General features: G+C 41.3%; 13 protein-coding genes across 32 annotated transcripts in view; 7 read left to right on the forward strand and 6 right to left on the reverse strand.

Annotated features, from left to right (window-relative positions):
- Positions 1-21907: 21907 nt before the first annotated feature.
- On the reverse strand, positions 21908-23126 carry LOC125774905 (uncharacterized). The gene is made up of 2 exons (XM_049445274.1): positions 21998-23126; positions 21908-21927 (listed from the first exon to the last, which is right to left on the reverse strand). Exons 1-2 carry the CDS (start codon positions 23124-23126, stop codon positions 21908-21910), a joined length of 1149 nt encoding a protein of 382 aa, XP_049301231.1.
- A 9422-nt stretch (positions 23127-32548) lies between these two features.
- LOC125760693 (ADP-ribosylation factor-related protein 1) lies at positions 32549-33745 on the reverse strand. The gene is made up of 3 exons (XM_049421067.1): positions 33449-33745; positions 32950-33374; positions 32549-32872 (listed from the first exon to the last, which is right to left on the reverse strand). The coding sequence occupies exons 1-3, from the start codon at positions 33539-33541 to the stop codon at positions 32785-32787; spliced, it is 606 nt and encodes a 201-aa protein (XP_049277024.1). The 5' UTR covers positions 33542-33745; the 3' UTR covers positions 32549-32784.
- Positions 33746-34235: 490 nt separating this feature from the next.
- On the reverse strand, positions 34236-36433 carry LOC125760692 (uncharacterized). The gene is made up of 3 exons (XM_049421066.1): positions 36100-36433; positions 35177-35477; positions 34236-35104 (listed from the first exon to the last, which is right to left on the reverse strand). The coding sequence occupies exons 2-3, from the start codon at positions 35391-35393 to the stop codon at positions 34641-34643; spliced, it is 681 nt and encodes a 226-aa protein (XP_049277023.1). The 5' UTR covers positions 35394-35477; positions 36100-36433; the 3' UTR covers positions 34236-34640.
- Positions 36434-36656: 223 nt separating this feature from the next.
- On the forward strand, positions 36657-39079 carry LOC125764135 (kanadaptin). The gene is made up of 3 exons (XM_049428035.1): positions 36657-37914; positions 37999-38135; positions 38236-39079. The coding sequence occupies exons 1-3, from the start codon at positions 36846-36848 to the stop codon at positions 38989-38991; spliced, it is 1962 nt and encodes a 653-aa protein (XP_049283992.1). The 5' UTR covers positions 36657-36845; the 3' UTR covers positions 38992-39079.
- Positions 39080-39537: 458 nt separating this feature from the next.
- On the forward strand, positions 39538-40837 carry LOC125764141 (N-alpha-acetyltransferase 80-like). The gene is made up of 3 exons (XM_049428049.1): positions 39538-39735; positions 39855-39972; positions 40035-40837. The coding sequence occupies exon 3, from the start codon at positions 40074-40076 to the stop codon at positions 40581-40583; it is 510 nt and encodes a 169-aa protein (XP_049284006.1). The 5' UTR covers positions 39538-39735; positions 39855-39972; positions 40035-40073; the 3' UTR covers positions 40584-40837.
- Positions 40838-40945: 108 nt separating this feature from the next.
- Positions 40946-44034, forward strand: LOC125764133 (uncharacterized). The gene is made up of 6 exons (XM_049428032.1): positions 40946-41739; positions 41801-42353; positions 42417-42523; positions 42601-42801; positions 42880-43137; positions 43219-44034. Exons 1-6 carry the CDS (start codon positions 41361-41363, stop codon positions 43809-43811), a joined length of 2091 nt encoding a protein of 696 aa, XP_049283989.1. The 5' UTR covers positions 40946-41360; the 3' UTR covers positions 43812-44034.
- Positions 44035-44335: 301 nt separating this feature from the next.
- LOC125764138 (lysosomal acid phosphatase) lies at positions 44336-46251 on the forward strand. Of its 2 annotated transcripts, none has more exons than XM_049428042.1 (4): positions 44336-44593; positions 44658-44935; positions 45010-45252; positions 45332-46251. In XM_049428042.1, the coding sequence occupies exons 2-4, from the start codon at positions 44687-44689 to the stop codon at positions 46016-46018; spliced, it is 1179 nt and encodes a 392-aa protein (XP_049283999.1). In that variant the 5' UTR covers positions 44336-44593; positions 44658-44686; the 3' UTR covers positions 46019-46251. The 2 variants fall into 2 exon arrangements, with proteins under 2 accessions (XP_049283999.1, XP_049283998.1); XM_049428041.1 differs by having other exon boundaries at positions 44337-44501.
- Positions 46252-46414: 163 nt separating this feature from the next.
- Positions 46415-54180, reverse strand: LOC125764139 (serine-arginine protein 55). Of its 7 annotated transcripts, none has more exons than XM_049428044.1 (8): positions 53999-54180; positions 53617-53757; positions 53467-53537; positions 53188-53286; positions 53003-53084; positions 48118-48191; positions 47739-48032; positions 46415-47662 (listed from the first exon to the last, which is right to left on the reverse strand). In XM_049428044.1, the coding sequence occupies exons 2-8, from the start codon at positions 53740-53742 to the stop codon at positions 47371-47373; spliced, it is 1038 nt and encodes a 345-aa protein (XP_049284001.1). In that variant the 5' UTR covers positions 53743-53757; positions 53999-54180; the 3' UTR covers positions 46415-47370. The 7 variants fall into 7 exon arrangements, 5 of the variants coding, with proteins under 5 accessions (XP_049284001.1, XP_049284000.1, XP_049284003.1 ...); XM_049428043.1 differs by having other exon boundaries at positions 53003-53102; positions 53999-54179; XR_007418437.1 differs by lacking the exons at positions 46415-47662; positions 47739-48032; positions 48118-48191 and adding exons at positions 49473-50816; positions 50937-51580 and having other exon boundaries at positions 53999-54175.
- A 534-nt stretch (positions 54181-54714) lies between these two features.
- Positions 54715-57167, forward strand: LOC125764134 (uncharacterized). 2 transcript variants are annotated; one of them, XM_049428033.1, is made up of 4 exons: positions 54715-55074; positions 55139-55538; positions 55604-55911; positions 55975-57167. In XM_049428033.1, exons 1-4 carry the CDS (start codon positions 54939-54941, stop codon positions 57165-57167), a joined length of 2037 nt encoding a protein of 678 aa, XP_049283990.1. In that variant the 5' UTR covers positions 54715-54938. The 2 variants fall into 2 exon arrangements, with proteins under 2 accessions (XP_049283990.1, XP_049283991.1); XM_049428034.1 differs by having other exon boundaries at positions 55604-57065.
- Positions 57168-58639: 1472 nt separating this feature from the next.
- Positions 58640-79847, forward strand: LOC125764136 (EH domain-containing protein 3). Of its 2 annotated transcripts, XM_049428037.1 has the most exons (5): positions 58644-58759; positions 58938-60372; positions 74919-74975; positions 75928-76098; positions 76433-79847. In XM_049428037.1, exons 2-5 carry the CDS (start codon positions 59148-59150, stop codon positions 76639-76641), a joined length of 1662 nt encoding a protein of 553 aa, XP_049283994.1. In that variant the 5' UTR covers positions 58644-58759; positions 58938-59147; the 3' UTR covers positions 76642-79847. The 2 variants fall into 2 exon arrangements, with proteins under 2 accessions (XP_049283995.1, XP_049283994.1); XM_049428038.1 differs by lacking the exon at positions 74919-74975 and having other exon boundaries at positions 58640-60372.
- A 5646-nt stretch (positions 79848-85493) lies between these two features.
- LOC125764137 (cyclin-dependent kinase 20) lies at positions 85494-91013 on the reverse strand. Of its 3 annotated transcripts, none has more exons than XR_007418435.1 (3): positions 89806-91013; positions 87636-89727; positions 85494-87256 (listed from the first exon to the last, which is right to left on the reverse strand). XR_007418435.1 is itself a non-coding variant. In XM_049428040.1 (3 exons), the coding sequence occupies exons 1-3, from the start codon at positions 90007-90009 to the stop codon at positions 88546-88548; spliced, it is 921 nt and encodes a 306-aa protein (XP_049283997.1). In that variant the 5' UTR covers positions 90010-91013; the 3' UTR covers positions 85494-88545. The 3 variants fall into 3 exon arrangements, 2 of the variants coding, with proteins under 2 accessions (XP_049283997.1, XP_049283996.1); XM_049428040.1 differs by having other exon boundaries at positions 85494-88593; positions 89059-89727; XM_049428039.1 differs by having other exon boundaries at positions 85494-89727.
- Positions 91014-97351: 6338 nt separating this feature from the next.
- On the forward strand, positions 97352-137575 carry LOC125774609 (gamma-aminobutyric acid type B receptor subunit 2). 6 transcript variants are annotated; one of them, XM_049444691.1, is made up of 12 exons: positions 97352-97891; positions 98326-102989; positions 126898-128395; positions 128554-128772; positions 129142-129437; positions 129564-129927; positions 130008-130343; positions 130453-130756; positions 131588-131660; positions 131850-132273; positions 132844-133009; positions 134813-137575. In XM_049444691.1, exons 3-12 carry the CDS (start codon positions 127466-127468, stop codon positions 135730-135732), a joined length of 4032 nt encoding a protein of 1343 aa, XP_049300648.1. In that variant the 5' UTR covers positions 97352-97891; positions 98326-102989; positions 126898-127465; the 3' UTR covers positions 135733-137575. The 6 variants fall into 6 exon arrangements, with proteins under 6 accessions (XP_049300648.1, XP_049300650.1, XP_049300652.1 ...); XM_049444693.1 differs by having other exon boundaries at positions 102014-102989; XM_049444695.1 differs by having other exon boundaries at positions 102044-102989.
- Positions 137576-140998: 3423 nt separating this feature from the next.
- Positions 140999-141743, reverse strand: part of LOC125774612 (pyruvate kinase-like) — a 6719-nt gene continuing 5974 nt past the window's right edge. For all 4 annotated transcript variants that reach the window (XM_049444701.1, XM_049444700.1, XM_049444699.1 and 1 more), the window contains 2 exons: positions 141719-141743; positions 140999-141637 (listed from right to left, as the gene is read on the reverse strand). The exon at positions 141719-141743 is cut by the window's right edge and continues 132 nt beyond it. In XM_049444701.1, coding sequence (XP_049300658.1) covers positions 141625-141637; positions 141719-141743 — 38 coding nt within the window. In that variant the 3' untranslated portion in view covers positions 140999-141624. The remainder of the gene's footprint in view (positions 141638-141718) is intronic.

A 141743-nucleotide genomic window follows, 5' to 3' on the forward strand; every position in this document is an offset into this window, starting at 1 on the left:
GTTCGCAAACGCGACAATTGCTAAGCATGTAGGCACGGGGTCACGCATGACATTTATCACGGTTGCTACAACACGGTGGACAAGTGGTGAATAGTGGTACATTTCCACATTAACTAGGTTTCTTTTCCTTTTTGGTACTACGGGAAGGAGCGGGTGAGTCGGACGGGATAGAGGTGGGGTGGAGTGATGAGGAAAAAGAGGGGAAAGATTGGTGGAGGAGATGGGGGTTTCCTCTTCCGAGGAAAGAGAGCCCTTGTTCCCGCGGGCTCGCTTGCGGGTAATGGAGGTGGTGGAGGTGGTGGAAGTGGTAGAAGTCAAGTTCAGTTTCGCTACGTTGTTTTTTGTTAGTTTTGCTCATTTGTTTCATAATGTTATTCATTTGTTTTTGTTGTGCGATTAGTTGGTTAGTAAGATTTTGTAGGTTAGTGTTCAAGGTTGCGATTAATGCTTGTTGTTGTTTATTTTCGGCTTGGAGGGCGTTAATAATCGAGTCTTTTTCGTTAGTTGTTGTGCGAATGTGAGTCGTTGTTGCACAGGGGAAGGAACTACTGGGGAGGATACGCATCTACGAGCTTCAGCGAACCAGCAATTGTTATCTACTTTATATTTAATGATCGCTTCTTCTTGCAAATACCGTGGACAGAAACGGGAGAAGGCGTTGTGGGGTTCTTTGCAGTTCAAACACACGGGATCGAAGATGCATTCTCCGTGGGCTGGTGTACCACTGTTGGAACAATTTTGCGCTATCTTGCAGCTCATTTTGATATGACCATATTGGGTACACTTGTAGCACATCATTGGTTTCTGGTAATACGGGCGGGTGGAAACTTGTAGAGCACCGAGGCGGATGGTTGCAGGGATGGTGATGGCGTTAATGCGGTGCAGGAAGATATTGGTGGGCACTATTTCGTTGTTTATTTTACGCGTGAATCGGTTTTCTGGAGGACTTTTTTGCCGTTTTCGATAATTTTGCCAGTCTCGGAAAGCTCATCCGCAAGAGAGGAAATAGATTTACCGACAAATAAAAGTGTTCTTAGGCAGAGGAGAGTCGTCGGAGGTTTGGAGTACAAGGAATTTCATATCACCGTTTTCGTTTGTTTTGTCCATCCAATCGGGAACGGGTCTTTCATTCCGAGAGGGACCACCGAGATGTGGAGAATCCCTCTCGAGGGAAAATGGGCCTGACATATTCATGCCGGGCCCAGAAAAAATAATTAAAAAGGTGGATAACCACTCTCAAATTTTCCGGTAATGCACGGGGCGATAAAATAAATTACCCACACTACAAAGGACTCTTAAAGAAACGGGATAATTATCCGAGATTAAATCGATTTCTTTAGCTCACCACACAAAAGTTATGAAATCGGCTTAGCCTAAACTACGCTTAAAACTGTTTTTATGGCACACAACGGCACAGAATCCACGTGCACTTTTACCCCCGGGTACAAGATCACCGGGTGAAAGTGTAGCAGGGGTACGCAGGGTAGCAAGACTGCCCAGCACACTAGATAGCAGCAAGAATAGATAGCACACACAAATCAAGCACTATCACTTTTTTCTATTGTTCACCTTACGCACTTTACGCTCTAACACGATCACGCGATGCATGTTTTTCGTCCGACGATTGCAGCTTATGGTCACGGTCGCCATGTAATGAGATCATGGCACAGATGGCACAAAAACTGCACTTGCTTCTTAATCCTAGCCTTTAAGCCCGTATATTTTCGAGACATATTTGAAGCATTGTCATATGACTGTTCGCTACAATGTTTTATATCCAGATTTAATTTATTTAAGAAATTAATAATTTCTTGCTCTAAATGTAATGAACTATGTTTGTGAGTTGAAATAAACCCTACATAGCGTTCTGTTATTATTCCTGAATCATCATCCTGATTATAATAGTTATCTATATGTGATACATCAGGTGTCGAATCAACAATAATACTGTCATACAAGGCGGATTTGATTTTCCAACAAATTCTGCTTTTACAAAATTTCCTAATATTTCTAAAAACTCGTCACAAATATTATGTGAAAGATAATTAACATTTCTACTTCCTTGTAGTTCAAATTTTTCCGCTTAAATATTGTAAACAAGTTATATAACATATAACACGCCTTTCCTGTTCGAATATTTCTGTGGTAAACCAAACCGTATATATATTTATGGTATCAAACAACAAACCGAACTAGTTGAAGTGTAGACTTTTTAACTCTGGAATTAGACTCTGGAATTTATTGTCTGTCGCTTATTTATAACCTAACTTAGTGTTGCGCAACATAGCGTCATGTTGCGCCCTGAGCGAGGTGCCTGGAGACAGCGGTGATTTCAATAATCGATACGCAAGCTAAACACCTAGCGTGCGAATTGTCGACTTGCAATTCCGTGTTCATCGGCAATTTAATCGGTTTGCGGCTATCGTGAGAACGAGCCGATCGATGCGTCCTTCGATCAGCCCACAGGTCAACGTTTAGAGCAACCGCGTTCAAGGTTGCTTACAATTTCCCTTCATCATGTCCTCTGAATCCAAGGCCTAAACGACTTAATAATTTAATTGTTGACACGATTCTTTTTAAAACTTCCTTCCAGTATGCTTCTTCAGTTCCTGCAGTATGTGTCCTTTCCAGCTTTGACGATCTTCTATACAAACTGCACATTGATGAAATATGTTCCTTTAAGCATTACTCAAACTTGGGATTTGTTGAACGCACTTAGCTGAATGAGTTATTACGATAGCAGCTTCTTCCATCGGTACAACTTGCTCTTTTGCCTTCTGTTGCGTCATCACTTCGGGTGTCATTCGGCTTATCGGGATTTGCACGACTCTAATCGGAACGATGAGCCTATGCGCGATTTTTGATGTGGATGCTGCAGCACGCTTTTTATCCACAATTGCTTTCGCATCGCACGCCACGAATATTTAGGTTTATTCTTCATCTTTTTATTACCGACCACAGTAAACGGCGGTTCACTAGCGGCTTGGGTTGGTGATGGTGTGGGTTCTGTGCGTAGGCATTATTGTATGATGCCTTTTGCGTCGGTGGCTTATTTTGGGACAGGATTTCCCTAAAGCGCCATTGCCGACTTTGCACACAATTTAAACCATGATGTAGTGGTTCTTGGCAGCTACGGCAAGTTTGGCGTTGTCCTGGGTAGGACACACTGGTCACTTCATCACCCAGCGTGATGAAGGATTTTATGGGGTTGGCTATTTTCATTCGAACGTTTCGAATTCCAGAGGCGACCTCTGCAAAGCGTGCTGACGGTGCTCACACTCCCTTGGTGATCGTATTCACCTCTCCATACACAGACAATGCTGCCTTCACATCACTGTCGGGTATTCCAGGGGGCAGATCATGCAGTTTCACGATTATTGTGTTGTCCTCTATGATGATTGTTACAGGGAATTTCTTCCCGTCGTGAGTCAGAAAGTGTTTCCAGCGTGTTCACTCACTAGAGCTTGCGCTTCCTCCAGCGTTTGCATCGTGACATACACTATGCCCTTTACAGCGTTCAGTTGCACCAAAGACACCTTTTCTACTCCAATCTTCCATGGCGTCCACCATGAAATCAATTGTTCCATTTTGGGAGGGCTTTAAAGAAGGGAAGACACAACCGTTCTGTTTTGCGTTCTAGCCAAGACTAACTAAGTTTATTACAGAGCACACAGTTTTATACATACACATATAGGAAATTGGAAACCCAACACTTAATAAACTGTAGTTTCACTTCAGTATGTTTCAGCTTCTTTGCCGGCGCGCCCGATTCGGCTGTAGCAATTGCTGATTGGTTATCTTCATATATGACCACTGCTTGATTTTTGCACAGCCTCAGTTCCTCATATAATTTGTTGATCGACAGTGCTTGGCAAATGCAATAAGCCAAAGCACTACATTCAGATTCTGTACACGAAAGTGAAACTGTCTTTTGCTTTTTAGAACTCCAAGACACTGTCGACCCACAAATCTGGAAAACATGTCCGGAAACGAAGGGACGGTCACCAGAATCTGACGCCCAGGTTGCGCAACAAAATCAACTATCTGTTGGGTCGATTCACACCGATTGTAAATTAAGCTTTTTAGTTGGTTATGCCTGATGTTGGGCATGTTATCAGTAGTAGGGTTTTGTGTTTTACTGCCATGGTAGTAAAGAGTTTTTTCCCAGGTTTTAAAAGGACTGAATGATTTTTAATAAGCGTGCTGAAGAGTGATTTCTTCTCTAATTTACTTAATTGCTCTGTACGATTTTTTTTGATTTAGTATTTCATCTGAAATATCTGATTTTGCATCTATTACTAAAGGTGCTATTGTTTCGAAATTGTTTACTTTAAGTTGTAAACTTGTTTCGTCTAATTTTTTAGTATTACTTTTTGTTGTTGATACAATGAAGGTGTTTTTATTATTTTAGCTGTTTTTAAGTTTTTTGTTCTAGTGTCTTTACTTGCCAAAAATTTACTTCATTTTTTTTTCTTCTGCGTCGTTGTCTTCGTCGTTTTCTGATTCTGATGATTGTTTTTCATTGTTATAAAATTGTTTCTTATTTTGAGAAAGTTTGCTTCTCATAGATGAATCGATATCCATCGCTTCAGGGTTATTTTGACTGGCGCTACAAGTCTTGCTTTTTATCTTTCTACTTTTCCGTACAATAACGATAACGGCAAGAAAGTGGTTCATTGCATCGACCTTGATAAGTAAGTAATGCTAATAGTAATAGTAATGGTAATCAAGTAATCACTTGATAAGTGAGTAATGGAATTGAAATCGTCTACCTCGAATTGCTTTTCGAAACAATTTCGTTGACGATGTGTATTTTGTTTAGTTGTTCATTAACACGGAACGGTTGGTTGTTGTTGTCGATCAGTTCATTGAGCGTTCCGTTTATAATTCTGAGTTCATCTGCGTCCGAACTATCACCAATCCATTTCCATACTTGGCCGATAGCTTGAATGCGATGAGTTTTCGGTAATATTTGCATCAGGTTTGAAAACATCATTCTGGCTTTGATACGGACAACAGTACTGGTTGTATATTTTGTTGTTGTAATTGTTCATAAGTCAATCAAAACACACGTTTTCTCGCAGAATCGTCGAAACCAATTGATTTTATTTTCTTGACATTAGCATGACATTTTCAGCATGACGTTTCCATCATGACATTTGTGTCCACGATAAATACAAACTACGGTTGATATACATCGAAATCAAAGTCTATACAAACTAACAATTTTAAGGTTACTACAACTCGGCTGTCCTGACCTAAAATTGACCTCAATTTAATTTCATACATTACAAACTGAAAGTGTTGCATTAGGTGTCTCTTGAACAGGGTCAGTGTCGCATGTGATCCATTTTTTTAATTTATCTGCCTCAAGAACCCCATCGTAAGGAATCTGGGTTTGCTGACATCCTTCAATATCGCGAATTATATACCGATCGTTTGGCAAACATCTATGGACGACGTATGGGCCTTTAAATTTAGCTATTAGTTTCTTATTTGTATTTGGACTATTGTCTACGTTACGAATGACGACGACATCGCCTTCTTGAAATTCAATGGCTGGATGATGACTTTTTGCAAACTGTTCTTCATTTTTCTTTTGTGACCTGATGATGTTCTCAGAAGCCTGGTTTCGTATGCTGTATAGATCTCTTTTACCAGAATCTATTTTTTCTTCCAAAATTCAGTTAACTCGTCCACAGCAACACCTCGCTGATCCACACCAAATAATAACATTGAAGGGGTAAACATAGTCGAAGAGTGTATGCTATTATTCAAAGCATACTCTACGGAGAGAAGTTTGGCACTCCAATCTGAGTGATCACGCGGATCGGTTGTCTTGCTTAACATCGGTCTCAACACTCGGTTCACTCTCTCTACTTGCCCATTAGCCTGAGGCGATGAAGTAGCTGTAAGAATATGAGTGATTCCGCGATCCGACAAAAATTCTTTAAATTCATTGGATGTGAAGCATGTACCTCTATCACTGATGATCCTTTTTGGGCGACTATAGTAAGCAAAGTATTGTTCTAGTGAATTACATACACTTCGGCTGCTAGTTGTAGCGGCTGGGTAAAGTTTCGTAAATTTAGTGAATGAATCTATTACTACTAAAATATACTTTTTCTGCGATTTTATCGAAGGTAAAGGACCTAAATGGTCGATATGTATAGTATGAAAGGGAAGAGGGACCTTTGGTATGCTATGCAAATTCTTTAAATTTTTTCTTGTAGGTGCAGAATATATAATGCATTTCAAACAATTACGTATGAAATTTTGTACGCGCGTCTTCATCAAAGGAAACCAATACTGTTTGCTTATAACAGAGCAGCACTTACTCACTCCTAAATGTCCCATCTTTTCGTGAGCATTTCGAATTATGTTGTTAATCATTTCACGAGGTACTAATAATTGTCTTTTGTGAGACGGGGAAATTCTATAGACAACCCCATTTTCTATCGTGAATCCTTCAATCGTCTCTGATTTTAATTTACTCTTAAGATCCTCGATTGTTGGTTCTCGCGATTGAGCGATTCGTAGTTGACGGTCAATATCAACATCGTCTGTAATAGCTACGATCTGCTTTCGGCTTAAAGCGTCCACGTGTCCCATGGAATTTCCAGGACGATGCAATATGGAATAATCATAATCTTCTAAAAATAATGACCATCTTGCTATTTTCGCAGAAGCGTTGCGATTCTTTAGTGTCTCCACTAAAGAATTGCAGTCAGTAACAATTTTAAACGGAATGCCATGTACGTATGTGTGAAACCGTTTCAAAGCATATATAATCGAGAGCGTTTCCAACTCGTAACTGTGAAGCTTTGCTTCATCTGGAAAAGCGGTCTTAGAAAAATATGCAACTGGATGCAGCTTTCCATCTTCCTGTTTCTGAAGAAGCACTGAACCAAAACCAATTGCACTGGCATCACAATGAAGCTCCGTCGCACAAGATGGGTTGTAAATGGCCAAAACGGGAGCATTGATCAGCTTATTTTTCAGAATATTGAATGCATCTAGACAAGTGTCGTCAAAGAGAAATGAGGTGTTTTGCCTCAACAGGTTACTTAGTGGTTTGGCTATTGTCGAAAAAGAAGAAACAAATCTACGAAAGTATGAGAAAAGGCCCAAGCATCGCTGCACTTCCTTTGCATTTTTGGGTACGGGATAATTCTGTATGGCCTGAATATGGTGATCACTGGGGCGAACTCCTTTTGAACTTGCACGATACCCGAGGTAATCTAATTCCTCATAAGCAAATTTACACTTATCCATTCGCAGTTCAAGTCCATTTTGACGTAGAGTACTTAATACATCGCTAAGTGTACGCAAGTGATCTTCAAAGTGAACAGATGCAATAATAATATCGTCTAAATATACTACTAGCTGTCCATTGTCTATATACTTTCGCAAAATATTATTTATAAATCGTTGAAATCGGGACGGGGCATTTTTCAATCCGAATGGCATCTTCACATATTCAAATTGACCATTCGGTGTGACGAATGAAGTGAATTTAATTGAGTCTTCGTGCATTTCTATTTGATGAAATCCACTCTTCAAATCCATCAATGTGAAAAATCGTTTGCTTCCTAAATGTTCAAGACATGTATCAATAAGTGGGAGGGGATAATTATCTCTAATCTTTAAAGTTATCTTATTAATTTGTCGATAATCCACACACTTGCGGACTTCCCCATTTTTCTTACGCACTAAGACAATCGGTGAGGCATACGGGGAACTGCTGGGACGAATTATACCTTTTTCAAGAAGATCATTTACTATTTTCCTTACTTGATTACGCTCAGCAATAGAGAGGCGTCTCGGTTTGCTAAAGATAGGAGTGTCATGCATCAGACTAATTCTCATCGCGTGATTTCTTTTGTCAATTACATTACCAACATCATCAGGAACATTACAGTAGTTATCTACTACGACTGAGTTAACGGCATCGCTTTCGTTTGGTTTTAGGTGTGTACCAATGTCTAGTTTAGGATTTGTGTCTTGTATGTCAATAACACACATTTTCTCGAACGTTTTTCGGCAATTTTCGTAACTATCATTAGAATGGCCATTATTAATTTTTTTGGGTTAGGTTCATTAATGCCATCTTCCGCCTGAATGAGGCTGTCTACTGTTTTTGAGGGAATGTCGACATTAGTTAATATGCTACGTTCGGCCTGTTCCGTTGAAACACCTTTGAAAATGCCAAATGAGCGCAGGCGCGAAATCATGAGTGGTTCCAGAAAATTTCTACTTTTATTATTCATTTTTAACAACGCTTTCGCGGAATATTTACGTGAAAATTCACACAAGTGAACGTTTAGTTTTTCCAATAAGTCTCTGCCCACAATTATGGGCCAAAATATTTCATCTTCCGGTAGGATGATAAAGCTATGCATTACCGTCGTCTTATGGAATCGTATGCGGCAGTTCACTACGCCGAAGGATGTTAATTGGCGATTTCCAAGACCTCGGAATCCAGAATTACACGCATGCCTAAGAAAAGTGGAGGGCACCAATGCCTTACTGAGGAAGCTCTTCGAGCTACCCGAATTGAAAAGAGAACACACTCGTGAGTAACGGCCCTGACGCTCATTTTCAAAATCAAATGCAACACTCACCTTCTGTTCAGCATCTAATACCTCTCTATCGTGTTCGCTAACAGCAGCAGATGTCTTCTTTAATTTATCAGGGCAGTTTTGGTAAGTGTGCCCCATTTGGTGGCAATGAAAGCATGATCCAGCCGGTCGACGGGGTGAAGGGCAGGATCCCTGGTAATGTCCGAGTTTTGAACAATTGTAGCATCGGATTTCTTCGACGTCGCTCTTCTTCGGCGCAGCCACAACCGGACGGACGGATGTCTTCGATGGGGTATTGTCTGTTGAACTGCATTGAGGTCGAATCTTCTCGTATTTCTTCAGCAATTGTTGGAGTTCATTTACAGATTTGGCAGCAAAACGGATAGCAGCTGTGTTAATTGGGTCCCCAATACCATCAATAATGATATTGATTAGATCCTCTTCCGCGATATGGTCACCAGCAATTTGCTGCATCTCTAGCACGTATCTGGTAATCGATTCATTGCGAACCAGTCGCCGAGCTCTCAACTGTCTAAAAATGTTTTCGATTGATGAAGTTTTCTTGAAGGTCTTCAATAATTGCTCCTTTAATTCGGCGTAAGTCACAACATCTATCGATTTGGCAAACAATGCCGCTGTACCTGTTAACAGGCGACGAGTATTGTAGAACTTAGTGGATTCGTCCATGTCGTGTGGATTGAAGGCTCGCTCCAACTCGCGGATCCATTGTTCGATTTTAACATGGTTATCGCCGCTGAACTTATCGATGAATTCCTCGAACTTTATTATGATCGCTGATGATGACGCGTGAAGGTTGCTGCGTGCTTCAAGCTGTTAAATCTTTTCTCGAAGCTCCAAAATTTCGAGTTGTTTTTGCAACGAAACTATTTCATCATCCGGTTTCATTGCATTTAATGTTTCCTTTACGGCGCTCACAACAGCTGAAGTTTCGGGAATGGTATTTGCTTTGAATGCTCCTGCCGGGTCTACCACCAAAGCACTGTCGGCACGTGTTTCTGGAAGCGCATTCTTAACCTCAATTTCCGAAGAGGTATGAGCGCTGTTAACAACGCTATCATAAAGGTGACGAATTTGTGCGATGGTCGCTGTTGAAGGTACTGGAATTTCCGCATTGATGAGGGCACAGATCATTTCGTCTTTTGTCGGCATTTTCACACTAGTTTCATTAGGATTGGATCCCACTTCTGAGTTGTAATTGTTCATTAATCAATCAAAACACACGTTTTCTCGCAGAATCGTCGAAACCAATTGATTTTATTTTCTTGACATTAGCATGACATTTTCAGCATGACGTTTCCATCATGACATTTGTGTCCGCGATAAATACAAACTACGGTTGATATACATCGAAATCAAAGTCTATACAAACTAACAATTTTAAGGTTACTACACTAGCTTTGATGAATTTGATAGCAGTAGCAATGTGCCGCTGCGGAGTTATATCTTGAAGTAGACTGACAGAATCTAAGAACGAATCTAATCCTTCCGGGGAACCGTCGTAACTCTGTATTCACGATGTATTAACGTTTTTCTATGTATTGCTCTTCTTGTAATTTACGAGAAATAATTTCTTTGATTTGGAAGTTTGTTTCACGTGAAAGTTTAATGAGAAAGTCTAAATGATTTCTAGGTATATCTTTTTCGTTAGTTATTAGTTGTCTTTCAATTTCTTCAAAAAGTTTTATAGAATAATTTAATTTTGCTTCTAGTGTTTCGGGTCTGAATCTCTTATATATCGATTTTTTAAGGTTGTTTAAAATTTTAACGAGTGTTTGAACGTCATCTTCGATTATTTCTAACATTTGTTAATGATTAGTTTAGGGCTCACGTGCAATATTCATAGAACGGGTCCTTGTTGTGGTTGTCCGATAGTTGAACAGCTGCTTGTCCGTTCATTCCGCCGCGTTGCTATCACCATTCACGTTGTCATATCGTTCATGATCGTAACTGTACTTTACTGGACGGCCGGAACTGAAACTGCACTTCAGGGTCTCCTTCACTTGTCACTTTCATACTTTGCTGGATGGCTGGAACCGAAACTGCACTTCAGGGTCTTCTTCACTCGTCACTTTCATCCTTTGCTGGATGGCTGGAACCGAAACTGCACTTCAGGATTTTAGAAAAAATGTACGGTTGTCTTCTTCACTTGTCACTATCATCTTTTGCTGGATGGCTGGAACCGAAACTGCACTTCAGGGTTTAAACAATTCTGCGATTCACTATCTCATTAAAAGTTCAGATTTCTCTGAGGTCTGCCACGGTTCATGCTGCTTTAATAGCTTGACGCTTGTTGTTTTCTTTATACATTCTGTACAATGTAATTGCCAGATGTATGGCCACAATTGCGAGAATGATTAACATTTTGTTCTCGTGATCATGGTGCAATTCTTCATGCACATCCAGTTGATTCAGGATTTGCACCTGCGGATCGCCCGAATTTTGTAACACTATCGACTGCTTTTTACCCATCGATAATATTGTGCCGATCTTGGGTCTGCAGTGCGTTTTGTGGGGACTCACTAAAGCTAAGTCTAAACACCTAGCGTGCGAATTGTCGACTTGCAATTCGGTGTTTATCGGCAACTTGATCGGTCTGCGGCTATCGTGAGAACGAGTCGATCGATGCGTCCATCGATCAGCTCGCAGGTCAACGTTTAGAGCAACCGCGTTCAAGGTTGCTTACACCACTCGCGATTTTTCACTATACAGTTATGTATTCTTTCTCGATAATGAATTATTAATTGCGAGACAGGCGAATTATAAACTAATTTTATTTTCCGCTGCTTGGCTAGAAGTTTCTCACGTTCGCTGTTAGACCCTCGGCACCTTGTTGTATGTTAACATTCCAAAAATATCAAGTTTTATGCTGATGCTCGGAAGCCACGTGCAACGCGGAACCATCGTGTCGGATGCATCTTGGGGTGGGAACATTCCTCTGTTAATTTGGTCAGCAAGGGTGTCAGGGTTTGCAGTGGCATCAGATTGGGGTTTTCTGTAGGTTAATAATTAAGAGATGTTTATTTAACGATGGTACAAAACACATTGTTATCTTAATTCTAACCGTCATGATCATGCTTAATATCATGTGGCTGATGTGGATTTTGTTTAACTGCAAGTGAATGTCGCACATTTTTTCTAGGTTTGTTATTCTTCGATCAACCTGGTCTTTTTCCGAGTCGTTTGATTTCATTAATGATTTCCCATATACAGGAATTAAATATTCCTGCTGAATATTGGTGACTTTGCCGGTGAAGGTGTAGCTTTAAAACTGCACTGTGCAGTTTTACACTTCTATAATCATTGGTACTGATATTGTTTTGCATTCACCAATATTGGTATCCCTGTTTGTGTGTCAACAAGTATAACACCTTTCAGTACTTCTTTCACTTCTATTGGAATGGTCGCATCGCAAATGCGCAATACGGTATTTTGATAATGTGTGCGATTTCCTAGCTTAGAGACGTATTTTATGTGCGTGTTGATTCTTGAGTTATTGACGATCATCGTATGTAGCTCCAAAAGATCAAATAGGTCCTTCTCCAAAATGGCTACTTTGACGAATATGACAGCTTATTCATTGTTGACTGCAAGGGTGCCCGAAAATATATTGAATAATTCGCTTTTCGGCTAAGCGTAGTAAGTCCCAATGCAAAACGTTCGAATTTGCCAATTTTATTTGTTCTTCTAAATACGTTAAAATTTGAAGGATTTCGTTAACGCTAAATATCATGTTGTCATCAGTTATAGTGGGTATTTGTTTGTTAAACTTCCTGCTACAATCGGTAACTGGCTAGAAATGCAGTGCATGTTTAGTTAAGTGGCGAGTATTTAGCTAAAGTTGGCAAGTTGTTAGAAGTGCGTGACAGTTGTTTAGATGGGCTCGAAAACGTTGTAATTATGGCTTGCTCGTAGACTGCGAACATGAGTGTTCGGTAGCGTAACACATCCAACATCTCCCCTCCTTTAAAAACGTCTATACAGGTCGAACCTACTAAGCGGCCTTCTATGCCTAGAAGACCGGCGTGGTTCCTGGTTTGGAGGGCGTACCGGAATTGCTGGATCTGTTGGGAGCGTGCGAGGTAACGATGTCCCGTTCAAGGCTGCGCTAGGGATGTTAACCGCTGTTGATGTCCTATGATGATGATCAATCGGTAGGACAGGAGCACACGCAGACGAAGTACGCTGTTGCGGTGCCGAGGGTGATGCCTGGGTCTGAGGTTGCGGGGCATGTTGCCAGGAATCTAAAAGGACATCTAAAGGTAAACCACAGTGAACAGGTTCTGTTAACTCACGATGACGGGAACGTTCACGACGATCGCGTAACTGGTTTACATGACTTTTTATTATCCTTCTATCGAACGTTCGGACGGTGTACAGGACTGTTGCTATTCATCTGGACGAAACTGTCGCAGGCAATCAGTTACAGCATCCGTCGCAGGATTTCTATCGGGCGTTGGACGCAGCAAATCCCATATGATTCGCATATTTCGTGCTAGCATCATCTCTGCTGGTGACTTGGATAACTCCAAGGTAGAGTTTGGCGTGCTTCTGTATGTGAACAGGAAAATATCTAATGCTTCTTGGATCGTGGTGCCATTCGCCGAAATTTTCCTAATTGCTCGCTTGACGGTATCGACGAACCTTTCTGCTTGCCCGTTAGACTGCGGATGGTAAAGCGCCGTCGTTGAATGTTCTATGCCATGTTGTTTACAAAACACCTTAAATTCCTCGATAGTGAACTGGGTTCCATTATCTGAAACCAGTGTGCTGGGGAATCCAAAACGGGCGAATATCGAACGCAGAATGCCGATTGTTGCTGGTGCAGAAATGCTGTTTATACAAATTACTTCAGGCCATCGGAAATAGTCTACTACTATCAGCAAATAGTTTCCGTCCAATGGACGATTATAATCCACATGAACTCTTTGCCAACGACCCGTACATTTCGGCCAAGGTACGTAATGTACGTGCGGGGGTGATTTGGCACCTCCTTGACATGCGTCTCATGTTTTTACCCAGTCTGTGATGTCTGCATCCAGCGATGGCCAATATATATAGCTGCGGGCTAACGCCTTCATTCGATGGATTCCGGGGTGGCCATAATGCACCTGTACCAGGCATCGCTCTTGCAGTGCTTTAGGTATTACCACCCTCTCGTTGAAAAGAATACACCCATCTACGATTGATAAACCATCTTTTCGCGTACGTAACGCTCGACTCGTTGCAGCAACGGATTAATTTTGGTTTCTTTTCTTAGTTCCACAAGATTTACTGGCATCGTTTCTACCGCGTTTACCAATATTGATTTAACATCTGCTTCCAAGCTTGCAATTACACAGTCTTCTTCTGGCTTGATGTGGGTATTTATCAGACGAGACAGCAGATCAGCGTTTCCGAAATTTTCGGTGCGTACATAATCGATGTTGAAATCATAAACGAGTAGAGTCAATGCAAAACGTTGTACGCGGTTGGCAGTAAATGTCGGTATGTCTTTTTTAGAGCCGAATATGTGAAGCAGAGGACGATGATCCGTTTGTAGAGTAAAATGCCTCCCGAATATCATTTTGTGGAACTTTTTAACGGCATATATGTAGGGAAATAGATGAATTTATTAAACAAATTATAAAGTAAAGGTATTAACAATGGTCGAAGGTCGTTCCGTTATGACTGTCGATACGCGAATGTCCAATCCTGCAGCGCGCCTCCTAGTATATTCTTTCCGCGCTCTCTCTCTCTCTCTATCTCTCTCTCTCTCTCTCTCCCTCTTTCACACTGCTCCCTATCCTCTTAGACAGTCCGCTCAGTTTTTTCATTCGCTCTCTTTCTTTCCCTTATCTCTTCCCACACGGCCTTACCTGATAATAATCAATCCGAATGTGACCAATTTTTCAACATATCTCCTGCCGTGGTCGTTAGAAGAGGCCCTACATCTTCTTCGTTTACTTTGCGAACCTCATATCTATAATTCGGCAGTGTTCTTTTTATTTCATATGGACCCAAGTATCGTTTTTTGACCTTTCCTCCTGTCCTGAATTGGGTAAATGGCAACGCTACCAAATCACCCACCTTGTACACTCGTGTTTTCTTATGACGAAGATTGTAGTATTTTCTATTTTCCTCTTGCATCTTAACAATGTTTTGCCGCGCATGCTGTCGTAATTCGTCTCGTCCATCATTAAAGATTTTCTGCATTTCTTCTTTCAATATTTGCGCCAACATAACATCATCGTTCGTTTTCATTTTCACGCCAACGAACAACTCGAATGGAGTCATTCCAATTGCCCTTTGCCAGCTGTTGTTTATGACCGTTTGTACCCTATCAACGTGCTTAAACCACTCGTCTGACTTTTCCACAGATAATTTCGTTAAGATCGGAATTATTACGCCGTGGATTCGTTCGACTTGCCCGTTTCCTCGCGGTACTCCTGTTACAATCTTATGCGATTCTATATTGTTTTCCGCACAATAGTTTTCGAACGCTTTCGAAGTGAACGCCGTACCTCTATCGGATATAATTCTTTTTGGATGTCCAAACGTATTTGCAACTAGCTTTAACTTTTTAATTGCTTCTTCTGCCGTTGTAGATTTTACCGGAAATAGCCAAACAAACTTGGTAAACGCATCTATTATCGTAAAGATATGATTGTAGGACTTCCTAGTCGAGGGCATAGGTTCCATATGGTCAATATGAAATGTGTCCAAAGGAACGCTTCCCTTTGGGATGGATTGAAGTTCTCCTTCCATCTTACCCCGCTTTCTATCTCCTACTATGCATCTCACGCACGACGCTATAACTTCTGCTATCTTATTATCAACATTGGGAATAAAATAATCTGTTGCGATTCGTTCTTTCGTCTTCTTTACACCGAAATGTCCTTGCTCATGTGCGCTTCGTATTATTTGACTTTGCATTTCGCTCGGTACGTACAACTTCTCTGCCCCCGCGCTGCTCTTATGAAGAACACCATCCGCTACCGTGAATTCATCATAGCTTCCTTCATGTTCGATTCTGCGTATTATCTCTGCTATAGTCGAATCAGCACGCTGCGCTGCGGCTATTCGCGCACACACCACTGACGTTACCATCATCACGTTCGCTCGTGATAAGGCATCCACGTGTCGCATCCTGTTTGCTGAACGATGTTCCACCGCGTATTCGAATTCAGCTAGCACATCTAGCCATCTGCTGGTTCTCGCGTTCGGATTTTTCTTCACCAAGGACTGCTTAAACGCGATGCAGTCCGTTATTATCTTAAATCGTTGTCCAAGCAAGTAACACCGGAACTTCTTCACAGACTCAACCACTGCCAAAGATTCCAAGTCAAAAGAATGATAATTCTTTTCTGTCTGATTTGTTAACCGGCTATGATAATAGCAAGGATGGAACTTTCCGTCGTCTTCCGCCCGCTGCATTAAAATACCTGCCAACGCTTCCTTGCTTGCGTCAGTATGGATTTCCGTTTCAAGCCCTGATTTGAAAATCCGAAGCACTGGATATTGACTTAATATTGTTTTTATATGATCAAACGCTTTCTTTACATCATCTGTTACTTCAAATCTTTCGTCTTTTCTTAACAATGTCGATAATGGACGCATCACTTCCGCAAAATTCACTACAAATTTCCGAAAATAACTCGCCAATCCGTAAAACCGCTGCAATTGTTTCGTCGTAGTTGGCATCGGGAATCTCTTCACCTTCTCTACTTTCAACTGCGATGGTTCTATGCGTCCTTCGTATATTGTGTATCCGAGATACTAAATACGTCTTTGCAAGAACCTGCACTTCTTCCAATTAAATTGCAGTCCTGCTTTCTCAGCATTGCTCAACAACTGTTTTACCGATTTTAAACCCGCTTCTTCATCCTTCGCTGGCACTATTATATCATCCACGAATGCTAATACGGTTCCATCGTTAATCAACTCACGCAGTACCGAATTTATGAACCTGCCAAACGCACTACCACTGAGACACAATCCGAATGGAGCTCTGCAGAACTCATATTGTCCTTCTTGGGTGACAAATTACGTGTACTTACGACTATCTTCAGCGATCGGCACATGGAAGTAAGAATTTTTTAGGTCTAACGTCGAATACACTCGAGCGCTTTCTAATTGATCGATTTGATCTTCTGCGATAGGCATGGGATACGAATCGCGTATGATTTTCCCGATAGTCCACACACACTCTACCCGTCGCGACCCGTCTTTCTTCGGTACGACCACGATTGCACTAGCGTATGGACTGTTTGATGGACGCACCACACCATCACGTAGCCACTCGTCTACCTGCGATTTTACTGCCTTCCTTTCCAGCGGCGCAAGACGTCTTGGGTGCGCACGCACCGTGATTTCATCACTCACTTGAATTTTCAATTCATTGTCTTCATGCGGACAATCTTTCGGCTTGTAATTTCGAATACACTCTGTAATTGCGCCTTTGTATTTTACGGGTGCTTCCACTTCTTCCTTTTCAACATTAATATTGAAAATAAAGTTCTCTGGGGACGTTTCTACGTCTGCGTAAATGTTAGCTTTCCTTTTCAACATAACACCGTTAGTGGTTAAAGTTATGCAGTTTAAACAGAAGCTCGTGTTGCCGCTTTACTTGTACTAATCGGAAAGAAAGACTTTATTTCAGTGTTGCCTAAAGTAAAGAAGTACAGTAGAGTGTTAGAGTGGGGAATACGCAGTATAAGCGTTGCTGGGATTACGGATTATGTACACTACACTGAAGAGAATCACATGTGCTCTGTATGCTTGTACGTCTATTGGCGGACTTAAATTGTAATTAGTTAGTTTACAAGGTTGGGCAATGGTTGCCTCCCTGCACCGCAAATGTCACACCTATCTCGTCGAACTATGGGCTATTGAGGGGTAATAATTGCCTATCTTCAACATAGAGTCCATGAACGAATACATTACAGGGTTTGCTATCCTAACACGCCCGCTCAAACACTGCACTCGGACAACCCAAGACTGACATACAGTTTTCTGAAAGCTGGAGCAGGAAGACCCTTCGTTAAAATATCTGCTTCTTGCTTTTCTGTTGGAACATAGTCTATCTCGATGTTACCCTTTTCTACCAGTTCTCGCACATAAAAATGTTTCACATCGATATGCTTCATACGCCCTGAATCCTTCTGATTCTTAATAATCTTAATAGTGGACTGGTTATCCTCATGAAAACAAACTGGATGATCTATATTCAATCCTAAATCTTCTAAAATTCGTATTAACCACTGACTATGGCGTACAGCACTGCATAGAGCTACCAATTCGGCCTCTGTTGATGACAAAGATACTGTCGCTTGTTTCTTTGTATTCCAACTTATGGTTGCCCCAAACATTTTGAAAAGTCCACCAGATATAGAACGACGATCTACAATATCATTTGCCCAATCAGCATCTGTATAAACTTCTAATATTGGCGCATCATTATTTCCGTGATAGATTAGTCCATAGTCCAATGTACCTTTTACGTAACGTAGAATACGACGCAGATGTACCCAATGTTCATCTGTGGGACATGCCTGAAACTGACTAAAATAGTTTGCAGCAACAGCTAAATCCGGTCTGAATGTTAACGCTACATACATTACGCAAACTACGAGTTCGCGATATGGATGAGTAGTCCTGTTACATTCGTTTCCTTTTTGTAATTTGAGTCTACACTCAATTGGTGTGGCAATAGGTCGGCAATCTTCCATTCCAAAACGACAAAGTAAGCTTTCCAAATATCTACGTTGAGAGATTCGCATAATCCTCTTGTCAGGATTTCTTTCTATTTTCATGCCGAGAAAATTTCTTACTTCACCTACATCTGTCATTTCAAATTCTTTTGCCAGACAGGCCTTTACTGTCTTCACCATCTTCTCAGATGAGCTAACTAACAAGATATCATCTACGTAGATGAGAATGATCACCAGTATTTTGCCAGAGCCACGTGTATACAAACAAAGATCATTTACGCTTCTAATGAAACCAAGTCTATGTACAAACTCATCAAATCGTTCGTTCCATTTTCGCGACGCTTGTTTTAATCCGTAAATAGAGCGATTCAGACGGCATACTAAACCTTCACCTTTTTCAAACCCTTTTGGCTGTTGCATGTATATCTCCTCTGTTAACTTGCCATTTAGAAATGCAGTTTTAACGTCCATTTGCCCTATATACATGTCGTTGCGATTTGCCAGAGCAAGAACCATACGAATACTATCCAGATGAGCCACCGGTGAATATGTTTCTGTATAATCAAAGCCTTGCTTTTGACTGAATCCTCTAGCTACTAACCTGGCTTTATATCTAGGTTGTTTCCCGTCGTCACCAGGTTTCATTTTAAAAACCCATTTACATGAAACAATGTTTCGTCCTTCTGGCAGCTTTGTCAGGGTTCAAGTATTATTCTTCTCCAAAGAATCAATCTCTTCCTGCAACGCTCGCTGCCACAACATTCCGTCATCTCGTTCGTTCAGCTCGGACAGCGATTTCGGTGTATCCTCCACGTAGGACAGAGCATTCAAAGCTAAATTTGCATCAACATCGTAATCTTTATGCCATAAAGGAGGAACACGCTTCCGAGTACTGCGCTCTGTTTCAGGGGCGGCTTGCTGATTAACTGCTGAGTTATCGTCTGCGACATCGTTTTCTGCACAGTCCAAATACTCTTCCACAGTCTCGTTCAGATCAACTTTTGGTAGAACTCCAGATTCTTCGTCGACCTCCGCTAGGCTTCCTTCATCCGATTCACTGTCAGATTCAGCAAAACGTCTTATTCGGAAAACGTCTTTCATTGGTTCTGTGGAGTATTGTTTGATCTTGTGCTCTCCGACCCTGTTTGCACAACTGGTTTCGTCAACGATGACATCGCGAGCTCCAATGACTTTGCCAGAATTCGGGTTCCAAATTCTGTAGCCGTTGCCGCAGTACCCAAGGAAAATTCCTTTCCAAGCTTTTGGATCTAGTTTCTTTCGTTGTTCTTTGGGAATATGAACATATGCAGGACTTCCCCAAACTTTCATAATCGAAACGTCCGGTTTTCTACCTTCCCAAAGCTCAAACGGCGTTCTATCTTCGGTGATCGCTCTTGCCGGGCTTCGGTTTGTAATGTAAGCTGCAGTTTCCACTGCCTCACACCAAAAACTTTTATCAATCCCTGAGGTGAACAGCATCGATTTGGCCTTTTCTATCAGGGTGCGGTTCATCCGCTCGGATATGCCATTTAGTTCGGGTGTGTATGGGATGGTACACTTGTGCCACGGGACCACAAACGTCGCTGTGTACAACTTCTAATACGCGCTTCGCACGTTTTTCTGTACGTTCGCCAAATGGCTTTCTTGTTTGCTTCGCTTCTACACAAGATTCACAAATGATTTCAGATTTATCATTATTGAAACCCTTTTCCAATCCTCTTACCATATTCTTTTCCAGGACTTTTTGCAGATTCTTTTCACTGAGATGACCGTAGCGCTGGTGCAATAATTCGTGACATCTAAGAATCTTACCGCATGAATACATAACACTCCTTTTGTTATTCATCAAATAGAAATCCATCTCATATTGCATTCCGCATCTCTGGCCACAAGCGACCACTTCATTGTTGTTGATGATTTTAACTGCGTTGTTCGCGAAAACTGTCTTCATCCCGGTCATGTCCACCCTTCTAATAGAAAACAAATTGAAGCGCAAATCAGGAGCGTACAACACATACTGCAACGTGCACTCGCTCATTTTGTTTCCAATCGCCGCCATCATTTTTACTGTGCCATAATGTTTCGCAATGGCGGATTGTCCATTTAGCGCAACAGCAATATGTATTGGTTGTTTCAAAGGTTTCAATTCAACGAAAAGACTCCTATCGTTTGTTATATGATCCGACGCTCCGGAATCTGCCAACCAAACAATCTTCTTCTCGTTGCAAACATTTCCTGCTATGAAACATATGCCACCAATGTTATTTTCCGTTGCATGAGCATTCGCCGTTTTCTTCTTTTTCTCGCGATCTGGACACTCGGACGCTTTATGACCAATTCGATTACAAGAAAAACATTTCAGTTTCTTCCTTTTGATCGGTTTTCCTACGAACGCAGCAGGCTCACGCGGCTCTCGTTTAGTGACACTCACACTAATGTCTTTTCCTGCCAACTTGATCTCTTCGTCGAGCAGCCTACATTTGGCAAACTCTAGAGTTAGGTTATCCTCCGACATTGTTTCTAAAGCCGTCACTAATGTTGAATATTTCGGCCCCATCGTCATCAATAAATGGCACACCACGTCGATATCGTCTATCTGCGCGCCTGTTGCTCTATATTCGCGCACATTCCGATCAAATAACAAAAAATGATCCTGTAACTTAGTACTGCTATCGTGCCGCAAATAAAACAGTTTTCTCTTCGCATGTAGACGATTCGCAACACTTTTTCGCTCGAAGACCTTGTGTAGAGCTGTCCAAATCGCCTTTGGAGTTGGATGATCCTGCACATATTCAAGCTGGGTGTCATTTATGCGGGAAATCAGTATCGATTTGCATCTGCGGTCCTTTTTCTTCCGCTTTTCAATTTCGATGTTCTTCTGCTTCTTGATGGCTTCGCTGTCATCCACCTTGATACACAGCTCCTCGACCTCTTCCATCTCCTGTTGGACACATTCCTGCAAATCGTGCTCCTCCAGCACGGTAAGCATCCGGAACTTCCACGATGAAAAATTCGTCCCATCAAACAAAGGAATACGAAACAGCTCCATTTCCCGATCCGTCATTTTTCTTATTTCAAACACAGGCTTATTCAACACAATCTTTCCGAGACGAGCTCTGGGCCCATAACCTAAAGTTATGCAGTTTAAACAGAAGCTCGTGTTGCCGCTTTACTTGTACTAATCGGAAAGAAAGACTTTATTTCAGTGTTGCCTAAAGTAAAGAAGTACAGTAGAGTCCATGAACGAATACATTACAGGGTTTGCTATCCTAACAGTGGTCACACTCACATCAAAGTGTTCTAGGGATGCCGTTCCTAGTACAGCCTCGAATGGCATGCTTTCGTTTGTCACCACATAGAATTGCACTTCCCGGTAATGTTCGTTCTCGATAGTCACATTTACTGTACAAACCCCTTGTGCCGCGATTTCTCTTCCACCGAAACCTGTAAATTTCACTGTGGTAGCGTCTAGACCCGGCTGTCCGATTTTCTTGTAAGTACGATATGCCATCAGGTTTAAGGAACTACCGGTATCGAAGAGTGTTTCTATGGCGATTACTACTATCTTCATGGTTATCATTGTTTTCTTTCCTGTTAGTTTCGTAGACTGCTTTGTCACAAATTCGTCTTCTCGGCTAACAGGAATTGGCGGGGAGCGCACACAATGACTTTGTTGTTCGCTGCACATCGATACATTTTGTTTACCACTTTTGCTACCGGTACTGCCCCTTTTGCAGTCGCGTGCCCGATGACCGAACATATTGCACGAGAAGCACTTCGGTCCCTCGTTCTTTTGTGGGCATTCAGACGAAATGTGCGACGTCTCGCCACAGTTGAAACAATTCTGCTTTTTGATCTGCTTATTGTTTGCCTTTTCGTTCGGTCGTAGCTTGTCTTCCTTTTTTGTGAACTCTTCACGCTTCGTCTTACTCTTTACAGTCTTCGTTACCTTTTCGAAATTCAACAACTTTTTCTTTAGTCGCTCGATGCTTTGAGCTTCTAATAATATCGACTGATGATGCTCATCGTCGGTTATTCCACTCACTATATACTCACATAGGCTTGGCTCATCCAGATCGATCGGGATCGCAAGCCGTTGCATCTCGTAAATATAATCTCGGAGAGATTCGGTTGTCTTTTTCTTCCGGTTGGTTAATGCACGATGCACATCACTCGCTCTTATGCGTGGAGCGAATTCTTTGATCAGTGCCTTCTCCAACTTCGCAAAACTACTGAAACTGGTCCGAAGGGAGAATACGAATCGTCTAGCCGTACCGGCTAGTTTCTTACGGCACATAATCAGCTGCTGTTCGTCGTCCCATCGCGCTGCTTTGCATACACTCTTTAGCTGCTTCAGCCACATCCTCACATCTTCTCCTTCCTCGGCGCCGAAGGATTCGATGCTATCTTCCATGTCTCTAAAAGAATACACTTTCAGTCGTTTCGGTGCGTGTCGTCGTGGATTTTTGGGTGTTGATGTAGCTTTAATTGCTGTCTGAAATATTGAATCGGAATCTCCTTCATCAATATTATCGTCCTCGTCGTCATCTTCGTCATCAGTGCTTGGGCCATCGTCTTCGTCATGTTCCTCGTTGCCAGAGTGTTGTGAGTCGTCTTTCTCACAGTTACCGTCGTCTTCCGAACAACGATCATCATCCTTTTCGCCTTCTAAAGCATCACCGTTTTCACTATTGGAGCTCATCTTACTCCGAGGTTTGATGATCTTTTCGGCAATTTCCATCTTTCCACCAGTGGTTGGCAAACCAAGCTTTTCGCACTCGCGTATCAAACCGATCTTCGTAAAATTCTCACACAGCTCTTCAACCGTCGTCATATTATCGTCTTTAGTTATCACACGTTTCAAATTAACACCAACTTATCCTTTTGTTTTAAACTCACTCACTATCCCGGTTGAGCCCCCATGTAGGGAAATAGATGAATTTATTAAACAAATTATAAAGTAAAGGTATTAACAATGGTCGAAGGTCGTTCCGTTATGACTGTCGATACGCGAATGTCCAATCCTGTAGCGCGCCTCCTAGTATATTCTTTCCGCGCTCTCTCTCTCTCTCTCTCTATCTCTCTCTCCCTCTTTCACACTGCTCCCTATCCTCTTAGACAGTCCGCTCAGTTTTTTCATTCGCTCTCTTTCTTTCCCTTATCTCTTCCCACATATATAATGGCCAGACCTTCTCGATCAATTTGGCTGTATCGACGTTCCGTTTCTGTGAGGGCTCTGGAAGCGTGTTGAATAACCCTCTGTGCGCCACCGGCATAAACGTGACTGATAGTCGCTCCAAGGCCGACTGAAGATGCATCCACCGAAACTACGATCTTCTGTCGCGGGTCGTAGTGAGCCAGTTGTAAGTCCGATGCTAATAGAGATTTGAACTCTTTGAAAACACGCTTGCATTCCGGCGTCCACTTAAACGGCGTATTGTTTTTCAGAAGCTGGTCTAGTGGGTATCTCAATTTGCGCATGTTCGGGATAAAACGACCGTAGAAATTAATAGCCCCTAGAAACGACCTTACACCTGTAACGTCCGTTGGTTCTGGCAGATTTCGAATGAGAGCCACTTTTGCTGGATCAGGGCGTAGTCCACGGCAATCTATCACATGCCCCAAATATATGATCTGAGGCATCCTGAATGCGCACTTGTCAGCACGAATAGAGGATCCATAGTCTTGGATACGAGGAAGTACATTTGCTAACACATTATCATGTTCTTCCATAGATGCACCACCCACGATAATGTCGTCGAGATAACCTGATACATTCTTGAGACCGGCTAACATTTTATCGATCACCATTTGAAAAGCTGCTGGTGCGATCTTAATACCTGGTGGAAGGCGGTTGTAATGGTATAGACCGCGATGGGTATTAATGATCAGTAATGGACGATACTGCGGATCGATTTCTATTTGTAGAAAGGCTTCTGAAAGATCGATTTTGCTAAAATGTTTACAGTTGGCTAGCTTTGAGAATATGTCCTCCGGTAATGGCAACGGGTAATCATTTGGTTCTAGAGCGTCGTTTAAACCAGTCGAATAATCCTGATTGAACCATTAGCCTTTTTTACGACTACTATCGGTGCAACCCATTCAGATGCTTTGACAGGAGAAATGACGCCAAGGGATTGTACGCGATCCAGCTCACGATCCACTGCTTCTCGTACTGCGTAAGCTACTGGTCGTTTAGGACGAAATACTGGACGGGAATTCTCCTTCACTGCAAAAGAAACATTTGCTTTCGTGCAAAGCCCTGCATCCCCGAAAACCAATGGGAATTTATTTTGCCATGTGCTCTGTGTGGCTTCCGACTTCTTCAGCTGGCAGCAGAATTTATCTATTGGGGTTGACCACAATGCGAACGAATCAATCAGGTCCAGTCCAAGAAGAAGAAGATGCGCTGGAGTGACAAAAATCTGGATCTGCTTGGTTTGGTTCCCCACACTGACGGCACATTTGAAATCTCCGTCCAATGTCAGATTGGCACCCGATGCAGCTCGTGCTACTATTGACAATGGTGCTAATTTAGGACTACCGATGCGCTGCCAGGTTTTTCGGTCGATTACAGTGATGTCCGATGCCGTATCAAGCTGTAATCGAACTGGTTTGTCGTTCATAATAACAGACACTAATTTGCGCCGATGTTGCACATGGTGCACGTTCACAGACAACATTCGCATGCTTCTCTGCCTTGAGAAACGCTTCGTAGGTTTGCTGATTAGTTTTCAGATCTTTTATTAAATGCGAACTGAACCGTTGATCAGACAAGACTAAACTTGCTTACACATTGCATGTCACAACACCCTCGCTCAATGTTCAGAACGTAATGACCCTAAATTACTTCGATGTTTCTAAAAACTATTTACAGCTAAACCTTTCGTCATTATATCAGCGATCTGTTCTCCTGTAGGTATATAAGTAACTTTAATGTGCCCCCGCTGAATTTCTTCATGTACGAAACGATGTCTAACATCCACGTGTTTTAAACGACCGTTATCTTTATCATCTTCGACTACTCGAATTGTGGACTGATTGTCTTCATGATAAACGACCGGCTGTTTCTGTTCTATATCCAAATCTTTCAACAATCGTACAAGCCATTTACCATGACACACAGCTACACTTAGCGCCACTAATTCTGCTTCCGTCGACGATAACGCTATAGTTGACTGCTTTTTAGTCAACCAACTAACTGTTGATCCATATACACGAAATATATATCCGGTTAACGAATGTCTATCTATTGTGTCATTTGCCCAGTCGGCGTCAGCATATGCCTCGATTATCGGCGATATTTCCTTTACCTCAAAAACTAGTCCAATGTCTAAAGTTCCTTTAATATATCGCAAGATTCTTTTAGCATGCTTCCAATGTATTTCATTAGCACAGCTCTGGAATTGGCTGAGATAGTTAACTGCAGCACAAAGGTCTGGTCTAGATGTTAATGTTATGTACATAAGACACCCTATCAATTGTCTATAAGGTTTGTCCGTACACTCATCTTCCTTTCCTTTCTTTAAACGTAAATTGCATTCCATAGGTGTTGCTACAACATTACAATATGCAAGATTGCGCATATTAAAGCGAATGAGTAAGTTTTCGAAATTGCGCTGTGAAATACGAATACATCTTTCATCCCTATTTCGTTCAATTTTCATTCCGAGAAATGTGTTCACTTCTCCTAAGACTGACATCTCGAATTCACTTGAAAAACATTTCTTTACTGAAATTACTGTATTCATATTATGACCAATAACGAGCAGATCATCAACATAAAGCACTAACAATACTTTGTGCATACCTTTTCCCATGGTGTACAAACACTTGTCGCTGTAGCTACGTTGAAATCCTAGCTTTTCCACAAAACTATGAAATCTATCATTCCAAGCTCTTGAAGCTTGCTTTAACCCATAAAGCGATCGATTTAGACGACATACATAATTCTCATTATTTTCGAATCCTTCTGGTGGGGTCATATAGATCTCTTCATTCAACTTTCCATTTAAGAAGGCCGTTTTTACATCCATTTGATGTACCAGCATCCTTTGTTCATTAGCCACAGCCAGAACAATACGTACCGTATTCAATCGCGCAACAGGAGAATACGTTTCAAAATAGCCAAAACCTAATCTTTGACTAAATCCACGAGCTACCAACTTTGCTTTGTACCGGTCTTCTCCACGTGATTCTCCATGTTTAACCTTGAATACCCATTTGCACGATATTGGTACTCGTCCTTCAGGCAGCTTCACAAGTGTCCACGTTTTATTACGTTGTAGTGCATCCATCTCGTCTCGAACCGAAGCTTGCCACTTTTTCCAATCTGGTGACCGTTTCGCTTCAGCAAGCGAAGTTGGCAACTGATCCACGTAGTTTAGTGCGTGAAATGCATATCCTGCGTAATGCATTTCATAGTCATTTTGCCAGGTAGGAGGCTTCCGGGTTTGGACGCTGATGATTCTTCGACTTCCCGAACTTCAGCATTATCATCACCGAAACAGCTACTAAAGCTGTCATCACCAGCAGTTCCAACCGATTGTTCAATCGATTGTTCACCGGAACTTGCAGTATCACCTTTTCGTTGTGCTGGAACGATTTCCTCTTCAACGTCACTTTCGTCGTCAAATATGTATCTTGACCCATGCATACGAAACACGTCAGAAACATCATTCGATTTTGAGAATGTTTTTGATTCATTTAAACTCTCACTCTCTACGAAATCTACATCTCTTGCGACAACCATTTTCTTATTCTTCGGATGCCATATACGATATCCACACGATATCGACGATATCATATCCGATGAAAACACCTTTCCATGATTTCGCATGGAGTTTTTTACGTTGTTCTTTTGGTATGTGCACATACACAACACTCCCAAATACACGCAAATTTCGTACGTTCGGTTTACAGTTCTCCCAAATTTCATACGGTGTCTTTTGATTTCCAAGTGCACAGGCTGGACTACGATTCGCCAAATACGCAGCCGTCTGAATCGCTGGAGGCCAAAACTCGTTTCCAATACCACAATTGTCAATCATAGAACGAACCTTCTCAACCAAAGTTCGATTCATTCGTTCACTCACACCATTTTGTTCAGGAGAATATGGGACAGTCCATTCGATTCGAATTCCCTTATTCTTGCAGAATGTTTTAAACTCACGTCCAACATAGCGTCACCTCCGTTATCGCAACGTAGTCGTGAAATATTCTGACCGAACTTAGCATGTACGAATGCTTCATAATCAACGAACTTGTCCAACACCTCATCCTTTGAGCTAATTGGAAACACCATGGTGAACCGACTCCAGTCGTCGATAAAGGTTACGAAATAACGCTCACCATTTATTCCGATTTTATTGAAGGGTCCGCACACATCCGAGTGTATTAACTCAATAACCCGCTTTGACTTTCGGCCTTCACATGGTTTGAACGATTTTCGTATCTGTTTTCCCGCATGGCACGATTCGCAAATGATTTCACTTTCTGGATGTTTTATGTCGATATTCATTCCATCAACCATCGATTTGCTCACTAACACCTTTAAATTTTTCGTGCTAAGATGCCCGTAGCGTCGATGCCAAAACATCAATTCTTTCGGCACACGACCACAATAATATAGTCCGTTACTCGGAACAATTTCACGATATAACTTTAGTTCGTATAGTTTACTGCGAAGTTTTCCTCTTGCGACAATTTCCGTCTCACTTCCAATTGTTACGGAACCCTTCGCAAACCAAACTTGCCATCCAGACATTTCTATTTTTCTAACAGATAAAAGATTTACCCGTGCTTCTTTTAGAAAAACGTCTTTCAAGACAATAGAAATCGGCTCCTGGTTTCCCGATACAATAAACAAAGATATATAATACCGTGTTCTTTCGCTGTAATTGTTTCTCCTTCCTTAGCTACAGAAATGAGCATAGGCCTTTTCATAGGAACAAGCCTTTTGAAGAGTGACAGGCATAATATAGATGATTATGAGAGCCTTTTGACAGGCATAATCTAGATGATCCTCGGTACGCTTCTTTGTAATCGGCAAACTTTTAAAACGCTTGCTGAGCAGCATCTCCTGGTCGTCGAAAAGCGCTGATAGTTTCTCGACCGTTTCCTCGAACGAGAAGTCGGATGGACGACGGGATGAATGATATGTACCTTTCATGCTCAGCACTTCGCAGCTTCCGCAACATCAGTCTAACCCTGGCTGCATCATCAAGTCTGGCAGCATCTTTCTGGAATAAATCAGCATACCTCGAGTACCATTTTTTAAATATGATTCCCGCCTCCTTCTCGCAACAAAACTCTGTAATATTACGAGAAAGGGAATCAAAAATTTGTTCGGGTTGGACGGGCATTAAAGCGTTCTTCGAGCAATCTCATTGAGTTAACTTGTGAATGGAAATCCTGTTCCATTTTGTTTTTAGTAACACTGTACTACGAGTGCTAAAATTTGGAAAGAGCGTTAAACTTTGGCATAAGCGAGTTGAAAAACAATTGTTCTTCTTCGTTTAGGTTTTCTTTACTTTCCTACGTTGTGTCTTATAAGGGTTTCCTTTGCCGTGTTACAATTAGTGTCAAAGACTCTCCCGCTTGAGCTCAAAACTGATACTGAAAACTCATAAGCTGATGGCCCCGAGAACCCGGATAAACCGTTCCGCGCGGAATATCGAGTTGGATCCACTTCGAGCGATCCTTCAAACTCGATCCAATTTGAAATACCCGTTACTAACAAAAATAAAATAAACATTTGATTTGAATCCAAACAACAATCAATTACCTTCTTCTTGCCATTAAGTGTGCGGAACCGAATTTCCTTTTAATAACTTACCTTATGTCCACAAATTAGGAATTGTTTTTCATCCGACTAGTTTTCGTTCTTGTTTCCAGTGATCCTCGAATAGTTTTGTTGTTTGCTCTCCTGTCCACGGGTTGGGACTCTGGAACATCCGTTATTTTTCCTCTTGTTGTCCACGGGATGCGTTGTTTAGAAAATTCGTTGTTTACCCAGTCGATTGTCTGGAGAGTCGCCACTACCTTTGCAGATCCGAGGTGGATGGTTATTCCAGTTCTGAATAGTGAAAACTTTGCTTTTTTTTTGCTTTTTTTGCTTTGTTGGGTAAAAAAAGACAGAGAAAACTCCTGTCCGTCACTAATCGACCACGGGTTGGATGATTAAATATATGGTCGAGTACAGAAATGTATCTACACAATTTGCTAGCTTCTTTGAAGAGACCTGAAGCTCCAAGATGCAAGATGCTCCAATTTATGACAAACATCCACCGCAGAGTTCCATGTTAGTTGCCAAGTATTCATTCGCAGTTGTATTGTAACTTCCTACGAGTCAAAATTGCAATCTCCCTTGAACATGAAACAAGGTGATGAAAATAGAGACGGCTAGCGTCCTTACGAAAAAAAATCTGATCCGCGAGCCAAAAATTAGTTTGTTGCCACTGTACTACAGGATTACACCAAGAATTATAAGCTGATTTTTCTTTTTCTGTACCGATCGTTGGTTTCATTGTATCTGTCTACAAACATAAAGATTTGAACGTTTTGAGAAAGCAGAAAATTACTTATTCTATTCTATTGTACTGAAAGCGGTAACCATCATAACACTCTTAAATTTAAAAAATCAAAATAAAAAAAAATATAGTGTCATACAAATCATTAGCACAATGGAAACAATTGATACCTGTTTTATGTTACTTCTTGCAATGGATATTTGTGTAACAACGAAGTTAACAGTAACTTAAAAAACAATAAATAGTAATAATAATAATAATCATATATGAACAGATTGCAAATTTGTTTTAGCATATGATATGGAAATTCTTTTTTTCAATACTACCATTAATCATTACAAAATCTTAAATAACTTCTTCGGTAACATCGTTGAAGTAAAATAGTATATGAAATATTTTTAAGTGTTTAAATTGATCCTCCATTTCCTCGATGTATAAAGTTCAACCACGTCAAACTTGAAAATATGCGCATACAGATAGATTATTGCAAAGGTAGGTTTAAGTTTTTATATTGAAAAGAGAAAAGATAATTGCCAAGGATAAAAAAATCATTTGTTTTTCAACACATACGAATAGCTTATATAGGCATTACTGTTAAAATCTTACGAAGGACTCAAAGTTAGTTCGCAATATTCTATTACAGAGCAGAAAAAAAATAAGACGAAAGAAAGAAAATTACAAGGAATAAAACGAATGAATAAAGACCTTTTTTTAATTGTTCTCGAAAAAGGGAAATTAAATGTAATTTATTTGATAAATAAAAATACGAACTTTCAAGGTTGCAAGATATTAATCAATTAATTAATGTGAAGATATTAATAAAAACTTTCCGATATGCGTATCATATTTTTCTGGTAAGTAAAACAAGAACGGTGAGTATTATGATATAAACTTTGTTATTGCTGTTGCAAAATTAGATCGACTTTATACTCTTTACCTTTAGTGAAGTGATATGAGTTTCAAAATCCATTATTTATCTTGCATTTCCGTATCCTATTTCACAATTAGTTTTATTTATTTAAATTAAAATATTTTTTTTTAAAGTATGCCATCCTTCAGCAAACAATAGCGCTCAGCTATTGAACAACGCAAGCATAAGCAATATCCAGTAATGAAGAATACACGTGATGCGTCAAGCTAATTAAGCACCTTCGCATATACCTACATTCCATTCAACGATACCGACTGCTAAAAACCTTCCGTTTTTGTCGTTATGATAATAAGAAATATATTTATGAAATGGCGGATTTAACGGTAAGCGTGAGCGCATTTGGTAGAGCTCAATCCAAGCATTTCGCAGGGGCCCGTTGGCTTATCGCTCAGGCCCCCGTAAGTGTAAATCCGTCACTGTATTTATTTAGTTCATCCAAACAAAACAAACTTGCGTTTAAAGTTTATCAAACAGATTCAATAGAAACATGAGGGGAAAAAAATTAGCACACAAAAAAGGAAACTATGAACTATTATTGTGTATAAAGTATAGAATTTTACTTTATAAAGTTTAAAGTAAAGTTCTATACTTTATACACATATAAAGTTTAGAACTTGTGTATAAAGAATAGAACACTTCGCATAGAAAATATAGGAAGGCCATCATTTAAAATTGGGCATAAACAAGGATAACTAAGCTCTGAGAAGACAAAATCGACTGGACCATCATGGGTTTGCGATGTTGAACAAACACAAATCGATCGTCGTTTTGTTTTATGTGTTCTAATACATGAAAACCCATTTTAATATTACAAACATAGCCCATTCGTCGAACAAATAGGAAACTATGAAAGAGAATTTCATTACAGACAACCAAACAAGTATTCCTTGCTAACCGAGACCGGCAGATCTTGGAGAAGATGGTTCAACAAAAGGCTATGAGCTGTTTTGCAACCTCGTCCAAACTTACCAAACTTGTACGAATCACAATGACCAACGTCACATGTTAGGCCATAACGAGACTGAAAACTCTCACAAACCAATCATGTCTATTTCATATGTGGCGAACGGTTATCAACGGATCCAGCAGGGCGCAGAATTCCTCGGGTTGGAGATTAAGAATGCAAAAAACCATATTGATAATAGCACCACCAACGGCCCTACTAACAAATTTTACTTAGGAGTTACGTTAAGATAGGTGACGGTAGGAGTTACGGTAAGATAGGAGATAGTTCCAGTACTGACATCCGCCACTGAGACTGAAATATGGACTTTGTTGAAAACTGACGAAATTTCGCATTCGGGAGGAAGATGCTCAGAATGATTTTTGATCACGTGTGAAAGGGCAATGGAGGTGCCCCTTTAATGACGATTGCCACGAGTTGTACGATATTCTCACTATCCTACAGTGAATTAAACTCACTAAGCTTAGGAGGACTTATCATGTCATTAGAATGGCACTGGGCAGATAGCATGTTTCTGCTGTTCATATAGATAGGCGTGGTAGGCCCAAATTGAGATAAAGTGATGGCATCCATACATCTGGGAGAATGCCCGAGATAATGAATTGGCAGATGACGGCGCTTGTCCTTAAAACTATTGATAATTAAATTATTAAATTAATTAGAAAGTACTTACTCTGAGCACTCACTCTTGTCATTTTATATGCTCAAATCAGCTACATCATGCATTCAAAAAATGATTTCAATTATATGAAGAATTAAAAGATCGTGATGTACGGTTTGGATGTATGGGATGTTAATAACAATGCTTAAGAAACATTTACTGGATTGGCTTTGTTTTGGATGTCTTCTTTATGTCAATTTTATATAAATAAAAGAAGTACGATAGTGTAGCAATAATCGAAATAAAGTATGGTCTTTATGTTACAAAATGCTAGAACGATTGAATAAAGATTACCAATAATATGTTTGCTGTATACAAACCCTCCTTTCATCACCGTACACATACATATATCACAACTACAATAACGCAAGAGAAATCAAAGCAAATCGGCAACACCAATTATGATCAAGTGTCTTCTGTCTTCGGCGGACGAACGATTGAGTTACGCTTGATGGATTCCACCAACCATTTTATACCTTCATCGACACCTTCCCTAAAAATCAATAAGCAAAAAAAAAACAAGCATCGTATAAGAATGTATTTCCAGCATCGGCATACTCAATCGTTTACCCCGTTAGCGCCGATACGGGCATCACCAAACAATCTCGGCGTCCAATGAGATGGCCAGCTTCCTGGAAGACAGGTTTTATTTCGCGCACACCCATACAATCAGGTAGGTCTTGTTTGTTTGCCAGCACTAGCAATGGAATTCCAGACAAATACTCATTGCTAATCATACTATCAAACACCTCCTTCGATTCATTCATACGAACGCGATCATTCGAATCGACCACGTAGATGACAGCGTGTGATTCCGAGTAGTATTTGTCCCACAGTGACTGTAGCTCTTGCTGACCACCCAGATCCCAGAAGCTCAATCGTATACCGGAGATATCGATCTGGCCGATGTTTAATCCGACCGTAGTCGTAATTTTGCTCGGGTTCATTCCTCTGTAATTTTTGCTAAACTTCGTCTTTGCCGCTTCCAAATAGGTCTGATCGAACGATATGTTTGCAAAGTTCGAATATGTTAATGCACTTTCACCGGAGGGGCTACACCACAACTTACCGTCTTGCCAGCGTTGTCTAGCCCGAGAATTAATATGCAGTATTCATCTTTCTGTGTAAGGTACTTGTAAAATCCGCTCAACAATGTGTACATGGTGGCAAATAAAAACTACAAACAACACACAAGTCACAGATTAATTTCTAGTCAAAAATCCCGATTCCTGCGCTGTGTAGATTGACGTCGTGTTGTTGTTTTCATTTATTTGACGGACACAATTGCTATCCTGCCAAACAGCACGCTGGGTAGGCAGGTGGTTAAAGTAGTTGACAGCAAAATTTCATTTAAAAAGGCGACCAGTGCAATTTTACAAAGTTTACCGTAATAATTCAGTGCAAATATAATTTAATTACCTTTTACTACAGATATAGCCTAGATTTAGTTAGAAACTAGGTTTGATTACTATTTTCCATGCGTTCTTCAAACACTCGTGTTTATACTAAAATTTGGTCCGACAGCATTTTACAATTGCTGTGTTGTATTGCAAGCAGACAATCCTATGATTTGGGCGGGAAAGGTTGAATAAAACGAATTAAAGTGTACTCTACTACTACGTTGAAAACGAATACGCGTCCATTACAAATATTTGGTGAATCGACAAAGGGAAAACACAATTAATTTGGAAATACCTTCGCTTGTGTATCATTGAAGTCTTTCGATTATGTCAAGCCAAGACAAAGAACCATGAATTTATCGTTATAGAATTGTTAGGATTGGTTAAGTAATTTTATTGTTTCGGATTACAAAGAACTAAGATGATTGTGCTAGAACAAAAAACAGATGTGATAGCTTTTGCTGATATTAAAAGTTACTAATATTTATTTCATTATTTTTAAGTAGCAATACTTCATCGTGTAATTAAGTTCTAACTGATGTGGTAAAATATTAATCCTATGCTACATGATACCTAGATTAAAACCAGGTCTTGCCCGGTATGGTAAATTAAAAACGGTACTAACCGGTATCTTTACGCGGCCGCGATAGCTAAAACTAGCACAATTTCACGAAGAATGAATTCATAATGTCTTTAGTTCAGCTTATGGCATGATGTAAGAACCGTAATTACATACTTGAGGGCAATGCGTGTTTAAATTCATAAAATTTTGTAAATTTCGCAGCAGGCGAACTAGAAATGTTTGTTTGAGTATTAGGGGAAGGAAAATGAAAGATGATGCTTATGCAAAAGCGTATGTCTTTAGTATAGCATAATCGCACCTTGTGTTTTATCATCCGTAGGGGGATTTAAAAACTTTTTCCTCTCGCGGTGCTCGAGGCGTGTCGCGGCAATAAGCAAAACCAAATTCAGTACAACCAGCACGATACCAGCAGCGATGAAGTAAAAGCTGGATCCTAGCATAGTCAGCCCCGTGCTGTACCAATTATTGTTACGATCCTCGGCAAGAAGCACGTTGTGCGTCAGATAGTTGTAAAATTGTAACATCCAGCATACGAATGCAATTGCCTGCGAAAAGCCGGTGAAAAGGTTACTAACTAACAACACCACCATGGTTCCGGTTTTCTTTGAAGCCGACGCCGACTTTAGTACAGAGGCAATAGCAGTGATCACGCCGCCTAGAATGCCGAATCCGGTGCCGAGGGCGGCGCCAAGCCACAGCCAATAGCTCATCACGTCCGGTTCATTACGAATCATTGCCGGCACTGGAAAACGGTAGAAACAGTTTATATTGTATCAGTGCTAGAGCAATGTTTACATATCATTATTGTGCTTACCATCGATTTTATAGTCTCTCAACCCGAATCCAACGTTTAAACGCCGATGACCGGAGAATAATCCGAAATTTATTTGACCGCTTGATTCCGTGAAATTTCGTCGTTTTGCATTGCCTTGTATCCAGTTGTTGGTCGTAAGACTGGCCACGAGTAATCCAACGATCAAGCAGCTGGTGAAAAACGTCACAAACACGATACTACGTGTTTTCAGGCTCATGGTACCAGGTTGATGTCGTATAGCACTTGTTAGATGTATTGTTTATGTTAACTAAAGGCCAGAAAGTTAGGATTCTTTCTTTACCTAGAATTATATATTAGAAGAAATTCACATTATAGAAATAGAACGAAAGTAGTGGAACATACACGCATAGCAACATATAACCCACAAGGTTAAAAGGGACAGCCCCAAAAGCCAACAGAAGCACGTCCGAACACCGGCCCAAAATGGCATGTAACCTTGCCCCCTAAAATTAAACGGCGTGTTGTTCGTATTTACACAAAGGAAATGAATTGTTTTCATAATTATGCTTGCATAGCCTTTTAAATAAGCATAACATCTCTAACAGTGCATCAAAAGCGCATTGATAACAGCTTGAATGTATTCACAGGAAGACAAAAGCGACCATAAAGCTGCGTTCGGTCTGCCAACAGAAAGCATGAGAAATAAAACAAAATTTCACACGACCATTTCATCCGCCAGTCAGTCCATCGTTTGCTTCACGAACTGAACGTCTATTGACATTTATCAGACCCATTTCCAAAGCACGACGAGAGCGAGGACGCTCCTTGTGAAAGAACGGCGATGCATATGTTTGCAAAGGCTGATGATGATGCTGCATGCATCGCAACAAAGACGACAACATTATTCAACACTAACGAACAAACACTTTGTTTTATCACAAATTACTAAATGTTCAGCTCACCTTTCACAACTTTCTTCGCGGATTTCTGTAAAGTTTTTCCTATGCACTTTCGAGATGATCAGTAAACAGCTGAAAACGTAGCACCATCTTCCTGTACATTAGATCATTTTGTTTAACTGTTTAACGGGTGTAATCAGGAAGAATGCAGATGTTTCTAGCAACAGCTTTGCTTGTCGCACGGTAGTTTCTTTTCGTCGATCAGTTTACTATCTTAACATTCTTTATAATGGTTATAATCACTCGATCGATAGTTTCACTTTTTACCCCGCTCGATGACACGCTCGTCTACTCGAGTGAAACCCTATTGTACGTTTGCATGATCGTTGTACGCACAGTGTACGAGGCAGCAGGCGTTAGCGGACAAAATTGCAACACATATCAAAACAAATATTAAGTGAAAATCGTGTTGGTAATCAAAATGAAAATACAAATAATTAAATATTGAATTATGTTATGTATTCTATACTTTTCATTTCTAAAATTTGTTAATTTTTCCTGGATTTTACCAGAGCCATCGTCCTTTCTCTTTCTTGAAACGTCATCGTGCTGTCAACGATTTGAACTGTCATTATTGAATGTTCAACTGGCAACAAACGGACGAAATGCTGTTTTCTTACCACTGTGTATTGTTTTCCGACGAAGCTTTCCGAGCAGAATAGTTGCATATTTACTATCGCGGTAAAATTGCGGAAAGATACCTTCAATCTTTTCTGTGGTTGCATTTCCAGTTGTAATAAAGTTGCACAATGGCCGAGAGTGCGGATTTCAAGGTTCCCAGCGTTGATCAAAAACTGTTAACAAAGCTCAGAAAACCCGCTCTACCAGCGTCAGTTTCGAAGGTAAACATTACTTTACCCACAAAGGTAGAACCGGACAGTGCGGAACAATTTGAACAGAATACCGTGGAAATACCTCCCATACCTTACAAGGAACCGACATGGTCGCGGAAATGCGACCCATCACAGGAATATAGCTTCGAGGTGGAAAAAAACGGAGTCATCATCGAGGAGATTAAACAGCTGCAGAGTAAACCTTTCTGGTTGTTTGGCCGTTTGCCGAATTGTGATGTGAATATGGCCCATCCGACCATCTCTCGGTATCATGCTATACTACAGCACCGTGCAACAGATGAGTCTAATCAGAAAGAGGAAGAAACATCTCGCCCGATACATGCTACGATCGAACCGGGATGGTATTTGTACGATCTGAACAGCACACATGGTACATTTTTGAACAAACAACAGATACCTGCTCGCACGTACGTACGTGTCCGCGTCGGTTACATGATCAAGCTAGGATCGAGCTCGCGAACCTACATCTTTCAAGGACCATCCGAAGACGACGAAGAGACTTCACGCAATGTAACAATCACGGAAATGAGGGTGAGGAAGCAAAAGCAGCTTGAACTGCGCGAAGAAATCGATGAAATTGAGCGCAAGGAAAAAGAACGTGTTGAAAAGCTGAAAGAAGAAGAAGGCATTACATGGGGTATGATGGAAGACGCCGACGAGGAGTCGGATCTTACCGAAAATCCTTACGCAACATCAAACAATGAGGAACTGTTCCTAAACGATCCAAAGAAAACGTTGCGCGGTTTCTTTGAACGGGAAGGCTACGAGCTGGAGTACAAAGTGGAAGAACTGTCGTCGGGTACGTACTGTTGCAAAGTCGAGCTTCCGGTTGACGATGCAAATGGACAATCAATCGTAGCGGAAGCAACGCATAAAGGCAAGAAGAAAGAGGTGGTTGTGCAATGTGCTTTGGAAGCGTGTCGCATACTGGACCGTTTTGGTAAGCTACGACAAGCAAATCATGGTAAGTAGAGATGACTGGTTCTACGGAACTACGTTACGGTTCACATCATTTGGATCAGAAAATCAATCACTACTGCTCTTACAGAACCACGCCGACGTTTTCAAAAACAGTCCGACTCGGATGACGATGATGACTTTCTGGATCGGACGGGTGCAGTTGAGGAACGCCGTCAGCGGAAACAAGCGGCATTGAAACCGCAAACGCATACATACGCAGATTTGGTAAGAAAACGCTAAATATCCAAAAGTCCTTCTGGTGCGTTTGTTAAAGAGAAAACAAATGTTTTTTCATCAAACTGTACTCTTTTCTGCCCTTTTCCAGATACACAAGGAAGCACTCATACTAGATCGTCTGGAGTCCAATGAATCAAAAATACAAAACGCTCGTTTGATTAAACAGGAAACGCACCTACCTGAGAATGATGATGATGTGGACAGTTTTTTAAACAATCTGACTAAAGATGGAAAGATAGACAAGTTTGAGATCCGTCGTTTACGGATGGAGCAAGTGAAATTAAATGAAGAGTTAAAACAGATCAAGAAACTCATCGAAGTAACAAAGCCAATCGATTTGCAAAACATTGGCAAGAAGAAAGAATGTTCCTCGGATTCCAAGCGTCAGGTATTACCACTGTACGGCAAACGAACCAAGCTCAGTAACACTTTTGGCATCCGTGAATCGAGCATAAAAGCGGAAAAAGATGCTGATCCCGATCCGGCCGACGGTGTATCTGGTTCCGCTAACGATGCACAAACTTCAAATGTTCCAATGCGAAAAATGTCACCCAAACAGGAGGAGTTAGGTGAACCGAGTACCCGTTACAGCAATGAGCGGAAACGATCTTCAGTCGAAGCAAAGCCGAACGTTATTCGGGAAACAGATACTACAACCGGTGAAAGCAGCGGCAAGAAAAAGCGCGGTCGACCGAGAACTCGGAACATCGGCAAAGCTCGCGAAAATGTCGATATTGACGATGCGGTTGAGATGGCGAGCGAGGATAAAAATGTAGAGTGGGTGCCACCATCCGGTCAGACTGGTGATGGTAGAACTTCGTTAAATGAAAAGTATGGATATTAATGCGTTGGGAGTAATGGCTTGTATGCGTATACGCGGTGAGTAAACTTCACATTCAGCATTTAATAAAAATGGAAACTGCAAATTCAAATCATTTGTTGATGGGTAATCATTTTATGATTGTATTCATTGTGTTTGCCACTTCACTAGGAGTTCTTTACTGTCTGTCTGTCACTAAATTCAAGTTGATCACATGTTTTTTCATTCATGCAAGCGGCCTGGTTAGTAAAAAAAATCATAATATTTTTTGGATCAACAAAAGCGTTATCGATAGGCGCTTCGTACCTAGCTTCGTATTGGTATCATTCTTGAGATGTTATCTAGAAGAAGACGCCCTAAGATTTTTGAAAAAGAATTAGCATACATGCCGCGTTTTAAGGCTCAAAAAAATCAATTTCAATGTCATGTAATTTTCATTTGACCCCAGAACCCCCCCCCCCCAGTCAAGTGTTCGTATCAAATATCGAGTAAATTACTGAATGAACTTTTCATGGATTTATAATTTTATTAATGAAAGGTATAACTCACATGATTAATTAATTGTTCTGCTATGCATACAATGTGCAATTCTGTTCATGAACATCTTGCGTAGACTTCGTATCGAAAGTTCCATCCTGCCATACACGCAATATGACATTTCATAACTGGGGTGGCAGCATTTGTTTTGTTATGAATGTTTTGGTTTTTTCATCACCAATTTCACCTGCACCGCATCGAATAGAAATTGATGTCGAGTTCAAGAGAGAAGTAAGTTGATTTGCTGTTCCCTACCTGCAGCTAACTGAGAGTTGGACCTACTTCGATGCAGTACAATCGGAGAATATTGGGTAATAATTTTAGACGATTTCATCAATTCTAATCCATAGAAAAGTATCGCAAGCCCAGGGTATACGGGGTGCGTACAATTATTTTTAGAACCATATGAATCTGTGATGCGGCATCGTTTGGGTACCCTGAAATCCTGTTCCTTCCCTAGAAAATCGTGTAAGTGGCATGGCTGGTATAGTTTTCTTCAAGCATTAAGCTAACTTTTTCATCCATTTCAGTATTTCACCTGTCGCGCTGGACTATAGGGTTTAGCAAGCATGACACTTCCACCTCAACCCGTACCTAGTGAACCGTACAGAGTGGTTCCAATCCATAAGCATCGCGAACTGATGGATCAGTGCATTGCGCTTATTAATGCTGAATGGCCACGCTCGTACACGGCTCGGCTCTGGAGTTTGGAATCATCGAAGGAAACGTTACCGACCAGCTTCGTGCTGACGACGAACGTGAATAAAGAAACAATCGTCCTGGCACACGCCAAACTTTCACCCATCCCTGCCGATCGCGATGCCGTGTTTGTGGAAAGCGTAGTTGTAGCACGCGAACGTCGTGGTCAAGGCATTGGGCGGTTGCTAATGCAAGAGGTGGAAAGGCATTGTTTCAAGAGTTTGCATCTGAAGAAAATTTACCTTTCCACAATCGACCAGGAAGCATTTTACGCGAAGCTCGGGTACAAGCTGTGCAGTGCAATTAACATTTTCGGGTCACGTCCCACGCTTAACAAGAGTACCAAGAAAATTTGGATGTTCAAGAGTGCGGACAGTTAGACGACAGCAGCAACGAATGACGGGTATACGGAGCATGTATTTAGTATCTTCGTCCGGTTAATTACTGTTAGCTTGCCGGTGGTTTGTTACGTATTGTTATAAATTTTTGTCGTAAGAAACTGAACATGTTATTTATTCTAGATAAGCTACATTAACAGACAAAAAACCTGATTTCATGAATAAAATGTGCACTGCTCGTGGTTCGCCGTAGAGCGTGTCGTGTTTTGGCGCTTAGAAAAGGGTGATAAAAATAACTACTCGAATCATCTTTTCTGCCAGAGCTGCACGATATAGTTAGGATGAGATGTGTCCATCCACAAGGAAGGTAAATTATGTTCTTACATAAGTTTCGATAGTATATTAGGAATAAATTATAATATTTTTATGTTTATAAATCTACATCAAACTGAATGTTGGTCTTCGCTTGAAAAATGTACCAATGTTTCCAATCTAAAATAATGATAGTGGAAAGTAAAATTACAGTTTTGAACAAGCCACTTACATTTACATTGCCCATCGAGTTTGATGATAACGCATTTTCATTTTGAATGCGGCTCATTCGATTTTGTGATATTCCATTCTTGCGACTCCAAACCCTGCATCGTGCTCGACAAATGTGTTTTGTTTTGATTTTGCCTGCGTTGATTTGACATATCGCGATAGCAACCGCGGCGGTTCCCCTGGCGACAAGAACGGACTGTTCTCCTCGAACATTCAACAACATTGCACTGTTTTTACCGTTGCTTAATTTTGTGTAGCAGGCGTGATGTAGAAACAATGGCGCTAGTGCAAGTTTCAAACAGGGATGTGCTGTTTTGGAGTGAATTTATCGAACTCTATCGTAATCTTCCTATATTGTGGTCGTCCAAATTGGAGAATGGAACAAGCCGAAAACACCATCGTGACCGTGCGCTGTACATACTGCTTCGAAAGTATCGGAAAAACTATCCCGCAGCAACGGAGGGAGATATCAAAAAGCTGTTAAAAACGTTACGATTTGAATATCGAGCCGAACTGCAGGTGGCTCTTGCACACCAAAAAGCAACAGGAAGCAACCTTGGCAGTTTCGAATCTTCTCTGTGGTATTTTGATGCGTTAAGTTTTTTGCTGCCGGAAGAAATAGACAACTTGAAGACGGAACTCCAATTACCAGAAGGTAAAAATAATCGTACAGTTGTGATTTAGCGTATTAAGTCAAGTGGATCCTTTTGTTACAGAAACATTCAACGAATGCCCAACTACATCAACGCACACAACCGATAGTCTACATAATGCCAACACATCGGACACGGATATAGTTCACTATTGTAAATCTCTAGCAACGGTTATGAAACTGTTATCACCACAGCAGCTAGTGTATGCAAAGTATCACATAGATAGTATTTTGAAATGCGGCGCGATGGGTATATTAAATTTTGACTGGCCGCAAATAGATATAAACTCATCCGAGCAGGCTTCCGGTGATACTGTCGTCGAAGGTGTCAACTGCGAATACTCAACCAACTGTTCCTCCGTTATTATCCCATTCAAACGATTCAAAGCAGCGCAGGACAGTTGTAAGAATGTTGAAAATGCGATTGCTGCGACAATGCGTGAAGCCACGTTTCAACAAATATCGCTTGGCGACAGTGTAGCTGTGAATGATTTGGCGGAAGAATATTTAGACGAGTATAAGCCAAAACCAGATGAAGTCAACGATGACAGCTATTCTTCGAGTGATAGAGGCTATGTAGCGGCGGAAGGTAATGAAATTGATTCAATTTCAAACAGGTACGGTCATATGATTTCGGGGTAATGAAAAAACCACATGAATGATGTACCATTTCCTTACAGTGTAACGCCGTTCGAGATCTCCATAGTAGACTGGGCAGATGCAGCTGGAGTAGCCGTGACTAAACGTTCCCTTAAATCAGTTACACAAGGAATCGATGTACCTGACGGTAAGCTGAACTCAGAGCAACAATATATTACCTTTTTTTTGTTTGTTCGTCTACACCCGTTTCCTTTTTTGTTTTAGAAAATGGATGCCAAGCGGTCAACGTACAACCGGAATTAATACTTCGCAGGCAGTGTACGGTGCACTATTCAAACTACACACACAACGTGGTGCCACATTACAATGACGAAGAATTCCTACTAAATTTTCGCATGGGACGCAACACAGTGCAGATGCTGTACAATCATCTAGCAGCAACATCGGCCTATAGGAAGTTAAGAGGTTTGTATTTTTATCGAAACTAATAACTGGACCCTTTCCCTGGTCACCATATGTAGGAACCAATACTATTACCAACAGGTCATGGCGGGTACGAAGCTATTAGTCCACAAACACATGTGTTAGCGTTTCTGTGGTTCCTTGGACACGACAAAGCATCGTACAGAGACGTAGCGGATCAGTTTAGCCTGTCCGTAAGCTGCCTGCACAGTGTAATCTGCAGAGTAGCGGATGCGATACTTAGTATGAAACCAACCGTGATGGTACGCCCGAACGAGGGAAAGAAGGAAGAATCGGCCGCCGTGTTTGCTACAATGTGCAACATTTCCGACGTGATTGGTAAGAGTTTCTGCGGCTACATTGCAAACAAGATAAGGAGTCCGTATGTTTAATGAATGTGTATTGTATCTGTATCTGTAGGATGTGTTGGAGGTATACAAATTAAAATTGACAAACCAGCAGAACATGCAGAACGGTATCTTCTTTGGAAAGGACACCACTCCATACAGCTGCAAGCAATTATTGATGAAAATGTACGTTTCTTGGATGTTTTTGTTAACTGTCCCGATGAACCAGAACTGATGGAAACCATCAAAGATATTTGCGGTGAAAGGTACTGCTTGTTAGGGACAGCGGCATACCCTTGCTTGTACCAGCTGCTGGTACCTTACCGTTCCGGAGGAATACCATTAACCGAAGCCCAGAAAACGTTTAACGAGCAACTGGAAACGATCACCAATAAATGTGTCCGTATTTTCGCGCACCTGAAGACACGTTTTCGGCAGTTATATCACCTGAAAGGGCGTCATCTGTCCAGGATAGTGAAATTGGTTAAAGTGTGCTGCATACTGCACAACTTAGCTTCGGCCGAGGAAATACAAGTACTTGCAAGAAACGAGTGCGAAAACCATCGCGAACTCGTTTTTACATATGATAATGCTAAACACCATTCGCAAGCAGACATCCTTCATGGGCAGCAGCGCAGAGATAGAATTTGCACTGGTTGCATGTGAGACGACATTAGGCTTCCAAAGTTGAGCAGTTGTTTTATATGAGCTGAATAATATAAATCAGTTGATGATCTTCAAAAGCTAAACAGGAGAATAGCGAATACGAATAGAGATATATTGGTATATTGGTATATAGAGGTATATTGGTACTTGCTCTAAGCATACAATGCAACTGATGTTAATATAAAAGCTAGGAAAATTTATGAAATAACACTGCCAAATCGAACTACTTAAGCAACAATCGACTGTACTGCATCCGATTTTCCAAGTGGGCATATTCCTTCAAGATTCGCCTAATAAATCAAAATTTCGTGTAAGCAGTTCTAACTGCTTCTTCCCATTGATTCCCATGAAACAAAGTAAAACGATTTTACATGCCATTTTATTTGCCTCAGGTAGGGTGTGATAGCGCGTAAATGTAAAACCTGTACGTTAAAATCACCGTTGCGTGATCGCGATCACCTGTAGATCATGTTCTGTATACAGAGCGCGTTGTGCAACAGTTGTGCATTAGTGTTTGTGTGTTCCTTTACGCTGTCATCGTACGGCATATCTGGTTTGTTTATGTCCAAATCAGATTTCGCTGTTCGTCCTCATTGTGCGGACGATTTAGTGGAATGGTTTGATAAGCCACATTACATTGTAAAGTGAACTGACGTTACGTGCCTTCTACGAGAGTAACCTCTAGCACTGGTAGATATAAAGTGAAACGAAAATTCCGCTTGCGAACATACGGTTCACAGTTAAAACGCATAGCTTGACGCAAACCCGTGATCTCCCATTATGTAAAGAATAATGCACTATTAAGAGTTAATAATAGAACTACTGTCCGTCACCATTATTCGTCAGATCCGGGACGCCCAGTAACAAGGTCGAGTATGGGTACGGATTGTATGCAGCCTGGTAAGCGTGGACTCACCGTGTCGGTTGCAGTGCTCGGTGGTGCGTGTTTAACAGTAATGCTGGCTTATCTGGCTTTCGGAGACAGCACTGATGAGTCCGGATTGCGAACGCTTCGGATGGTGAGCATCATTTTTCGCCACGGTGACCGTTCTCCCACCGATTTTTATCCAAACGATCCACATCGGAATCATCACTGGACGGGCGGTTTAGGCGCCTTATCTGAGGTACACGGGCGTAGCGGTATGATTGGGTGAACCCATGTATACTACCCTAATTGATTGTCGTTGTATATTCACAGAAAGGATCTCAACAAATGTACCAGCTTGGCAAGTTGTTACGACCGCGATATTATCGTTTGCTTCCCCCGAACGGTTTATACTCCAAGGAGCACATGACCATAGTGAGCAGCTACGCCGAGCGATGCATAATGAGCGCCCAGAGCTTTATAGCCGGATTTCTTCCTCCGCTGGAAAACACTAACCCTTTGCCAATTCCATGGCAGCCAGCAGCGGTCAATGTACTACCACGTGATCGTGACACGGTAAGCGTTGGTGCTGTCTATAAAGTTAACGAATATTAATATTAACCGACCCGTTGTTTCTTGCACGCTTGCTGATCAGATTTTAGCTCAAAAGCAACCCTGTCCAAGGTACGACCAATCGAAACAACGGCTGCAAGCGTACCCTCCGAAAGATGTTCGGGAATTATACGAAAAGAATGCGGCCCTGTTTCGTACGCTTAGCCAAGGCACTGGCCAAAATATCAGCACCATTCTCGATGTTGAGCTGCTGTACAATACGCTTGAGATAGAGAGATCGGCTGGTTTAGAGCTACCCGATTGGACGGAAGGAATTTTCCCTCAGAAGATGCTTCCGATTGCCGAACGTAGCTTGGCGCTCATAACCGAGTTGCCGTTGATGAAAAAAATTAAAGGTGGAGCGATCGTGGCGGAACTGCTGGACAATGCCATTCGCCGACGCTCGGGCATACTGATACCGGAGCGAAATATTTTCATTTACTCCGGACACGACGTTACGCTGGTTAACTTTATGCGCGCTCTTAATGTAATCGACCAGACGACCGGTAAACCGGACTTTTCGGCCACTATTGCGTTTGAATTGCACCACAGCATAACGTTCGATGACGATTTTGAAGTCAAAATGGTGTACTTCTTTAACAGTGAGGACAAGTATCCGAAGGAGATCGAAATACCGAATTGCGAAAGTCCTTGTTCGCTTACCAAGTTCGAGCAAGTTATGGACACTGTGCGTTTGAGAAACTATGACGAAACGTGCCAGCTGGTTTGAAACTCCCAAGAGCGCGGTAGCCACTTACATCGATCATCACATTGGTGGTATTATGCACACTCTGCATTAACTTAAGCTATACGGTGATGTATGTTAGCTTTTAGAACCACAATGCCAAAAAAGACAATCTCATTAGAATCATGTATGCCATGTGGCATCATCTTTGTAAAATTTATGCATATTTTGTTAACATGTGTTGTTATTCTAATAAACTAAGTGTTTGAAAACTTCAAGTTTTTTTTAATTAAATTCGTGCCATATCGCGGAGTTTTCTATTATAAGAGACTGAGTTTTTTCAGCTGTTGTCCATCGTTAATACACTAAGTCAGCCACGAGAGGATTGTTGATTTCGATAGTATTAACAGTACACGTAACAGACAGCCACAACGTAGCTACTAATGTTGAAACTGAAATATTTATTTTGTTTATCTTATTTTTCTTTTGTACATATGTTTTGTAAAAGGAGAGATAAAGTAATAAGCAAAACCGAACGCTTGCATGCATAAGTTTTGGTTTGGTGAGGAACGGGGACAAAGTAAGACATTGCATTTCCTCCGTTGAAATTTGCAATAGAAGAATCAGCTAGTGCAAGTGTAAACATTTAATTCTTTACTTGGGTGCATAAGCAAACCATATGCCACTTATATCCTCTTTCTAGACAAGAATGAATTTTTGTACGCTCGTACCTTTTTTATTGGACATTTAAAATCAAACTCCCGCCAGTTCCAATTGCTTATGAAACATACAGCATCTGCGCGTGTATGACGTTAATACACAGATGAAACCTAATTCTACCATTTTCACCATTACGTACAACTACCTTTATCTCTGCAGATAAAAATAGAACCCCCTCTTATCGTTGTCTAATACACCTAAGACAGCATTATCCAAAACTTGTTTAATTATACATTCTACATACCACAAGAATCCTGCCATAAACGAGACAAATGACATGGGATGAGTGCGTGTCATGACGGGCACTCAAATAATATAGTTTTGAATCAAGATACGATTAGTTAGAAACACAATTTTTGTTTGGCGGTATGCCGATAAACTTCATTTTCACCATTTTGTTGCTATTTCATAATTTTTTCAACGTTTCAAAGACCCTTCTTTATATGTGTGTGTGTGTGATTTTCAATTGGTCTGGATTCTGCTTTTGTATGCTTTTAATGAAACATTTCGATGGACCGTCTATGGCAGGGGGTAAATCGTCGAGGTATGCATAAATGGTAGATTAATGAGTATAATTAATATTTTAAAATGAATAAAGTAGAGGTGCATGTTTTGTAAAACGTAGTCGTTTTCCGCCGTTACAATACATGGGTTTTAAAAGCAGCACACTTTTGTGCTCAATCCTCCATACTTTCATTACGCTCCGGAGAGTGATCGTTATTTTTGGGTGATGTCGAACGTGATTTATCGTGCGACTTATCCTGCGATTGCGAGCGATCGCGCGATCTTGAATGGGATCGTGGCGAGCGGGAGCGGGATCGGGAGCGTGAACGCGACTTGTTATCCTTGGACTTGGAACGCGAGCGAGAATGCGACTTCGAACGCGAACGCGAACGAGAACGGGACTCATCGCGATCGCGTTTCGGCGAGCGGGAACGTGATTTTGATTTGCTGTTGTCGCGCGATTTGCTGTGAAGGACACAAAACCAAAAAATCGTTATGAAATGTGTCTTTTCAATTCATGCTCCACCAAAAAAGATCTTACTTTGAGCGTGAACGTGAACGAGATTTTTCAGGGGATTTCGATCCATTCTTCGATTTCGATCGGCTTCGCGACTTGGATCGGCTGCGCGACGAACGACGTGAACGAGAACGAGAACGTGATCGACGGCGTGAACGTGACCTGGAGCGACTGCTGGAAGATCGCGAGCGACCACGTCCATTCCGTCCGTTACGTCCACGATCCTCGACCAAGCGAATTCGTCGTCCATTCAACTCTGTATCGTCCAGCTTCTCAATTGCTGTTTTCATGTCCGACAAAGTTGCAAATTCAACCACGCTGAAATTTATCAAGAGCAAAAATAAAACATTACGTTACTTAACCGTAATTTCTATATTGTGTGTTATGGTTATCGTTGCCTCACCCTTCATTTTTACGTTGTTTGTGAGCATCGGCATAAGTTACTTCTCCGGCTTGGCGCATGTAGTCCTTCAAATCCTTCAGAACCCAAAATAAGTGAGAAAAATATACGAACAAAAATTAGAAGAGAACACTTTGGTGGAAACCATTTCTACTAAAATATTCTGAAAAAAAAGAATGATTATCGATTTATAGCGGAAAATAGGGAAATTGTTTTATCCTGTAAAAGCTTATTTGCCGAGGGAAGGACTACTGTCTAAGAAATTGTGGCACAATAAAAATGCTTTACGATTTCCATACACGATGGCGCTTCCAATAATTGAAGCACTTAAAGATATCGCAAAAGTTCCTCCGAATTATCCAAAAATATAAACAGAAACCGACCTCATTTCTGTGCATGATTTGTAAACTGCAGGCATAATGAAAAGAATCATTGGTTTGGTGGTCAATACGATGCGCAGGTAGGTATTTGTCGATGCAGGATATGCAGTAGTAGCATGGTGGTGTCCAAGGAAAATTATGACTTATGCTCCTGGAAACGGTTGCTTTCCTCTTGCGCTTATAAGTCTTTTCTCTTATCTGCTTCCAATGTTACAATCCAGTTTTCGAGCACGTTTGAGATCATCTTTTTATGTGATTTCTTCCTTCCTTCAAATACTGTTATTTGGTGGACTGTCGTTGAATAGTTTCAGGCTACGTTTAACTCTTTGTTCCACTTGTATTTTACATCGCAAAATGATTCATTGAATATCAATACTGGTTAGCAGCTACTCATTTCAAGCACGATGATCGTTTTCGTTGATAGTATTATTTTCATTTTATCCCCAATAGTTCTCTCTGAAGAGGATAATTATTTATCTCCGGGATACCTTCCTCGTTTCAGTTTCAAGAGGCTTTTCTGTCTTCAATTTGCCGCACGATACAAGTTCCATCCACCTCAGAATGTCATATGATGATGTTCCTCTAGAAAGTGATTCTATGATTCTTTTCATTATGTCCTTCAATAATATCTATCCCGTTCAGGTGGCTTATTATTCAAGTCTATGTTCAAACAGTAGAGATTAGTAGGAAAAGACGTACGTGTTTCTCCCCTAATTCCCTGCTGAACAGCCCAATTTAGTTCGATATTTCATCCCATTACTCTAGATAACCAAAAGGATATTACTATTGGTAAGTGAGAAAGGTAATTCGCACATTAAAAGAAATTAATATGATTGCGTCCGATAGGTTTCCGTGCTGATAACCATCGATAGAATTATCCTTGACACAACACACGCGTAGAGAAAAAATGGCGGAGATTGTAAGAAACGTTTAAATTAAATAAGAAGGAAAACAAAATCTAAAAAAATCGACCATTACCTTAGCGGCCGGGCACAGTTTTGGTATTTGGGACAGTCAACGAATCGTCTTTCCTTTATAATGTTCACAGAACCACAGATTTGACCTCTCCTCTCATCATGCATGTGTGTGTTTAGTGTGGATATGGAGCGGGACATGGCCGTCACTGTGCTGCAACCATCGCTAATTGCCAAAGGGGGTGGAGATTCAGTCCTTCACATAATGTCTGACTTCTGATGTGGAATATGTCTTCTTCGAAGGGAATGCGATCGACGAGACCCAGCAGCGCGAATAAAGGCATCCGATGAACGAAAGGGTCATCAGAGCAATGCCCGGAGAATTACGAAGTCACTACGCGATCGGCTGTTTCCTCCGCTTGCAGCTCACCGCAGAACCATCAAGAAACGCTCATCTTCCAAAACATCGCGAAGGAAGAAATGTTTGGCGGCTGCACCATTGCCATTGGTCAAAAGTATAGACGATGATACGAAGTTTGATAAACAGGTATCATCTCAGCTGACTAAACCTCATCATGCTAGTGTCATCTTCTCTCCAGCCACAATCGATGAATGTCCATGTTCTCGAGTGGATGAAATGGATTGAAACACGCATTTGGCGGGGGAAGAAAGCAGTCAAAGCTTGAAAATAGAAAAGAAAAAAGGAATAGAGCATACGCCTACGACGTTCGGATGGACAGGTCCCGATGGCATCGCCGGTTCGCGCTCGTTACATATCCAAGTGGGGCCGAGCCGCATCTTCACTCGCGCGTAGAAGGGTCTCTCCCTTCCTTGGTCCAGGTTACACCAAGTTCCGACATTAGTTTAAGGGCCTCAATAGACTGCAGGTGCACCACACCGCACCGGATAATTTCGGGTAGAACCACGGACGAGTACGCTCATTGCCATCATTAGAACGTGTAAGATAGACATCCTTTTCATCGTCGTCATCTGGCGTTGCAATTGTCCGGAAGCTTTCGTCCCAAAGGGCGAATATGGAGAGCACAATTATGTGCCGAGATTCCTTATCGGTGCATGTGACCTATTGCTGTCGAAGAACTGCGATTATGCACACAAAAAGGTAACCGGTTGTGGGAAAAATCATCTTGTAAGCTGAACAGTCCCGACTCCAGTCTTTCCAATTCGTCTAAACCCCGTTGCGTTGGAGATTGAAGCAAGTAGAATTCGATATGCCGCCAAGACGAGGATCCCCTTAACCAAATTCTGACTGCGCTGTCTTATTGCGATTGAATCGTTCGTGTGAGAGTTCATCGGTCACGGTTTGAGCCATTTCAAAACGTCATCCCTTCCTACGTTCATCTGATGACCAGACCAAGGGGCAGCGATCGATCCTTGGGCTCGCACAAATCTTCAAAATTAATCAATGTGAAAAATTTTCAAGAATTAGTGTACCATTGATAAAGGTAGGAAGAGATTGTGTAAGAAAGAAAAAGTAGGAAATGAGAAACCAATGGAACTTTAACGGTACTTTTCTGATTTGTTGGCTACGTTGGGCCACAGAACTTTGGGGGCGCTGCAATATTATCCATTCTGTATCCGGAGAATGTGACAGATGTGTGCTGTACAGGGCGAGTTCATCCCGATGATTTGTCCTCGCTGGGCTTCTTTTTTCATCTTCGTATCAACGCTTATCGACTTCTTAGCATAAATTCCTTTAAAGCTTGCATCGATTCCGGAATAATTTGTCGAAGTAAGATGATAATTTCTTTTATGCTTTGAAATTGTGAACTACGCTTCATCTTCATCCGATTTCCGTCAGGTGGTTTAGAGGATAGAGCCATACATCCATCATCCGTCATCGAATCAATCTCCATGGTCTGGTAATGATTTTTGTCGCATTTAGCACTAACTGATCGGTAGTGTCGTGCTGATTCCTATTCTTGACCAACCAAAAGGCATCTTCCATAAGGGCTTATCGTCCTTCACGAAGTTGAACGATGTTGATTCACTGTAACGATTGTTGACGACCTCATCCGATTGATCGTGCACGTTCTCTTCCCATCATTCGCTCCCTAGTCATATGAAGTGTTGCATTCAACAGGCGCTACCACACAGTATAATGTGTAAACCCTAGTTCTATGACCTCTCTCATCATGAAATAAGGGCAGCCGCCTTAACAGAAAGAGAATATAATACATATACAATTTTACTACATTTACTTCAATTTGTTATGCTGGCTTCTATGATAGAAAATGTTGCTAATAGATCATATTTCAATGCACCTTTCCTTCCAAAAACGAATCCGCTTTCAATTACGTCTCCTCATTTCAACATGTATAGATTTATAACATATCTCATTTAACAAATTCTAGATCATAAAGATCCCCGTCAGAACTAGCGAACTGTTATTAATATTTGCAATTTTAGATAAAAATCGAGTCTTAAAACAAACAATAGCTTACACCAATGCAGTATATATGCTATTTTTTTTTAGTAAAAATACATTCATGCAACATTTATTTTCAAACCATGTCGAATGTCTTTCAAAATTATACATAAATACAAAGCACGATTACATTAAAACAGCTCAAAAGCACATGGGAAAATGAACATTGTTTCATATTGATTACAATGTTTTCTTTCTTGGAACGTTTGATTATTTCACTCTTAAAACACTATGAGCTATGCTGATCATTCTTCTCCAAAGAATGTCGTTGAATGTTGTGCAGAATCTATTTATATCAAAATTTAATCAAAATCATTAGGTAACCAACGAACCAGTGCAATAGTTATTCGCTAGATTTAACATATGACAAACAGCGCATTTTTGTATGCCTGTTTCTTAAAACATTGTTTGTTGTTTTAATATTCCAATAATAATAATTCAAATATAAGCTGTAGTTTCAGATTCTAATTTATATCAAGAGAAAAGATTAAAAAAATCGTGCTTCATTGAAATGTTTATAAAAAAAAACAAACCTTTACATATTGTTATATAAATTGGTAATAATCGATTGTAACAAGCGTGATTAGTACAGTGAAAGATTATGCATAATTAACTATCTACAAACATTTCATCATATTCGCAAAACAATATTAGTGAACTAATCGGCTATTTAATCAATAGCAGTAGCAAAAACGATCATTTGTCAGTCACAAAGAACTTATTATCCAAACTTCACGGAAATTCTCATGTCTCTGGGTGTTATTTCATCTTATAAATATTACTATAAATTATTATTTATACAATCTTAATCGCGTGACAGTAGGTTTTGAATAAAAAAAAGTATCATAATTGTAGCAAACGTGAGATTGATTGTAATACACGGACTAACGATAACAAATAATACACTAATTCATCACAGCTGTTAATAAATATGCTATCCCAAGTAGAGGGATTGCCGCAAGGTGTAATGATAAAAGCCAATCCAAAATACAGGAAACGATTTTAAAAAATTCCTCTTTTATATAATTGTTAAATAATAGAATTCTAAATGTTTCGAAACATCTATTTCATCATCTGATTCTTTCCATATTGTACACAACATAAACAATTGTACCTCAGCCCGTGTAATTAAATGAAAAAGTACGTACCTGCCAGCTGACACGGGTTGATAAATTCTCCACGACCAGACGATATTCGGTGCGAAGCGGCGGTCCATAGCGGGAACTGTTCCTGGAATTGCTTTTATATCTAAACCAACAGTTCAAGGGATTGTGTGTTATTAATACTAATCGGAGGGTTCCTTATTTGACACCCATCACGTTACTATACTTACTTGTCATACCTTCCACCACGACGATCTCGGTCATATCGATCTCTTTCACGGTATCCGCTGGGACCACGTGCAGTACCCCTTGCAGGTTCCACAACAACTCTATGAATATAATTATTAAACAGCAAAAACAAAAATAAGGTTAATCCACGTTGAACAACAACACACTTTTTTAGCTATAGTTGTCTGATCCACTATACAGACAGTAAATCGAATATAACCACGCTTATTTTAAAAGACTGCAGTATTCGTGAAAAATGTGCATATAAAATATACACTCACCTTTCTCCCAGCAGCTCCTTCCCGTTCAACTCATATACGGCGTCATCAGCATCACGATAGTCTTCAAATTCCTAAGAAAAAAGAAACACGCACAAAACATTATCTCAAATTTAACATTATGTTAACATTGTCGTAAGAAAATGTACTTACAACGAATCCATAGCCATTCTTTATCAGAATATCTCTTGTCCTGCCATAACCTTTGAAAAAACGCTCCAAATCGCGTTCCCTGACGCCGTACGGCAAACCGCCAACATATACGCGTGAACCGACCATTACTTGCTACTGATCCTTTAAATTAAACATTGTAAGTAAATAAATCAATTAGAAGCAGGTTGAAATATTTCTTTCATACATTTAGCAAAACAAATTACAATTTGTAGGCTAAAAATTTTTCATCAGGCGAACTTCAAACATGGCGGCTTTACAGCCTGTTTTCCGCATTGCACACGATGGCACATCATGCCGGGTAGAGGGCATAATAGTTTCCGGAAACGCTATTTCCAAGCCCATCAGCTCATATGTCACGTACCTGGTAGAATTTCGTATCAAATGATGGCAAATTCGCTGTTAATCGAGGTTAAACGCGGTATTGAAATGCTTTCCGGTTCACAATTCCACAGATTTTTCACAGTCACACGCACACGCCTGTACTGCAACTCACTTCGAAGAATCTGCTCTAGCCACAGAACTGCTCTTCTTCCTTTTTTCGCTCAACGAGGGTACGCGACAGCACATTAGTCGGGTGTACTGGTCATCGCAAAAGAAGTGTACACCAAAGACAGAAACGAAACGAAAAAAAAACAATTGATCGAAAAATTATCTACAAAAACTGAAGAACTTGTGTTTTTTAATGGAAATTAACAGCCTTCTGACAAGATGGTTAATTTTTTCATATTAAAAATTCCGAAGCTGGGAGTTGTGAGTATAAAACACCACAATATAAACACTATCTTTGGTCCATTTGTGTTGTCAAAATATTTCGTCCACACAATGGTAAAGGAACATTTTCGTTGCCTACGCGTTCAAATAGGAAAATTAGCATGGACAGCATTGAAAAATACGCAGCCACAAAACCAGGATTTGAAAATTTCACGTTTTAAAGGCCATAAAGGCTTCAAAGTACTGCGATGATCGATATTTGCTATGCTAGCCTTTTTTATCAATAGGTATATTTTCCTTTCCCGAATCCTTCGAGTCAAAAGGCCTTTTTATTTACAAAAAAAACGTTGCTGTCGGGCGAATACCCAGCAAACAATCGGGTCGCGTTTGGGTCCAAATGGGTCGAACCGACTGTCATCGTGTGGGAAGCATCCGATTTTGTGAGTGTGTGCGTTTGCGGTGTGTTTGGTTCATAAGTGCTGTCAAATATCCAATGTTTGGTTTGGTTCGCATTGAAGAAGTATTGTCAAACCGTTAACTTCGTTATTACAGTTGATTATTCTGCAGTGAAAACATTATTAATTCAAGCCATGTATCCGAAGAAGATGCGAAAAACTGGATTGTTTTACAGAATCCGTGATAAACGACGCGCTCTGTTTCAACAACAATGGCGAGAAGAACATGGGGAAACTAGTTCAGCAAATGCTTCCTCATCTGTTAACGAAGGTACGGGAAGCATTTTGTTCATATTTGCGGTCAATTTAATAATATTTACATTTTATATCCGTAGATGAAATAAATATCATCTTGGACAACGTTGAGTCTCAATCTACACCGTATAGTGAAAGTGATTGTGATATTGGCAGTTCCGACGATAACGCAGAAGAACTTGCAGAATCGGATGATTCGTATGAATCATTTGGTGAAGATTCTAGCGATGGAGATATATATGTAGAAGGACGATCTTTCGAAGATAAACTTCGCATTTGGGCGCTATTGACCAATCAAACTCATCGTGCCTTAAACATGCTGCTGACGATACTACGTGAGGATACATCTTTTATGATACCGAAAGATGCGCGGACGCTGCTTAAAACTCCAGTTTCCAATGAGAATAATAGTATAACTACCATTGTTGGTGGTCAGTTATGGTATCAGGGCATCGCCAGTAGTTTGCAGCATCAGTTCAGGTAAAACAGAATTTATTAAACTGTGCTTTTTATTTCACAATCTTTGATTTTGTTTTCTGTTACAGTAAAACAACGCCAAATGTTGAAACACTCTGGCTAGATTTCTTCGTTGACGGAATTCCACTGCATAGAAGCGGAGTGACTGAATTTTGGCCAATATTAATGAAAGTGTTCGGGTTAGCTATAGACCAAGTGCTGGTCGTCGCAGTTTATTGTGGTGATTCCAAACCAATGTTAGTCGAGGAATATCTTAGACCCATGGTGACAGAATTAAATCACTTACAACAAAACGGCATACTGATTAACGGTTCAACGTTTCAAGTGTCTTTGCGGGCCATAATTGCGGATACTCCAGCTCGTTGCTTAATTAAAGGTAAGAAACTATATCATAATAAGCAATTACAATAAAAAAATAACGTCATTTGCATATTTATAGGAGTCAAATCGTGCAACTCCGCTAGTGGCTGCTTGAAATGTAATGTGAAAGTAGTGCGAGATCCGGAAACCCGTCGAGCCTATTACGATGGCATAAACGGGGAACCAAGAACAGATGAACTGTTCAGAGCCAATGCCTATCCCACGCATTATAAAAATCCAACGCCACTTACAGATGTAATCAATTTTGATATGATTAAGGACATTCCTGTAGCTGATGAATTACATTTATTATACCTGGGTGTAATGCGCAAAATACTTTTAATTTATATGGGCAAGTTAGGAAAACAGTCAAAGTTTTCACCAAAAGCCATAGAAGAAATTTCTACAACCTTGCGACTGCTTAAGTTGCCCAGTGAAATTCCTCGAAGGATGCGTGGTTTAAATTGTATAAAAGTATGGAAAGGAACAGAATTTCAGAGCTTTCTGCTGTATGCCAGTGTGGTAGTCCTTAAGGGTAGAATAACTGATGATGCCTATAATCATTTCATGCTACTCTTTTGTGCAGTACACTTTTTTTCATCAGCAATTTATGAACATAAATGGGAATATGCTGGGCAACTTTTGAATCTTTACATAGAAAACTTCGGGGAAGTGTACGATAAAACACTACAATCTAGTAATATTCATAATTTGCATCATGTGTATGAAGATGTCTGTAGATTTGGACCATTGTATACAATATCTTCTTATCCTTACGAAAACTTCTTGCAACACATGAAGCGTGTAACACGAGGCAAAAAGAACTGTTTAGAGCAAATAAGAAATCGCACAATAGAATTAAGACACATAAATGAAGTTAAAAACCAGGAACGATCAGCATATCCCCGTGTTGTACAAAAAAGGAATGAAACAATAACTTTCATCAAACACAACTTTCGTCTCAGGAAAGACAATAGGAACCAATGGTTCATGACAAAATCCTACTCCGTTTTAAGCTACGAATCAGCAATACAGACACCTTCAGGAGTAACAATTTATGGAAGAAAATTTAAAAAATATCACGAATGTTTTTCCACACCTTGCAATTCGTCAGTGTTGCATATGTGTGAGGCCGTTGATAATGATTTAGATAAGGATATCACTGCGGTTAATATTTCAGAAATCAAATGTAAACTTGCTGCTATTTCAACGGTTAAAGATAACCCGGTTATATTTATTCCAGTTCCTGAAACATTTATGTTAACAGAATAACTAAATATACTTATAAAATAAAAATTCAAATATATATCTTTAAGGTATTTCAAATTTTGGAATTCAATATCACATATCTTTGATAACGAAATATGAAGGTAATATACGCAAATAAAAAAAATTATGAAAACTTTAACGATAGTGGCAAGAAGTCTCAACTCTGCCATCCAAATTTACACGACTTTTTGCATGTTTCAGCTTCCTTAAAAAAAATTCTTTAACATTAGTTTCTGTACATGTACATAATCTCGTGCTTCCCACGCTTGCAAACAGTTTGATAATATTTGTGAATCTGGACATAGCTATCTTTTTTTCGGGACGCCCAGCTCCAGACCAACTGCACTGTGGAAGAAAATCTCTTTGAAATATGATATCTAATGCTTGATGCATACGATTCTGCATATCCAATTTGCTTATTGATTCGTTCAACCATGCGCAAATTTTTGCAAAATACGTGGGGTTTGAACCTAGTCGTTCATTCAGGGCAGCTAACTCTGAACTATTGGAGATTTTGTTGAAAGAAACAGATTCCGTTGTTTTGGAATGATCAGTCCGCAACATTTCTGTAAGGTGCACCAGCATCGTATCCATTGATTCAATCTTTTTTTCCTGTTTTTGCTGTGTTTCATGTATAGCTTTCACAATCGCTTCTGTGTTTTGAACTGATTTCAAAATTGCACTGTGACAGTCACAACCAATTGTTACAGCGGCTGATGATTTTACCATTGAACTAGTATTTGTATTTGTAACCATTGTATTTGTAATCGGTCCTTGCTGAAAATTAGTTGGTGCTGGTTTCTGAATGGGTCGCTTTATAATCAAGTTTTTGGCTGATTTACGGATATATTGCGACGATGGCTGCTCCATTAGGTGATTATCGATCATTTTATCGATATCCGCTTCCAGCGCCGACAATTTGGTATCCATTCTGATTCCAGCTACAATGAGGATTAAATAGACGCTTTTAACTTCCAACTCCATGACAGTATAATAGTGTTGTTGTATAATGATTGTACTCTTACCAGCTCGGATCGGTGATCAAATCTACATCTAACGCAAGGTAAATCGCCCGACTTAATAAATTTCTCTCTCTCCGCAAATTAGCAGCGCAGTGGCAACACCATTCTCAGAATTAACGGTACTGACAATGGTACAATGCAGCAGAATCAAGTTGGCACATAAAGAAAGTATATAACCTTTTCTTTTTTTCAAAGTAAATTTATTTCCATGCAGGTTTTTTGTAAGATTTTTTTTTCAAACAATTTTTGAATTTGACAACCGTGATTTTGAATTTGACATTGATGTAATTTTTGAGTAAAGCGCCATCTGGTGGGTCCAACGATTTCTGTATTTCGACGTCCGACGGCAGTCGAACGGACGGTCATTCGACCGCCGTCGGACTCGGATGCGACCAATTTTGCGCATTGGGTAGCAGGTATAGAGTTGGGGCGAAAAAATGCCAACTTTTGACAGTGGTTTTTGTTTTTTTTTCTTCTTAGGCAGTTTGACAATTGTGATGTGTCTGGATTTCTTTTTTCCCGTAGAAAACTCCAAATAGCTTTGACCAATATCCCAAGTTAACCGTTTTAAACGTACGAATTCCTGCGGTGTTCTTGCGGTGCAGTCGTGAGCCAGAACCTCACTCGTTATCCTTTGTTCGATTGCTTTAGCTTTCATTTCGGACTCGTGTGGTATCCACTGGCTCATTATATAGATAAGGCAGACGTTTCCACCGTTCCACATTACTCATTGCTATAATTATTCCCCAAGTGAAATCACATTTACGAATGACTCTGTAAAGAAAAACGTTCGAAGTGGTGCTAAAACTAAGTAACGAAGTTTCGCAGCCTGTTGGACAAAAGTGTATTAAAATACATCGCATAATTCCCGGTTCGACGAACTGTTGATGAGTCAGAGTGCATTTTTATCACGGTAGAAAGTGTTTTACGGGATTGCCGCGATCCGCTAATAACAGGCACAATGTTCAGTTGGCTGAAAAGAGAAACGAAAACAGAGGAGGTGGTGGAAAATGTGTTGGGAGAGCTGAAAAAGATTTACCGTAGTAAATTGTTGCCGCTGGAAGAGCATTACAATTTCCATGACTTCCACTCACCGAAGCTGGAGGACTCGGATTTCGATGCGAAACCGATGATCCTCCTGGTTGGCCAGTATTCCACTGGTAAAACCACCTTTATCCGGTATTTATTGGAACGTGATTTTCCCGGCATTCGGATCGGACCGGAACCCACGACGGATCGCTTTATTGCTGTCATGTATGACGATAAGGAGGGTATGATACCGGGCAATGCGCTCGTAGTCGATCCGAAAAAACAGTTCCGTCCGCTAGAAAAGTATGGCAATGCTTTCCTTAACCGTTTCCAATGTTCCCACGTACCGTCTCCTGTGCTGCGAGCGATATCGATCGTCGACACGCCCGGTATTTTGTCCGGCGAGAAGCAACGTGTAGATAGAGGCTACGATTTCACCGGAGTCTTAGAATGGTTTGCAGAGCGTGTGGATCGCATTATACTGTTGTTTGATGCACACAAGCTAGACATTTCGGACGAATTTCGTCGATCGATCGAAGCACTGAGGGGACACGACGACAAGATCCGGATAGTGCTGAACAAGGCGGACATGATCGATCATCAACAGCTAATGCGCGTATACGGTGCTTTAATGTGGTCCCTTGGCAAAGTACTGCAGACACCGGAGGTGGCAAGGGTTTATATCGGTTCCTTCTGGGATCAACCGCTACGGTACGACGTGAATCGAAGGCTGTTTGAGGATGAAGAGCAAGATCTTTTCCGCGATTTGCAATCGCTACCCCGTAATGCAGCCCTGCGCAAACTGAACGATCTCATCAAGCGAGCTCGCCTAGCTAAAGTGCATGCGTATCTCGTTTCGGAGCTACGGAAAGAAATGCCGCCAATATTCGGCAAGGATAGCAAGAAAAAAGAGCTGATCAAAAATCTTGGCACTATCTACGATCGCGTTTGTCGGGAGCATCAGGTGTCAATCGGCGATCTGCCAGACATAAAGAAAATGCAAGAAGTGCTCGCTAATCAGGACTTTACCAAGTTCCATTCGATTAAAATGCCGCTCCTGGAAGTCGTGGACCGCATGCTGGCCGTGGATATCGCTCGATTAATGAGCATGATTCCACAGGAAGAGATGTCGTTGGTTTCGGAGCCACTGGTCAAAGGTAGGTACTTTCGCTCGCATACACACACACATACTTCCAGATGTTCAACAGTTACGCAATCCCCACCACACTTTATGGGCGTTGTACGCTCGCGTACACACCGTATGACGAAGTTCAATCCCTTTTATCTAATCTTTCTCGGGGCTGTTTGAGGCAACGCAGATTTCGTACATCGCTTGCAACACATGGTCGCCCAGGACAAAAACAGCGTTGAAAGAGGACAACATATTAACCCTTTTGTCGAGCAACAAGGCCAATGTATCATTCCTCACTGATAATGAGCCATAGTACTCGCTGAAGCATAGCCTACTTGTAGCGCGAATGGGTACAAGATACAGCTCAACTAAGTAGCGGCTATCATTGAAGCTTCAGCGTGTACGGAACCGGTTTTAGTCACTGCTGCATTAGAGTCGACTTAAACGTACAACTTACACAGTGTCGTCCGCTTTTTCATTTGTTATTGAACTCCATATCAGTAGAAGACTGGATAATTGCACGCCTTTTTTCTGTAGAGAATCAATTAGATGTTGTGTAATCTTTTCTATACTGATTCTCTATTTCACACTCGACGGACACATCCACTTGAAAGGGGAAGATAAGAACTAACCAATTGATGGAAGTATTTGATTCATGGAGAGGAACAAAACGAAACGAATGGGAAAGTTGCATGCTTATTTTTTTCAAATCCAAGCAAAACATTTTTTTTATACACGCACGCCAGCAGCATGAATGTATTTATAACTAATCTTGTTTTGTTGTTTATCTAAAACGAATTCCATACCGAAGGCAGCTTATAATCGTTATGAAGGTTAGTTTGTATTTCGGTTTATTTTTTATCAGCAGTAAGCATTTTCAGGAATGAAATCGCTTGGGACATGCTCAGCCAATGCACTGGACCATCTTCGTAAAAGAAGCTATGTTTTGGTATGCTTTCCTACATATATTCGTATGTTGCATTGATTTCACGCTACGTGATTGCCGATCTGCCGAGATCTGCTAGAGCTCTTCGTATGACGTTATCACAGATGGATCTGTGTTGCCTTCTTGCCATATTTCATCCTACAGGTACCTTCCACCCGGCGACCAGCATTGGCGATTAGAGCGATGATGTTAATTTCAAACCAACATCCATGCCGACGAATAGATCGTTGGATCACAATTAGCATTGTATGGCGGCGATGTGACATTGTGCGTGGTTAGACTGTTTATCGGTCAGCATTGGTCGTTCACTTGCTATGTTTTGCTCCATTTGCAATTTTGCTACCGAATGGCGGAGATACATAAGTGGAAGCGGGAACATACTTAGATCATCCGCCTCCACTGGTTTTGTTGCGTCTACTTGGTCAGATGCATTTGGTGATTTAGCATTGAGGCATGGCACTAGAACCGGACACACGTCTTGATCAAGCATGAAGGCTGCTAAAAGGCAAGAGGGTTTCGCGAGTCCATGGAAAACACTTACAAATGGCGCACATTCGTTAGCAATTTATTGTAAATTGCTCAATGAGCGTTGTGACCAGTTTTGCAAGCGGTCTTGAACAATTGAATGTTTGTAGTCGCCCATTCATGCGCATTGCATTTTTGGAACGACGAATTATAAGAATAGACATGCTGATGCTGGAAACATAGCCTCAAAATTGCGATGTCAGGAACAACATTCATGTGGGAAGTTTATAAAGGGTTTCAAGCGATCGAAACTTCCACCGGTTGCAAGACCGAATCTGGATCAATACCCTAAAGATATAGATCACTGATAAATCAAGTCTCACATTAGTGTATTATTATGCCAAATACCGACAAAGTTTTGAGAGTATTAATTAAGAAAGAGAAATTTGTATTGCGACACATTATTTTATTTCTTGATTACTTCTGTATACTGAACTGCTGTTTGATGTTGACTGATTGATGTTTATTTTTTTATGAAGTTGTTGTATGGATTGAATACAGTTGTAACACATTTGATAAGAAGTTAAATTTGAAATCAATTTCGATATCGTTTCAATCCCGATAATTGAACCAAAACCATTACACACAAATATATTACATGGGCTACCGTATTCATAGGTTATCACGCACAAGCTTATTAAAGATAGAGCTGTATTGTCATTTTCGATGGAATTCATGATTCACAGTATTTTGTGTCGAAATGTTGGAGGTAACGGATGAGTAATGTAGTAATGTTTAACAATGGTCATATTTTTTGTGCACACGGGTAGGGTCTTAGGTGTCAATTGTGTGTGTTGCTTAGCGTTTTCAACACAGCGGAAACAATTATGTTCTTTTTATCATAGTGGCGAAAAATCCCAAAATGATAATAGCTGTAGAATATCTTGTAAACGTTGTCGGCTTCAGTGGTGGATCAGGCGCGTATTTGCAGCGCGACAAACAGTCCGTTATCGGTCAAAGCAAATTCACGGTCTATTACTCTTCAAAATGAAATGGCTTATGCGTTGTTCCCAGGGTAGTTCGTTTGACGGATATGGTAAAAAAAACCTTACATGTTTCTATTAGGAACAATAAAATGTTCATTGGCTTAGTTTGGATTCATATGAATTTGAATATACACATGTAGTTAATAACAAAAAATATATGTTTGTATTACTTATGATTTGTGTAATGTGAATGGGAGGTAAACGTTGTTGCGGCACCGCCATTCATACAAAAAAATAGCAACACTCCCTAAGGTTCGGATAAATAAGGTTAAGGCAATTCAGATTGACCGATTATAGTTTCCAGAAAGAACAAAAAAAAATACAACTATTTTATATTTTTTATATGCTATACACTATAACAAATATCAAAATTTCATTTTCTCTATGGGCTTTTATTATGAATTTGGAACAGTGAAATAGGAAACTAATGTGATGTGATTCGCTTGATTTCATATGTCACTTCTTTTATCACTTTTGCCCTCTGCAAAGTATTATTTCAAATAAGGAATAAGTATTACTAGGAAGATGTTGTATAGATTTATCAGAACGAGATATGATATGAAAGTTGTAATAGAAAGTTCTTTATTTTTTTAGTCATTACTAAATTAGTTAGTCATACCGATTCGTTTCTATACCTATTTCGTTATATGGCTAAGGTGCGATTTTTTTTGTGCGAAAGTTTATTCGTGACTAACTTTCATTATTCTTCATGTGCAATGTGCTAACATACTTGTGTTACATCAAAAAGAGTGTGCGCAAACTTGCGTGTTTAAGGTATTTGTTTCTTAACTTATCCGAACACCAGCTGTGAAGAAGCTACGTACAGAAACTGTTTTACCTCCCACAGCGATTCTCTTTTCTTGTCACAATTCTACATGTTTTAATTGAAATGTTTAATGAAAGGATTGAATCATTATAAATTAAATGTTTTTATCTCAACTTTTTGTTTACCATCTGCAAGTTACAGTTGTTTAGTATAGTGAAAAACCAAATGAAAATTCCATGATCATTGATGTATATTTTATTTAAAGAAAATAAAAAAAAATCATCCTACTTGTGGCGTTTAAGTGGACCATCACGTCTGAAAGTACTTCACCTATCACCATATGTTGTGTGTCCGATGGGACATTGACGTGGGATCTATTGATATTATAATGGTAAATAGATGGAGAGGATTGACTAAGCACCGCCATGTGTTGGCACTTAGAGCACCTCAGTGGGTATTGGGAACTGTGCAGATATCGTTGAATACATGCTCCTACACCTGTGACCAGAAGTAAGCAGTGATTTGCCACTGGTATGTCGTGCCCAGCACTGCTGGATATTTTCCCTGGGACATTATGATGTACACCTCCAACAGGCACTTGCAAAGGAAATACTTTCTATCGGCGTTTCCTCATGGTAAACTTTGTCAAGTGCAGAACAAATTGGTGTAAGAAGATGTACAGAAAGTCTCTCCATGAATGATGTGCGTCAAATAGCTATGATAACAACATTTCCAAGTTATATTGAGAATTCCATTGAAATCACCCTCAATGGAACGGCGTGTAAAATACGGAAGTGAGTTATGTCTCGTGACTAAGTTTTTCTGCAGCCTGGCGATCATTTGTCTATTTTATTTCAGCTTTTATCCTAAAGGTATGCACAGACGATGCATGTATCCTACCCACAGACATGTGTTTGAGTGCGTATGTTATTAAACTTGATCGTGAATGTATTTTTTTAACGGTTTGAGATGCTACGTGCGCCTGGAACGAAAGTTTCCAATGTTTTCAAAACTTGCATAATGTTGTTGTCCGTTGAAAGGCATCCAAGAGTAATAGAAAAACATTGGATTATTTTTTTTGTTTTTAAAACAAAACATTGTTCGAACCACATTTCTCATAATCGTTTCAAATGTCAGTAAAGCCGAGCAGCTTTAAAAGAAAAACAAAAATACAATGTAACCATTCTGCTTGGCGTAGGTGAGTTCCCCTTTGTGAGGTTTGATAACAACTAATAATTTTATGAATTGCAGATTCGCTAGGATTGTGATGATACTTAACGAAGCCAGATAGGATAACGTTTTTTTGTAGTAATATAGTTTTGTTTGATTACCGTTCCACTTTCATTGCAAACATAACCCGCGCCTTGTTTAAGGAGTTATATTTGTTCTTCCTATCATTGCGTTACAAAGTGTGTGCACAATCTGGAACAAATCAAAGATAACCCAACAAAAACACACTTTCTTTATGCCTGTGTATCTCACTCCGAATCGGTATTGTTGTGATGTGTGTTTCGGTGGTTATTGCTTTTATTTTTTATTCTAAAAATCCCCAGAATCATCACGAACGTGTCGTCTGGCATCGTGCGTGCCGTGTTAGTGGTACTTGTGTCAAGCGTTTCGGTTATATTGTCATAAGGAGCTGTATGAAGAATGTGTGTATAAAAAATCAAAGATCAAAATTGAAGAAAAAAGTAGCCGAATCTGGGTGACACTGAAGTGATTTCGCTAGGGGTGACAAAACGACAAGGAAATAGCTTTATCACATTGTTGGTGTAGGTTGTGGTGAATGAAGCATGAATATGTGGTAGCAGCAGCCTGTTTAGCAGATGCAATTTGTGTGCCTTTTTCAATCTCCTTTTCGTCTGCATATTATCATTCTACATCTCATTGTAATGGAGTAGAGCATTACACATAAATTGCTAAATGAAACTACAACAATATGTTGGTTGGTGGAGATTTGGCTTTTTTTTCGATTTGAATGTAAACATCCTCATGCTCAATCGCGTATGTGTCGTGTATTGATAAGGGTTGGATGTTAGGATCCCTTGAATAGAAGAGTATGCCAATGGATTTACTTTAAATATCCTTTAGTTTTGTGTTCTGTTTAGCTACATTAGGATTCGTAACAATATACTGTTTCGTGTTTGAACATAGAGTTTGAAAATGGGATTCATCACTTGTCACCGGAACGAAAATTGAAATAACTACGTTTATGTTTCATTGTGCTTAGTTGAAATACTTTGTTATATCAATTTACTCGCACGATGAAGTAAGTTTTTCTCCATCGTTTTTCCCAACATTCATTCAATGGATGAAGAAGGAAAGGTAAAGTAATAGCAGACGCTAATAGAAACTTTTTCCTCCCATGTTTGAACAGTTTTAGATGAAAGAAAATTTGCTTCCGAAGGTTCACTTTGTCTTCTTTTGCATTTGTGTGCTTCTGTTTTGTCCTATTTATGGGTCCGAACAAAGCAGAAACCAATGTCAACCGTCGTTATGATATCTTATCGTGTTTGCTATTGCTGGAGCTGGAGTTGTATGCCCGGGAGTTGGGTTTTGTCAAAATTGTAGTCTATTGGATGGATATGCTGACAGGGGATACGTATTTTATTTTTTGCTGCTTCTTTCATTTATCGTACCTTTTTCAATTGTCGCCACGAACCAACCCATCGCCCAACTGGTAGGTCCATGGTTATGAAGAACAGACGACGTTTGATTTTGTATGCTGAAGAATGACTAAAAAGAATGTGAAGCTAAGTTCATAACCGCCCAGAACCGTATCCTGTTGTCGGTCGGGACATATCAAGTGACCCGTAAATTTAGTCGTTACACATTTCTAATGCGTTAGGTATTGCCTGCGCGTGAACAAATAACATTGAAAACGAAAGTCTTACCGAAGTAAAAACCAGAATTTCTCCAACGAGCACAATAATCGATCTTTACTGTCGATGTGCCCGTTGTTGACTAGGGATGGTTTCGGCATGTTCCATCAAGCTATTTGGTAGCGAATGCCCTTGGGGTTTCCTGTTACTTTTCTTGCCTAAAATGGTTTAAATCCCTGTTGGCGGTTACGCGTGTTTCATTGCTGTGGTTTGATAATTTAACAAAAAATGAAGCAAAGTTTCGTGTAGTAGAAAAACAGCAAAGAAAAGATTTTGTTGCTTTTACGTTGATTAAAACTTTTTCGAATTTTATCGAAAGAAGTCAAATTGTTTTTTTTTTACAGTAGACTACAGACCAGCCAATTGTGTTGTTATATGACCGTCAAAATATACGATAAAAGCTGTAAATAAAGTTGAATGGAATTTAATAATTAATTTCCATTTTTAAGTTTTGCGATTACGACGTCATGTTTACTGCAAGCAAATTGTAACCGAAACAGAGACATGTTTTTCCAGTCAATTTTAGAATGACTTTCTTTTTGCTTAATGTTCTTCGTTGCACAAAATCTCGACCTATAAACCTTTGGTACTGTCGCTTGCCGTCTTTCACATTAAATTTATCATAGTGTTTACCACTTCTTCTTGTGTTCTTGCGGAAGAACTTATCAATTTGCGTGGAAGATTTTATGTTTTTTAGTGTTCCGGTACCGCCTTCATGGTCTCAAATTGCTTGACCATTTGAAATTGAACTGAACTAAATTGAAACTGCAAATTGTAGCAATTATTCTATCGCATTTTAACACATAGAGTTCTCCAATTCTGATTGGTTAAGCCTTATTTAAAATGTTTCGATAAATTTTTATCCGAAACTAAAGTCCTTTTTTTTAAATTAATAAACAATGGCTTGACCACCGTATTTCTTACACATCGTAATGCAATTCCAAACTTAAAACATGGACGCCTGTTGACTCAAAGAAATTTAAGTCAAAAATGCAAACCACTAGCAGGAACAATGTAATGGGCAACGTTTTTCGTTCTGCACTTCCTAAAAGCATGGATGGGAAAATGGTGATGTGTGCGCAGTTGTGCAGTGGAAGCTGTAACAACATGGCACAATAGCATAGTAGCTGAGAGAAGGCTCTTCGTGCACGTGCACAATGGCAACGTTTGCGATCGGATGCCACATGTTCGCGCATAAAATTTGTCTTTGGCCGCTCATAGTGTGAAACTGTCATCTAGGGCGAGGTCGTCTTGTTTGGGTGCATGCTCCTGTAAAGTGAATTGCTTCCCGAGCATATTCTTCGGTATCGTTGTTCTTAGCTTTTGTTTTCTTCCAAACGGCTTCATGTGTTGGCTTAACTTTTCCTTTGCCTTGAGCAGACGCGAAAGAATAGAAGAGAAAGAGAGAGAGTGTGTGTGTGTGTTTGTTTTAAATTACATAAACACTCTACATTAGCGCAATGGTTCCCGGATACGGAAATGTCTGCCGGATGCTGGATAGTTGCGGCAACAGGCAAATGCGCGTGACTATGGCCAGAATTAATGGTGATGAGAAGAATAGAAGATATTTAGGGGTTGGAGGATATCCAGTAAACCAGTTACCCGCTATTTGTTTTGCACCATTTTCTGTACGATCGCACGGCCATGGAGAAGGGTAGGTTTTGCGGTATTAATTATTCAGTGCAGTGTGCCAGTGTCATTTTTTGGCTCATCTTTGTAATTTTTTCCCCCTGTTTGTTGCTCATAATATTTCATTACTTTTCCGCTTTCGGTAGTAGTACACTGGCACGTTCATTTTTGCAGTTCCCTTTTTGGCACAATGAAGGCAACTTTACCAGTGTTAAATCCCTCTGGAGTCGGAAGTTCAACCCGGCACGTTGCTGCACGACGGGGGCAACAAAGAGTAGAAAGCTAAATTTTTTGGGAAACCTCAAAAGCTGACAAAAGCTGTTGTAGCACTACGGTGGTGCCCGTCATCGGCAGGGGGGTAATTTTTCAATTTTCCCCATCAACGAGCCACCAAACGCGTGGTACTTTCCTACCTACACACGGACACGGACGGTACGTAGTGCTAGCATAAAGCTGCCGGGTAGGTATGCTGTTTGCATGCTAATGAAGTTTGACCGTCCACTGAATCTTCCACCATTGTACGCGATGGTCAGAATTCGGGCGTGTCTAGCTAAAGCAAACACTCTCTCTCTGCTGTACTCTCTAGGTACGAGCGAACTAAGAAAACATTTTGTCGTATTGTGCGACCTCTGCCCATGCGAATATTGTTTTAGTGGTCATCTGCCGTATTTACTGGAAGTGGGTGTGCATTTCAAACGGAGGGAGAAGGTTTTCATATTGCAAAGACCTTCCCGTGCTGTTAGCAAACAGCCGACTCTTATTGTGGCCCAACTACTTTCGGGAGTAGTTTTTTTTCTTCTGTACTAACAAAAAAATGACCTCATTCTTTCTCCTATGAACTATCTTCGCTTCCTCCTTCTCCATGCCACCGGAATATCCGAAGCATAGCATTTGTTAGATTGCGCCCACACATCCCACACATCCCTGGCCCGATTGAGGGACTCTGCAGGATGCATGTTGGTGCTGTTTACTGCAGAACTGTACGCAGCTGCTCGTGCTACCAGTGTGTCTTGTGACGTGCGAATTTCTTTTGATGCTGGCGTCTGTCGGTCTGTGTATCTGTCTGTCGGTCTGTCTGCCGTACTAGTGTGGGGGAGGGGGAGGGATGTTTTCGTACGTGACGATCTGTTTGTCGACTTTTCGGACAGCTTCCGTACTTGGTACGAATCTGGGGATATATGTGATTAAGTGAAGATTTCATTTCAGTGCCATTTTGTTCCCTTATAATTTCTGGTTCACTGGAGAGGTAGTAGACTAGTAAGCTTATTTTTTACGTCACGATTATACTGAATTCGCCCATGTACGTCGAGAGTGCAATACCGTAGCAATAAAATGTGTGATAATTGACAGTATGTCTGTAAATTGTCCCCAGCCAGTGAAGAGGAAGAACATATTTATTATTTGATATAAGTATTGATGATGCCTTTCCCAATGCTGTTACTCCGAGATGTTATCTCGCTGGAGTTTCTAGTTCGGTAGTGTATTCATTCAGCCTTGACATTTTTTGTCCCATTCTAAGTAAGAATGTAACGTTTGTTTAGGTTTTTGTACTAACAATCGCTATATTGAATTCCTAAACTATGAAACAACTTATTTCTGAAATCTATTTAAACAATTGACAAAACTCAGTAAAAAGGAAATATGACTAGCATCAGATGGAAGGCGTAGTATTTGATAATACTTAATGTCATTCCGCATATAGAATAAGTAGTCTTCCTGTTTCAATAGGTTCAATATTTTGTTAGTTCCATAGTTGTGAGATGCCAAATGAAGCAGTTTTCTAGACTCTATTGAAACTTTTATTCGAAGGCAGGACTGCATGAAGAAATAGTGTGCATATTGAAAACGGTATAACTTTAACGTCGATAATTGGGTGATATGAAAGTGTTGGAAGATTGGATGCGCGATATTTAGTTGAAAATGGAATTGAATAAAACAGAAACAAAAGTTTTGCAATCTCGGCATCGTGAAGATGAATCATTGAACCATGGGCGCAACCATTCAACCGTAGTAGGGTGTCACTGGTCTATTTGGAAACGCTGCTTTTTGGGGACATCACGGACGACACACGCCTGGTTTATCAGGCCACAGCACACTAACTTTCCACAAAAGAACAAACAACACACATCCATCAAACTGTGCTGTCGTTTGTGGGTGGATTGCGGGTTTCAAGGATGCTTTCGATGGTGTCCATTGGGGCGATATTTTGCTTTCCGGTCGCCTACTTCTATATAATAGCAGTTCCTTGTTGCTTACACCGTCTTGCTACCTTAAGGCGCTTAATTGTTGTACTCACCTGTCAGTTTGGTTATTTACTTTACTTCCAAGCATGACAAGCACAATCACTTCGGAGAAAGCACATGGGATGGGGCAGTATTATCTTACGGTAAATGTGTTGCATTTTTAATCATATCTGCCCTAATATTTGCTAGCACTGCTAAATATCAACTACGGTGTTACGTTGCTTAATCTATCAAGAAATTGAAGAGCAAAGCAATACCAGCACATCGTGCGAAAATGGCAAATCAAATGAAATATTCGAAAATTGCCATTAACACAACCCATCACACAGTGTTTTATCGCTTGAAGTCGCAAAAGGTATATTATAAAACAATTTCACGTACCGGCAAGTGCCCCATTTTATGGTAATAGCTAATAGAATAGAATTGTACTGTAGCATTGAACAAACCAATGAATAGCAAAATGAAATAAAAATAAATTGGAGAAAAACAGTTTTTGCGCTGCAAAAGTAACTGAAGTGGAATTCCGGCTCGGGGAGTTTTTTTTTCCTCGCAGCAGTTTTTATAAACGTTCTTACTGCAATAAAAATCAAACGGCTCGAACCAAGTAAGAGACGACAAGTACGAAGTGGTCGGTGCGTTTTGCGGGAGCAACGGAACGACGTTGTGTACTGGTTGGTGGAGAAACGTTGCACGCACGTGATTGATTGGCAATTTTCGTTAAGGCTTCTCCTCTGCGCGCGTATCTCGTGTAGGTTGGAAAAAGTCCTAAAGAACATAACCAATGTTTAAGGGATGTATGGATACGGGAGGTACGGGATGAAGTTGTTCATCGTCTCTCGTTAGGTAATGGGTGTCTTATTCACCGCGGCACACGTTTAAGCAAACCACCGAACCGATGTGGTGGTGGTGTTGTGTTTTGTAGCAATTTCCTCTAGTCTGTGAACCGTGCTAAGCTATTTTAAATAAAACAAGAAGAAAACACTAATACGACATTAACAACCGATGTCACGAGAGTGAACCCCGATGTGCGTGTGTGGTGGGAAAAACGTTTCTTGAGATTCTTTCACAGCAACTCTCGCGAATCAATCGCGTCCTATTGGTGGTTTCGTCGTAAAACCCGAATGGAACAGCAGCAGAAGGAATCCGTAGATCGAACCGTTTTCACTGATATTAGCATTCGCTCAAGATCGCTTGCAAATTGCCACTTTTTGTAGTACTTTTAGTCAAATTTTTTTTTGGTCATGCATGAAAAATTCCAGCGCTAAAACATCATACGCGTAGAATGAAGGTAGAATTTGAATTTAAAGCTTTTTTCTTCCCGTGTATACTCATCTGGAAATGTGAACGTTACATCAATAAAAGAAGACAATGACGCCTGGGTCAATTTTTTTTGTTTATTTCATTTTTTTATGCCGCAGCATCGTTGTTGTTAATAATTCAAGGCATGATTTTTGCGAATGATGTAGCTGCTGTAAGGTATCGTGCCAGAAAACCGTAAGATCACTTTCCATGCATCAAACTGTCTGTGATGACAGGACTGAATGTAACGACCCCGGAACGTAATTTACTTTAGAACGGTGTTAACTTTATGGCTAATCCTGTGGAACATATATTATCGCTTTGGAACCGTTGTTTCAATACCATGAATAATAACGTTTTACGTAATTATGAAATGATGAGAAAAGATAAATGCTATGAATTGGGCTGAATATTACAGCATAAACGATAAACAATATGCTTAGCTCGATACGAGAAGCTTAACGCTCAACCTCGCAGATGGACTGATAATTTTTAGTAGGATTTTCATGAGTAATTGCTTTTACTGAATTTACTTCGGAATGTATGCCCTGTAATCGGATCTATACTTTTTCGATACTAAATGTGGTTGAATGTTACAACTCTTTTGTGTGTCTTTTTTTGTAAGTTTTCGTGTATGAGAATCATATTATGTGGTTTTATGATAGTTGTTGTGATTGAAACTTTTATATATTTTATCAAATCAATCGCCTAGTCATAGGGTCGTTTTTTGTAGTGCTCTATTTTGTTTTTGTGTGCCCCATTGAACTAATCGGTGAAATAATGTTTGGAAACGAATGAATGAAACGAATGTATCAGTCGATCAAAGGCGATTTTTGCTTTGTTTGGTCGGCTTTCATGCTATTGATTTGTGTTTGTGTAGAGGCTTTCAAATGTATGCAGAGAATAAAATAGAATAGCTCGCCAGCATTTACGTAAAGAATAGTGCACTCAACGTAATAAATACTGAAGCTATTTAATTTGAAGTATATGCAAACTATGCCACTACTCACGTTACATTGAACAATGTACTTGGTTCACTCATGTTACCACACAGCCAAAGTGAATTTAACAGGGCTTGAGCACATAAAGTATCGAATTGAGATTCTCTTGAATATACACTCTATTTTTTACCAAAGCATAATCGACAGATGCTTTCTAAACATTTTTACATTTGCATCCCTAAATTGGCTTCGTGTCTCTTTTTGCATTGCATTGACAACTCTTTTTGCATTGATGTAAGTAAGGTACGTACCGTATCCTTTTTTTAATGAATTTAAGCTCCATAATCAACATCGGCTTCATTACACCGTAAGCCAAACACCTAATCACCAAAACAGCATTTATCGACCATAAATCAATGAACGCATTTAGCTAGCAATGAACGCTTCTGTCGCCAGCCAGTGTTCACAACTGAGCATTACTCGGTAAGGAGCGGTAAGGACATGAAGGTGATAATTAAATGGGTTATTATAAAGTGTCGAAATTGCGATCCCTCATTAGCCACTGTGGCTGAATGTTAAATCACACAACACTTAATAGCAGTGTTGGTGTTCAAGTGTACTAAGGTAACTCGGTTTTGCGCTTATTTTGCCTTTTTTTTAGTATCACCCAGAATTAGCCATAACCCCTTTTAATCTTGGTACACATATAAAATGCAACAAAAATAGATCGTACTAATTTAGGCGGTCGCTTACATCGTGTGGTGTTTTTTGTCCATGCAGTGGTATCTATACAAACTGCTACATTTCTTTCGTATGAGAGAAACAAGGTAATGATTTTTGTGGTTTTGTTAAATGCAGTTTTTGAATATTAAGCTTTTATTATTGTTTCGTTTTAATTAATAGTTTAGATCAATGAACATTGTGGTAAATTAATAAATTATTAAAACCAATTTAGTAGCTTTGCACAACTGAACTGTAGTAAATTTATATTGAGGTATATGTCATGGCCTACAAGCATGAATGATCAATCAATAAATTAATGAATACAGTAATAATTGAGAAATATTGAATGACAAGAAATATTTGCCTCTATTTGATTCTTTCGTTTTGTTCAGTATTCATCATTTACCAATGTAGTGTTAGCGTTGTATGCCTTGTGTAACAAAGTTTACATTATATATTGTTTTTGCTCTCCACTGCTTGATAATAATTTATTTAAATGATAAAAATCATCACTATTTTGTGGTTTATAGTACATTCAAAGATTCCATTTCAAAGTGTAAGCGAATTTATTTGTTTTGCAAAGAAAACTATCTTTCGCACATCAAATGAGGATTAAGGACACCGGTATTCTTAATATCGATTTTGAAAAACAAAAGGCACTGATGTCGCAAAAGCTTTCCTCACGCTTGTCAAAGTATATCATTTCCGACTTTAAACCTCTGGTAGACGTGATAGAACGAAGACTTGTGTGGTGCTGTGTTTTTATGTTTTCATTTATCCTCGAGGTCATTGGTGGTATTTGTAGAGCCATGTCACCGTTTCGTCAAATTCATCTTCCGTCTGTCTGCACATAAAGGTGTACGGTTCTGCTAACCAGGTTCTGGGAATGTTGATGTTCCGTATAGTAGAGACAGTGAATCTGACAAGTGGTCTGGATAGTTTTTCATTTGTTAAAAAATGCTAGGAAAGGAAAATAACAAAATATATCTAAAGAACGTTCGCCACTCTGCTTTGCTGTTGGTAGTGTTGGAAGTGAAAAGATGTGAAAACGGTTTAGTTCAGTTTTCCTTCCTTTTTTGCTCAATTGCAGTGCTGAACAAATTTTGGCCTGTTGCAGGTTTGATGCTGGCTGCATCACCACCAGCAGTAAACCTTTTTTAAAATGTGTGTCCAAATTTTTGCTAATTATTTCTAAGGTCATGATACATATTGGACTTTTGAACCAAGGCTACCAAGTATATACCCAATAAGTTATTTTATATTTTGGTCCTTATGTTTGGTACCTGATTTTCTCCTGTGTTTGGTTCTTGATTGTGATATCGATACACTACAACACAAGAAATATTATTGTTGCGCTAGGTGAAAAATGTCTGCATTCATATGATCCTTTATGTTGTATTTAATTAGATCAACATTTTGATTTTTATTAAAAGATATCATTTTTTTAATTTCTCAAATTTCCCCGTACTGCTTTAAGGACGTCATATTAAAGTGTTGTAAATGCATGAAAATGCTTTCAAACTATCGTATAATTTTATATCATAACCCCGCATAATACGTATTTTTGGGGCATGATGAGTTTAAAAAAAATTTTGTTTGCTTTCTACCTTTTTAAACACGTTGGCTTCTAGGACAAAGCAATGGGTCGACGATGGAAACAAACTTTTTGGACCATCTTCTGCTGAAAGGTTCGAATGTTTTTATATTCTCTACCAATGTTTACACAATATCATTTCATATTCTTCATATGTGCCTAATTTCGGGATCTATTCTCATCGTTTCATCATTTTGCTTGCACCCGTAGTCGTATACAATTTATAAAATACGCTTGAAACGTTATGCTTTTGAATAAATTTCAATTATTGTCTAACTATGGCTATTTGCTTTTCAAAGTGTTAAAAATTAAAACAAAATTTTCCTTTTTCTCATTATTACGTTTGCTTCGCTTTTGGTACTCTGGCGTACATTTGGTTTATATATGTATTTTTGTCCGTGCCATTGTTTTCCTTGTGTTTTGCTTTTTATGAAAAAAAAACATTAGGTACTGGGTTTCTAGTCTGGTGGCTGGTGTTTATATATTGTATCTAGTAGTAACATCACTACACATTTACAGCACATTATTATCTGTACAAGCAAATCTTTCCCCATTTTGGCCTGATGTTATATGTCCTAAGGGTTTCATACATACGGACAAGTGTGAGAGTTATCGTCGTCGTTTTTCGAAAATGATGTGTCCATCGTTTGTGTTTTGTCCTGTTCCAGTGGTAAACTGTACATGAGAGAGTTAGGCTGTTGTTAAGGATGTACACTACTACTGATAGTAAGGTTTATGCTATGGTGCGTGTCAAATGCGGTGTTTAACCTAGGTAATGTGTGGGGAAATATAAAAGAAACGACTGACAATTGCTAGAGAGCAATGGGAGGAAAAACACAAATAAGTAGACAAGAAAATATTGGAAAGTAGAACAAGACCTCCGTTTTTCATTTCCGCCTTGTTAGAGTTTGATGAGTTTGTTTTCGCATTTGCTAAATGTTTCTCTCTTTCTCTTTTTTCTCGTTTATATTCCTTTTCAACTTCCTGACACATGATACATGAACTTTATTCGACCACGACCACCACTCGCTTGGAACAATTTTTAGGAGGCGCCTTCGACGGGGTGGAAGACGTCGTTTCACCGTTTGGGTACCGGAAGGGCGAAGGAATCGATGCCGGGTATGGTGAGGTGGATTGGATATGCAATCGTGATCGTGCCCGAACGGATCCCATCTTCGAGTCACTTCAACCGACTGATGGAAAGATTTCCGGTGCCGGTAAGTATCATTATCATCTTCAGCTTAACGGTTCAATATCTTCGTCAGCTAGGTCAACCTGCAATCTCAACCAATGGCGGGGTTTTTTTTTTCAAAATCGTATTTCTTCTGGCCGTTTGCGGTGTCCTCGCTCTCTGAATCGATTAATCAGTCGATGGGTATAATACCGTTTACTAATGATTTCTGATTTCTGTTTCTTTTCTCTTCCCGTACGCCAAAATTAATTCCACTTTTTTTTGGATGATGACGATTCGCCGCTGTTCTTGATGGTGCTATGCTGTGATAAACTGCCGATACTTACCTTGCGAACAACCACCCCCGCTCACCTTCCCAGCGGCCAAGTCGGAGCTGATCAAATCGAAGTTACCGAACAACGTCCTGAGTAAGATTTGGAAGCTCTCCGACTACGATCAGGATGGTTTCTTGGACATCGAAGAGTTTGCTCTGGCGATGCATTTAATCAACGTCAAAATGGATGGCAATGAGTTACCGACAGCCTTGCCTCTTCACCTGGTACCGCCGTCCAAACGACGGGTGGACTAAGATTAGATAAACCGAGAAGCAAGGACTCGGAGGCAAGGATATAGAGGCCGCACAGTGTTTCGCGTTTTTGTATGTGTGTGTGTGCATTAGCTAAACTTCCAGCAATGCTAGAGAGCTCGATTGTTAATCTTGTTTCCTATTTACTATCTTGCCCGGCCGACCGGCTTCAAATATTGCTTGCGCGTTAGATCGACCCATCACCTCTGACATTCGTTCGAGAGTTTATTCACGCTTTGTGTATCATCTTTTGCTTATCGTTTGCTCGACCTTTCTTTTTTCTGATGTGTGTCTGCCGTGTTGCGCTACGTTCCGATCCTGTGTCAGGCGACCAATCAATCCTCAAACTTTCGCTTCCCTAGGGTTTATGCATTCAGTCACTCTCCCCGTTTTCTGTTAGCGGAAACGTTGATGGAGCAGCTTGGAGCAACAAAGGAAGTTGGCGTTTCGTTTTGTTTCGCTTGTGACGTTCCAACTCTCGGAAAATGAAGATCAACTTCAACTATGGTCCGAGTTTGTTGTGTTCTAACCTTGCCCTACCTCCTCTCCCTCCTCTCTCCCCCTTTCCTGCCATCAACGTGGACATCAGATTTTCCGCCTTGAGACAATGCCAATGAGGAAAACGGAAGTCGGTAGACAAGCGTTTCGGTTTCGGTGGTAATGAGCTAAAGTAAACAAGCAGAGGAAAACATCAAGGAGAATTTCGTTGAGAAAATGGTAACAAAAAATACGCTTCCTCCTGCACAGTGGCCTTGTTCTTTCGTGTTTAGGTGATTATTTATTATTTATACACTTAGTTAGTGAAGCAAATAATAACGAAATTTAGCGAAACAAGTACATGCATACATATACACACATATATACATATACGAGCAAAGCTACACAAGCTTCCGCGCAAAGAAGAAGGAGCAGAAACGAATATTGCCGAACATAACATAGACAATTGCAATCAATTATATGTATTTTGATTTATTACGCGCTTGTTGCAAATGCTTTCATTTACTACGTGTTGATTGTGTTAAGTTGAGAGACATCGTAGAGCAGGGCAAGTTAATTAAAAAAGATGCAATATTATAAGAAAGAAATTTATCTTTAGTTCCTAGTTGAAAACGGGAACCAAAATTGTAGAGAAGAACGCTCGAGATAAGTTTGTGTTATTCGAAAGAATTTGAAAATCAGAACAGAAAATTGTATCCAATCAATGAAGATGCAATGTCGCAATAAGTAGGTCATTGAAAAACATTTGATCAACAACAAACAAATATGCAGATGGAAAGATGGAAAGTGAATGTGTATCAATATGAGGATTTGTTTAGAGTTTCGTGTTTGTAACGGTTTCGTATGTTAACAACACCTTTTTAAAAGGTGGTTTATTGATTAGATTTTTTTTGTCAATCTATTTTTATTTTATCAGTAGCGAAAATGGATCCGAATCAACTAGTTAAGAGTTGTTCATATATCTGGTGAGAGCTGCAAGTGTTGCTCTTGTATCTTCAATTGACCCTTTCTGTAGCTTCATTTCAATTGCAGTACTTCACTTGAGAGGGTCATTGTGGTGAAAAGTGAATTTGGTTGGTTGGCATTTCACAACGTTCCAAAGCTGTCATCAAAGTGCTTGCGAATGAATATTGTTTGTGGAATGGTATAGAAACTGTAGTGAAAGGTAGAGAAAGAATGAGAGTGTAACAGAGAGAGAGAGAGAGAGAGAAAGAGAGAGAGAAAGAGAGAAAGAGAGAGAGAGAGAGAGAGAGAGAGAGAGAGAGAGAGAGAAACGATGTTCTTCATTTATTTTGTTGTTGCATCCAAAATGAATAATTTATGCGTGGTCAGTGTCCTATGCCTATCGTCGAGGTTTTTTGACGAAGAAAGAATATTAATGAGAATTACTAAATGATAGTTACTATCTTCCAGCTCAAAATAGTCTCTCACGGTTTCTTGCATCGTTCCACTGGTCGCTTACTCTCCAGTGTCACTTCGAACTTCTTTAGCATAGTACACTGGTCCGCCCGTCAAAGCGTTTTCTACGACGGTTCCCCGGAAGCTTAGGTTTCCCTAAAATGCCCGCAACTGGATAAAAAGTAAAATCGATATGAGTTGAATAATGTAATGTTTTGAGTATGGATGCATTAGCTAACTGAGGGTTCTTGCCAATGCCAAGATGAAGAAAAGGTAGAGTATTGCATTTACAGGGTAGTTCAAACAACTGTAATGTTGTTGTCTCAGAGATCATCGACATCATCGAATGAACAAAACGGAAGCATATTTAATGATATTTTTGTGTGCTTCATACGGTACGGAGCTTGTAGTTCGTGCATACTAAGTAATAGTTCATTTGACTTATTTTTACCAAGTAGACGGATAGTTATTCCTTGCTACCACGCTTGCGAAACATTTGCGGATCCGATTCACGACTTTTGGTATACTAAACCAATGGGCGAGGCCGTATGATCGAGACGAACACATTCAAATAATCGTTTTGTAGGCCTGTATGGTTCACTAGAGAATACCTACATGAAAGAGTATTCTTATACCTATTCTCTATTGGTTTTTTTTAACATCTTCTTTTGCAGTGCGAAGTGAAAAGAGTGAACTGGATTAAAGTAAACTGTTTGCAAAGAAAAATATGGACTTATATATATACACATCACTTTGATATACATACACAATACATATTTACAATGGAATTGCTGAGCATTTTTATGGTATTTGTATGTATGTAAAGTAAAAGCAACGAAAGTGTGTAACGAATAAGGTAATGGGAGAAATATAATGAAAACACACGATGCGAAGAAAAATGAGAAACAAACAGTGTTGGGATTGGCAAAACCCTTGTTTGTGAACTGCAAGCAGACATCAGCAGAGGGTTCAATGCCACCAAAACGTCCGTTTCTTGGTCGATCATCCAATCATCAATTCTTCAAGTAAGCATTTTTTGTACTAAACCGCAAAAAAGGGAGTGAGTGAGTACGTGTGCAGAATAGCTAGCACAAAGTAGAAACAGAGAAGATAAATAGTATAGTAGGTATGTACGGCAAAAGGGATCTAATATTGCAGGATCGACCCGTGTAATGTAACATCAAAGCAGGGCCGATAGGAAGAAACGCGACCGAAAAACCCGGCGGCGGCTTTCCTTTGCTGCGTATGGCGCGCCTCGATAAGCAAATGTTGTAAAAAGAAATGAATCATAACGAAACGACAATAGTATCGTATATTTTTATGTTCAACTTCTTTCGGTCGTCGAATATTACGCCTCGAATGCTGTGTGAAAGAATGGCTACGGACCGGATGGTAACCGGTAAGTATATCGGTGGAGGCGCATGGTGATTTTTGTGCTATTGTTTCTCTTTTTTTGTTGAAGTTGTTTTATGAAACCCGAAAGGAATCGTTACGGTATGACCATGTTGCGGTTGTAATGATGCTTGATATTTTGGCTCTGTATCGTTATTGTCATTATTATTATGATTATTTTTATTGTTATTCAATATTACGCTCGCTCTTCAACAACTATTTATGAATGTAAAAAGTTTACTTTCCTTATCTCTTACATACATCGCATGTTCGTATATTTGTATGTTCGTTTTGACGATGAAATTTCTTAAATCCAAAGACTTACTTTCACTGGGCATGTCGCTGAATGCTGTCCCGATGCTAATTAGTAGTAGTCCATTGATTAATTAAAGGTCAACAAGCATATTTGGTTGTAATAAATTCGTGTAATTTTTCTTATCCTTTTTAATAAGAAAGTTTATGTTGCAGACTCATTTGTAAAAATCTGCATTCGCTTAATCGTCTGTTACTTCTGTTTTCTTTCCTTTGTGTCGCACTTTTCATATTGAAACAAAGTTTTGCCAGAAGCTCATCCATCTCGTGAATTCCGAAACACGTAGCCATGCTGCAGCTGGTGAACTAATCTTCTAAAGTTCCAGTGTCTTGGTGTACAGCGTGTGCCGCATAACGTTTATCTGGCCAGAATGAAGGAAATTAAAATTAACCCAACGAAATTTAATCATCTTAAAAGTTCTGAATGGCTACAGTTTACACATTATTCACGCTGATTATCGTCAGTTTCCGTTGTTTGCACCGACGGCAGGTTAATAATTGCGATAAAGGCTCGTTCTTTCCCGGGTTTATTATGATGAGACGTTATGGATTCGGTAATATTCATCCTACCAGTTTGCCGTGTAGTGTAAGTGAGTTTATAATGTTAGCTTCCTGATACAGCGGGGCTGTACTACGGGCATTATCATTACTACAAACGTATCTATGCTTCATACAAGTTTATTACATTCAAGCAATGATAAGCATGTTAACTTCAGTTTTATTAGCTTTTCAATTACGTTACACATTATAATGCACATGATGCAAAAAGTTATTATATTCCGGTAAAACGACAAGAAGAACAATTCGACTCTCATCGTTGTATATTCAGAATTCAAATCCAAACAATTCACTCCCGACTAAAGATGAAGAAGTACAATAGAACAGCGTGTTTCCTAATTTGTCTTGCTAAATGTTCCACCGGGACAGCTGTAAATTTGTTGCGAATTATAACCAGGCTATTAGAAGACAAATAACCAACGGAATAGCAGTGAAATCCTCTTGAGCATTTTTCAGCAAGTGCACTCAAAATGTGCCCCGTCGAGCGTACGGCCAAATCAGGAGGGTGATGAAATGATGAAAAATATCCGCCGACAGAAAATCCCCTGACGAGAAACCGGTGGACCATATTTCTCGACCTACATCTCGTTCTTTTGCCTCTTTAAAGATGGTTCTGTTACTGTTCGAAGGCCGTCTCCGTTGATGGTAATTGATACGAGGCGGTAAAGCAAGACACAACACAACTTAGATCCTGGTGGCAGGAAGACAGGAATAAAATGTGAGATGAGCAAAATCGTCGCAATACTGTTGCAGGACCGTCCACAGGGATCTCGTCCGTTATCGTCTTTTGATGCAGCTTTTCGTCTTAAACTCACTATAAAACACACCGTAGAGCTTTAAGTTGTTGCCACGTGAAACGCTCGTACAGCAGGCATATAGACGTGCTGAATGATAATGTTTTTGGTCGTCGTTTTGATTACTTCGAACTTAGGTGATTCAATGGAAAGTTAGGGAAGGAAAAGTACTGCAAAAAACATTTGTTTATTTGTTGGCCCCTTGGTTACTGGTAGGAAAGTAATTCTTAGTGTCTCATTACGTGATACTTATCGTAATTCTCCTTTTTCTGGCTATTTTTGGATATTTTCTTGGGTAGTGGCTTCAGGAAATTGTTACTTTGAGGTTTGTTGTAATTTTGCTAGTTGTTCGCTTACATTGCAATAAGGGACACTGTACCTGTTGTTCGAATAGATCGAAGAATAAGCAATCCGTAGTGAATGAAACGGTAGTCAACTAATAAATTATTGTTTAATAACATCACCACAAAACTGGAACAAGTTGCTGATTAGAGTAACTTCATAACGTGGTTAGTCCAATACATCGCCAACAAGTGCAAGTTTCAAATCAAGATTTTATTTCTGTTCACGAACTGTCCCAAGCAGTTTGCTTTGTCATGATGAAGAATAATGCCCGATTCCGGGCCCAAAGACATCACGGAGCGCGTTGACAGGAACGGATCTTACGAATCAAATATTCTTTGCGGAAAGCAAGGTTCAGACACAAAGGGTCTTGACAGGGACGTACAGGTTGATTACTGAGTACGGCACCGGAGAATCAATAAGGCTATTAAAAAGCCCACCAACAAAGCTGACCACCTGGACTTTTGAATTCGCTTCTCAGAGAAAGAGAAAGCAAAAGAATCAGCTACATTGTACAATATTAAAGACGAGGATTTCAGGATGGGAGTGCATACTGGGTCAGTTTGCGCTGGATGAATTCTAACTTTACGAAAGGCCGTGTCTAATGCACAATATTTCGTATCGTACATTATGTTTATAGCTGGCTGGTCAAACATTCGTTAGAGTATCAACGTTGATATACTTGATATCAGATCAAGATTAGATTTAAGCACTATTCGAAGGCAAATAGCAACAGTGACTGACATTATGTCTTCAACTATCTTCTTCTTCTTCTTCTTATCTGGCCTCCTCACGGTCGAGCACGTCGTGTAGACATGGCCTGGTCGCCAATCCGTTTCCAGGAAACTCGGTCCAGTGCTGCAGTCCTGGACTCCATCCACGACTGCATCCGATCTCGGACAGGTTTGATTCCACCTGATTCAGCCAACGAGCTCGCTGTGCTCCTCTCCGTCTCGTGCCGAACGGATCGCTGACGAGTACCTTCCTGGTGGGGCATAAGTCCGGCATCCTCATCACGTGCCCCAGGCATCGTATCCTTCCGGCTTTGACCACCGTCAGGATATCTGCACCGCCAAACAGCTCAGCTAGCTCGTGGTTCATTCTCCTTCTCCACACGCCCTGCTCGCACACACCGCCAAAGATAGTCCTTAGCACCCGCCGTTCGAAAATAGCGAGTGCATTGGCATCCTCCGTTAGCAGAGTCCAGGCTCGTACCCGTAGAGTACTGTCGGACGTATCAGTGTGCGATATATCGTACATTTCGTGTGTTGCTGGAGCCTTCTGGATCGCAGGAGTTTGTGGAGCCCGTAGTAAGTACGATTTCCCTGAACAATGCGCCTTCGGATTTCGCTTCAACTCGTCTTCAACTATGTGATCAGTCAATAAAAGGAAGTCACTAAAGCAAATAACCAGTAACGGTATGATTAGCTTAATTTGTATGTTTTGCCATCTGTTAAGAGTAAAATGCATCATCCAAAGAGTATTATCCTACTCAAAGCATTACCAATGTTTATAAGGTGCGTTCTGTTACTGAAATTACGTTGAAAAACCTCCAATTATCACAACATGCGATGGTACTTTAAAGGATCAGACAACAAATGCAAGTACCACCATATCATCGTTCATTTTGTTCTGCATTTACATAACGAATTTCGAAGAAAATTCCGTACGCTTTCCGTATGGCTGAAATGATCCAGCAGCTGGACGAAGTTTAAATTTGGAAATCAAGAAATAAACACACAACGAAGCTTGTACAAACTTTGTTTCCCGTGTTTGGACAGCATCTCAAATATTGAAGGCGTTCCTTCCTTGCTTGTTTTTAGTTCTCCAATACTTGAAACTTACTCGTACGAGACGAGATAAGCAGAGCATTATTTTTGGGTTTTTTTTTCTTCTAGCCAACGATTCGGGATCTGCACGCCGGGAATCAGAGTGACCGTTTCGCATTTTTGCCCAGCATCACTTTCAACGCTTAGATCCATAGTTTGCATGTAAGCCATCTTGAATAGAGGGTCCGTAGTAAAAGGGCGTGTAAAATCTCGCACAAAATCGAACAGCAACGAGAACCAAACACCGAAGGGCATTGGGAAGTGATTGCTGATTGAATTACCACGAAATGTCTCACCGGAGGTTGACCGTGGCATGGCAACGAATTTGATCCAAGACTCAAGGGTTTCGCTGCTCGTTAGGAGGCTGGTTGATCGGGGCAGGGACGGAACATGCGTGCGGGAGGACAAACGGCACAAAGAATGGAAATAAAATCGAAGCATCTTCTTCCCCATTCAGGGACGAAAGGATAACATCTGTCCGTTAATGGCCCTTGCAGACGTTATATCGGACTCGGAGTGTTGTGTGTGTGTTTATTTTTGGTTTGTATTTTTTCTCTCACCATTCTATTCGCGATCACCTTTGTCCTTGTTAGTGTTGAAAGTGAATGTGTTTGGTGGTGAAATGAGCATTTGTGTAAAAAGGAGATTTCACAAACACAAGGGAAAAACCAAGGATAATAAAAAGTGTTAGGATTTTTCAAATTTGGAAAGTTTTTGCGGCCAATCCGAACCCATCCGAACACCAAAAAGGGTGATGCCAGTTTTGTTCTTTTGCTCAGGAAGAAAAGGATCGAAAAAGATTGCGTATACCACGGGGACATTTGAGGAGAGCTTCCTTACGGTCACGGTCTGGTGAAATCGAATCCGTTCTTCGGTGCCAATGGATGTCACGATTATCGTATCTCCATCAAATGGAATCATTTAATTCCTTTTTAAGCATTTCTTTTTTCTTCATCCCTTCGCTATCAAGCACAAGCGCCACTATCGTATTCCGTGATCTTTCGACTTTTTTATGTTTCCCCTTTCTTTCGCCAAAGAAGATGGCGCAGACTCACGCCTAGCTAAATCATGCTTTGTTGGGACGATAGAACCGTTAGTTTATTTTTATAGCCAGCGCCTGGGCCATGGCAAACCAATGGCCACCGATACACACGCGTACTGAAAAAAACTCTTCGCACATACACATTTTTTTTAGCGTGAGAGCAAAGTAATAAAATCGTAAAATGGAGGTTTTTTCGTTGAAGGTATCGACAGAAGGAAACTTTACAGTTCAGCATAATACGAATCAAAAGGCGGCCATGATTGGCTGCCACTGAAGATGGAGGAAACGGAACTGTTTCTTAACGTTGCCGCATTTGCAAGAAAAACAACAACAACAAACGGAATATCTCGAATCCGTGCATAGAAACGGGCAGGGGAGAAGAGCAAACAACCGTCCAACGCGTCTGCTCTGAATGACACTTTTGGGTTCGGAAGAGTATAAAGCCACGCGAAAGTGTGCTTTCTATGAAGTGGGAAGAGTGCACTCCACGATTCGGCCAGTGAAATGCGGTTAGATTTGGGCATCAATGGCCGGTTGTTGTTTGCCGACTGCCACTATGGTTCGGGAAAGGGTCGAAAATAAATGTCACCGACATTTCATAGTACAGAAAATTCATAAGTAAACTATGTTACAAGTCCGAAAAAGTAATTAACTAAGCGTGATCACTAGGCACAGTATTTATATAAAAATTATACAATACGCTTATCTAGCTTGTGGTTTAATCTACATAAATTTATCGTACGTTTATTTGATTTTATATGTATTAGGACATAAATTTCGATGAGAAATTTCGGAAAAATTTCGATGATTGATACATTTTTTTTTAACGGTGTAATTCTATCACAATATGCATTCAGTCCCATTTTCCCAGTCATTTTACGGATTTTCTGTATGTAGCTGGAGGCGCCCAGTACTTTACTAAGGTCGGCAACTGGTTGAAATGCGACGAAGCAGTGAAGTCAAACTCATTTCGGCTTGCGCGGACCATTTTTTCTTTCGAGCCCGCTTGAAAGGCTGGATTTAACAATATTGTATCAGCTTTTTTCTGCTCGTATGATCGACGTAAAATTGATACCAAATTATAAGTTGTATCTTGTAATGTTGTACGTTATGCAGAAATAAAGATTTCTTTCGTGCAACATTAACGTTTATCATCGTCAGTAATTTCACTTAGTAATTTTCCCAAGCTTCACCATCATAAATGTCTAAATTAAATAAATTATAAAAAGTATTCATTCAGAAAATAGTTAAAACATTTAGTCAGATAACCAAAAAAACGTAGTTTTTGCGGTTTTATTATTATCTGTTGTTTTAAATTGTTATCGATGTAGTATGATTTAATTTCAACCAACCATAATTGATGAATGGACCATCATCAGGAACGTTCGTAGAAGAATAATTACAATTTGCCTTATACATTTAAATAAAAACCCCTTTGAATCGATGTGTAAAATCGTAAAAAATAGTGTTTTTGACCATAATTTGTTTGAAATCACTCCACTGTGGAGTGCCAAGGACCGATGAGACAAGCTGGCAGTTGGCATGAAATTTAAACAACGCCAAGTTCACCATATAGACAGCACAAAACAATGGTGCTAAACGACACCATTTTGAGGTTAAATATTTAATTTTTATGCGCCAACTACACAGTCGGTGCTTAATTTGATGCACAAAAGTACGAACCGGATTGGAACGGTCGGTCGTGTACAAACACCGAATGGTAAGATTGAAGCATCTGTGCACCGCGAAAGCACTTTTACCGATTCGCAAAGGAAAGAGGAAAAAAACGAGCCCACAAACTCACACAAAAAAACGCGTAAGAAAAGTTTTGCGGAAGGCTCCTAACTCTTCTGAAGGTAGAACAACCCAAAGGGACTCGCCGTGTGACAAGGTAAAATCCATGATTAATAATTCAACTTTTTATCTTCCAAGTCGGTGGTGATTTAGACTTGCGGGTCTTTTAGAGAGATAAATTGACCAGTTTGTAACAAAAGCGTCAAATAAAAGCAAAACCGCACGATACATTTTAAAATGACGAGGGATGGTTTTCTTCCTTTAATTTTGCGTTAAAACAAATACTTTTTTTTTGTTCGCAACACAAAAAATGTTCTTAAAACAAGCATCAAAGGACTAATTATGCACCAGGCTTAATGCTGCATTTGTGCGAAACCCCCATGCGTCGATACAGGGTCATTATTCAAATTGAATTATTCCGCGCCTAAATAAATGCTAAGTTGTGGAACAGATTTTCCGGTGCGATAGATGGCCGGGTAACAAAATTGCTGGTTCTTTTCGATGCAAATAAATGAATCAGGGTGAAAGGATGAAAATAAATGAACTTTACAACGGCGCAGTATCGTAGCTAAATCTCGGGAATGAAATCGAATCGCTCCGTACTGTGGATGTTGGATGAAACGGCTCACGCTTAGAGCGTTTAGTGTGAAGCAGTACATCTGAAACGAATGAAAAATTAAATTAATCTCAGTTAAAATGCTCCTTGCGAAAATAAATGGCTTCTTAACGAAAAGAAGAAACTATTGATGGAATTGGCTGCGTGAGTCACCCCTGTTGCACATCGGCTTGGTACCGTGTTGTTGATTTGATTGAATGTGATCGTACGCCATTAATCAGTGATTGATTTAATAAATATAGAAGCTCTTGTAACCTTTGATAGACTATTATAATAGTAACAGTTTTAACCTTTTTCGGGCGCTTTTCGTCACGTGTTGGGTTTGAAAATAATAATTTTATTTGTGTAATGTAATTGGAAATTTGTGTTTTTTTTTCATTTATGCTAAGCGATGCTAACAGCATAGGAATAGAGGTGTATACCTTGAAATAACACCATCCCATTTGCTCGACGTTTCACCTTGATTATTGTTGTTCAACAGCTCACTCCAACCAAAACTGGGGCAACGTATATGGGCCTTGTGGTATGCTACGGTACTGCCAAGTTCGGCATAATTGCGTGGATTTGACCCTACACGTCAGTTAGTCTAGTGCTCTTCTTCACAGCCAGTAGCCACTTTCATCCGTCGCTAGCGATCTGACGCACAAACATCTCCTGCTGGCACAGCTGCTGCCGTTCACCTTTCTTCGCTCTTCCAACCAGTACATCACGCCTCAAGTAATTGGAAGCAACAGAGTGAGAGAAAGTTCATTGTCGTTTAATGGTTCACAGTCTGCGTTTTTTGGGAATGGTGGAAAAAGCGTTGGAGCTGAACCGATTGCGCGGAACTGAGAGCTTCCAGTGGCACAGCATTTCAGTAATGTTGGTAGACTTTCCCCAAAAAACGAGCGGCCTGTGCCGAAGCAGACGCACCCGAGTGTACTATCTTTGAGTTTCGTATTATACATTTTTTTTATTTCTTCTTTTCTTGTTTTTGCCTCTTCTGAGTCGCCCGGACATTTTGCATGAAGCTCCATTGTTTCATGTACCGATGAGGCTCCCCGTGACATGAGCTCAGTGCACTGGGTTTGTGGGTGCTACGTTCCGTTACATTGCACACGGTCTGAGTAGAAAGCGTCCTGCGCTTAGGACTTCAGAATTGCCTCGAGAAATTCAGCTTACCGCTCCGCTGTGATCCAGCAAACGTGGTATGGAAGTTGTTCGGGATTTTCCCTTTTTCTTTATCCATACTCCCCTCCAAAAGTACCAACGCATTTTCAGAGGTTTAAACCCCTGTGTAGGGGGCGGTTGCTGGGCACACGGCGAATCCGGATGCAGAATGCCTGTTGCGAATTAATTTTCACTCGGTGCTGCGTCAGTGAAGTAGGGATGAAGTAAAGCCTACGTACCGTATATAATCAGTGAAAAACACGCAAATGGGAGAAAAGAACGAATGAAACAGTGTTAGTGGATGGTTGGTGTGCGAGAGTAAGTGAGTGCCAAGGGTCAACGGTAGGTCAGCGAGTTAAGGACAAAGCAAGAGGGACGAATGGTTTGGCCAATGAATGAAAATAAAGATAATGGGAAAAGACAAATAAAAGTGAACTGATGAGAGGGAGAGCGAAAGGAAGATGGTCGGAACGTGCAATGTTCACTGAAGTACTGAAGCTGGAGGATCAGAGCAGGCAAATATCTCGAGAAGCATGATTTTAAAATGCCTCCCACAATGCACCGGTCGGTCTCCGTACTACGAGTGGTTGGGTTTGGATGGAAATGCAGGCGGCATAAAGAATCCCCACAAGGATGTTTAAAAAAAAGGAAGGAAACGATGGCGAACCGGAAAACACAAAAGGTTAAAAACCCTACCTCTTCGGCCGTGAGACGCTTAGCAGGATTATACCTCACCAGCCCATCGACCAGGCTGATCTCGTCGCGTGTAGTACAGCTCGGAAAGATGTCCTCCCAGCGTTCGCCGCGCGAGTTCGGAAAGCGGATTTTGTTATAATCCGGAAGGCTTCGCACTTCGGGCCAATCCTTCTGGTTTGGAGTGCCGAGCGTGCGGACAACAAGCGCCAGCTGCTCTATGTCGGTGGCGCCAGCAAACAACGGAACGCCCCGGAGCATCTCGGCGTACACGGCCCCGCTGGCCCACAGATCTATCGAAGGGCCGTACCGTTGGCAGCCCCACAAAATTTCAGGCGCTCGGTACCATCGTGTGGCAACTTGGGGCGAATAGGTTTTGGCCGGTTGCTGCCCGCTCGGCTCGGTGTATATGCGGGCCAGCCCGAAGTCGGCAATTTTGAGCACATCGTGCCGATCGATGAGCAGGTTGGCTGGCTTAATATCCCGATGCATCAAACGCAATCCGTGCAGGTAGGCCAAACCTTTTAGTAGCATTCCCGTGTAGCGCCGTACGGTAGCACGAGATAAAGGATTTTCTTCGTCTTTCAGCTTGCTGTACAGTGTATGGGGCATGTACTCGAACACCAACGAAATGCCGGCCAGATCAGGATACATGTCGAGCAACTCCAGGACCTGGGTAATGAAGAAAGAGAACACCAATAAGACCGAATCAAACCAAACTGTGCTTAGCCGAGGTTACGTCGAACTCACATTGTCACATCGGCAGTGCTGTAAGGCACGAATTTCACGCACCGTGTTTAGCGATACAACCCCGAATTTTGTACGCAGCGATAGCTTTTTGATGGCCACCATCTTGTCATCACACTGCAGGTCCCGCGCTTTTACGACAACACCGTGGACTCCTTCGCCGATTCTGCCGAGCAGCTGATAGCGCGACGGCATATAATCGTCCATTGTGTGTGTGTGGGCACGCACAGATTCCGGCTTGACTCAGTCCGGTGCGTTTGTTTTTCTTCACTGTTGCTAAGGAAAAATCCCAAGATTGCGGCTTTTACAAACCTTCATCAGTTCGTTCGTTCGCCCGCGTTCACCGATCACTGGGATTCGAGGGTTGCTTTTTCACTTCGATGGCAAACTCACCCCGTCAGCCCTTCCACCAGCGAGGAAGGTCTGTCACCCGGGATGTTTACTTTTAATTAGTGTCGAGCGATAAAAAATCGCACAAACAACCCGCCTCCACAGGACAGCAAGCAAACGTCACAATAGAGGGAGTGCGACGAAATGGAAGTAGTGTCACTTTTTGCTTTTTGCCGGCGTATATGGTGATGCTTGTGGGTAACGGGTATGGGTTTTTTCTTTTGGGGCACTGAAATCCACCCTAGACCTTCGACTGCGGAAAACCACCACTCAAACATGCGCTAACGCACACGCCAGCGGACAAACGCATACTAGCAGCGCGATGGAAAAACATCAACCATGCTATTAATGGGTGCCGTTGTTTGTTATTTTCGGTAACCCTTGACAACCGGATTGGATGTGGCGGTGGGAAGAAGGGCTACCTTTGCGTTGCCGGGAGTGTTATTTCTCTACGTGTATTTGAACTTTATTCTAAATTCAAGATCACTCCCCTTCTCTTTCTGCCTTCTGCCGCTTAAGTTCACTGTTTGGTCTGTTTGGTCTGGGTTACTGTTACGCACCACCAGTGATCTGTTTGGTACTGTTTTACATCCACAGGTGTATTTATCAGGTTAAGGGTAATGTGTGTTTCTCCGGTTTCGTGAGACAAACAATAAAGTATGTACGCTACGCGATATATAGAACTTGTGGGACTACACCTCCTATGGGGATTGCGCATATAAAAATCTTGCACAGATGCGCGTGTGTAACAAACATATTCGAACATTGCATTAATAAAAATGTTTAAATTTGCTGTCTTTCCTTCCTACTCATTTGGTGATATGGCAAATGTAAAATTTGCAAATAAATTTATAACAACACGTAGACCTTTACCATACTATGCTTTGATTGTTATTAACTAAGAAATAGTTTTGTTTTTTTTGTACATTTTTATTTATATTCATTTTACCAATTAAAATAAATTATATTCCTAAAAACAAAAGCTCTTTTAACAAAGAGTTCAATGCTACAGATTTATGTGTTCTAACACAAAACACGTAACACGGTTGTTATATTGTTGTAAGCATTATGAACCTGTGCACTGGCACTGGCTTTATCTAAGAACCTGCCGTACTTCCTTTGTCAGCTTGTAAAGTTAAAAATATGCGCCACAAAGCATTGAGTGATTAACAGCTTAAATTACACATTTTTTGTTACCATAAGCCGTGCACTTTTAATTAATCTTTTCCCGTTGCCTACAGCAGGGCCCGCGTTGTCCCTTTTTGCCGCAAGTTCTTTTATGCCCGTCTGGTTGGTATCTGTTTGAGAGGATCTGTGATGAAATGATGAAGACCAAAGAATCTGGTTTAGAAATGAAAATTGACCGTGTTGTTTTTTTTTGTTATGTGGACGTTTACAGACGATGCTAAGGATGTTGGATCACGATAAAGTTAACATGCTTCTTTTTTCTTCTTCTTCTTTTCTTGGCCGTATTTACAAAGGAGAACAAACATAACTTTGGTCGCCTCTGGTAACAATGTGGGTGGTAAAATTGATAGAATATTAATACCATAACCATATCTATCGTTCGTTTGTTGTGTCTGCAACAATGTGCGTCTCATAAATATTTAAACATTATTTGCATAAACTTCATGTTCGTAAGTCGTATTTCAATATCAATGATTGAACTTGTATCTACCGTCAGCGCGCACATTTTCATATTCAAATCTAATTAATGATACATTTACATCATTATTCACACATTTTGTGTAGATCATTCTGTATATTTTACAAAACAATGCTGGCTAGATGAATCATTTAGCGTTTCTCAATTCCATGATCCTTGACTTCCATGTCTCGTTAAAATCATTTAAAACTCTTCTTAAAATAAAGCAAGAATAGACAATATATATATTAAGTTTAGGTTTAAGACATTCTTAAGATCATTGCTATCCACTGAATGAATACATGAATAAATAAATACATCAATCCCGGGTTGAAATAATCATAAAATAAGCTTTTCTTAGGACCTCTTAACAAGGACAAACAGATGTCTTCTAGCAGCTTATTAAAGTCTATAATCGAGAATGACATATTCACATTTAAAGTTCTTCTGGATATCGAAAGCTTGGGTTAAATTCTAGTATCGATAAACATTAACAGTGCTGTTCAGTGTAACGGTTCGTGCATGCTGTTAGCATAGGCATGTGTTTTTCTTTACCGTATATACCATCACTTAGATAAATATTTTCACTTCCTCGTCATGCGTCTTTCGAATGTTGAACAAACTTGTCAAAAGATGTTGATTCTCTCAAGGGAGGGTAGAAATTCATTTATTTAACTCCCAATGAAACACAAATGGCTTGTTGCGATATTTCCCTGTGGTATTTTACATTCGGTAAATAGTTTGCTGTTTGCTGGATGTAGCCGAATGGGATGAAGTTGCGTGTGAGGGCGTAACGGAAGCGAGCGAGCGTATAATTCTTCTGCCGTGTAATGCCACCGTCCCTTAGGAGAATTGTTTCGATATTATTGATAAAGGACTGAGATGAACGCAGCATTGGAGCGTAGCAAAAGTTTGATTATATCTGAATGTCATATCGATGGTTTATTCTTCGCAGCAGTGAGTAATAAAACAGTACGCCGAATGTGAATTTGGACATCAATTGTTGATTTTTACGAATGGTTCTTCTATTTCAGGAATACTTGTCCATGATGTTTTTTTCTTCGCTATTTCCATTTGCAATTTATTAAATAAATAAGCCAATTTTCAACATTATAATCTGGAAGCTGAGGAGAATTTTCGGTCAGTTGTAGAATACCTACATTCCCAAATCTTAGTTGTAATTTTGCGCACTATAACATTTCCTTATTTACCTGTTTTACATGGTATTGTTTCGGCTTAGTATGTTAAAAAGGTTGTACCTACTTTATAATACTTCATGTTATCTAAACTAATGCATTCCTAAGTTTTATGTAGCAGGGTAGGAAAGGAACAGTATAAGATGCTCACTGTTTTTATTAATTTATTATAATAACCTATTTTCCTATTTACACGGGAGGACCGGGTTCAAATCCCATCCGGATCGTTCCCTCGTAGCAAGGACTGACTATCCGGCTATGTGGTAAAATACGTCTAGTAAGCCAGAAATGGTCAGCGTGACCTGTAAGGTCGTTAAAGCCAAGAAGAAGAAGAAGAAGAACCTATTTTCCACAAAAAATCGACCAACGATTTTCATCAGAACCAAAACAGTTTTGTTAAAGGCTTATTTTTTATTAAAACGTAAAATTTTGTCCCCTTTATTTGTTCTTGGCAAAAATTTAAGTTTTAGTTTGTAGTGCAGTATTCATAAAATCAAAATACACTAAACTTGAACGGTAAATAAACTAATGAATACATTGATTGATTGATAATTGATAAAAAAAATTTCAGCATTTTTGTGACCTTGCGATCAATTGTCACTCCGGGTTGTTCCCAAAATTGTTAGTTTTGATGCACCTCCTTTTAAGGTTTTTCCTTTACTCTCCGATGCATCTGAGTGCCGTTAAAATCATTTAAAATCCTTCTTACAATAAATCAAGAATAGACAATATAGGTATATTGGTATTTTATTGTTCCCCATTTCGTCAAAACAATCAACAACAAAAAATGATCATCGTACCACAGTTTTTACACTATTTTTTTCCTAATAAAGTAGGACGGCCAGAGCCCGTATGAGTTAAGCACACTTTCTGATGTAATGAAAATGTTCGCTTTCCCCAAAAAAAATCGTTTAGTTTCGAGGAGATTAACCTGTCAAGAATACCTCCGTGAGCTAGTGATGTTGACTAACTTTTTTTTCGAGTTTTGTATTATTATTTGTATTATTGTATTAATAATTTACCATTTGCAAATAAACGCTTGCACACGTGCCCGATTGATTATTATTATGCTGAGCAATACTTACTGAGCAAGACCAGTTAAGTTCGAGCAAGTTCAGTTAAGCGCTTCTGTCCCAGCACTAACTGTCGCCCAATATTTAGCCCGTTTTAGCTCACCCTAATAGCATTCTTGTGCATAGCCTGGTACAGGGTATCAATATAATGCTATAATAAACTTTTTCATTTGATGACGTTAAGCACTTTTTGTGCTTATCAAACGATTGGCACTTCGATGGGTTTTTGTGTACAACGCAACGGTCGCGGGTAAAGTGTTGTGTCACCCATAAAAATTGATGCGCAAAGTGAAGGCATTCAATTAATTTTGCGATAAAATGAAGCATCCCTTCCGCGATTTTTCGCTTGAACCATAAGAAGAAGAAAGAGAAACAACAACAGCAAGAAATGAGGGAACAAACTTCTTCTCCAGTTGCTTGCTGTAAAAGCATGATCAAAAGGCCTGACTTTTCATCCGTCTTACCGGGCGCGACTCATTACGGTGGAAGTCTAAATTGAAACTTATCTTCCACCGCACACGGCAGCATGCTCATGTTGGCTCATGGATCGTTGCAATGGAACGCTTTGATATTCTAATGAGATCAGCCTCTCCCTGCTCATCGTTCTTGGCACCCTGGTGCTAATCTGGTGACCGGGCTGTGCAAGCCGGAGCACTTGTGAAATTGAGGTTCGAATAAATTCAAGGGATGACTGCAAGTGTTTCTGTAAATCCTCCAAAAACCGAACCCAGTAATGGACGGATCCCGCGAAACCTTGGAAACGGTGTACCAGTGGCTCGCCCTTGTAATGGAAATGGTTTTAACTTGGCACTGGACGGCGAGAAACGCGCTCTCGAGCAAAGGTAGCATATTCGGAATTCGAAATGTATTCATGCGAAGAAGATGAATCGCGTGCGCTAATTAATTACCTAATTAAGGGTTAATGAATTAAAGTTTTACTGTCTTAGTCTGTCAGCTTGTAATTCCAGAAGGCGGTATGCGTGATACGGCAATTTGCCCAGTTGCCCCAAAAGCCTTCTGCGTATTGCAGTTGTCTAACTCTATCACGTCAGCTACACACTGACGGGTTGTCCGTTTAGCGAGTCCGCTAAAGGGACTCGCGCTGTTGGAAGCACGTGCAACGATTGGACACTTTGTCTTGTATATGTGATTTTTTTTTGTTTTTGTGTATTTGTGGCAATTTTCCACGAAACTAAGAGAGTAATCGGCAGATAACGAGCTATTTACGTGCGTATGCGAGTGTTGGTATATGTATGTACGTTTGTATGAATCGTTACAGCTGTGGAACAAAACACATGGCGGCACTCTAATGAACATCACAAAATTAAACCAGCAGCAGCTTGTGACGCTTTACGAGCGCTTCCCTAGACTCGTACGTTACTGTTACCGGACAGACCCGATAACTCGATCTGTTATTCAACTAGCGACTATTTACACAATAATTACGTTATTCCCATTTTGAACGTTTCAGTAAGCGTGGTTTTAATGGTTTTTATCACTTATAGTTACCATGACGACGGTAAGGATCCGTTACGGTTTGTGACAGTCGAATTTTCATTCAAATCTCAGCATCATCAACAAAACGACACGCCGTACAGCAGTTGATTGTCAAATTTGCATCATTTTCGCTTCCATTTCGCATAGAAATGTGCAATACTTCTCTCCTTCCATGCTCCCTTTGGGGGAATGTTCCTTTCGTGCGTTCGCGTGGAACCACAAATTGCTTGAAATGTATCGTGCCAGCCTAGCCACTTTATATCTCCTTCGTTATTGAGGAATTCCGGCTTAAAAAGTCATTTTATGCAAATGTTCCCGTTGCGGTGTGATCCATACCCAGCGGCTCTCGATGCGGCTTCAGTTCGTACCGTATCTGGTCTGGCACGGGCCGTGATACCGAGCCGTTTTCAACCGCTTCCGTATATGGGATCCACCCTCTCTGCATATCAATGCGTTCCCGGTCTCTGGAGATCGTGTCACATTTATTGGCTGCTGTGGGAGATGCCGTTGCTAAAAACATGATTTGACGCTGCTGGCTGCTTTGACGATCGTTTGCATTTGACTGTTTCGTTTGCGGTTGTGGCCATGCTCGTCTTTCGTGTTACGGTCGTTGCTGGATAGTGCTAATGGAGCCAGCATAGCCTTCGTCATAACTTAGCATTTGCTCCACATTGGTCTACGTCCCAAAGACACCGGCTTCCCTTTTTATCACTGTATGTGACGTCCCGGTACGTGTGTATGTGTTAGTTTGGCGCGTTCGAACAGATCATGGCCGTTTGCCACGCAACTCACATGCGGGTTTATGGTCGTTCTTTCTTTCTTTTTTTTTTTTGTTTACCTTTGCGTCCTGCACGCAACAACTATTCAGTCTTCCGGTGATAATGAGTCCCAAAGGAACGGTAAAGATTTAGAACGTATTGCCGCAGGCTGGAAGGTGTTACTTGAAGCTTCGAAAAGATGCGAAAATTTGCGCTACCAACACCGCAGCCAGAAAACCACGAGCGATAGCAAATCCTGACATTTAATCACTTCATGCTGTTGGGCGAATGCTGGACGATCGATAGCATGCGGTTCGTGACCAGTAGACGAGATAATAGCGCAACGTTCAGAGAAGGCAAATTCTAGCGCCTAGGAAAAAAAATGTTTAAAATTCTTGACTCGGCTGACAGCTTTTGGCACCGGAATCGGGGTACAATCGAATCGGTCTTTCACCACGCCGGTATACGCTGAATTCAACCTTCACAATTCAAAAGTTATCATTGGTTAGCAACATTTGATGGGACGTCATTCGTCAAAACGGGGGACATCGTTTCGGTTCTCATGCTTTAAGCTGAGTTTCAACGACATGCCGGAAAGACTTGGGTGAGTCTATTAGTGCATTTTGTGCCCATTTGCTAGCTGATGATTTTTGTACTAGAGTTGCTCCTAGACACTTGCTTGCTTGTGCCAGTCCGAGGCTAGGCAGTTTGAAATTGGCTCCTTTGCTTATTCGCTTTCCCCGTGCGTGGTTGAATGGCCGTCGTCTCTCGCCAAACGCATCGATTCGTGTGAATTTGCAAAACGAATACACAACCCTCGCGCATGTCAGCTGGCGCTCGTGCCGAGAAGGAACCCCACGAAGGCAAATGGTAAGCTTTCCATTAACGAAAAGCGCTTTCGCTCGCTGTTATTCGCAACCAGCGTCACCACACCGCGGCCAACCCGCACGTGTAGGTGTTTTCGCTGGTATCGCTTTTCCGAGTTTGGTGGTATCTCTCCTGTTTGCTGCCCTTAGCACGAGTGGGGCCAACGTTAACGGGCATCCATCCATACTGTTGCTCATTTCTTCGGATGTCGGGGGAAAAAAACCCGCTCTCTTCTTGTTGTTTTTCGATCTCGAACGATGATGCGCGAGAAAAACGTGACCATGGAGTGGCCATGCTTTGGGGCACGCTCAGCGGCAGTCTCCAAACGATTCTGATGCCGTGTGTATCGTTAGCCGTGTAACCGTCGTACACCGGGGGGAAACCCGATGTCCTGCGAACAGCGCTACAGTTTGCCTCGAATAGCTGGTGCCCGATCGGGCGCTTGTGTGGAGAGGGTCAGTCGCGCAACAGAGCGAAAGACAAAATCGGAGAGCGAATAATAGATGAGAGGAGAATTTCGTACCACACGAGCAGATCCGCTGGCATACTGTCACAAGCCAGCATTCCAGATTCGCCATTAGGTCCTTGCCAAGCTAAAGTGACAGTGGGTTCCTTATCCGTCGATATTGAATCATTTTATCGGGATTCCGTACCGTCCAAAAGGTGTGCTATTGTTAATGTGTTAGTAGTGGCTATATGCTAAGGATTGAAAAAACGTTGTTACAAGTGCGTCCGCGTGTGTGTGCCTGTGCGTGTGTGCGGATTTTTTTTTACTTTAGACAAAACAACGAATTCGGCTCACATTACAGCCGTAACATTTCATCCTCTCGCCCATTCATCCGTACAGCGCACACACAACAACAGTACACGACGGTGCTGGTCGTATCGGGAGCATTTTTCCGTACTCCACCCTTTTGCTTGTTTATGGGAGCCAAGCAACGTCATAAAATGTGTGTCACTGTCCGAGTTACCACCAAATCGTGCTGTTGTTTGTGTGTGAATATCTCAAATTATTACACAGCGCACAAAACGTTACGTTACACAAATGTGAAGCTTGCTTTTACGATTCCCATCCACTGGTGGTCTTCCCCGTACAGGTTTTCCATGGTGTGGAGCCCATGAAGTTGTTGCGGAACAACTACTCCGTGTACATACATACGAGCGCTTTCCATTTGCGGAGCCCCTAAACACTGCTAAACGATGCAGACAGACACACTGTGAGAGAAGGTAGAGAGAGTAGCAGCATCCGTGGCGCTGAGTAAACGAACAGTTAAATTATGTACTGCATAAGATTAGGTCAATTTTTGTTCCTGTTGAAAGCGCACATGCCGACATAATACTTGTACGATGGTACAACACCACCACTGTTGTTGCTACCGCTATATACACCACGATTACTACCACTGTGTTGCGACCGCGAATACTAATATTACTGCTACAACTACTACACAACTATTGCTACTATGGCTACCACTACTATGAAGCATCACAACCATTTGTGCTAGTGCTAGGGCAGCTCCACTTGTCATCCTCGTGGACAGTATGAAGAGTCCTTCACTTCTGAGAAGCATCATCCCAGACGGCGTAGCTTTCAGCTCATGACAACCGTTGCATAGCGGGTGTCGTTTTTCCTGTCATTCACCATTTTCTAGGTGTTGCTATAGTTGCAAATCGTTTCATAGCTACCTACATTTAAACGATTGCAGTAGTCAGAATAGAAAGGAAAGAGTTTCGGACTCAGAATCACAGAACAGTGTTGCTGGTTTTGTTGTTGTTCTCAACTTCAACAACAACCCGAGCTTAGGGTGAGGATGCTGAAAGTGTTAGCGACCGTTTGTATCTGGGGTGGAAGTCTTTCAACTAATCATACTCACTAACAAGCGGAAATTTCCGTGTTTAGTTTAATGATTTGCTTCTCCAACAATGAGATAATGAGAGATTACCATAGTGCATGGCGTAACAAGCTATTCGTCCACATTTTATTCACCTGTAAAAGTGTTAGTTAATGAGCTGCTGGAGAATTAGTTTAATTCAGTTTGCCGAAGCAACAGTAAATCCATTTTAGACCAGAAATTCTAGAGACATCATCATCATCATCTTGAGAGGTTTGGGTGAACTACGTGAAGAACAGTCGAAAGTATCCTTTTTTGAAATGTTTCTTTACAAAATAATGTGTGTGTGTGTATGTTGGGACGATACCTACTATTGAAGGTGAAACAGTAAACTCGCACGTTCTTTCTCATGCAGAAAAATTATTCATTACGTTTTACAGCGTTTTCCATCAAACACATCTCCATGTCACCCAACGGTAGTGTACTTAAGAGATAAACAATTTTCTCGAAGGATGTCATTCTCATCACCATCGTCATGCTTGCGCGTAAATGACTTTCTTTTCCTCGCAACAACCGATGGGCAGAACCGGCAACGGTGCCCACGCGAACACTGAAGATGAATGCGGTCGTAAAAAAGGAAAACCGCTTTCGCTTCGATCGAGATGTAGTACGAAACGTTCTGACTATCTAGCCCACTAGATGCTTCCATGCTGGGAAGCAGCACATTCATGTGACATGGCTTGCGGGTAGTGAGGCTAGAAAAAGTTGGTCCGTTTTTGTTAGCCTAAACATAGAGCGGTGTACCTTACAACGGTCGTGAAACGAACCTGGAATGAAGGTCGCTGTTGGCCTTTTGACCGTGTTGGAAATGGAACACGGGGCAAGGCAGGGTAAAGGTAAACTTTAGCGAGAGGCGCAGAGGTAGACAGTGCGGCCGGAATCCTTGGCAGCCAAGTAATGTCGGCGGCTAAGGCCAAACCGGGTCAACAAAGTGTGCCCTCCGGCCGCGAATGCAGAGGCTAACCGAAATTGCAGAGCTCACGCACCTGGCTTGTGGTTCACGTGTAGCATTTTATGTAACCTCCGTAAGCTGAAGAAAGAAAATAAACGGTTGGTGCTGGAATGACACAAGCGAGAAAGATAGATGGATGAAAGAGGAAGAAAACGAGAGAGAGAGAGAGAGAGATAGAGAGAGAAATAAAGGAACAAGACCAGAAAAAAGTAAGAATCGTTCGCCTGGTGCTGGTGGCCTTCGACGAGTAAGGCGGCTGTAAATCAATCGGAAAACTGAATCAAAAAAGAAGCAAAAACGAAACGGCGCGGAACCTGTGTAGTGAATCCGATGCCACAGCAGTAGGCATCGAACGTAACCGTAACCGCACCAGCACACGGTGAGTGATGTAGTATAGCAAGGGCTTCGCTAAATATCAATTTGTATTACTTTTGACAGTTCGTATTTACGATCCTTACAAACTTCACAAGTAGGCACCAGCGAGCTTTTCAACGAGCAAAAACCAAATCGCCTCGACAAAAACAGGGGGAACCTATATGTGAACCATTAGACATGTCGTGAGTAAGAAAACGTGCAATTGCTTTACGTGGAGCATGTAAAATGAAAAAGCCCCATTCGTTATAATGGCAAACACAAACACACACACACATACGTAGAGAAATGGTGCGGAAGGGGGAGAGGGGAAGGATAAAGTGAGTCACGAGTGTGTGAAAAAGCGAAACGGAACGGGAGTTGTAATCGTAAAGGGGGAGAAAATCAAAATGGACGGATGTCCGAATGGGTTAGCACCCGGAATCAAACCTTTAATTATTGATAGATATCTGCGAACCAGTTCCATGTGTAGTTGGCTGCTAACGTGACTGTATTTCTTCACTTGCATGCGATACACCATCACACAGCGATCTACATATATGCCCTTGCCCCAATATCGAGCGGTTTTGTTGTATCCTTTACGAAAACTTACATGCTCCAAACGGCTGTGAAACTTTGAATTGAAATAGCCGAGCCAAATAGCTGGTATAGCAAATGGTTGAAAAAAAGGGTTTCACCATCGGTGTTAGGCACGCCGAGCATAGCATTGGAATAGAACTGGCGGATTTGTTCGGGATGTGGTTTGCTCGTTTGGAAGAATATGTTTTATTATGTCCTTTTACTTCACGCATGATTATCATCGGTGGTGGTTTCGGAGCTAAAGTAAGCTTCTGTTTTCGGTTATCTTTCACATATTACACCGATATCGATACACAGGGCGGAAGCTCCGTCTCCGTGCAATGACGAGACAACTTTCCTTCCCAGTGTGTACATCGATTTTGGCTACAGCCAAGGACAAATGTCAAAAATGTAGCGTAGGCGTAGAAACAAATCGAAGCAGGCTGAGGGTGTTATATGGTGAGATGTGAAAATCATTCCAAATACATGTAGGTACGCCCGTGTGAGCCATCCTTTCTGCGCCACGTTCTTAGCTGGGAACGAGCAAATGGCAAAGCTTCTTAGAATGCCAGCACGATAGAGCAACGCGCGGATGTTCTCTAGCTCTGGCAGGCAGCATAACAAACTGACACCGTGTGGAATCGGCGAATGTTGATGAAAGAGGGTAAAACTGCGCCAAGCCAGCAATCCGTAGCCACGCGTGTTTGGTGGGGGAGATGTTATTTCACAGCACCATCGTCATTAAGCGCAAAGTGCTGCCATAGAAACGGGGATGGAAACAAAACGGCATCACATCCTTATACAAATATGTCTGCAAGCGATGAACGATTTGAACTGACAAAAGTAGAAAACAGCTAAAGCAAATGGAAAGCAACGAAACAATAATAAAAAAAACACAAGAATCCCCATCCCCCTTCTCCCGGTAAACAAAACAAAAACAACGTTATAAGTCACTTCGTCAAACAAACTCGCTCTTCAGCAACGAATTAACGCGAGCTTGGTACTGGGTAGCCTATGGCGTCGACTTACAGCTCTGCACAGGTAGATGCTTACTTTTCCCGTTCCGGTGTAGACAGGAAATACTGAGTGTACATTGTGTGCATGTTTGTGTGTGTATGTGAGTATATGTGCAGTGTGTCTGTTTGTGCATGTGTTTCGCAGGTTGGTGTTGTCGATGGCTTCGCAACAAAAGCTCCCAAAACACATCCATCCGTCACTAGAGTGAAGTGGCATATCATCATGGCGCTCAACAGCAGTAAAGGGCGCACATGAAGTAAAGTGGCGTAATCGGAGCTGGAGGATCGATCAGGAATGCATTAGTGTGTCTATTTACCGCTAGTGCCTGCACACGTGTGTGCCCGTGGCCGTTAGTGATTCTGTGTGTCTCTGTGTTTGTGTGTGGCCGTGTTCTATACCATCCCATCTCATCGCTTAGTGAGCAAAACGAAACAACAAGCTGCTGGTGTGAAAGAAACGGGGCAACGGTTGGCAGCAAGCAATGTGATCTATACCCCACCGTACGATGCACTCGCCGAATGTATGGTGCAGCACCGTGGGATCTAGTAGCGTGCAATGTGACGACAGTGAAACCGTGCGTGGCAAGCGAGGAAAATTGCATTCTCAAACGGTGAAAAAAGTGCACTGTTACTGAAGGGTTTTCGGGCACCGGTGGTACAGGTCCGGCATAGTGTGTCGCCTGTGTAAGAAGGTTCTAAGGGCAGAATGCAACGGTACGATATGGTACGGCACGGTGCAGATAGCTGCAATTCATCATCGTTGCACATGGGCGAAATGCGCTCCAGCGAGTTGTGCACACCTGATGACGTTATCTTTTGATCACGTTAGCAACAACAACAACAACAACAACCACAAAGAAAAACCGAAAACAGCAAAAAAAAACAAACAGGCAATACGTGAAGAAATACGATTGTGAAACGGCGAAAGAACGTACCGGCCACCGACGCTCTCGGAACAAAATTGAATCAAGGTAAGTGAAGCCGTCCGTCCGTCCGTAGCTCATCTGCAGTGGTCAGGAACCTTGTAGCACGGATGAATGTTTTTGTTCCAGTACGTGTGTGTGTGTGTGAGTGTCTTTTTTTTAGAAGCTTTTTTTTAGAAGCTTCAAACCTGGTACGGTGTCCTGTGGGAAACAATGTACGCTGGGTCGCTGTTGAACGATAACGTTTGATGGTTCTCCGTCTTTCTGTTCCTATTTCTGATGCTCAACCGATTATGCTTTTCTTTGCCGTCTATGAGTTGGCTTGCAATATTTCGACGAATAGATGGATGGCCATCCAGACCATCTCTATCCTTGCGCCGTCATGCTGCCGTGCCGGTGTTACATCAGCAGATTTCTGGTTACGCCACTATGGCTTAAGAACAATATCTTGACAATGTCGGTTCGAGATAGATAGGATGGAACTGAGTCTTAGTTTCGGTGGCAAATTTAGAGATAAGCCAGTAATAACAGCGTAACGATGTTATCACTTAATTCAATGACGGAGGGAAAAATTTCGTACAAACTAATGTGCTTTTATCGTTCGAAGCCAGGTCCCCGGCCAGGTCGTCTCCAGAGCGATAGCGAATTTCCATTGCCAGTGTTTCCATTCCACTTTTCGGCCTTTCTGCGCACGGTTTGGTTTTTTTTTTCGAAGTACAATTTTCGACTTTGACTACGATGCTTTTTGGTGGATCGTTGTCCGTTCTCCTTCGCAGCCCTTAGGGCCTATTCATTTTGGTGGACAAGGACTCTCGACTATTCGGACGCACCCGGCAGTGGCAAGTGGATTCACAAAGCGATTGTTGTTGGTGGGCGATGGCAACCGCACCATCCAACAATCGAAAGCATTTCGAGCCAGTCAATTTTGTTGCTAGAGGTGCTCGAAAAATAAAACCCAAACGAATCAAAGAATGTTTCGTTAATCTTTTTTCATTCCATTGCAAATACCCCACTTTAGGACCTTCGGCAGGATCGAGTCGTTTTCCTTTGGCGCATTTTGTCGAATCGCAACGGTAAACCATACCGGGTGTATCATTTAGATTCCGAATGTTGTCGTTGAGCTTTGGCCACTAGATGCTTTTGGGGGGGGGGGGGGGGGGGGGGGGGGGGAACTGTATTGCTGCTTTCCGGCAGAGCTTTGCGTATCAAGGTTGCGTACAGTCGATGCTGCTGCCTGAGCGCCGGGTATAGTGTGAGCCAAGGATTTTCTTTGCTTTATGGTGTGGTCCCAGCAGCAATTACCCATAACCTATGGCAGCATTGCCAGCAGAGATGAACGTTATAGTAAACCGTACTGCTTCCGCACGAGCCTCCATCTTTCGACACGCTCGACACAAACGTCACTGGCTGCCACCAGAGAGTGTGCGTAACTAAGCACAGTCAACAAAAAATGGTGTTTATTAACCCTTAATTTGATTACAGTGCTTATTATTGGATCGTTCTCGCCGAGTTCCTTTGGCAACAGGCATACGAGGCATACGATGCTGACTGCGAGTTCGAAAATTGCAGCAGCGTTTAAGCTTTTATGCCCAATAGAGGCGCCTCCTCGTTCACGCACGTGTATATGGGTTGTTGGAACTACATTACTGTACTTCTTTTTTCTTCGTTTTCCCCAGCCTGTGACCATTAAAGTGCGTTCCGATTTGCGATAAAATGTTGCTTCCAGCGAAAGATTACAGTACGAGCTTAAAGACGGTTATAGAAATCTTCTCAAGTGCGGCCACTTACTATATTCGATATGCTTGGGCTTTGAGGTAGATGACTCGATTCGGGTACGTTTGATTAATGCACAAGCTTTCGCAATTGAATGTAATTTCATTACCTTACAGCAAGCAATTACGAAACGCGCGTACTCACACTCGACCCCAGAGGCGCCTCCGGTACTCTGTGCCATGAGTAATCATTTGTTGTAATGTACGGAAACTGTCCGCTCTTTCCGATGCCTTTGTGAATGTTCAGAAATCAGTATTGTGTGGTGTGGTGATTGGTTGAGAAGTGGTTTCCTCTTTGCTGACTGTAATTACTTACTTATAATTAGCTCAAAATTCAAAGAACATCTTTTGCTACCGCAGAGAACTCACCGTCTCGATGGAGACGCCTGGTGTTTGTTTATGTAATGTGAAATCAACATGCAAATGGAAGGAAATGTTTCATTTCTAACTGACTGACAACTAGCAATTTGGCGGCGTGTAATATTATTTCACGGAAATATAATCTACTATCTCATCACCATGCAATCGTTCCAAATTTACATGCAAATGTGAAACGTCAACTGTTGATTTAGTACAAGTGTTCGCTTTTACGACAGTATTTCAGGAGGCAGGACGAATGAATTTTAAAATGTCTAGCATAATTTTAAAGTTTTGGTTGAAAGTGATGACCATGTTTAAGTGAATGTATCAAAACATGCTTGATTATAAATGGAGTATAAAGGTAACAGCGTTACATTTAATCTGTTGGCAATAAAATACAAGACGTTAATGTAGTCTGAACTGTACCGTTTGAACTTTACGGATCTACGGACCACTCTTGGTCGAACGCAGTGTATCCTGGGCTGTTTGATGGCCGGAATCTTTTTTATCTTAATTCTGATATTGTATATCCAAGTGGTCGGTTTAAAAGACATTACAGGTAGGGTTGGTTGGTGTCGCTCATATGCCATGGCCAAGCTACTAAAAAAAGTTAAAGTTATTTAAAAGCTTAAAGAACTCTGAGTCATTTTCCTCTGAAATTTGAATAAGAGAGTTCCGTTGGCTTTTGGAACTAATTATATAATAATTATATAATACTTAATAGGGGCGGGCCGGTGGTGCATGTGAAAAACGGCGCCCGTCCACACGGCAGGGACCGGGTTCAAATCCCATCCGGACCGTCCCCCCGTAGCATGGACTGACTATCCTGCTACGTGGTAAAATAAGTCTTGATACGGCCAGGCCGTTCTAACCGAGCAAAAAAAAATATATATATAATACTTAATAATAAAACTAGGTTAAATCCTATATTGAAACTATTAGCTAAATCTTTGCGATGTCTTAGAACTAAAGCTTAAAACTATACTGAACTATACGATACTGGAAGTAATTTAAACATTCACAATGAAAGTCAATTTAATGTTTTGATATCGTAACAATTATTGAAAATACACCTGGTTCGATCCAAAGTTTTTTTTTAATTGTAATTTTGCTGTTAGCTCAATAACCCTCGATGACTGGATGGCCCGATGGGAAGTCTTCTTATATCGACCGGCTTCACGTCAAGTGTCATTCAGTCAAGCATTGATATTGAGACCGATATTCATAGCAAGCTACGTAATTGAGTTCGGCGCTGTTTAAACGTTGTAAAAAATAAAGCTGTTGTAAGCAGTAGAAAAAAGCCCAATATCATCTATTGAATATATTGCCGCTTTTCTTTGCTACGAGCAGATTTAGCATGATCAAATTATCGTAGCGCAAATTGGTTTATTTATCAACATCAATTTCATAGGCGCATAGGTATGTTATTGAATTGATTTGAAGCATAAATATGTACACAATTTGAACTGATCTTTTTAAAAGCGATTTGTATGATAATGGCATTGCAATAAGAAAAACTGTAAATGATGTAGTGGTTGTGTGAACGCTTCTATGATTTTCCAGGTTATAAAACAAAAATAACTAATTATTGGTGTTATTATTGGTTATTATTGGTTATTATTATTATTATTATTATCCGAAATTAGCATCAGATTCTAAATGTTTATTTTGTTTTTGTATTCGGCAAAATACATGTTTCGATATCTTTGAAGTCTAACAGTAAGGTGGCCAAAGTTGACTGACAAATGGTCAATTGTGTAATAAGACATCGGTTTGCTTTCTAAGAAACATGAAGATAAAAAGTGACATGCAGATCGTATTTAGAAGTGATAGTTAGATCATTAGAGGAACAACAACGTAACAAAAATATATTTTTTTTACTTTTTTTTAAATAATTAATGTATTGTGAAAGGGCTTCTATATTTCATGAGGATTAAATGTCTTTTTTAAAACAAATCGAAATAGTTGAAATGGTTTCTTTTCTCAAAACTGTATATTTGAGTCAGTCGAAAAATTGTTATGTTGTAATTTAAAACATTTTTTTTCTCTTTAAGAACCTTAAAATCAATTTGAAGAATAAATCAAAACATAAGCTATGGAGAAAACAATACAAATAGTTAGATACCCAACTTGGGTATTCACTTCTATGTAATGTTAGAAATAATGGACATTTTTTACGTATTGCTGGAGGCGCCCAGTACTTTACTGGGCGCACGATTTAATCGGCTAAAATTGGGCACTAGAAATATTTACTGTTATAATGATATTTATAGTATTAAAAACAACATCGTTTTGGCAAATTTCGTATAATGTATTGGATTAGCTAAATCTATAATTTTATATATTTGGTATTCAACTCTCAACTTTGGTATTCATTTCTATATAGTCTTAGAAATTATGAACATTTTTTACGTATTGCTGGAGGTGCCCAGCACTTTACTCGGAGCCCGATATAATCGGGTGTGTACTTGAAATGTGTACTTGAAATATTTACTTTTGTAATAATATTTATAATATTAAAAACATCAAAAAATTTGAAAATTTTTGTATAACTTATTGGATTAGCTCATTCTACAATTTAAAAATAAATATTTAAAATATTTAAAATATTTGATATATATTTAAAATATTTCATAAAAATAGTTGATTATAAGCCTAGTCCCCTTGACAGAGATCGACAGAGATGTGGCTACATACCTATGAATACATTGGCGTAACGATCACTGAGGTCATGCCGGCCATTTCTGGCTTGCGAGACTTATTTTACCACGTAGCTGGATACAGGGGTAACGGTCCGGATGGGATTTCATACCCGGTCCTCGCGTGTGCAATAGGCGCCATTTATCTCATATAGCACCGGGCCGCCGCAAGTACAATTATTAATATTTAATACAATTACCAACATTTAAAACATCCCTGAATATACATACATGAACATACGGCAAGTTGTACAGTTATTCACTGGCATCTACTGTAACATAAGTAAGGAACAGCAAAAAAAAAACTTTTTGTTGTGTGTCCGGCGCATCGGTCCGGACGTGACTTGGTATCGGTATTTTTCGTTTAAAAAGCAAAGTCGCAACCACTACACAATCGAGCGATCGTATCAAAATACACTCTCAAAAAAAATCGCAGGAAGAAAGGTAACTTGTATTAAAGGGTCAGCTAAGCAGTAATTGTGAAAAATGTTCCTTTATTTTAATGAAAAAAGCAAACAAACCATAATTTTCAAAACAAATATTTTCAAACACTTTTTGCCCCTGCTGTGAATAAATTATTATTTCACGTAACGCTCGGCTGTGATACATTCCATTCATGTTCTTCAGTACTAACTGTGAATACAAGCATGACAACATTTTTCATCCATTAAAACAAAGTAAATACGAAGAAAAATCAGTATAAGTGGAATGAGTTTGAAATTACATTTGCTCTTTTAAACATCACATCTACCTGCGTACCTGTGCTGATAGGTGGTGCAACAGCAAATGTGGTTGAATGGCGGGTGCGGCAGTGCGGGAGATCTGCAGATGACAATTTTATGGCTGGCTGTGCCATAGACTAACAAAACCACCCCGAAAAAAAACGCGGTTTGCCGTTCGTTGATGGAAAATAAAGGTACAAACGCAACTGACAACCCGGGAAATAAAACCCCAAATCACTTGCAAAAGCATCATCCATGCCGGGATGGCGGTGCGGTATACGTGTATATCTCCATGTGACGTGATTTTACGCTTTTGTGGTTCAACGGCGGTGGTACCACCTCACAGTGGGAACATTTTTCTAATCACTAAATCTCGAAACCTTTGCACGTGCTCACGTTTGCCACTCGATGGTGCGATATCACCGGTATGCTGGTCATGGTGTATGATTCTTACTCACCTTTGTACCTGCTGCAGACCACCACGCGATCTGCAAATGAATGGAAAAGGGACTAAATTTGACCAAAAAAAATTACAAAAAATGGTTTACACTCCCACTGTCCATCCCACCGACATCCATACAAACACTTATTAAGAGAAGTTTGTAAACCTCCGGTTCTACACATGAGATTCGTTCGTATCCGGTATTTTTTTACATTTCTATTACGATTTCAGAGTAGCGATAAGCGCGTAGAAATTAAAACACGTTCTTCCTTGGTTCTTTCTGTCCCGTTTCGAACCTTTTTGTCACGTTTTGCTCGTGCGTGTGTGTGTGAGATTTTTGTCACTTGTACTCACCTTCTCTACTGTTCCATTTGTCCGATTTCACTCAAGCAATGTGGACCCATGTGTAAAAAAGCAAAAATCCATTTCGTGTTTGCTTTTGCACCGATGCTGCGTGTTTCCGTTTCCGGTTCCGTTTCGACACTTTTCACCAGAACCGATGTTAATCGTCCCTTCCTATGGGCGTCCCATTCGGTGTAGGCTTTTAGCTTAGTCAACCGCCCTCTCTCCCTGCGCCTCCGGCACACACACACACACATCCGGCATCGGTGTCAAAGTAAGTACCCCAGAATCAGCAGTCATTGCTAGACGGTGTTGCAAAGTTTCTGCTACCGGGAAAACAAGAAAGATGAAATGCCACCGAAACAAAACAACCGAAGGAATTGAAGCCATCATGATCCGATCGTTACCGGTTGTGTGGATACATTAACGCAGGCAAACATTTTTACAGTGGCACTTTTTGTCGTTGTTGTACATACTCCGCAATCTTTTACTCTTGTGGCTTGAATCGAAAAAAGAAAACAATAACGCTTCACTTCTACTTTGCATGGCAGCAATTGTACCAGCGAATGAGTGCACAAAAAGGAAAAGAAAGTATGAGAGGTTGATAACATCATAACGATACGATGGAGACGCACACCGAATGGTTCATATGCGGCACACAAGACACATCAGATGTAGTGAATCAGACCATCCTTTGCATAGCACTAATAGCATGTGTGTCTTTGAGTGCGGAAAAGAGAAATGTGGTGAATTACCGAACAGTGCCAAACACACCCATACACCCAAGTAAGCATCCCGCGCCATTATGAGCACGATTCATCGCGTGGAGATAAAAATGGGTTTTGATTCATAAGCTCCCCCAGCGGTAAATTAATCTTCCGCCGCGCTAACATTGCCTGGCATTATATTGTTAGATTCGTCCGACATGGTCCAACAGAGGCGGGGAAGTTCTAGCAGGCACCAGAATGTATAAAGTTTTCCTTTCGGCGTGGAGAATGCTAAGCCTTTGTTCAATATTGAACCTGCTTCCGGCTTTCACCGTACAAACAAACAAACAAACCAACCAACCAACCAGCACCGGCCGCTTTGAACTGCTGGCTTTCTTCTGTTCCTGTGACGCTACAGTTTGTGGTGCTTGGAGCGTGACGCTATCCGAGAAATTTCATTCCATTTTATTTCACTCTTTTATTCGCACCATTCACGTTCACGGGGGCCCTTTCGCCGTTAACGCCAGCGGAACGAAAAATGCATAAGCAATCGACCGACTCCTTCCCATCGCTCGACGATCATCCGTCTATTCGTTCGTTCGTCCATTTAAGATCTCGCACAACCACGCGTTAGCGAGACAAAAAGATAGGTCGGTTGGATGGTTGAAATTAAATTGATTCCCAAAGAAGCCACATGGAATTAATTTACATACTTAATGTGCGCCGCACGAACAAGTTGGCTGGCAGAAGAAGAATGGCAGGTCCTTTCGTCTCTCGGGCCCTTTGCAGCCACGTTTGATTCTGATCCTAGCTCTGTGTGTGTGTGTGTGTGTGTGTGTGTGTGTGTGTTGGGCGAAAATTTAAACACCCCAAACGCGTCCGGAGCGTAATGAAACGTAACGAGCCGCCGCTCTCCACCGGAAGCCCCAAACCAGTTGTTGGCAGTATTTGGAGCAACCGTGCGGACGTGGGATTATGATGGAGGAACCACTTGATGAAACAAATGAAAGCTGATGCCCGTTCTGCGGCAAAAGGCCAGCCTTCCATTGCTACCATTTTCCAGTAACTAATCTCGAATACATTCTAATGTGTGCCTTCATACATGGGAAGATTTGTGGGCAATCATGCTCTGAGCTGGTAGGAATAAGGGGTTGGATGGATATGGTGTTCGGAGAGGTACAGGACGCGGTTAAATTTTAACTATTTCTCCCACTCAACTAAACGGTGGTAAGTAATACCCACGTCGTACCTGGTTTTCGGTAAAACCCTATTCTCATCCTACCCAGTCAGGTTAGATTAATCTTCGTGGCGTGATGAACAGGGTCGGTGAGCAGGTGAGTCGGCAGAGGAATTATCCTTTCTCCATATCCATCTACTAATAATGGTTTTCTACCGGAAATTTTCCGCACCACACCATTCACGGTGCACAAAATTGAAACGGTAAAGCAAAGGATGTTCTAGCACAGGTTGGTTTTGTTACAATACATTTGCCCTGCCTTACAGCACACCCTGTACCTTCCTCGTACAATCATATGCTGCTACCAACACACAGCCATACACATAATCCATCATAGTGCGCAACACAGCTGGGGCACTCGGAGTTCTAGCAACTTGGGCGTAGCATACATTTATACACTTCAATAGCATGGCGAACCGTGGTGCCGACTTGCGTCATATTCACAGGCCCAACAGGTGCTGAAGTTGGCCTGTATGCTAAACGGCAGCTGAAATCGAATCACTTCCAAAAAGGCCCGGAAAGGTGTACGTTCTGAGGGAAGGAATGCGGCGCCCACACCGGACGGCGTAATGATGATGGTTTCGTGTTTATTCGGAATGAGATGATATTATCTTAAATTTCAATTACTTTCATTTGCTTGCAATGTGACGGTACAGTACGGTTGCGCGGCGGGATGGACTTATCTCCTGTACTTTCGTATTGTTTGCAAGGGTTAAATTCCACGAAATCATCGGCAACTGCTATGCTATTCGCGTTATGGAGTGGCCAGCTAGTGTGGTTAGCTATGTAGATTAACGGCATTTTAATGCTTTTCCCGCGTAACTTTTGCCCATTTTCATCCCTTTTCACTGTTGGTTGTCATGTGCTTGGAAGTTGGCCAACCGATAGGCAACAATTGGCTGACACGGAGGCCCATCAACCGCCGGCCGGCTGCATTCTTTCTTCCGCACCATATTATCCACTATGCGTCACAATAATTAATTTTCCACCTTGCTGCCGTCCACCGAACTGAGTGCGAAACAGTTCGTTGGGTGACGCTGATTGACATCAGAATAGAATGCTTTCCTCAATCGGAGGTTCGCTATTCCGGCACAGAGAATGAAAGACATTCGGGCTGTTCATTCTCAAGACCGGTCTGGGACACTGCTGCTACCTATCAATTCACCCCTTTAACACAAACGGTGAAGTCAAGTGCCAGCAGCAGACCACTGATGGCAAACAGCGTTAGTAAACAGTGAACAATAAATTGTATGCAAAGAACCTCGCTTCTACAGAACTTGGACTACTCGGGACCGTTTTTCGTGGATAAAGGGACTAGCGAGCGTGTTTTGTTGTTTTTTTTTGCACTTCGGCCAATAAATTATACAATTAAGGATGCCGTTTTGCAATGCAAATGGCCCTTTAACTGTTCATTTTAGATGATAATATGGTAGTTAACGAGTTTAAATTCGGAATCGGTTCGAATTCCCTGCTAGTTCCCTGCTTCATGTTAAATAAGCGTAACATAGCTTTTCATTTTACGGTACGATGCGTATTTATTTATACGCAATTTTTTTTTTGGACAGAGAAAATAAAGTACAAATGTTACTTCAATTTGCAATTTGTACTACAAAAAGTACAACTAATCCGAAAGAAAAAATGTTTGTCATTATAACTATGTAATTAAAATTAACCTTCTTTTTACACAAAGGATAAAACACATAGCAAAAAACTTTGTAAAAAGAAGAAAAAATTAACATCGATTAAAAACACACTAACTCATATTTCAACTAGACATGATCGAATGCAGGTAAGCTACTGAAACGCTATATGTAGACATAATAGGAACTTATTACGATTGTTTTGGGACAAATTGGATCAAGATTGTTTTAGAATAGAATTATACCTTATATAATTATAGCTCTATGTTTTACTCTTTTGTAAAAGGTTGAGTTTACGTTAAAATTTTTAAGGTTTCAGAGTTTTAATATTTGTATGCATTTATACTCCCCGCGATCTAAAGCCAGGCTTGACACTCCTGACAGCATTATTGAAATATAACGAAGGATCATCGTCTTTATTGGATGTACATTATGTATTTTCCATTACTTAGCATTTACTTAGCGATACTATATCTAATATCTGTTTCCTTTCAAATAAAGCATTAATTTCCTAATTTTATGAACTTTGAAACTTGATTCACATTTAAAAAGCCTGAAGATTAATAACACTTTACTGCTCCGAGCTATACCAACCAAACATTATTTACACCACGGGTCGGCAAAGTCCGAACCGCTAGACGATTTGATTCGGCCCGCGAGAAAAAATTTGCAGGGCTCACGAAGAACAAAAAAATCAATTATCACGATATTAGATTATTTTTAGTCCTGTGAATCCAAATCAACACCAATTAGGTATTTCGTATCTATCTAAATTATTTCGAAAAAAATCATCTAATCTCTTGGATAGAAAACCCTATATCAACATGTTTCCAGATTTGTTTCAATTTTTTTGGCCCGCAGTTTCACTTTAATTTTTACTGCCCTGCCCTTTTGATGAAAAATCTGCCGTCCCCTGATTTACACGATCAAACGTGAAAAATTTATGAACTTAACTCTCAATCCATTATTGTATCCTTTTTCTATGAATAATCAATATATTCTTGACATTCAATTCTTCAATACTCTCATAGTACTTTCTTTCCTTTATGAGTCTTTATAAGTATAAACACCTAGTAGAGCATTGAAAGTACCCTATTTAAAATTAGCATGCATATCTGTTCTTGCTGATCTGAAATAGGGCGACATAAATTTGCACTTATCGCCACACCACACCGTTTCGCATATCATTGAACTCACCCTTCACAGTACTTGTCTCGATAATGTTTTTACAAACAAAACATGGTTTTTACATTTAACGCTATACCTATCGTATTGAAGTTTTATATAGATATATGTGCATGAGATTTCAATTGCAAAGAAGTTAGGTAATTAATATTTGAAACACAAGTAGATCTTGTTCTTGCTCGGTTAGAACGGCCTGGCCGTATCAAGACTTATTTTACCACGTAGCAGGATAGTCAGTCCATGCTACGGGTAGACGGTCCGGATGGGATTTGAACTCCAGTCCTGCCGTGTGAATGCTAAGCATTCAACCGTATGTGTTTATATGTGTGTGGCATTTTCGATTCAATTTTTTTAAGGATGGAGCAAACATTGATACTTTACAGTTGTTTTTACATTCTTTTAAGAATCGGCAAGTAATGATTCAATTATTTAATTTACGATTGACGCAAATTATAGCCTGAAATTATTTAGGTAACCTTTTCTCCACGATCTCGGAGTTAGAATAAAAGCTGAAAAAAGTTTTTTTGGTTTATGTTTTATGGCTAGTAAAGGATCCTGTAAACATTATGCTATTCCATATACCCAAAGTGTAGCCCAAAGTGTCATTTCCATCCCGGTATGGGTAGTTTGTTGGCTCTTTCTTAGTTCTGGACATTGTAACGGTTCCAACAGTATCTAATGTTATTCAACTGCGCTAAGCGCCATTGAGTTTTCAACTTTTATTTGCTTTATGTGATTAGGATAAACAAATTAGTCCCAAAATATTTAATTTTATTTATTCAAACCTGCCATGAAAATACATTGTGCAATTCAACCCTGTTGCAAAGGTAAACGAGAAGCGACTGTTGTGTTACAACAAAGTCTCAATGTGTGTATGTACTTTTTGAAATATTTACATTTGTCTGTAATCACTAGAACAAATATCATCAATTTGCTACTATTTAAGGGATTTATTTTTCCACGGTCCCTTACACAACGACAACAATCACGAGGCAGAAACATACGTGTAAACGCGAAGCATTTCACACAAAGCGAAAACGGCTGTGCCAGGTTGTACGGGGTGCACCGAATACACAAAACCTCCGTGTAACCTCAGGAGTGTTGATCCTCACCTGTCGTTTCGAGTGCTTGATTTCCCTAGGACCTGCCCAATCTATGCCATGTACACAAACACTCACCTTTCGCTCAGTGTTGTTTTTGGTTGGCCCGGCATGCTTTCATCCCGGGTTGTGCCGTCTCTGGTTTTGGGCCAAGTGTGCTGTCGGACAGTGTCAGGAGGACTTAATCGTGGAACACGTTTCAAATCGGACGGTTCGAAAACGGGCTGTTGAAATGCCTTTCTTTTCCTCTGTTCCGCACATTTTGCACGTGATCGACGAAAGGTTGATTGGATGGTTAGTAAAATGGACGCAGGCGTGTGTGTGTTTGTGATTCGAAGCGACAAAGCAGCAAATTTGCTTCGTTAATTTTGTTTCCCATCGCAAATGGTCGATTAACAGGGACTTCCTAGAATTAGTGCAAAACTTTGAATGCTTTATATAGGTGACCCGAAATATGTGGGGGATGTGTTCGTAGCGAGGTAAAGGCTGGAAACGCTTGAAGGGAAACACCCATCTACGGTTTATTTTAGCGTGAAGCTCGCATGGAGCGCACCCATGATGGTATAGGAAAGTCAACGACAACAGATGAGACATTTTCTCACAGAATCCAGCATCGCTTGAACGCTTCGAGCGGTGTGTGTGGTTTGTGTCCCGTCCTATGTACGGTACACACATGCGCCCCAGCTAACAGCCCTACCGTGTATGGGAAAATGGACGGAATTCGGTGTGGGTTTGTGCGCGTCAGATCGCCCAGTTTACCCCGACACATACCGAACAAAAGTTTCGATCTAGAAAGAATTCTTAATGAGGCATACAACACCGCTCGTAAACATCTAGCGGTGACTTTTCAGCAACCCTTTACGCAAGCTTTTCGGATAAATGCGGGAAAGCAGCACTGGAATGGAATGTACTGAATTTGTTTTACAGCGGCACAGTAACAAGTGTAGAAATTATAAGCTTGGTTTCCAGCGTAGACGATGGCAAGGGTCTCATTAGTAAACGAAGAAGCCCGACAGTGCTGTGCAACATGAAGCGAGTTTGCAAGAAAGGCATGCTCTTAACACATGGAAATATTGCACTCCCCTTTGCTTCTAATAACAATCTATTCACGCTCGGTGATGAATTATGTATCGGCCCTTTACTCCGCTGCAGGCTGCTCGCAACGGGGGTGTGGAGTTGACTGGATGAATTCGAGAGCTAGTCGTATAATTGATTCATATACCCAGGCTATGCACAGTAACGTAAGCCGACAGAAATTGTCGCTCTTTGGAGTCCCCCCCAGCGACACTCGAGATGAAGAGACCCTGGCCCTAGTGGGAATCTTGTGCCGTCGGTATCGCCAATGATTGCAATCGTGGCAATGATGGATCCATACTACGAAAGAACACGTGTTCTGCTTTGTATATTATGGACGAAATATTAATGCCGGAGAGGGCTTTTATCTGGAATGTTCTATGCCCAGGACTGCTATCTTGCATCCATCGAATCTCCGGTTCCCGTGTGTTTAGCTCTTGTCTGTAGAAAGAAACGAAGAAAGAAACTAGCGGAAGCTGAGCTATTATTCATTGCGATTCATTCCACTCAAGCAGCCGATTCGACCCATCGCTATTTGGCTCCGCGCTGCTTCGTAATACTAACTCTGATCGCTTCAGTTCCGTTTTGCCGTCCCAACGCGATATCGGATGGTGAAGCTGCGAGGCTTTACGCTGCAAGGAACCACGATTTTGCTCTCTACAAGGAACCACGTACGGCGGGTGGGTTAGCATGGAAGGTAAAAATCAACTTAGTGTGGAACAAATAAAAGCCGGTGCTAAATCGGCCCACCCGCTGTAGCGGCTCTGCTGTTCCGTTCCGTTGTTCTTACGTGTGTGGGCCGAAAGTTCCCTAAACGGAACAAAAAGAACTTGTTAAAGTTCTTGAACTTTGCGACCATTTTTCCCTTCCCACTGTCGTTTTACTGTTCCGCCTACGGCCGCAGGAAAGCGAGTAAAGTGGTTAGTGTTTGTCCAGCAGCTCGCAAAGAAGGACGGCAATTATCGATCCATCCCCGCGCACTAATGGACAATGGCGCTTTTGGTAGCGGAAGGGCCCGCACGGCCGATAAAGCTGTTAGCTGCGGGTCAAACCGCAAAACTATTCAACTTCGTTGATCGCAAATTAGAAATGATTACCCCAAATTTGGACCACTTTTGCCAGTTTGGTTGGCAATGTGGGCGTTAGTTCCGGTTTTCTACAGGCGCGAGAACATTCAGCAGCGAAGTACTAACCAAGTTCGAAGCACCGAACCTCACAGAAGTCACAACAGACGCGTGCACGAATCGTAGTCTTTTAGATCTCAGGAAGTTAGTTTTAATAAAGGCTAGAACCAGGGCAATTCTCGTGCACGAACGGCAATCAGACCACTAACTCAATTTTCAGCCAACACCGCAAAGCAGTGCCTTCCCTATGTAGAGTTTCGGCAAATGTTCTACGGTTTCCTGCATCCCTCACAGGGAAAACGTTTTATATTTTTAGTTATATTTCCTCTCCCTTCTCTCTATATATCTCTCTTTCATTCTTTTTTTTCTCCCTATCCCATTCGCACATTTATCTTACTCGTTCTAAACGGAATAAGCGAATATTAGCAGTCGTTCGACCTTTCGGTTCTTCGAAACGGTCCGAATTTCCCGAGGGAAAAACAGCCTTAAATACTTTCATCATTTTTCTCTCCTTTTTTGTTGTTGCTTCATTCATTGACCCGCATTTCTAAGGATTTCTTCATTTCATTTGAATGCCGGATTTTTTTCTCTCTTTCTCGTGTAACTCTCCTTTTAATTCCATTCTTTTTTTTGTGCACACATCCCCTTCTCTTCCTGCCTGCCCACCCTTCTTTTACACACTATAAATATTGTTCCATTCTTGATGTAACGTTTGCTTACGTCACACTGTTGTAGCTCTGGCATGCAATTTGGCCGATGCTGTTGCTATTATTGTGGCCTCGTTTCGATTTCGGCACACTGCTACAGCCCGCTCGCATCTCAGACCGGGCTGAAAACTCGAAATCACTCCCAGGCCATGATTTTATTGGGTTTTGTTACACTTTTTTTTACGTTATACTTCGTTACCTCCACATCCGCAACCTGGTTAGGACCACATCCGATACTACCGGTACTTAACAGCAGCAGCGGGACCACATTCGCTTCAGCTGCTGCACTCGCAAGAGATACGTAACCGGCAGGTGTAGGTAAATGTACCCGTCAATCCATCTCGCTCCCTCGTCATCCTGCCGGCCCATTACGCTGGTTTTGGTTCTGGTGCGCTACCCTGGCCAACCAACCGTTCTCTTTTTTCTTAGTACGCTGTGAGCTTTTCCCTTTCGGAAGTGGTACCGTGTGTCTGTGTGTGTGTGTGCCTGTGTATGTATGGTGTGGTTATGGAAGCAGCGGTTCTGTCTGCATTTATCTTCATTTTCAATTCCGACTCTGACGAAGTCGAATTATTACGCTCATGAATATTTAAGCAGAAGCATAAGAATTGCTCCTCACATCCTGTGCCCGCATGTTGTACGTACGTGCGAGGTAGGATGCGGGAGCAGTAGAAAGAAAACAAAAAAAACGCACAACCCACAGGAGCAGCGACTGGTAACACGTACCAGTGCTACCGGTGGCGCTTTTTTCCGCTCGATATAAACAACCTGTCTTTCGGGCCCCGACACGCTCACCTGCCCCGCCCCGGAACGGGGGTTCGGGGTCCGCCCGTAACCCATCCTTTCAATCTAAACCGTCAATTTATCCACCAGGTTTCTCAGTCATTGCTCAACAATTTGGTTTACGTTCGTCTCTTTCTTCCACGCGGCACGTAACCGGTGGACAAATCTTTTTCACTTTATTTCTTTCTCCCTTTTTTCCCACCATTATCTATCCACACCACTTGCCGCATGCACCACACGTGAGCAGAATAGGTGGAAAAGGAAAAGTTTGTCTTCTGGCTGAGGCCCTGCCTGCAGGAACAACGAAAAAAAACAACCTTTAATAGGAAGAAATCCAAGCTTTCCGCGAAGATGTGCCTAGATCAGTTGGTGGTGTTGGTGAAAAAAAAGGTGGAGATGAGAGACGTCACATCCTTGGCATATCCGTGTACGGGTCGGCACTTCATCCCAGCCTTTGTAGGCGCACGGTGTACACTCCATCTTCCGAGTTGGCAGCATCCCAGGCAGGCTGAGACGTCTTAAGACGTTATGTAAAAACGTGCCCCAACGATGAATGCGATGACTAGTAGTAGTAGTAGTTGCAGTAGTAGAAGCAGTGGGGTAGGTGCTCGTTTATGCCGGAGAATATTTCATCCAACTCTGGGCTCGGTTCGTCTGTTTTTCTTTATATAACAGTAGTGTTATGATTACCATTATTACTATTTTTATCATTACTCCCGCTTTCCCGTTTGCCGGCAGAATCGTCCCGTCTTTACCACGTTACCATTGCGTTGCTCAAGAATGCGGGAATAAGGTCATCGAAAACTAGCTCGTCCGTAGTGGGTTGCCGGTAGTACACCATAACGGCAATCAACTTCTACCTTAAGGATCTTCCCCCCTTTGGACCCTTTGCACGGGCCCCCAACCCCCAAGCACACACACACACACATTTTCCCGCATACATTCTTTCAATTCTTCCTTCATTCCCGCTGTGTCATGGGGATATTATTTTTTTTGTGTGTGTTTTGCTATCAAAGGCGGCACGTTCTTACTCCTAACTGAATTATTCCACCCGAAGTGAGTGCTTGTGCCTAGTGCTGGAGGTAATGATATTTCATATTCACGATTGCTGCACGATTACCATACAATCTGCCGAGGCCGGGCTTTCTTGGGAGCTTCTAGTGGGTAGAGCAGCACTGCTCAACATGGCCGCGATTCGAGCCAATTGAATTCATGTTGGGGGGCATCGAATCCCATCAGAATAAGCACCACAAGCATTGGAGCACGAGATATTGAGCGCTGCTGGAAGGAAAGGAAACTGAACCATCCAGAAGATACCGCGAAAGAAGATAAACCAAACGGTCCCAAAAGATGCGTCGTCCGGTGAAGATTATGTGCTGTTAAGGTGCGGCGCAGAGAGAATGGTGTATCAATTTTCTGGATCATTTACTTACATGCCTGCCGGTAGCCTGGTCGTAGCGGCGTGTGTGAGACCTTTGGTGGCGTGCTGTGCCACTAAGGAGGGTGGTAGCGGCTGTAGCAGAAAGCCACAAAATCAGAGCTTCAACTCGATTGCTGATAAGGACGCATTCGTGATACATCATGCAGCGCTGAAGGTCTTCACCGAGCGTCCGTCTCCACTGTTTCCAGTGCCTTCAGTGGCCCGGTGTATGCTGGAAATGGATGACTGCTTGCTGGCGTAACACGAGAAGCCATTATTGCACTTCAATCATTCATATTGCATTGGATTCGTTTTGTACTGTTTCTCCATCCAGTGGCTGTGGATATGCACTGCCCCGAGCCAGAGGTTGCCCATCGGTTGCACCAGGTGTGCATCCTTTTCGTTAGCTCGTTTCGATTCATCGTTCATCGTGCGAAGCGAAGCGTCTGTCTGGCATTGGCTAATGGCGGATATTGTGCTTTTTCTACACCATCACGAGGTTTTCCGGGGTCCGGGTGCTTTCGCGCGAGTGCTTCTTACCTGTGCCGGCTGAATTTTCCACCCGCATCCGGTTTAGTTTCTCGTTCCGGCTCGATGACAGCATGTCCTTCCGATTGAAAATGCATAATTTGTCACAACACAACCGATTCTTCCCATCTTTCTTGTCCCACGGGACCAACGGGTTATAGCTTGGCTGGGCGTTCGCCATCGGCACCGGGTGTTATTTGCAGCCGATCAAACGTACCGTGAATCAGTAACAGGGCCCACGGAGCTGACTGGGCTTCCGTTGTAAATAAATATGGCAAACCCGTTTTATAAATAGCACACTTCCCATCCCGTGTGTGTTTGAGGATTGAGTTAGTGACTTCTTGCAAAACGATTTTGCAATGCCGTTGTGTCGTCCCCGACAGCAACCACCGGGAAACTCTGTGAGTTGCGCAACCAAACGACCGTTTTCTTTTGGACACTACCGCACAGCATGAAGTGCACGAGTGCGAATGAATGGAAACACTGTTTGGCAGTGAAATTGTTGTTGTGTCCTTCCTTCCTGTCGTTCCTGTTGCCGTTGTTCGTCGCCCAGTGCTGCAGAGTGTATAATTGCAAAACAGCGGAAATGCCAACCGAATGGTTGGCCGTATGTTCGTTCGTGTGTCTTTTCCGGGTTTTGCTTTGTTGGATTGGAGGTTTTTTTTCTGTTGTAGTCTTTGCCCTGTTCCTATTGCTCTTCACTTGTCATCGAGGGTGTATACCCTCCATTAAACGGCAAACCTGCTTTCGCACATTTGGCGGGTGGGCTCCCAAAAACAACCGTCCCTTCGCCCTTTCGCAAATGGGCTGCGGAAGAACAAACAATAATAATGCTAATAACTGGGTGACTGGGTGGTTCCGTGGTAAGACGTCGGGACATAAAGCTCTTTTCCCTCGTCTTCATTCGGACGTTCCTGTGCACCGTTCGTTTTCTCTTTTCAAGGACAATGGTGTGTTTATGAAATTTATTATCATTTGCCCTACGCGGCCACCTTCACTTAGCTTCCCACGCAGGGTTCGGGGCATTTTTGGGTTGGGTGAAGTTTTTTGTGGGTAAATTTCATACGCTCGGAATTGGGAGAAGATTCAAAATACCTTTTCATGCCGGTGCCGCTGGCAGCACAGTAGCTTCGGTGGCCGGGTCCCCAACGTATTCATACCGTTGTCTGCCGGTCTGTCGGTTTGGGCAGGGTGGTTGCTAACTTAAAATATGGGCGACCTTTGGCATTGTAAGTCCCCGAACATCCTCGAAAGGTAGTCGAAATGCTGTACACTCACGATGGTACAGTTTGTTAAGGAGAAACACAGCCATCCCGGAAAGATGGCCTTCGCCTCCCTCCTTACCCTCACACCTTCCTCCCTCGTGTACCATCAATTTTTGGTTTTTGGTCCGATTGTATGCTTACCGCACTCGATCGGCTAATGTTTCTGTTGTTGTTTTTTATTTTCGTTTCGTACTTCCTGAAGCGCTTGGAGCTCTTTTTAACTTGCCTCTTTTTTTTTGCTCCCTTCCTTATACGGTAAGCGGTATGTCAAATTCCATTTTGACCCATCCGAACGAGTGGGCTCCCAAGAATCCCAGCAGTCAGCAGTTTGATTTCTTTTTGGTTTTGTTTTATTTGACTGCTCGCTTGATCCCGCCCAATGTTGTTGAGTTCCTTTCCGCAACATCCTCAAATGGGGCTGTGGAGCAACCTTCCTTTTCAGTCCCGTCCGGCAGACAGCTAATCGGTAATATTTGAATGTGAATTACTTTCTCACAATTAAACATTCACCCGGACTGACATTTCACAATGGCCAAATGAAAAGCATCGCTAAACAAAGAAGAAATCTGGGAAAAAGCGGACGGTTTTTTTTATTTTTCCACGTCCATCGTTGATTTTGTGCAGCAATTTTTCCTTCTCGTTTTTTATTGCAGCTGTCCTATTTTCTCACGGTGTTTCCCCCCCTCCCTATCGTTTGTTCTATTTATCCCAGTGTGAACAATTTCATTTCACTATTCTTCATAAGACGGTTGATTTTATGGTCGAACTTGCATTGCTGTTGTTGTGACGGTTCGAAATGGATTTTCATTTTTACCACCTTTACACCACGAACGACATCATAAATCAAATCAAAGACACTTCGAAAGAAGCATAACTTGTTCTGTTGGTATATAGAAATCATTTGACAGATAGAAGCAGAAAAAAATATTTATCCAAACTCTCAACCAAATCCGCCCTCGCACAATCGAGAAAATGCAAATCGGTTGATAAGTTTCGTATGGCCCTAAAATTCAACGTGTACGGTTGGAAACAAAACCAAACCAACAACACACACACAAACCAAAACGCAAGCGGGAAAGAATAACAAAACCCCATGCCTTGGTACCACACGGCCGAAAGCTCGTCAATAAAACTAACTCCCGTACGCAGTGTAGAGAGAATTTTGCAGCAAAACGTCGAATAACAAAACGGTTACGTTTTGCTTCCTGACTTACTGGGGGATTTCGTTTCTTTCGCCTTCTGCCGGTTGGCCATTTGTTTCATACTTCGTGCCGGAAATCGATTCGGGCAGAATACTACCGGAATGATGCCGGTGGTTTTTAGATTTGAGAACCGTTCACAGCAATAAATCGAACTAAAATTACATAAAACGAACCCCTGGTGGAAAACACGCTGTGGAAGAACAAAAAAAAGGAAACGAATACGAACAGGTCAGCAGCAGCATCGCGGCGCACGATTGTTCTTCGAGCATTCGGTTTTCCAGCGTCGAAAGCAAAAAGAAAATGAGTACCCAACACGATGGGATGTGGGCAGTTGTAGTGTAGGTCACATCTACCCGTCCCCCAACTAACCAAGCACGTGGAAACGATGATGGTGCTTGGAGCGGGAGTCATTTATTATTGCCCAGTGATTGGGATTTTGTTGAGTTATTTTTGCAGGATTTGTTTTGTTAGCTCCTTTTGCCTGCTTTTGGCCATTTGGGCCAAACCCGTTCGGGTAATATTTGGGCGGATGAGATATTTTCGTAGAGTGGAAAATTTGTACTACAAGCATTTCATACACACATGTACATACATATATACACACACACACACATATGGCAGCAGCAGTGAATCCCGGTGTGTGGTTTTGTGGCAAGCCAACGTTACCCGATCCACTGTTGAAAGCTTTATAACGTCCTCCGGTGTGGAACACGAGTTTAGAATGAGCTACATAAAGATAAATGCATTATAGATGTCCTGTCGTCAAATTTGTGTCACATTGTATATGAAACCCCATGTCAGTGGCATTATTCGTAAAAGTCCTTCTGTCCCTGTCCGTTGTTGCGTTGTCCGTCATTGCATTATTGAGAGCTTTTTTTAGTTCACAGCAAGCGCGAACGTTAAATAAAAAGATCCTTTTTTATTCCAATCGTTTCCATATTTGAATCGCTTTTGACGTGTAAATAGAGACTCTTTGATTGGAATTAATAACAAGTGATCAGATATTAGACAAGCAACAACAACAACAAATACTGAGACAAAAAACTTTTATACTGTTTTTCATAAGCTTAAGATGGAAAATTGGTGGTACCGGGTCTAAAGATAACAACAGATAAGCGTACCATTTCTCATTTTCGCGTTTCAGTAATTAATTTCACGGTACATGCCACTTATGTAAAAGGCTGATTGATTTATCCGTTTTCTCATGCAGTGGCTTTTTTCGAACATTACTCGTTCTATCTTTTGTAGCTGTTTTGCTGATACCGATTCTCATTGATTGTTTCTTTCGTCTCAAAGTAGCTCATAGTATAGGATTTCAAGCTGGTCCCAGTGAAGGTGTAAACATTAATTTACTAATTTACATCCAAAAATTTAGCCTACAGCAGCTATATAACACAGACATTTTCCTCTAAGAGCCCAGATAAAAATAAAATCAATTTTCCATTTTTTTCAATGTGTGTTATGACTCAAGCAAGAAGTATGTTTTAATTTGTATACTTGACGAAGTATCAAAAATGGAGGAGCGTAAAAACAGCACGAATAAACAACAGACAAAATTTGAATGTGTTACTGTTACTGTATTTGAATTGTAACTGGAAAAAGCTGATAAAACCGGTGAAATGTAATTTAAACACATATAACAAATGTATTCGTTTTTCAAACAATTTCACAAAATAGATACTTACGTCAATCGACTTCAAACGGCTGACATAACTGGTAACACGGTATCGATAAAAAAAAACAAACCTGGTAAAATATGTACTTTAGAAGATTCCATTCGTTAATTGCATGAATATATTCATTCTTGGATTCAATATCACAAGCAGATCTTAATTAATATTTTTTCCCACGGAAACCAGCCAGCTCATGACTTTGATGAATATTTATTTCCTCGTACAACGCCCAACATGCTGTTCGTGGCAGAATCGTCCTGCTGCAGCATACGGTACGTATATGATATTTTCAATATCCTTTCAAGAGAACCATCCAGCTGATGGTTCGCTGGAACGTGACGGTGTGGCAAAGATGCGCACAAAAAATGGCGAAAAAAAAGCAGAAACACTCACCAACAGTCAATCATAGAAAATTGAAATCAGACTTAACCGTACCACCCATGATGTAGATCGTACCATATGTGGTGACGGTGAGAAATTTTCTGCAGATGCTGAATGAAAGCATTTGAAAAATTGTAGATATTACCGATGAACTTTACTTCACTCCACTGATGCTGTTTGCCGGAAGTAAAAGATACGCGAGAGAAATTAAAAAACTCTTTGCCGTGCCCCATTTAATCATTCGTTGGGAATAAAAATCACCTACTATTTCCTTGCTTGGGGTAGTACTTCAGTAGTTGGGTATGTAGCTTAGGAAGCTTATTGCATTGCTTAACCACAAAACCCATTGGGTTCAAGTCTGGACAAGACTGGACCGAGTAAGTTTGAATGGACTGTTATGGGGCATTAGTAAATTAAGCCACTTTCCATCCTGTTTGAAGTATGAAGCCAATCACGATTAATCAATTAAGTCAATTACAGTGAAGTCTCCTTAAAATAGAAAATTTCTCTAAGATGCATATTTTAGATTATTTTTCTTCATATTCAAAATAATTCATGTTTATTTAAAATGCCACCCTAAAAACGAATTCTGTTATCTGCATATGATACTTACACACTAATATTTCCTTAGTCGGAATTGCTTTGATGGTTTTCGTTGACAGCTCGTCTTATCTGCGTTTTCATAGTTTGCTTGAAGACTCACTGATGTACTAATCTGTTAGTAAATATTATGTAGTTGTTTCAATACCACAAAAACGAACAGATTAACCAAGACTCTTTCTTTAGTCGATGTGTTAAATGAGTATGATTAATTCTTAATCTCATGATTACGTCTTTTTTCCCATGATGATGAAGATGGATGAATTGGGACATTATACCCATACTTATTCTTTTATGGCACTACAACCTCGAGAGGTTTTTGGCCTGCCGTTTCAGGCTTTCTTTGCCATTTCTAGGCAAAGCATGAAATGGGGAGAGACAGAGAGGTTGAGGCAAACAATTTAAGTAATCAATACAATTTTTTTTATCGTAGAAGTTCTTCATTTCAGTGTTTCAAGATTATCTCGGTATGATTACAGAGCATACGCAGTTCGTTTAAAGATTCAAGATTAAAAGACACACATTTCACCTCCACCGCAGAAGAACGGGTTGAATTGAAAATAAAACATTTATGCATTAACATTTGCGAAAAGTATTCCATCGTTTTGGGTATACCCATCAGCCTGAATGTATGATTGCTCGCGATCGTTCTGTGTAACACACAAACATAGGCATCAAGTTGTATGGCCGCAAAACGTAGAAACACCGGGTTCCGGCAACGGGTAACAGAAAAGCTGGTGGCTATTGGCGGTGGTTGTGGCTTTATGTTGCTTTTACCTGTTCCGCGGGAAGATTTATGTGTTCATGATGGATGATTTTCGACGCATTGGCCTCACATCCGGGCTAGCTGGCACGTATTTGGAAATAGATCCCATCCACGCTGCTGCGACCACTGCACACCTTTCGGGCGCTACTACTGTGTGTCTCATTTTCCACCTAAATCAGCTCATGGTGATGGATTTCTGTTTTTTCTTTTCTCTATGCATGTATCAGATCGACTTTCTCGCCCTGCAGCCTACGACCAGATGATTGCTTGTTTACCCCATCGGATCGATGTCGGCGGTACCCGACGACGGCGTGGCAAGGCTGGATAAAAGCACCGGTGGAGGCGTGAAACTCAATCACTAATGTACAACCGGGGTGAAGCAGGGCGGACGGAAAGCACACCACAAATCACGCACACAACCATCAGCAGCAACAAAAAATCGAAAGCAAAATAAATAACAGGACCCCGCGCCACCGGAATTCGCGTTCACCGCACTTGCCACATCGAAATTCGTCGCAACACATCAACGTTAGGGTGCTGTCGCATTCGGCGGACTCAGTGAATAAAACGAAACCGTACCTCCGCCAGTGCCCGCGAACATAATCCGAAATCGATCGGCCACGAAATAATAATAAAAAAAAAACGTGGTAAGTTTGGCACCGGAACCATAGGACGTGTCCTCGCGGCATTCGGAACAGTACGCGCGGCACGTGTTGCCGAGGGGTAGAGATTATCATAAAATTAAATCAAACTCGGCTCAACTTACTTACTGGTCGGACTCGCTGCCCCGTGGCCATGTATCCGTCGTCGCTAGTGTTGGTGCTGACATTTGCTCAAATTGTGCTGGTGTTCGTGGGGGACCGGGGGGCGACCGGATCGCGGCCCGGTTCCAGCCACCGAATGGACGTGTACATAGCGGGTTTCTTCCCGTACGGCGAAAGTGTGGAGAACAGTGATATCGGGCGCGGTGTCATGCCGAGCGTGAAGCTAGCGCTCGACCACGTGAACGAACACTCGACCATCCTGCGCAACTACCGGCTGCACATGTGGTGGAACGACACGGAATGCAATGCGGCGGTGGGCATGAAATCGTTCTTCGACATGATGCATTCCGGACCGCACAAATTGATGCTGTTCGGGGCGGCCTGCACCCACGTGACGGACCCAATCGCCAAAGCCAGCAAACACTGGCACTTGACGCAGCTGTCGTACGCCGACACGCATCCGATGTTTACCAAGGATGCTTTTCCGAACTTTTTCCGCGTGGTGCCATCGGAAAATGCGTTCAATGCGCCGCGGTTGGCACTTCTGAAAGAGTTCAACTGGACGCGCATCGGCACCATCTACCAGAATGAGCCGCGGTACTCGCTGCCGCACAACCACATGGTCGCCGACCTCGACGCGATGGGCTTGGATGTGGTCGAGACGCAGAGCTTCGTGTACGATGTGGAGGAATCGTTGCGCAAACTGCGCGAGAAGGATGTCCGCATCATCTACGGGAACTTCAACGAGTTTTGGGCCCGCCGGGTGTTCTGCGAAGCATTCAAGCTGGACATGTTCGGTCGATCCTACCAGTGGCTCGTCATGGGCACGTACGGCAACGAGTGGTGGTCGGAGAACGACACTGACTGTTCGGTCGAGCATGTCACGACGGCTCTCGAGTCGACGATTCTTGTGGACCTGTTACCATTGTCCACCAGCGGGGACATCACCATTTCCGGCATTGTACGTATTACACCATACTCGGGGTCAACCCGTGTCGGAAGCGACCTGTTGAGCGCTAATTACGATCGCTAGATTATCTTCCTTTGCTGTTATGCCTGCTGATTGCTGTCGTTTCCTGTTCTGCTTCACGGTGTTTTTTTTTTTGCTTTTATTTTCAGACAGCCGATGAGTATCTGACCGAGTACAACAGCCGTCGGGGTGGCGAATATTCGCGCTTTCACGGCTACACGTACGATGGGATCTGGGCCGTTGCCAGCGCCATTCAGTACGTGTCCCAGCGTAAGGAACATTCCCTGACACACTTCGAATATCGCGTGAAGGACTGGGAGGACATATTTTTAGAAGCGCTCAAGAACACTAGCTTCGAGGGAGTTACGGTACGTACGCGCCACGGCTACCAAAATTGTTCCTGGCACACCTGACTGATGCACGGAATGGGGCCGAGACAAACAAGATATTGATAGTGGCAATGGAAGCACTCATCGCTGACGCGGATGGGAAGCAAATGGGCGAATGAACGGCCACTTTTCAACACAACAACCGACGCCCGTACGTCGAAGCTTAGCGATAACAATCTTACACCACCATCAACGCCGCCATCATGTTTGTCTTGGTCTGGTGTTGTTATGTCGTTTTCACATCCGTTCGTTTCCGGCGTATCGTTTTTCCGCTCCATTGGGCATCTATGCCACTTGACCTTACGCTGACGCGACACGTTCCATGTCTCACATCTCTTTTCTTCCCAGGGACCGGTGCGATTCTACAACAACGAACGGAAAGCCAGCTTTCTGCTGAAGCAGTTCCAGAACGGTGCGGAGGTAAAGATTGGGGAGTATAGTTCACTCACCGGCCGGTTGGATCTTAGTTTGGGCCATCCAATGAAATGGGTCGGTCGGAGTCCACCGAAGGACCGAACGTTGCGCATTATAGAGCACAGTCAGGTGAACATTACCATCTTTGTTGTGCTCGCGAGCACCTCCTGCGTGGGCATCATTATGGCGACCGTGTTTCTCGCCGTCAACATCAAGTTCCGCAACCAAAGGTAAATGATGTGTAGTTTTCGTACTGTTTAGGATACGCTGCGCGAACGCTGTACAGTTGTTTTAGTCAAGTGGGTTTTGCTACTTGATCATCACTTTAATGTGCATGTGTCGTGCTGTTTTCCCAGGTACATTAAGATGTCCAGTCCTCACTTGAATAATCTCATCATCATCGGTTGCATCCTCACGTACTTGAGTGTCATATTTCTCGGACTTGACAGCGGCCTCAGTAGTGTGGCTGCCTTCCCGTACATCTGTACGGCGAGGGCTTGGCTGCTGATGGCCGGTTTCAGTTTGGCATTCGGGGCAATGTTCTCCAAAACATGGCGCGTACATTCCATCTTCACCGACTTGAAGCTAAACAAGAAGGTGATTAAAGACTACCAGCTGTTTATCGTTGTCGGTGTGCTGCTTGCGATCGATCTGGCGATCATGACGACCTGGCAGATAGCGGACCCATTTTATCGCGAAACGAAATACATCGAACCATCGGTAGGTGTGAGCTGCAATGTTGATGATTTTATCATTCAAGTGCCATTCATTGATTGATTGGTTCAACCCTCACAACACAGGAACATCCAACGCTCGAGGACGTGATCATCGTGCAGGAGAACGAATACTGCCAGTCGAGCAAAATGACCATCTTTATCGGGGTCATCTACGCGTACAAAGGGCTGCTGTTAATCTTCGGTGCCTTTCTTGCCTGGGAAACCCGTCATGTGTCTATACCGGCACTGAACGACTCTAAGCACGTCGGCCTGTCGGTGTACAACTGTGTGATCATGTGCGTGATGGGGGCGGCCATCGCACTCGTACTGTCCGACCGCAAGGACGCCATGTTCATACTGATATCCGTTTTCATCATTTTCTGCACGACGGCCACACTTTGTCTGGTGTTTGTGCCAAAGGTAAGGGGCAAAACGCACTCACCCTAAAAGGTGTTCTTTTATCCTGGTTTTATCTTGATTCCTTTTATGTTACACATTTACTGCCACGGTCATGCCACCGAATGCGTAGCTGGTGGAGCTGAAACGAAACCCAAGCGGGGTGGTAGATAAAAAGGTACGTGCCACGTTGCGTCCCGTGTCGAAGAACCGGCGTGATTCGTCTGCCTGCGAACTGGAGCAAAGAATGCGCGATGTTAAGCAGACCAACTGCCGCTTCCGGAAGGTGCTGATGGAGAAGGAAGCGGAGCTGCAGGCACTCATCAAACGACTCGGACCGGAAGCTCGTGCTTGGATTGGGCTGGAAGCGTCGTCGTCCGAGCCGGACATTAACAAGGAATCGGTAAAGGTTCAGGTTAAAAAGGATTACGCCAGTGGTACGTATATAGAGCTGTTATCGTTGTTGGAATTAAAGCACACAAATGGTTTCATGCTTCTGCCTTAAGGTGCCTAAAAACATATTCCCATCACATTTGTTACGTTTATCTTGTGCCATTTAATTTACACACTTCTCAATGGGTTTTCTTGCCAATCTTTGGTACAAAAAGACGAACGCGTTATGGTTTGCAATAATCATCAATTTTCGAAACTTTTCACCACATGTCGTTGAGGTACTTCGCTTAGCGCTTCGCCACTCAAAAGAACCGACATAATCGTTAGGACGCCTAAAAACTAACGACAACGACGTAATATGGCCCGTTTCCGTTTCGAGTCGTCTCCATGCTGGTTAACCTAGTGCCATTTGTATTACTTTATTGCGCTCGAGAAACTGCGAATCGTTCGTGAAGGTGGTTTCTTAATTAAATTTCTCCAACCTGGTTGTTATGTCGTTTCCGATATATCCTGACAAGTATTCAGGTGTAATTAATTGCAATAGCTTCATTCAAAGTGTAGCCAATGTTTTGGCTATTTCTAAAATATTTTTCCTTAGCTTTGCGTTGAAAATGGAGAACATTATACACCATAATTTACGAACATTTGAAAGTGTCTGTATGTAAGTTGGAAATTGTAAAGCTTCGTTATACAACCACAACAAGGCAAGGGATTACAAACAAACAAATCATATACTATTTTTGTTCTATCATTTGCTTCACTTCAATTGCACGTCGTCCATTACAGCCATGCACTTCTACACACGTTCGTGTACCATGAAAGGGGCGATTAGTGCAATAAATTATTTATACCATACGTAACTGAATCTATTCCAGAAGGAACTGACTTCACCTCCATCGGTAGCGTAGGCTCGAGCAATGACACACTGGATTCAGCAGGACCCGAAAGGTAATGGTTGTGTAATGATAAAAGTGCATTCAATATATGCTCCAAAACAGAGTGGTACTTGAACACACTCGTGCGTGTAGAAAAATCGTTTTAAGAGTTTTAGAAATATTTCATTTTCACTTATTTTCCACCCGTTTTGCCCTCCCTTTCTCTCTCTTCCATAACTTACCGTCGACCATCGACCGTTAGTCGAAAGCAAAAGAAAACGACCGTGATCCTTCCTGGAGAAGAGGTACCAACGGCCCCAGTTGCAACGTCTGGATCGCGTGCCAATCTGGCAACGGCCATTACAACAATGGCCGTAGGAGCCGGTGCGGGAGTAGCATCTATTGCGGCAGCAACGACCGCCTCAGTCGGGCAGGTGCAATCCAATCAAGCTACGCAGGCAACCAACACCGTACACAATGCAGCAGCACAATCAGCTACCAGTGCAATAAATAATGCCAAGTCGACTCAGGCAACCGCAGCACAGACTATCAACGTCAGTACAAGCGTGCCGGTCGATCCGAGTAAACCAATGTTCAACGACGTCCGGCGGGAGTCCGTGTCGGCCAGCTCGAAGTGGTCGCCGGGACAGTCGCTGCATCAAACGCAGCAACAAACACAAACAGTGGTAAGCGAAAGCGTAAGGCTGGATCCCTCGTTTTAATGACAGTTTCACTTGTTTCATCCACATCCACGGCAGACTGGTTCGCGGCTCGATCTACTATTCCTTTTATTTACCGAAACAAATATTTATAATTTCATCCCATTACCTGCGTTTGCAGGGCTGGAAAATAATGCATCCACTGGGTGTTGGAATCATGCCCAACCGTTTCCCAGCGGGAAAGCGGGATTACCCGTTTGGCAGAGACCAGTTGTTGCTTCGGTTGCTTAGTAATTTCCTATTTTCAAAAGCCCCAATTCCCCCGCCCCTCCCCAAGCATGTTACCAACGTTAGGCGTAATGCCAAAAACCAGTCTGTTCTCATTTTGATTATCCGATTTAAACAATTTGTCGTTTCTCGACGGATAATGCCACACCATTGAAAAGCGCTTTGGCAAATAATTATCTGTGCGCTTAAGCCGCATTAACTTCCCTGTAGCAATCGTAGCCATTTTTAACCCGATTTGAACACTAGTGACGACGAATGATCATTTGTCTTCGATAATCTCTTAATCTTTTCTTCTTTACTCTTTCACAGGAACAGCATCGGTACTACGAGGACGAACGCGCGACAAACGGCCCTACGTCGGTGGCGAAATTTAGCACGCAAGCGAACAGCAGTTCTACGACCTCAATCACACATTCCAACACGGAACTGAATCAATTGTGCCATCACTCGAAAGCGAGTAGCAAGAGTAGAGGAGGTAATTAATTAAAGCTTGGTAAAATATCAAAGGTTTTTCTAAGACATTCACAGCCCAGCAATGCGACACAGGCCCGATCATGGTGCGATCGTGCCGAATCATTAGCTTTTTTGTTCAGATTTGTTCTAAATTGTGTTTTTTTTGTTTGTTTGGTAATTACGCGACGACCTTTGATCCAATGCTCTATGTAAGGATATCGATTGTAGATACAGAATTTTCGTGAATGCATGGTAAAATATTTGTGTAATGACGAGCCATTTTTAGTATTTGCGTGATAGCGAGCATTACTCTGGAGGTTTTTGATGGCATATTATTAAAGATAATCAATTGAGCTGTAAGTGATTCATGCGCCAACCATGGCAAAGATGGCAGACCTACGTCCTCAATGAATGTACAGCCAAACATAGAGAAAAAAGACTTATTTTTATAACAACTTGCACCACAACTCCTGATAAGGCCCTGAGAGTCAAATTTAGTTTTTTTATTGTTGCGGACATCGCTCTTTTTTTAAATCATGAAGAACGAGCTGGTCGTATTGCTTACAACATTGAAGACTTAAAATAGGATATAATTCACTTTGGTTGGAAGACATTTCCTGCTCCCAAGCGAGAAAGGGTACTTTATCCTGGATGTACTCGACCATCGAGGAATCTCTCATATATTCGGGGAATTTTATGATTCTGGTACTTTCTTGATTTTTTTTATATTCAAATACTATATTTTTAGTTTCAAAGGTTGAATTCAAAAAGGATGTGATTCAGGTGATGGACAGGTTAGAAGTAAAAGGTTTTATCAAGTACTTTGTTAGAGATGTAGACATTATTTTCGTTATTGAATGTAAAAACAAGACTGATAACGAATAGTGATAAAAATAAGATTAGTAAGCTAAAAAGAGAAGGAATTACCTTAGAGGTCGTTAAGATAAAAAGAAGAAGTCTGTTCAAGATCGAGCTCTGTCTCTCCTCCCTATTTAATATCTCAAATTTTTTTTATCTGTGATCTCTTCATATCAAAAATATCTAATACGGACTAAATGGACCCGGGTCATTATATTGATAGAGCCTAGTAAATCTACTTCGTTGCACAATTGTGAGGTCATCTCACAACTTATAGAGCTTTGCACTGTAGTGGCATCTACAAATATTAGTCCTTACATTTTTTTTCTCTTTTTTAATGTCCTTAAGCTAATGTCTTAAACTAAGAAATTTTCGACCAAGGATTTTTTGTTAGCCAGTGTCAAATCAGTTCATAGAGCGGTATACAAATAATCGGACTGTTAATGTTTTTACCGTCCTAGCTGTTGGTGGTGCTGTTATCGGTGATGGCTTTTGGCACTGACGATAGACGATAGAACGTCGGTGCAGCTAGCTTTAAGCAAGATTGCTAAATGTCAAATCTTTCTTCAAACTCGTGAAAGAGTCTGCTTTGTCCATTATGAAGGTAGTCTATGATCTTATGTCTTTGTTGCTAGCGTATACCACGATCTGGATTGATGTTCGCTGAAGTTTCCACCCTAGAGACATACATGACCCTCTCTACCAATAAGTAGACGGGCGAGGTTATTTCCCAGGTGGAGATAAAAGGCCGTTTAGAGATTTCCTCCCGGATCACCTGGGATATTGGTATCGTTGTCATGCTTAAAAGCCTGATAAGACATAAAAATGACCATTGAAAATTTTATTTGAATGTAATTTAATCATTTTGATGTCATGCTCAAATAGCTTGATATCGGAACTCGTTGAGTCTATTGTACAGTCTACTGTACAATAATAAGTTTACGGTTTTCTCTTTAAAATTTTGTAGACATGACTAACGACGGATCAAGGCGCGTCAGTGTGCAGATGTCATCCTCGTTGAAAGGAAATTTTGTCGTGTCGCAAAGTGATCTGTGGGACACGCACACATTGTCCCATGCTAAGCAGCATCAGCGACAATCGCCACGCTCACATCAAGGATCGAATCGTTGTCCTGACCATGGACATCTCAACCAAACCCAACAGCAGCAGCAGCAGCAACAGCAACAGCAGCAACAACAACCACATCAGCAGCAGCAACAACTGCACGCTCAGCAGCAATACGAATATGACAATAGTGCAACCACATCTCCCGGGCCGATCCAGCGAAGCGTGTCGGAAAAGAATCGCACCAAGCATCGGCACAAACAGCAGCACAAAAGTACGGCGTGCCAGAGTGAGACCGACAGCGAACGAGAACAGCGTGACTATCAGACCTTCTCGTCGTCTATCTGCTCCACGGCGGCCAGCTCGACGGCAACCGTCTCCATGGTCGGCAGTACGGCCGGTGGCGCTAGCGTCAGTGCTGGCGGGTACGTTACCCCAACCAAAATGTCGTCACGAAGACTGACTAAGTCGCAACACTCGCACCACCATTCGACACCCAATGTGGCGCCGGGCGTGGAGCGAGCTGGCACGATGGATCGCAAACATCGATCGAGCGATTCACGTGGGACGGCCGATGGAAGTACGGGCGGCCATGTGGGTGGTGGCCACATCAGTAAGCATCGAAAGAAGGAAGGCTCAGCCTCGAAACCGAACCTATACGGTGCGTGCTCCGAATCGGAGCTGCTCGATGGCGAAACAGCCATTCTGCCCATCTTCCGCAAGCTGCTAAACGAGAAGGATTCTAGGTACCGTGCTAGAAATATGGTAGGCGCCAGTTGCCCTAATATATCGATTAAATGTGATATTGTTGAGTATTTGTAAACTTTCCAAAACCCAACGACGTGCATCGTAAAACGCTCTCCTCGCCAACTGTAACGATTCACAAGCTCGTGAATTCAATTTCGTGATGGGATTTGTGCCGTGCGACAGGAAAGATACTATCGTGGCAGTACTTTACGCATTTGCTCTGACATGTGGACAGAGTGGTACAGTAAAGCAGTACTATTACCCGGATCCGTGATCCGACGATACGATGTTCGTGTTGAAGAAAAGACAGCAAGTGGTTTGTGTCTTGAATATTCAGTGCATGCGTGCCGCTGGAAAGGATGTGATTTGGTTTAAATCGTAGTTACCTGTGCATTTTTTGTTTGTTGCGTTTCTCTTTCTTCACCACTATTGTTGTTAGGTACATTCATTCCAAGCGGAGATTATTTACATACTTTATTGGTGTACCATTGAAATGTATCAATTACAGTAGTTTCCCAATGAATTGGCAAAAAAAATAGGCGCCCAAGGTTCCACCTGTTGATTCTTGAAGAAATGAAATCTCATGGACGTGAAAAGTGCACAAGCAAAACGATTAGAAAGGAAATTACCATGTACGCATAGTAGCCCTCGCTAGCGGGCGTTTGTAAGAAACGGGCTTTTATTCGTGAAACTGATGGATACAGTAGCGTAGCTCTTTAGGAAAGAAATGAACATGTGAAGCAAACGTAATAATAATGATACAAAACTTTAGGATAGATTGTTTTGATAATTGTGACTGTTAGCAATTTAACCCGCAAGGACGTTAGGATAGTTTGATCGTTAGAATGCGTCGGAGAAGCAAACAAAAAAAATGCAACGAGACATCAATGCAGAAGGAATCAATGTCCATTGCATTACTGTAAAAATCCGTGTATACAATTTCAATACAAGTTCAAACGGTACGCGTTCAGTACGGTACGGACAGGCAAACACGTTTTTACACATTTTTGATACTCAAAAGTGTTTTTGTTACAGTTACTGTAGACGGTTACAGTCAAGGTGAAAGACAAAAAAGTGTGCAATGAATCCAGTTGAATTTGTTCATTTATGTGAAAGCATAAAATGACAATAGATTTAAACAATTAATGTAGCGGCGCGTACACGCGTGCCGGTTAGGTAAGGGCAAGTTAAGGAAATCACAGAGGCAGCCAGCCACCTGCTGGTGCTATAGAAGCAGAACGCGTATGATGGTTCTCTAGCATGTAATTATTGTGACACGCTATTCTTTACGTACGAAGCTGCGCGCGCGTGCGCGCGCGTTTAGAAGCGAAATCGCATCTGAATGTTATGTTTGTGTTTTTAGTTTTCGCAAATGTACGTGTTGTTGAGCGCTGTTTTTAGAAGAACAAGATTTCAAACTCTCATTTCCAAGTTCAACGATCTTCATATCGAATCGATGTTTAAGGCTAATGGTAAATTTTCGACAACTTAGAAATAGGCAGCTAAACGAATTAAATGGTAAAGTTGCCCTCAGTCGGCCCTGGTCCTGTCAACCGGCGCTCACATCTAGAACATAAGACAAATCAATCGGGAAAAGGTAAGCGTACGATCACGCCATAGTGGGGTGGGATACGTGCAAGCAGGACTGGATTGAGAGTAAGGACGAATGGAAGCGGACACATGGCGCACATTGCGAAGCATGCAAACAAAACCGGCATCTAGTGTAGGAAAACGTAAGGGTAACATTAAAAAACTAGTCAATACATCTGCAAAAACAAAACGATTATATCAATCAATCCAGACTGTGTTCGTTGAGAGCGTTCATTACTTGTAGAAACAAAACAAAAACAAAAAAAACAAAAACAAAACCCGAATGCAATTGTGAAACGAAAAAGCATTGCACCCGTAATGATTGAGGATTGTATTGAGCAACATGGAATGTGCTCCGAAGCTATAACGATCTACTAGATGTAAGCGGAAAGCAAAAGAAGCAAAAACGCAGCAAACAAGAAGAAAAAACCCGGATATAGCATGAAACTAAAACAAAGCAAACATTGATGAAATGAGTACAATCGTCTTCCTACTACATACACCTAGTACACAAATGAACACATGCACATAACAAAGAAACACAAACAAACACACACACACAGCGTACACAAGAGCGTACCCACATGATCGTACTATTGCGTTCACCTTTACTCATCCTGCTAAGTACACGCGAGCTCACAACTTTATATCGTATAAATTCACAATCATTCGTGCACCTGACATACATACTTTTGCACCTTTTATAACGCAACCTTTTATAACGGGGGCGGCCCGATGGTGCATGTGATAAACGGCGCCCGTCCACACGGCCGGACCGGGTTCAAATCCCATCCGGACCGTCCCCCCGTAGCAAGGACTGACTATCCGGCTACGTGGTAAAAATAAGTCTAGTAGGCCAGAAATGGCCGGCGTGACCTGTAAGGTCGTTAAAAGCCAAGAAGAGAGAGATAACGCAACATGCAAAAGTCGAAGAAAAGCGCGTAATATCTTGCACAGCCAATGCAAACAAATTTGGATGTCCGGTGTCAACCGAGCTACTGCAACAATTGAGTCCTTCGGTCACATCTTTGCTCATACAATTTGAAATGTTTCTTACTTTTTGGAGGCATAACACACACACACACACATTACACACACAAAGTTGCAAAGACCAGTCATATTTTAAGTGCACCAGCACCAAGTCGAATGTCACGTTCACGTCAAATTGATCGTATTTCGATATCATTTCATTCCGTCTTTCTATCACTTTCTATCTCTCTCTTGGTGGATGTTTGTTAATCTAATCTAATTAAAGGAGCTATACATAAATTGCAGCAAAACGCACACGAATTATGAGTGAAGAAGGAACAAAAAAACGTGATGCTGGAGGTACAAAAAAGATTCGGCAGTTGGAGATGATGCGTCCAAAGTACAGGCGTTGTTTGTAAAATTGCAGAAAAACGCAAAAAAAATATACAGTTTATATTGGTGCATACACATTTGCATTGCGTTGAATATGGAATGAATTTGCAGTTAATTTTGTTGCGGTTGTCCAACTTTAAAAGATAGACAAATAAAAATGTTTCATAACACTTCTATATTGTTCATAGCAGCATACGGATATGAGTACTACCATACAAAGCGATACTTCATTTCCTAGCCCTAAATAAATTTTGTTCAATTATGCAAAAAATATACCATTTGCTAACGATAACAAATGCGACAAAAGATATTGTTTAGTTTATCCAATGCGCAGCATCCCAGTTAAACTTTGTTAAGTTGAGTTTTAGAAAGATGTGTTCAGAGCAGCAGCAATTAAACAGCGTTTTGAAACTGAAATTATACTCGCCGAACGAAATAGGAAATTTGCAGGACATTTTGTTAGCTATTCAATCTTTAAGTCAACGTAACACTCATTGCGCAACCATGCATGAACAGGATGGATCTAAATGCGCTAGAAACACTGGTTCGATCGATATTCAGTTCTTACTCTATGTACTATATAGTTGGCAGTTCACCGAAACAAATTGCACAAAATGTTTAGCCGTACAACAGTTTTGCTGTGCCGAACAATGTAGACGCAACGAAATCCCATCCGAAGCCCAGTTCTACTGAGCACAAGGGACGCGTGACAAACGCAACAAACAAAGGGAAACCTGTAGGTAGGAAAACACAACAGCTCATGACACTCATGAAATCGAACTATTCAACACTGCTAAATACACACAAAATTTAGCGTGTTCAGTAAGCGAATGTTGACGAATGTAGTCGAATGTTTGTAGCGTAAGTTTGGAAGATCCTAGATCAATTAAAAGGGGTTAGTCGCTAAACCCTAGCGAGTATTCTTTGAGCATCTCGTTGAAAACTCGTGAACTGTGGGATGCCTGGTTACATCCTGACGCGCGAGCACACATTACGTTATATTGGCAAATGGACGAAGAGGTCTTTCTTCGTTGAGCGAAAAGTTGATCAATTCCGTGTAGAAACAGATGAATAAGCCCTACTACCAAGTAATCAAATTGTTTCGTAGATCAGGAAGCTCAATATGGAATAATTAATAAGAGGTAGCTTATAGAAGGTTTTAATGGTTTTGTTACTAACGCTTAATCGATTGGAAATTTTGATTCATTGTTTCTTTCTGTTTTGCACAAAATCGCTCGGAAGGCAATACGGAGGAATATAGGAATACATCTAGCTAAATTGTTACGAATTAGAGCCAGAAAACAAGTGCTAGGTACGAACTACGAAAATAGCAGAAATAGCCACAAGAGTGAGTGCTATGTCAGCAAATAATTTAAATAACAAATGACACATTCACGCATACAGACGTACGTACACGAAACAGCCAAAACTTTTCAATCATTCACCGAGTGTGTGGGCAAACGAAGCTAGGCAGAACGAGTAGAACATTCTGTTAGAAACAGTACACTTTTACACACACACACCACTGCGAACATACTATACTGCATCTACTCTCATACCAGAAAAGTATTTAGATGATTAGTCTAGAACAATGTAAAGACTCCCGGACGGCAAGCTGCGGGATGGAAAATCATGTACTTTTAAAACGGAAAAGGACTAGATATGCCAATCGTATGAATTGGTTGCAATGGACAGAAATTAATAAAACAAGCAAAATCATTTTAATTCGGTTTGATTGTTTTCTTTTTTCAAACGGTAATGAACACGTGCCTTCCAGTTTATAGAGTACGATATTTAAACGTGTTAGTAACGCTACTACAACACAGATGGCGCTATGGTGCACAACCCTAAACGCAGCATCATAGCAAGCGCGGGAAGGAACGAGAGAGACAACACAAAACTGCGGTCTATGAATGTGTTAGTACGTTTCACGCGCAAAGGAGAACGGTTTCGTCGTACATCCTTGATTTGAACGACTTATCGTTTTCTCTGTTTCCAATTCATATTTCAACCACAAATCGATTTCATTTCAAGAACATGAAAAACTAGATTATTTATATTGAAGATACAAATACTGAATTACATTGAAATTTAAATGAACTAAATTCAATCTACGCCAATTTTATTTTTGGGGGAAAAATCTTGCGGTAAGGTAATATGGATGGCCGTGATTATTGTAAATTTACCTCAGTTAACAACTGATCGAACAGATAAAACAAGTCGGAATGTACTCACAGTGTTTCAACAACAATCTTGTAGTTCTTAAGTTCCTACTTGTAGTAGCTACGGTTGTATCTTCGGCTGTGTGTGAATCAAACTACAGATAACTAGGTTAAGGATAAACCTGCTTTCGGATATCAATGATGCAAGCACTCATTATAAACGTGTCTGTGTTTAAGTGTCATAACTTTTATTCGCCACATTGACGCATATCGTTAACCTGTAACTAGTACTCAACGATGTTTATGCTGAATGATGATTATTGGCATGTGACAAATGTTAGTGCATCACATGACCATGTTGGTGGTGGTTTTTTGTTCTCTCTTGTAGCGTGTTTCAAATATCCCTGTCCATTTCATGCGAACGCCTAAACTGATTATACTATTACATCTCACTTAGTGATAAAATTTCATAATTTAAAACCAAGACATACGTCGCATTGGATGTTGCTTTAGCCTGCGCCAATCTAACGACCGACCAATTCAACATTTTTCGTAAAGTGTGGACAATAATTTAGATGTTAGGTTACAATAAATAAACTGAACGCACGAAAGGAACAGCTAAAGAGAAGGGACATTGAATGTCTCTGGATGTGTGTTATTCACTTTGTGAGTTGGAAATCTTCAGTAATTTAACAATACTAGATTTCCGGTTATAGTTGAAGCACTACAAATTGCAGTTTACCGCTTATAGTCACTATAATGGACTGCTATTTCCGAGGCCATTGTTTGGTAGATAACAACACTTTTACCACATCCCCTGTATGACGCTCTCTGATGATACGGTATTACTTATTTATTCAACATTGCTAAAATGGAGGAAACGATAGCAATTTTTTAAAAAAAATCCTTGTTTCGTGGAATTCTTGCTTTAATGATCGTATACGTACATCACACGGATTGTGTTGGTGAATC

The sequence above is a fragment of the Anopheles funestus genome, chromosome 2RL, assembly GCF_943734845.2.
Source record: "Anopheles funestus chromosome 2RL, idAnoFuneDA-416_04, whole genome shotgun sequence".
In the NCBI taxonomy this organism is placed as follows: Eukaryota; Metazoa; Arthropoda; class Insecta; order Diptera; family Culicidae; genus Anopheles; species Anopheles funestus.

Bases quoted from the DNA above. Each gene is read 5' to 3' on its own strand.
- LOC125774905 (XM_049445274.1), bottom strand. From the start codon at position 23,126: ATGACGACGGTTGAAGAGCTGTGTGAGAATTTTACGAAGATCGGTTTG. The intron at 21,928-21,997 runs GTAAACAAAATG...AATTCCTGTTAG, and splicing joins CAGTACCGGTAGCAAAAGTG to CCGAGAAGACGAATTTGTGA.
- LOC125760693 (XM_049421067.1), bottom strand. From the start codon at position 33,541: ATGTACACATTGTTGAGCGGATTTTACAAGTACCTTACACAGAAAGAT. The intron at 33,375-33,448 runs GTAAGTTGTGGT...TCGTTCGATCAG, and splicing joins TAGACAACGCTGGCAAGACG to ACCTATTTGGAAGCGGCAAA. The intron at 32,873-32,949 runs GTAAACGATTGA...ATTGATTTTTAG, and splicing joins CCCGTATCGGCGCTAACGGG to GGAAGGTGTCGATGAAGGTA.
- LOC125760692 (XM_049421066.1), bottom strand. From the start codon at position 35,393: ATGAGCCTGAAAACACGTAGTATCGTGTTTGTGACGTTTTTCACCAGC. The intron at 35,105-35,176 runs GTAAGCACAATA...ACCGTTTTCCAG, and splicing joins GAGAGACTATAAAATCGATG to TGCCGGCAATGATTCGTAAT.
- LOC125764135 (XM_049428035.1), top strand. From the start codon at position 36,846: ATGGCCGAGAGTGCGGATTTCAAGGTTCCCAGCGTTGATCAAAAACTG. The intron at 37,915-37,998 runs GTAAGTAGAGAT...CTGCTCTTACAG, and splicing joins GCTACGACAAGCAAATCATG to AACCACGCCGACGTTTTCAA. The intron at 38,136-38,235 runs GTAAGAAAACGC...GCCCTTTTCCAG, and splicing joins CGCATACATACGCAGATTTG to ATACACAAGGAAGCACTCAT.
- LOC125764141 (XM_049428049.1), top strand. From the start codon at position 40,074: ATGACACTTCCACCTCAACCCGTACCTAGTGAACCGTACAGAGTGGTT.
- LOC125764133 (XM_049428032.1), top strand. From the start codon at position 41,361: ATGGCGCTAGTGCAAGTTTCAAACAGGGATGTGCTGTTTTGGAGTGAA. The intron at 42,354-42,416 runs GTACGGTCATAT...ATTTCCTTACAG, and splicing joins ATTGATTCAATTTCAAACAG to TGTAACGCCGTTCGAGATCT. The intron at 43,138-43,218 runs GTAAGAGTTTCT...CTGTATCTGTAG, and splicing joins CAACATTTCCGACGTGATTG to GATGTGTTGGAGGTATACAA.
- LOC125764138 (XM_049428042.1), top strand. From the start codon at position 44,687: ATGGGTACGGATTGTATGCAGCCTGGTAAGCGTGGACTCACCGTGTCG. The intron at 44,936-45,009 runs GTACACGGGCGT...GTATATTCACAG, and splicing joins GTTTAGGCGCCTTATCTGAG to AAAGGATCTCAACAAATGTA. The intron at 45,253-45,331 runs GTAAGCGTTGGT...CTTGCTGATCAG, and splicing joins TACCACGTGATCGTGACACG to ATTTTAGCTCAAAAGCAACC.
- LOC125764139 (XM_049428043.1), bottom strand. From the start codon at position 53,742: ATGGTCGGTTCACGCGTATATGTTGGCGGTTTGCCGTACGGCGTCAGG. The intron at 53,538-53,616 runs GTAAGTACATTT...CTTTTTTCTTAG, and splicing joins AGAATGGCTATGGATTCGTT to GAATTTGAAGACTATCGTGA. The intron at 48,033-48,117 runs GTGAGGCAACGA...GATAAATTTCAG, and splicing joins AAACAACGTAAAAATGAAGG to CGTGGTTGAATTTGCAACTT.
- LOC125764134 (XM_049428033.1), top strand. From the start codon at position 54,939: ATGTATCCGAAGAAGATGCGAAAAACTGGATTGTTTTACAGAATCCGT. The intron at 55,539-55,603 runs GTAAAACAGAAT...TTTCTGTTACAG, and splicing joins AGTTTGCAGCATCAGTTCAG to TAAAACAACGCCAAATGTTG. The intron at 55,912-55,974 runs GTAAGAAACTAT...GCATATTTATAG, and splicing joins AGCTCGTTGCTTAATTAAAG to GAGTCAAATCGTGCAACTCC.
- LOC125764136 (XM_049428037.1), top strand. From the start codon at position 59,148: ATGTTCAGTTGGCTGAAAAGAGAAACGAAAACAGAGGAGGTGGTGGAA. The intron at 60,373-74,918 runs GTAGGTACTTTC...GTTGGCTTCTAG, and splicing joins TTCGGAGCCACTGGTCAAAG to GACAAAGCAATGGGTCGACG. The intron at 76,099-76,432 runs GTAAGTATCATT...TCACCTTCCCAG, and splicing joins TGGAAAGATTTCCGGTGCCG to CGGCCAAGTCGGAGCTGATC.
- LOC125764137 (XM_049428039.1), bottom strand. From the start codon at position 90,009: ATGGACGATTATATGCCGTCGCGCTATCAGCTGCTCGGCAGAATCGGC. The intron at 89,728-89,805 runs GTGAGTTCGACG...TTCATTACCCAG, and splicing joins AGCACTGCCGATGTGACAAT to GTCCTGGAGTTGCTCGACAT.
- LOC125774609 (XM_049444691.1), top strand. From the start codon at position 127,466: ATGTATCCGTCGTCGCTAGTGTTGGTGCTGACATTTGCTCAAATTGTG. The intron at 129,438-129,563 runs GTAAATGATGTG...CTGTTTTCCCAG, and splicing joins ATCAAGTTCCGCAACCAAAG to GTACATTAAGATGTCCAGTC. The intron at 133,010-134,812 runs GTAATTAATTAA...AAAATTTTGTAG, and splicing joins GAGTAGCAAGAGTAGAGGAG to ACATGACTAACGACGGATCA.